This window comes from Chelonia mydas, chromosome 2 (assembly GCF_015237465.2).
Source record: "Chelonia mydas isolate rCheMyd1 chromosome 2, rCheMyd1.pri.v2, whole genome shotgun sequence".
Taxonomy (NCBI): domain Eukaryota; kingdom Metazoa; phylum Chordata; order Testudines; family Cheloniidae; genus Chelonia; species Chelonia mydas.
This window is the reverse complement of record NC_057850.1, coordinates 114,259,971-114,404,149: the sequence shown is the minus strand read 5'-3', so window position 1 is coordinate 114,404,149 and position 144,179 is coordinate 114,259,971. Positions and strand designations below refer to the sequence as shown.

The 144,179-nt window shown below is 44.3% G+C and overlaps 1 protein-coding gene and 1 long non-coding RNA gene across 2 annotated transcripts; one reads left to right on the top strand and one right to left on the bottom strand.

Annotated features, from left to right (window-relative positions):
* Positions 1-36,948: 36,948 nt before the first annotated feature.
* LOC122464551 lies at positions 36,949-47,951 on the bottom strand. Its single transcript, XR_006288702.1, has 3 exons — positions 47,813-47,951; positions 45,668-46,984; positions 36,949-36,962 (listed from the first exon to the last, which is right to left on the bottom strand). It is a non-coding gene; the product is annotated as an uncharacterized LOC122464551 (long non-coding RNA).
* On the top strand, positions 47,679-81,507 carry LY86 (lymphocyte antigen 86). Its single transcript, XM_007064238.4, has 5 exons — positions 47,679-48,105; positions 69,497-69,583; positions 70,415-70,543; positions 76,959-77,011; positions 79,991-81,507. Exons 1-5 carry the CDS (start codon positions 47,937-47,939, stop codon positions 80,072-80,074), a joined length of 522 nt encoding a protein of 173 aa, XP_007064300.3. The 5' UTR covers positions 47,679-47,936; the 3' UTR covers positions 80,075-81,507.
* Positions 81,508-144,179: the final 62,672 nt, after the last annotated feature.

The window sequence follows — 144,179 nt, the reverse complement described above, 5'->3', positions numbered from 1 at the left end:
ATGGACCTTGGTCGATGAGAGGGACGAGCCCTGGAGCTTAAGATGCAGGAGGTAGTCCAGAATAAGCTGCAGCGAAGCCCACTCAGGACGAACATCTTTGTCCACAATCCAACAGGTGAACCATTTCCACTTGGCCAAGTAGGTTGCTCTGGTGGAGGGCTTTCTACTCCCCAGCAGAACGTGCTGAACCTCAGCTGAGCACTGCTGCTCCTGGGCGTTTAACCACGCAGCAGCCAAACCATCATATGTAGCGCTGCCAGGTTGGGATGCAGAAGACTGCCATGGTTCTGGGACAACATGCCCGACCTGAGAGGTAGCTGGAATGCGGTTGCTACCAAGAGGTCCAGCAGGGTGATGAACCAGTGTTGGTGTGGCCATGCCGGCACTAGGAGGATGATCCTCGCCCTGTCCTGTTTGATTTTCATGAGGACTCTGGGCAGCAACAGCACCGGAGGGAAGGCGTACATCAGATCCCCCGACCACGAGAGCAGAAAGGCATCAGACAGGGCTACTCTGTCTATGCCCCCAATCGAGCAGAAGATGTGGCACTTCCTGTTCTGTCTGGACGTGAAAAAGTCCACCTGGGGAGTTCCCCACCTGCAGAAGATGGAGCTGACCATCTCTGGATGAAGCGGCCACTCATGGCGAGATGAGAATGTCCTGCTGAGGTGATCTTCTGGGGTACAAGAATGCTTTGGCAGGTAAGCGACTACGAGAGGGATATTGTACTGTAGACAGAAGTCCCAGAGCCTGAGGGCTTCCTGGCAAAGGGCTGACAACCTGGCTTCACCCTGCCTGTTGATATAGAAGACCATGGCCATGTTGTCCATCAGGACCTGGACCACCTTGTCCTCTAGGTGAGGTAGAAAGGCCTAGCAGGCCAGCTGAACCACCCTGAGTTCCCTGACATTAATATGTAAGGAACAATTGTGACTGGACCAATGGCCTTGAGTGTTGAGATCACCGAGGTGGGCTGCCCAGCCCAGGTCTGAGGCGTCAGAGATAAGGGTCACCAATAAGGTTGGGGCTGCAAAGGGAACACCTTCCAACACGGATGTGGGGTCCTGCCACAAGATGAGGGACGCCAGTACGCTGTCCAGAATCCTGACCACACGGTTCATGCTGTGCCATTTGGGGACATAGACCAATGCCAGCCATGCCTGAAGAGGTCTGAGGCGGAGTCATGTGTGCTGGACCACGTAAGTACATGGTGCCATGTGGCCCAGCAGCCTCAGGTATGTGTGGGCGGTGGTGAGCGGGTGGGCCCACAGGCCCGCAATGTGGTCCACCATGGCCTGGAACCGAGTCTCATGGAGGAGACCCCTGGCCCGAGTGGAGTCGAGGACCACCCTGATGAATTCTATATATTGTACTGGGGTTAAGGTTGACTTTGTCTCATTTATTATCAACCCCAGGTGGAACAGACCAAGTCGAGATGCCTCTGCACCTGACCCAGAGACCGGCCCCTCATTAACCAGTCGTTGAGGTACGGATATATTTGGACTCCCCGACATCTCAGGTAAGCAGCTACTGGCGCTAAAAACTTTTTGAATACTCTCAGGGCCAACAAGAGACCAAAGGGCAATGCTATGAACTAGAAATGGTGCTGTCCCAACATGAAGCGGAGGAAGCGCCGGTGCCCCAGGAAGATGGAAATATCGAAGTATGTGTTCTTTAAGTCGAAGGTGGTGTACCAGTCTCCCAGATCCAGGGAGGGGATGATGGAGGCCAGGGAGACCATGCGAAACTTCAACTTCTGGAGGGACTTGTTGAGGTGACGGAGGTCTAGGATGGATCTGAGGCCCCCTTTTGGCTTTGGAATTAGGAAGTAGTGGGAATTAGGAAGTAGAATCCTCTGCCTTCCATGTTCCGAGGAACCTTATCCACTGCCCCCTGGTGAAGGTGGTTTTCGACCTCCTGAATGAGGAGTTACTCATGAGAAGGGTCCCTGAAGAGGGATGGGGAAGAGGGATGGGAGGGATGATTGGCTGTAAACTGCAGGGTGTAGCCCGAAGAAACTGTATCTAGCACCCAGCGGTCCAAAGTGACCTGGGACCAGGCTGACCGGAAAGGGCGGAGGTGATTGAGGAAAGGAAGAATTGGATCCATTACATCAGCTGGGGCACCATCCTTGAGTGCACCCTCAAAATGACTGCTTCTGGCCTCCCTGACTCCTGGGAGGGTCAGGCTGGGCAGCCGGGCAGGAAGAGGATGGGTAGCATCTCTTAGGCCCTTTGTCCTTGTCCTTTCTCCTGTAGGAGCCAGACCTGGGAGCCCCCCCAGAACCTAGACTGCGTCAGAGGAAGAGGAGGAGGTGGAGGACGGAATGGCTTTCTGAACTGCTGAGGGGTGTGCAAGCTCAAGGAGCGGAGGGTGGCTCGAGAGTCCTTGAGCCCAAGGAGCTAAAGTCAGTTAACTCAGAAAAGAGCCCTGAACCCTCAAACAGCAGGTCTTGTTTTGTGGTCTGCATCTCCTGGGACAGCCCAGAAGCCTGAAACCAGGAGCTGCGTCACATGGCCCCTGCCAATGCAACCACCCTGGCAGCTGAGTCCGTTGCATCCCAGGCCATCTGGAGGACTCCCTGGGCCACCACCGTGCCTTCACTCATCAACGTGATGAACTCTTGGGCACGGTCCTGTGGGAGGGCTTTCGTGAACTTATTAAGGGAGTCCCACAGGTTAAAGTTATAACGACCCAGCAGGGACTGGTGGTTACAGACCCTAAACCGTAAGCTGGCCATTGAATAAACTTTTCTTCCGAATAAGTCAAGTCTCTTGGCCTCCTTATTTTTGGGCGTTCCGCTGCGGTGGCCCTGCCTGTCCCTTTCATTCTCCGCGGACACGACCAGTGATGCCATGGGGGGATGAGTATACAGGTACACAGAGACCTTTGCAGGGACATAGTATTTCTTTTCTGCTTTTTTTGACGTCAGCAGAATAGAGGAGGGCAGGGCTGTCCTTAGGATTTATGGGGCCCTACGCAGTATTATTAAACTGGTGTCCCTATGCCTGACGGCAGCCCGGGATGGGGGTAGGGGAAGGACGAGGAAGCAAAGGATACTGAGCCGCCCGGCCCACCTCACGGCAGCGGAGAGTCACAGTTCCCTGCAGAGAGCCCCGTACCCTCTCCCTCACGCAGAATGCACGGCGCTGAGACTTTTGGCTCTGTGAATACGGCCCCTGCTTAAGGACACTGCAGTGTGTACTGGGTGTACGGGAGCTGACCCGCTCTTACCTGCTGTTATGGGCAGTGGGTGAAGCTGCCGCTTGGGGAGGCTACCTCCCCAGCCCACTTGTGGCCCCGCCCATACTCCATCCCTGCTCTGCCTCAGGCCCAGCCCCCACTCTGCCCAGGCCCCGCCCTCTCCCCACTGTCTCCCTCCTCTCTTCCCTCCTCCTCCCTGATCACACCCTTCCAGCCAAATTCCTGAACCCAAATGAAGCAAATGACATTTGAAGAAAAAAACCACTCTTCTGCAGTTTCTTTCTAAAGAAAATGGAGCATGGTTTCCACTGCGTGCCAGAAGGTGAAGACTGGACCTGCAGAAGGTACCTAATTAAAAGCACTACATCTGGGAATAAAAAATGTCAGTCACGGGTTTTTTGATATACCCTGAAGTTTGTCAGAGATTTATTTGCAAAAACTTTGCAGTAAGGACAAGTCAGCTGTCCTGCTGAATACAACATTAGATATTATGGAATACATGATGAAGCTCTTCTCTGTTTTACATTTTCTTAATCAGTATTTCTAAGCTGATTTTATATTTTAAATGTACTCTAAAACCTTCATAAAGTAATCATTCCAGATTACTACATATTTAACTCACTGAAACAAAGACATTATTTCAAATTAATCAGTCACAGAGGTTTAGTGTTTTCATAACAATGTTCATTGCTTTCAGAAAAAGGGAACACTAATTTACTTTGTGTGATCTCCATAACAATACACGTGTAACCCTTCTGCCAGGCCAAGTTGATAGCAGCAAGGGCCGGGTTCAGTACACAGGGGTTCCCTCTCATCAAAGTAAATACAAAACTGGCTCGAGCCCCCACCCAGTGACCTGGGAAAATCTTACACACCCCCTGGGCGCCTCAATGAGGCAATACTTCCCCTCTCGCAAGCACAGAGTCTCGGTGTAGTAGAGAATCTTTAATAACATGAGGTAAACGACATCAGCGTTAAATTGGGGAAACACCACAACTAGTGTTCATTAACCAAACCATGAGCAAAGACCCACCCCAGAAAATTGGGCCACATCCTTTCCCTCAGGTTCTTGAGTCCCAGAACCCAAACGTCTCTTGAGTCCAGCAATCCTCAAATCACCCAAAATCCAAAAAGTCCAGCCCCAGAGTTCAAAAGTTCATCTGCAGAGTGTTACTCCCCAGTCTGGCTAAGATATGCCTGTGTGTGGGGGAAAGAGGTAAGGGGTACCTTACGTGTCCTGAAGCTGACTGCCCCACAGGGCTCTGCTCTGCTACGCTGTCTCACGAATGGCTCTGCTCCACCACGACCGGCTCCGCTCTGCACAGCTCGCCGTCTCACGAACACACCGCTGTCTCACGAACGGCTCCACTCCACCACGACCGGCTCCGCTCAGCTCCGCTCGCCGTCTCACGAACAGCTCCGCTCAGCTCCGCTCGCCGTCTCACGAACAGCTCCGCTCAGCTCCGCTCGCCGTCTCACGAACAGCTCTGCTCAGCTCGCCGTCTCACGAACACGCCACTGTCTCACGAACAGCACCACTGCACTCTAGATCTTCTGGCTCCCCACTACTTGACACAGTGCTAAGTGATTTCAGCTCTCAGTGATTTCAGCTCATAGTAGTGGGGCCTTAGTGCTGGTGCACCATAAGGCCAAAGTGAATGCAGCACAGTGCCTGCAGCAAGACTCTTAATAGACCCAAAATTAGCTCTGACATTCCACAGTGGAGAGAGACAGAGGTGCAATTGGTGCTTCAGGCCCTCACAAAGGGGCCCACACCACCAGGTACTAATACCTGTCTCAAGTCTCTCTCAATTCACAGAGTTTTGGAACCCATGTCCCTTGCCTAGCGAGTGCTACTCAGTTGATGGTGAGTCCCTCCATCATAACAAAAGGCCAAGTACAGTTCCAAGCACAGTTCCCATAATCAGGGTAATAACAATTTACTCTTCCTGCCCCAATAACAAAGACACTGGGGATCCCACAACAGCCAAAGTGACCATTTGGGCAGTTATGGCCTCATTCTAGGCGGGGTGGGTGTGCCTATGCAAATTGAGATCAGCCCCTGAAGTTCTTTTCCACTACTTGCCACACCTCACCACCAGATGTCAGGGTGGAGCCCATCCTGACTCTGCTTACATCCTCCCCCCAGCCGAGAATTTGGCGTCCCGACAAATCATACTCCCTTTATACCAACTCATTGGTTTCCTCCAAAGGGCCTCAGAAAGCCCACTTTGGCTTCCACAATCCTGTGTGCTAAATGTATTGGCTCCTCACTAGTCACCCCAGGTGCATCATAAGTCAACCGTTTTACTGGTCTTATCACCCTGTCTCGTCTATTGAGAATCTCTGTTGCTGAGGTAGGGGGAACATCCTCTTGATTGACGGATGGAGAGGCTTCCTTTGAGGGTCCCTCGACTACTGGCGTAGGCCCCTGCACTCCTAGTTCTAACGCTGGAGGGTCCAAGGTGCCCAGGACATCCTCTACCTGTGTGTCTCCACTGTCCAATAACCTGTGTGTGTCATCACACGAGGGTCTCATCAGCGGCACAGGGGTGTCAGAAATGGGCCTAAATAATTCCGCCATGGGGTTTAGGGTGGAAGAGGGAAAACTCTCGTTTGGTTCAGCTGATCGAGACTGAAATCTTGTCTCCATCCCAGGATACACCAGGGTTGTGTCTTCCTCCTCAGACTCACTCTCAGATGTGCAGAATAGGGGTAAGTTAGCTGCAGGGGGCCCGCTGTCTGTGTTGGATGGCGGCTTTGGTCTAGCACCTCTGTTCTGCCCGGCTGCCCTGTCGTGGCCCGTCTCATAAGGGATGCTTACCAATTCCCCCACAGGGAGCAAAAGGTTTCTATGCACCGTCTTTATTTGCCCTGGGCCGTCTTCAGGTTTGATCTTGTAGACTGGCAGATCTCCCAGCTTTTCCATCACCAGGTAAGGTATTGCCTTCCATCTGTCAGCTATCTTGTGTTTGCCAGCAATACCCAAATTTCGCAGCAGGACTCTGTCCCCCGGCTGGAGCTCCTGCGAACGCACTCTAGCATCATATCGATGTTTGTTGCGGTCCGCGTTCTTCCGAGCTGCAGCGGTAGCTAAGCGATAAGCATCCCGCAGCTTTTCTCTTAGTTGGGATACATATTGCTGGTGAGTTTCATAGCTATCTCCATCCTCTGATACACCAAAGCACAAGTCTATGGGTAATCTTGGTTCTCGCCCAAACATCAACAGATATGGGGTGACTCCCGTAGCATCGTTCTTTGTGGCATTGTAGGCATGCACCAGAAATGCGACATGCTGGCTCCAGGTTGCCTTCTGCTCTGGTCGCAAAGTTCCCAACATATCTAATAGGGTTCGGTTGAACCTCTCTGGCTGAGGATCACCTTGGGGGTGATAAGGCGTTGTCCTAGACTTTTTAATTCCTGCTATATTCAGCACCTCCTTCAGAAGGTGACTCTCAAAATCCCGCCCCTGATCAGAGTGTATCCGAGCCGGGAATCCATAGACTGAGAAATATTTGTCCCACAATACTCGAGCGACGGTCGTGGCCCTCTGATCACGTGTGGGATATGCCTGTGCATACCGTGTAAAATGGTCAGTCACTACTAGAATGTTCCCAACATTCCTCTTGTCTACCTCTACAGACAAGAAATCAATGCATACCAGTTCCAAAGGTTTGTTGCTGGTGATGTTCTTGAGATATGCAGCCCTCGTGGGCAGAGTTTTCCTTTGAACACATCGAGCGCAAGTCTCACATTTCCTGCGAACATCTTCAGCCATTCGGGGCCAATAGAACCTACTACGAATAAGTTCCAGGGTCCTCTCCATCCCTAAATGCCCAAAGTCATCATGCAGAGCCCTCATGGCCAGGGCTCTGTACTTTTTTGGCAGCACTAGTTGTGCTCGTTGTTTTTGTAAAGGGTCAGTGGTCATTCGGTGTAGCACTCCCTGAATCAGTTTTAGTTTGGTCCATTCTCTCAATAGTAGTTTACCCTCCGGGTTAGGTGGGACAACCGCAGCTGGGCTTCGCCCCTCCCTTTTGGCAAGTAGTGTATCACGAATGTCAATATCTTGTCGCTGGGCTTCTTGCCAGTCAGCCGCATTGAGCATGGGCAAAGGAGATTGGTCCAAGGCAATATAGTTCACTGAAGCAGAAGGCATGCATTCAGGGGGCAGGCCCAAAGCTTCTGCAACACATCCCTGAAGGCTCTCACGGGCCTCTGGCTCTCGGCGACTCACACTGCAAATAGCTCTCACTCCATCTGTGGGTATCACAGCAACTTCTGGAGCCTGCGGACGCCTGGACAATGCATCTGCATCTACATTGCTTCTCCCTGATCGGTACTGAATGCTGAACTCATAGCTAGCCAAGGCGGCCACCCATCTCTGCCCTGTAGCATCCAGCTTAGCACTTGTTAACACATAAGTCAGTGGATTGTTGTCTGTCCACACCTGGAACTGAGCACCATACAAGTAGTCTCGAAATTTCTCAGTGATGGCCCATTTCAGGGCCAAAAATTCCAGCTTCTGGGTGGGATAGCGAGTTTCACTATCAGACAATCCTCGGCTGGCAAAGGCTACAGGTTTACGTTTGCCTTCCACTTCCTGGTACAGGACTGCTCCCAAACCCTCCAAACTGGCATCAGTATGCAGGATAAATGGTTTGCTTGGGTCAGCAAAAACTAGGACTGGAGCATGAGTTAGGCAAATAATGATTTCTCGAAAAGCCCTTTCACATCTCTCATCCCACCGTGGCCCAAATGGTTCAAATGGGCCATAGTGTCTCTGCACGGGGGGCTTTGGGGACCTCCCCTTATTCTTGGACTTAGATTTGTTCTTGCTGGACTGATGTCCCCTGGTAAGATCATTCAGAGGCTTTACAATTGTAGCATAGTTTTTCACAAATCTGCGGTAGTAGCCACTAAATCCGAGAAAGGTCTTGAGTTCTCTGTAGTTACTTGGACGTGGCCATGTAGTGAGTGCTTCTATTTTATCAGGATCAGTACTCACACCCTCTTGGGACACGATGTGACCCACATACTTCACTGAGGTTCTGCAGAACTGGCATTTGTCAATTGAAAGCTTCAGACCATAATCCTCCAACCTATCAAGCACTTTAAGAAGTCTTTCTTCATGCTCCTCTAAGGTTCTTCCAAACACAATCAGGTCATCCAAATAAACTAACACTTGCAGTAAATTCATGTCTCCCACAACTCTCTCCATGAGACGTTGAAAGGTGGCAGGTGCTCCAGAAATCCCTTGGGGCATGCGTTCAAACTGATAAAACCCTAATGGGCAGATGAAGGCTGTCTTCTCCTTATCTTCTTCTCCCAGAGGGATCTGGTAGTACCCACTTCGAAGATCCAACACAGAGAACCACTGGCTTCCCAGCAAACAGTCTAAGGCATCTTGCACTCGAGGCATAGTGTACTGGTCGACCACAGTACGGCTGTTTAGGGTGCGGTAGTCAATACACATCCGGATTTTCCCATTCTTTTTACGTACTACCACAATGGGTGAGGCGTATGGGCTGCGGGACTCTGTAATGATGCCATTCGCAGCCAGCTCTTGAAGATGATGTCGCACATCTTCCATCTCAGAGAGAGCAATCTTCCTAGATCTCTCCCTGAAAGGTCGAGAGTCATGGAGTCTGATATTGTGTTCTACTCCTTTTGCACATCCCACATCCCACTCATTCAGTGAGAACACCTTGGATCTTTCACAAAGTTTCTTCCTCAGGCGATCTTTCCACTCCTCGGACACTGGTGAATCTCCAAAGTCAAACTTTGCTGGGTCTATCGTTGGAACTTGAGTTTCCCACTGGGGGGTTACAATTGACTCGGGCTCAAAGAGGTCTGCTATCTTTTGTCCTTGCTTCACAAAAATATCACGACTTGTTTCATTAGCAATCAGTATAGTCACCTCTTCCTGGGCTTCAGCAGGTAGGGTTATGACTCCACCAAGAACCAGCACTCCTTCAGGGAGCCCTCCCTCGGTCGGCTGCTCTACCACTGCTAATGTTCTCTTACTGCCTTTCAGGCAGGTACTCATGACAATCACCTCCTTTTCTGTCATTGCAGGCACCACTAAGGGGATCGGGCCTGTGTACCTCAATGCTCCCACCGGCAAATCAGGCATCACTCTTTTTGCGTCCTCAATTTTTCTGTAGGCTGCGGCACAATGTGTGTGTATCACCAAGGTATTCAGGTATTGGTCCCCTGCTCGTTGTCTGCAGTAATCTGCAAGTACCTTAAAGAGGCTGGAGTTGGTCCCTATTAGCACGGACACATCAGAGACACCTTTAGGGTCGGGGCATATTAAAGCTGCAGTGTCCACCTCCTGTCTTACCCCAGCGATCTCTTCTGGGAATTCCAGGTGTACAATGACATACCCCTGATACGGGTATTCATCCATGCTGAGACCACACAGGCCAAGCCCTGTCAAGGGCTGTATAGGCAGATGCATAAGCATCTGCTGGTAGAAGGACTGGAATATGATAGTCACTTGGGATCCCGTGTCAAGCACTGCTCTACATTCTGTCCCTTCAACCTTTACAGTGACCTCTGCTCGAGGTCCTATCAATCCTGGTGGGATTCGGGTGATATGGTTCTTCGCAGGGGAGCCTCCAAACCCTGCAGGCCTAGGCGGCTCCCTTCCCAGGCCCTGGGGCCGTTTCCCGACTTTCCCCAGGTGGTCCTCAGCTTTTGGTATACTAGCGGGGGATTCTCTGCATTCTGACACCTGGCAGCAATGTGCCCATCCTGGCCACACCGGTAGCAGAAGGAGGATTGCCCTTTCCTGTGTTGCCGGGGTGGGGCAGAGGTTCTAAATGTAGTCTTCTGGACCGCGGTAACGCGGGGTTCCTTGTACCCTGAAGTCTTTGCTGAATCGATAGTATTCTCTAGTTCAGCCACTTTCTGTGTCAGGACCTGCACTCGTTGGGTAAGTTCCTCTTGAGGGTTCACCATCAGCGTCTTGGGCATTCGTATGGATGTTGTGGCAGTTGCCTGGGGTGGCTGAACCTCCCAAACCTCACCAGCTGCCTGCCTCTCTTCCTCCTCTCGGACCTCTTTTATCAGTCGAGAGTAACCCGGTGGATTGTCTTGGCGCTCCCTTAATCGAAGGTGGAGAAGGATTGGGTTCTGATATTGAATTCCCCTCACAATCTGAGCCAATCTAGTCCGGTCCATTTGCTCAACCGCTACTGCTCCCCTCATGATGGCTCTCTGTAATAATTTCTCCAACCTCTGCATGTAGGCAGAAACTTTCTCTCCCTTCTGTTGCCTGGCATTGAGGAACTTGCAATAAACATCCTCTGAGCCCTCGGTTCTCCCAAAGGCATGATCAAGGGCCTCTAGGCAGTCCTTTACCTTGACCCCAGGGTTACTGAGCTTCAGGGTGCGAATCACATCTAGGGCTGGCCCCCTGAGGCACTCTACTAGTCGCCTTCTCTTTTCAGCATCAGGTACTGCCCACTCCTGCAGCATTTCAGTGGTGTGTTCCAGCCAGGGTTCAAATGCTTCCTCCCCAGGTATTGGGGTGGGACCCCCAGAAAACAACCTTAGTTTACGATAGGGGCTTGACTCAGGATGGGGTGGCACAACCTTCTCTAATGCTTGCCCCAAAGCCTTCACCCACTCATCAGGTGATGGAGCAGCCTCCCGGGGTGGGACTCCTGGGTCAAGGCCCAACAGACCCGGCATATCAGCCAAGGTCTTCCCCTCTTTCCCCAAAAAGGCTGACATTTTCTTTAAAAACTCCACTTCAGAGGCAGGGGCTGGTGAAGGCTGGCTCCCAGTAGTTATTACCTTCCACTCACCATCTTCCACTGCTATCGTGCCTGGAACCTGTAGAGGGTCCACAGCCGACGGCAGTTCACACAGTACCGCAAAATCTCCATCCTCCCTCACAAATATGCGCCCACGCATTTTACACTTACTCAGGTACTCAGTGGATGCCCTTAAGGTAGGCTCTATCGAGCCTTCATCGAACGCCTCCGGCACCCCGGTCACCAGGACACAGTTCCTAGGGTTAATATTCATCCCCCTGCACCAATCCTCTAGCAAATGTAGAGCCATTATACAAACTGTAATTTCTTTCCCAAATATAACAGACCAAAACAACAACAACCAGATGCTGGGTTTTCCCAATTTAATGACTCACCTAAGATGTGCTTGCGAGGGGTACTGACCCAGTCTTATCCCGGACGAGCCCCCAAAAATGTAACCCTTCTGCCAGGCCAAGTTGATAGCAGCAAGGGCCGGGTTCAGTACACAGGGGTTCCCTCTCATCAAAGTAAATACAAAACTGGCTCGAGCCCCCACCCAGTGACCTGGGAAAATCTTACACACCCCCTGGGCGCCTCAATGAGGCAATACTTCCCCTCTCGCAAGCACAGAGTCTCGGTGTAGTAGAGAATCTTTAATAACATGAGGTAAACGACATCAGCGTTAAATTGGGGAAACACCACAACTAGTGTTCATTAACCAAACCATGAGCAAAGACCCACCCCAGAAAATTGGGCCACATCCTTTCCCTCAGGTTCTTGAGTCCCAGAACCCAAACGTCTCTTGAGTCCAGCAATCCTCAAATCACCCAAAATCCAAAAAGTCCAGCCCCAGAGTTCAAAAGTTCATCTGCAGAGTGTTACTCCCCAGTCTGGCTAAGATATGCCTGTGTGTGGGGGAAAGAGGTAAGGGGTACCTTACGTGTCCTGAAGCTGACTGCCCCACAGGGCTCTGCTCTGCTACGCTGTCTCACGAACGGCTCTGCTCCACCACGACCGGCTCTGCTCTGCACAGCTCGCCGTCTCACGAACACACCGCTGTCTCACGAACGGCTCCACTCCACCACGACCGGCTCCGCTCTGCTCAGCTCGCCGTCTCACGAACAGCTCCGCTCAGCTCCGCTCGCCGTCTCACGAACAGCTCCGCTCAGCTCCGCTCGCCGTCTCACGAACAGCTCTGCTCAGCTCGCCGTCTCACGAACAGCTCTGCTCAGCTCGCCGTCTCACGAACATGCCACTGTCTCACGAACAGCACCACTGCACTCTAGATCTTCTGGCTCCCCACTACTTGACACAGTGCTCTTAGTGATTTCAGCTCTTAGTGATTTCAGCTCATAGTAGTGGGGCCTTAGTGCTGGTGCACCATAAGGCCAAAGTGAATGCAGCACAGTGCCTGCAGCAAGACTCTTAATAGACCCAAAATTAGCTCTGACATTCCACAGTGGAGAGAGACAGAGGTGCAATTGGTGCTTCAGGCCCTCACAAAGGGGCCCACACCACCAGGTACTAATACCTGTCTCAAGTCTCTCTCAATTCACAGAGTTTTGGAACCCATGTCCCTTGCCTAGCGAGTGCTACTCAGTTGATGGTGAGTCCCTCCATCATAACAAAAGGCCAAGTACAGTTCCAAGCACAGTTCCCATAATCAGGGTAATAACAATTTACTCTTCCTGCCCCAATAACAAAGATACTGGGGATCCCACAACAGCCAAAGTGACCATTTGGGCAGTTATGGCCTCATTCTAGGCGGGGTGGGTGTGCCTATGCAAATTGAGATCAGCCCCTGAAGTTCTTTTCCACTACTTGCCACACCTCACCACCAGATGTCAGGGTGGAGCCCATCCTGACTCTGCTTACACACGTTTATGAAATTTCACCAACGTTAAAAATTACGTTTCCAAAGATTTTAGGCATAACAAAGGATTTTATATCTTACTAAGGTACTGATTTTGCTAGAGGGTTCTCTTAAAATTAGTTCATCAAATAGTCAGAACTAAAGAAAGGGAAAGTCGTTTGTCCAGCTATCTGGCAGAAAAGGGGTGTTGTCCCTTTAAGGGCTCTCTTCAGGGATTTTTTTTTAGAGAGGTGATATCATCTTCAGCAACACACTAATGAAATATTTTAAAAGCAAATTTTAAACTAAGGTCCTGTAGACTGACATGTTCTGAGTAAATATTACAGTAATGCCCTCCTGTTTTTGTCACTAAATTCAGAAACTGACAGTATATACCTGGGGGTTGGCAAATGCCTGTTAAATGGCTTCATTACCACTTAAATGGCTCTTTAACAGTTTCAGTGTTGTGCTAATAGGTCTGGCAGGCTGGCAGGCTTTTTCACTTTTAAGTTACTAGATCCTCTCCGGAGTAAGAGTCACCAAGCTGCATCAGCCAGCTGTGGGAGCCTGCAGAAAGGGTCGGAACAGGGATAGGAAGCAGGCGGGTGGACACTAAGACCCAGGAGTGCCCCAAACTTTTGTATGCTGTGTATGCTTAGGACAGCCCTGGATGAGGGGGTTTGCCACACCCATATGACTATTTTGAGCACCCCTGGGTGGATGGGCAATGCAATTTTTGCTGATGTGGTGGCCGAGATGACACTGAAGAGGTTGTCAGCCTCTTCAGCGACCTCCTCAATTTGCAGGCCCAGATCCTCAGCCACCCATTTAAGGAGGGCCTGGTGCTCCTTAAAATCATCGGAGGGACTGCTGGTGTGGGAGGGTCCGGCCACCGCCTCATCCGGGAATGACGATGACAATTAACTGGCCTGAGGGAGGGTGGTCACCCTCTTCTTTGTCAGGGGAGGGCTCCCTCGGCGCCAGAGTATGGGGCGCGGGTTCGGCCTCCGCCATGGTGCCGTGCTCCGATTGCGGCACCAGCGGCACGTCAGCCGGCCTGTCTGATGCGGCCAGGGAGGGCTGGGAGTACTGGACTGGCATCACCGGCACCCCCAACAGATTCCAGTACAGCCGCTAGGGGGCAACGGCCCCTGCTGCGTTGACAGCACAGCTGGTGCCACCTCAGTCTCCTGCGTCAGAGGGGAGTTGTCCCGCCTTGGCGTCGGGCTGAAGTCGAGGTCCGATCCCGAGCACTGCCCCACCAGTGATCACAACGGGGCAGTCAAGGCCTGAATCTGCCTACTGACTCTGGTAGGCGAACGACGGAGTGACATGGAGTAGCACCCACCTGCCAGAGGAGCGGTACCAGGGCAAGCGTGACCGACATAGAGATCCCGAGCGAGTCCTCCAGGATGGGAATCGACGACAAGGAGACCCTCTGGGAGAGGGTTTTTGGCATCTAGGTGACCTATGGCCAGACGGTCGCCGGTACTGGCATACAGGGAGCAGTGCCACGAGTCTAGAGTCCCCTGCCTAATAGGAGAGAATATTGACGGAGATCTAAGCTGTCTGGCCAGAGAGCGAGGGTGCGGCACCAGGTCCCTAGGTTGCAGTGAGGCGGACTTGTGTCTGAGATCCAGCGATCTGGGGTGTTCTGCCAGTCTATGCTGGAGCACCCCGGTAGCCTTCTCCTTCAGTGCACGAGTGGAGCCGTATCAGTAACCTGGCGTGGCACCTGCAGAGTTGGTCAGCCTTGCTCCTTGGCCACCAAGACTGCTTCGGGCCCCATCACAGGCTGGGAATCCCTACAGCTGCTCAGGGTGGGGGTGGGTCCTTGGCGGAGCTGGTGGGTCTGACCTCTGCGGTACCCCTGTGACTCCCTGTAGTGGGCACATAGCCTGACAGAGGTCCTTTGCCTGATGCTCCTCTCTCCTTCGGTGCCAAGGGGCTTCTTTTCTTCGGCACTGGCATGACGGAGTGGTGCCAGGCTGAATCCAGTGCTGGCGGTGCACTACGTGCAGAGATCAAAGTGCTGGGCATAGGTGCCATGGTGGAGGGTTCCAATGCTGGACAAAGAGCAGCCTCCATCAGTAACGCCCTCAAGCAGATATCCTGGTCTTTCTGGGTTCACAGCCGAAACACTGTTCTCTTGAGCACTGTACTAGCTTTGCTAAAACTCCAGTGCAAAATGTCAGGGCCAGATTAAGGTAGACCAGGGCCTTAGGTACAACTTGGTGTAGGGCCCCACACTTGCAGTAGCAGTGGTGGGGGAGAGGAGAAGGCTCCTCTCTCCCAGAGAGGCAGGGACAGCTGTGTGGAGTCCCAAAATCATTGGTTCTCAGAGTTAGCACACCACTGAGATACACAGGCAAGTGACATCTCTCAGAGCTAGTGCATCAGGTTGTCAGAAGACATCTCTGCTGTAGCTACGCTTGGTATGTGTTTTTAAACTTTTATTGCAGCCGTGATGGTCAGACGCTTACCTCTTTTTTCAAATGAAAGGCAAGATTCTGACTGTATCACTTGACTCCAGGAGTTGGGGATCTTAGACACCGGTTTCAAGTGCTTATGCTTTAATCTAGCCCTGCAATATGTGCTGTGTATACAGTTGGCAAAGGGTCAGATCTCTCTCAAATAAAAACTAAATTTCTCTGGAACTCTTGAAGACAGTTCCCTGCCAAGATTTTTTTCATGCCAAAATTTCCACTCTCTCCTCTTGGCCATTTCAGCTTTTTAAAAAAAAAAAAAACACAAAATTTGTTTTTTTTATAATGAGAAAAGTAATTTTTTTGCCCTCAGTGTACATTTAAAAATGCCAGACCCATTCTTGCTCAAACTAAACCATATACATTCACCCTCAGGAAGAAATCAAGGCTGGAAAATTTCAGTCTGGAATGTGAAAAATTTAGAAAACTGTATAAGTGCGGCCAAAAAACAATCATGAGGTTAGAATGAAAACCATGATGCAACCTTAACCCCTGTAGTCCCTACGACTTCTGCTGCAGTTTCATCATCAAATCTCTCTAAGTGTATCATAGCAAATATTGTTGAGCTGGCAGCTGTCAAATGGGAGAAGGAGGTCATGGCACATACAAGTCTTAGTACATCTACTTTTGATCTGACAAGAGAGGCTACGCTGAGACTCTAGAGAGACTGGGGAATAGATTGCATTGCTCCTGCCGACCTTGCTGGTCTGCAGAATGGGACAGAAAAAACAAAGAAGAGGCAGAATGTAATTCAAGTTTAGCATACGCAATACTGCAATTAAGAGTATGATTGGGACGGTGGGAGAAAAATCTAAGAGTGGCAGCAAATAAGTGTGAAACTCTACTGGATCCTTGGACAGGTCAGATGTTTTGTCTGTCTGAGCAAGATGAAAGTCCCATGGGTACAGAATGATGGGTGTCTACACGACCCTCAAAAATAAATCCATATGTGAAAAAAACCCATTCTTCCAATTAGGCTCTACCAGGCTATTTTTGCCTATTTGCATAATCTTATCTGCATGCTGCAGGTTGATTCTATCTCCCAAAGACACCAAAATTGAGACAGACACACATGATGAGTGCATGGTGGTAGCAGATCAAGTGGGTATGATCCCCGAGGAATTTCAAATACTCTTAAAATGTTCAGATGAATTCAGAGTTTGTGACAATTGCTAGGCGGACAGCCCTAAAAAGCTGCTCTCCAATCGCAGAACAGACATGGCACACTCTGCAGTAGTGCCACCGTCCACTTATCGTCATCATCATGTTCCCATTACGCCTCTGGCGTTTAGGGCAATGACGAAGCTCCTCCACTCCTGTCTGTTTCTGGAAAGTCTTTCAATGGTTCCCCAGCTGTGACCCAGGTTTTTCAGCTCGGCTTCCACAGCTCTTTGCCTTGTTGTTTTTGGGTGGCCTCATTTCATTTGCTTTCAGATGTCCATCTTATTGCTACTCTAGTGATGGAATCAGTTTCCATCTGAAGCACATGACCGATCCATCTCCAACGCCTCCTGGCAATGACGGTGGCTGCACTGTGTCAATAGATCTTGGTTTGAGATTGTTCTGGGCCAAAAGATACGGGGGATTTTTTTGAAGCAGGTTGTATGGAATGAAGACAGTGTGGACATGTTATACTTTCTCATTCCCCAGCATTCTGCACTATAAAGTAGTGTTGAAAGTACACAGCTCTGATAAATCTTGAGTTTGGTTTTGGTGTTGTATTTTGATCATTTCCAGACTGTATTTAGGCTCCTGAAGGTGTTCCTGGCTTCACTGATTTTGCTCCAGATGTCCTGACTTGTTCCACTGTCCTGGCTGATGGTGCTCCCATAGTGAATGTTTCTACATTGGTGAGAACATAATCCTCTATCCGTACTGGTGATGGTGAGGCAATATTAAAGGTCTTATTGCCGTTGATTTTCAGTCCAATTTGCTGGCTGAATGTGTTGAGTCAAGTTGTTTTTTCTTGTATATGATGTTGTGTATGTGATAGGAGAGCGACATCATCTGCAAAGTCCAGGTCTTCAAGGGATGAGAAGAGTGTTCATTTAATGCCTCTTGGCATGTCTTCTGTTGTACGCTGCATTACCCAGTCGATGGCAATGTTGAAGAGGATTGAAGACATGAGACACCCCTGACATACTACTGTTTTGACTTCAAAACTGAGCTCACTGTGGGGAACACTGCATGTAAAGTTGAAATAGAAGCTTTTGATGATGTTGATTATACAGAAAGGAATTCCATATGCCCGCAGAATGCACCATAGGCTGGTCCTATGAATGCTATCAAAAGCCTTCTCAAAGTCTATGAAATTTATGTAAAGTTGCCATTGCCATTCCAAGCACTGTTCTATTATGTTTGATAGAGTGAAGGTCTGGTCTGTGCATCCACACTCCTTCCGAAAACCAGCTTGCTCTTTTCTGAGAACGCTATCAAAAGTGACTCTGATATATGCTGGACTATGATCTTACACAATACTTTGCTTGGCACAGATAAAAGAGTGATACCACGCCAGTTATTACAACCACTGAGAGTTCCTTTCTTTGGTTTCTTCACTATAACCCCATTGATCCACTCATCTGGCACTTTTTCCCTTCCCCAGACTGATGTAAATAGAGGGGCCAGGATAGATGCTGTTAATTTAGGATTTACCTTGAACAATTCTGCATTCAAGTTATCCTTGCCAGGAGCTTTCCCATTTTTTAAGGATTTGATGGCTTGAATGATCTCCTCCTTAATTGGGGTGTCTGTGTTGATATCAAGATCTTCTTCTGCCTCCTGGATGTTTGCTTCCTCTTTAGGTGGCTCCCTGTTCAGCAATTCTTTGAAATGCTCTGTCCAGCACATTTCTTGTTCTTTTTCGGTTGTTAGTTGATATCCGTGTTTGTTCCTGATGAGAGTGTTTGTTGGTGTCTGCCATTTACCACTGATAAGCCATGTCATTTTGTAGACGGTGCCTTATTCACCATGAGCAGCTGCATCCTCTGCTTGTGTTGCCAGATTATCAAGATAATGCCGTTTGTCCACTCTCACAAGGCATTTGACCTCCCAGTGTGCCTTGCTATACTGCTCACGGTATTTGTCCTTTAGCTTCTGGGATTTTGTGTCTAAAACCTTTTTCTTCAGGGTTTGTCTGGTTTCTATGGAGTTCCATGTGCTGAGTGTAATCCACTCCTTCTTTCTCTTCTGCCTGTAGCCTAGACAGGCTTCACTGTTCTGTTTATACGTTGCTGTTACTTTGTCCCACTTCTTGTTGGTCTCCTCATCTGCATTCTCCTCCCCTTCGTCAAGGTCTGCAAGTGCTTGAAACCTGTTTTTTAACTGCAGAACAAAGGCCTTCGGTATTTCAAGGGACTTTAGCTTGTCAATATCATAATGTCTATGTCCCTTGTTTGGTGGACCCACACTTCTCAGTTTTAGCTTGATGGAGGCTGTCACAAGGTGGTGGTAGCTGCCAACATCTGCACCCCTTCTCACTTTCACATCTGTCAGTGAGTGTCAGCGTTTGCTGTTGATCACGATATGGTCAATCTGGTTCTTATCTCTGCCATTTGGTGAACACCATGTCAGCTTGTCCACCAATGACTAGGTCGTTCATATTACTGAAATCAACAAGCCTTTCTCCGTTTTCGTTCATAGTGCCACGCCGATGTCTTCCCATTGCTCTGTTGTTGTTTGTGTTGTCCTTACTGACCTTGGCATTCAGGTCTCCCATGATGATAGTTAGGTTGTGGCGTGGTACTCTCTCTAACTCTGCCTGTAGTGTAAGGTAGAATTTGTCCTTTACTTCATCATTGTCATTTGTCAGAGCATAACACTGAATCAGGGTGATATTATTATGTTTCCCTTTCAGTCTGGCTCTCATAAGTCTGCTGCTGATGGATTTCCATTCAAGCAGGGAATGCTCCACTCCCTTCTTCAAAAAGATGGCAACACTCCCATAGTGTTGTCCATCATCCCGTCCAGAAAACAGCAAAGTTTCTCCCGAGGCTGTTCTTAATCTTCCTGATCCTGTCCATCTGCTCTCGCTGACACCCAGGATGTATAAGCTGTAGCGTCTCATCTCTGCTGTGACCTGAGCTAGCTTCCCTGCTTCATACATTGCCCGTATGTTCCATAAACGAAGTTTGGTATTTGTCTTGGTATTGAGCACTTCAGTCTTCATGCCAGTGGCTTCCTTTCAGCTTTCCCCACTGGCAGTCATATGGGTCATTGACTCCTGAAGGCCATCACACACAGTAATGGTCGATTTCCCTGTCACTGTTTCCGTAACATATTTTGTTTTTTACAGGACAGGGTTGTTAGCCCTGTGCCTAACCCCCAACCTAGAGGACCAGCGTGTCTGTTTTGTCTGACCCCTCCCCCACAGACCAATCCAGCATGGTTGAACCTACCAGGAGCAAAAAGCCCCTGCCGACACAGACTCTGGGGATCATTAGACAAGGCATGTATACCGGAGGACAAATCGTCCACCTACTGCCTGGTTAACGTGTATCATTAACCCTGATGTAAGGGCCAAGAGGCCTGTTTAGTCTCTGTACTCATGCTGTATTTGGCTTCTCTGATGACACTGCTAGCAGAGGTTCCAAGTGGCATCTGTTGTGGTGGTCGGCCAATTTTATGATGTGGACCCGCCCACTGGGAAGGGGTTGGAAGCCACCAACTCATTGCAAATAGGTCACAGGCCAGCACTCAGATGCCAAATTATCATCACAACAGGCTTGACTGAATATGAACTAGCATTCTGGAAGTGAAAGGCCAAATTCTGATCTCCTTTGCACTAGTGTATATAAGGGCTGGTCTACACTACGAGGTTAGGTTGAATTTAGCCGCATTAGGTCGAATTTATAAGCAATGCAGCTACACAACCAACCCCGTTCCGTCGACCTAACAGGCTCTTAAAATGGACTGCTGTACTCCTCCCCAACTAGGGGAGTAGCACTAAAATCGACCTTCTTGGGTCAAATTTGGGGTAGTGCAGATGCAGCGTTGTGTAATTCGACAGTATTAGCCTCTGGGAGCTACCCCAGAGTGCTCCATTGTGACCACTCTGGACAGCACTTTCAACTCCGATGCACTAGCCAGGTACATAGGAAAAGCCCTGGGAACTTCTGAATTTCATTTCCTGTTTGGTCAGCGTGGCGAGCTCAGCAGCACAGGTGACCATACAGTCCCCCCAGAATCGCAAACAAGCTCCAGCATGGAGCAAACGGGAGACACTGGATCTGATTGCTGTATGGGGAGAAGAATCTGTGCAGGCAGAACTCTGATCAAAAGAAGAAATGCTGATATATATGCCAAAATCGCACAGGGCATGGTGGAGAGAGGCTACATGCCTCATGAAAGTTAAGGAGCTCAGGCAAGCCTACTACAAGACAAAGGAGGCAAACGGTCACTCTGGGTCAGAGTCCCATACATGCTGCTTCTATGATCAGCTGCATGGCATTCTAGGGGGAGACCCTACCACTACCCTACCACTGTCCGTGGCCCCCTCAAGGGGGGAGTCTCATGCAACATGGAAGAGGATTTTGTGGATGAAGAAGAGGAGGAGGAGGAGGAGAATGTGCAGCAGGCAAGTGGAGAATCCATTCTCCCTGGCAGTCAGAACCTTTTCATCACCCTGGAGCCAATACCCTCCCAAGGTGGGTTCCCGGACTCTGAAGGCGGAGAAGGCACCTCTGGTGAGTGCACATTTGTAACTACAGTACTGGGGTTAAAGCAATAGTGTTTAATGTTTGATTTGCCCTGAAGAAGTGGGATGCATTTGGGCCAGTACAGCTACTGGAAAAGTCTGTTAACTTGTCTGGGGATGGAGTGGGAATCCTTCAGGGACATCTCCATGAAGTTCCCCTGGAGGTACTCTGAAAGCCTTTGCAGAAGGTTTCCGGGGAGGGCTGCCCTATTTCGTCCTCCACGGTAGGACACTTTACCACGCCAAGCCAGTAGCAAGTAGTCTGGAGTCATTGCAGCACAAAGCATGGCAGCGAATGGTCCTGGGTTTTGGTCGCATTCATGCAACATTCAGTCTTTATGTGTCTGTGTCAGCCTCAGGAGAGTGATATCATTCATGGTCACCTGGTTGAAGAAGGGGAATTTTTGTAAGGGAACAGTAAAAGGACCCTGTTCATGCTGGGCTGTTTGTGCCAGGCTAAAAGGGATCATCCCAGAGAATAGCCACGCGGTGGGGGGAAGGATGTGCTGCCAAAACCGCAGCCCCTCCCTTTAAACAGCAAACCCACATGGCATTGCTTGCTATGGGAAAGGAGGGAGCTGCAGTTTGAAACCATTCCCACATGTTATGAAGGCAGAAGAAGTCAACCCCGTGTACCCTTTGGCATACCATAGCTGCCTGGAAAACGAATTCTGTTGCCCAGCCGTGCATGATGTGTCACCATACTGGCAGGCGCTCAATATAAAAGGCAAAATGCGACCTTGTACCTAAAACACATGCTCTGTCTGCTGTGAATTGCTTGATTCACTGTGAAAGAGTCTCCCTTTTGTTCTCAGAAACGTATCTTCTTAAATTTTACTCTCCCTTTTTATCCTCCCACAGATGCAAATGTTTCTATACTCTCTCTATCATCTCTGTCCCTGAGGTTAATGCAGATTAGAAGGCGAAAAAAAACCGCACTCATGATGACATGTTTTCCGAGCTCATGCCGTCCTCCCACACTGATAGGGCACAGTTGAATGCATGGAGGCATTCAGTGGCAGAGTCTAGGAAAGCATTAAGTGAGCGCGATGAGAAGAGGCAGGAGGCGATGCTGAGACTAATGGGGGAGCAAACGGACATGATCAGGCAACTGGTGGAGCTGCAGAAAAGGCAACAAGAGCACAGACCGCCACTGCATCCATTGTATAACCGCCTGCCCTCCTAACCAAGTTCCATATCCTCCTCACCCAGACGCCCAAGAATGTGGGAGGGGAGGCTATGGGCACCCAGCCACTCCACTCCAGAGGATGGCCCAAGCAACAGAAGGCTGTCATTCAAACAGCTTTGATTTGTAGTGTGGCTACAATAAGTAATGTGGCCTTGTCCTTCCCTCCTCCCCCACCCTACCCAGGCTACCTTGTCAGTGATCTCACTTTTTTTTAAAAAAGAAAGAAAGAAAGAATACATGGATTGAAAACAATAGGGACTTTATTTCCTTTGCCAGCTGTGGTCGAAGGGGGGAGGGGGATTGGCTTACAGGGAATTAAATTCAACAAAGGGAGTGGTTCTGCATCAAGGAGAAACACACACAACTGTCACATCGTTGCCTGGCAATGTCATGAAACTGTTTTTCAAAGCCTCTCTAATGTGCAGCGAACCTAGCTGTGCTCTTCTAATCGCCCTGGTGTCTGGCTGTTCAAAATTGGCCGCCAGGCAATTTGCCTCAACCTCCCACCCTGCCATAAACATCTCCCCCTTACTCTCACAGATATTATGGAACACACAGCAAGCAGCAATAACAGTGGGAATATTGGTTGTGCTGAGGTCTAACCTAGGCAGCAAACAGTGCCAGCGGGCTTTCAAACGTCCAAAGGCACATTCTACCACCATTCTGCACTTGCTCAGCCTATAGTTGAAATGCTCCTTACTACTGTTCAGGCTGCCTGTGTACCACTTCATGAGCCATGGGAGCAAGGGGTAGGCTGGGTCCCCAAGGATAACTATTGGCATTTCAACATCCCCAACGGTAATTTTCTGGTCTGGGAAGAAAGTCCCTTCTTGCAGCTTTTCAAACAGCCCGGAGTTCCTAAAGATGTGAGCATCATGCACCTTTCCCGGCCATCCCACGTTGATGTCAGTGAAACATCCCTTGTGATCCACCAGTGCTTGCAGCACCATTGAGAAGTACCCCTTGCCATTTACGTACTGGTTGGCAAGGTGGTTCAATGCCAAGATAGGGATATGCGTTCCGTCTATCGCCCCACCACAGTTAGGGAACCCCATTGCAGCAAAGCCATCCGCTATAACCTGCACATTTCCCACTATGACCTGCACACTACCCTTGCTAGCAGAAGGTCACTGATTGCCTTGGATTACTTGGATCACTGCAGCCCCCACAGGAGATTTGCCCACTCCGAATTTATTCCCGAATGACCAGTAGCAGTCAGGCGTTGCAAGCTGCTACAGGGCTATCGCCACTCGCTTCTCAACTGCCAGGGCAGGTCTCATCTTGGTATTCCTGCACTTCAGGGAGCGGGAAAGCAACCCACAAAGTTCCAAGAAAGTGGCCTTATACATGCAAAAGTTTCGCAGCCACTGGGAATCATCCCATACCCGCAACATTATGTGGTCCCACCAGTCAGTGCTTATTTGCCAGGCCCAGAATTGGCGTTCCACTGTATCAACCTGCCCCACTGCCGCCATGATGTCTCAATTGCCACATCGCATGCTTTCAGGAACATCTGTGTCCATGTCTGTGTCCTCCTCACAATCGTCCTCGTGCTGGCGGCTCCTAGCCAGGTTCTGCACATGCTGCAGGATAATGCACGAGGTGTTAACAATGCTCACAACAGCAGTGCTGAGCTGAGCGGGCTCCATGCTTGCCTTTTTCCCAATCTAGGAAAAAAGGCGCCAAACAACTATTTGCCATTGCTTTCAAGGAGGGAGGGGAGACTACCCACAGTGCACCACTCCGTGAGTCAATGCTAGCCACAGTATTGAGGACGCACTCCCCGCCGACCTACTGCGCTTAGTAGGGACGTACACAATCAACTGTATAAAATCGCTTTCTAAAGATTGACTTCTATAAAATCAACCTAATTTGTAGACATTAGTGTAGACTTACCCTAAGATCAGAATTTGACCTGAATGCTCTACCGAACTCACCCTTCACCTTCAACTTCAAGCTGTATTCATGGCTGTTTAGAGTTTCTTTTCTTGTGAAGAACATTACTTAATTTACACTTCCTCCAGGCCCCATTAATGCAGGAACATTCAACCAAAGGCAACCAAGTAGAAGCTAGGTCACAAGGAGGACTGCCCATTGGTTATGGCTGATGTTGCATCCTTTGCTCTTTACACAACAAAAATATTCTGAAACCGCATTAGCATTGTGACATAAACAACTGTCTCCCCTAAATGTATACAAACATGCAATGCCTAATTACATATACACTGCTTCTCTGGCAGACTTCTGGCAACTTCTTCAACATAAAACATAGTGCCACTAAAGATTTCACAAACTATTTAAAGGGATATGATTCTACTCCTATACACTACAGCTAGAATGAAACACATCTATAGGCAAAAGGTATGATCAGTTTTTAAAAATCCAACATATTGTAGGAGAGGTCATGATGATATACTGCCATTATACCACTGTTCACCCTGAACAGGGATCTAAGATAAACTTAACTGTAATTAGAAAAACGCATTATTAGAGAGAATGATACAGTGTACTTGTTAGTTGGTATTGAAAATAAGCAAGCTGCTCACTTCCTTTTTATTAATTATTGTTATTGTTGTTGTTGTTGTTGTTGTTATTTTAATGCACAAGTTTGAGCCAAGCCATCCGTTAGCATATCTCTTACTGAAAGATCATCCACTGGCTTTGAGGGCCTATTTAGAAACTGTGACAGAGTGCAAATTAAACTCAATCATTCTCCTATAACATCTTTAAGCAATTAGTAGAAATGTTATTAGAGCATATGACTTATCTTGGGCCCAGAAATTTGTGCATTAAAAAAAAGCAAGTTGCTCCCAAAACACCATTTGAATGCAAATTTGAAAATATGCATCAGGAGATCAGCACAGGAAAAAAGCTTTTTAAAAAAATAGTCTTGGAGTTTTATTGTGAAGGATTGGAGAGATACATTTAGAAGTACCATCGTGGCTTAATAAATCTTCATAAATACCATTTATTTTGAGGGCAGGCACCCTGTCTCTTTAAATAGATTACCACTTGGTATAATCTCATAGGAACATTTATGTGGAGATTTTATTTAATGCAGTCTGTGATCTGTATAAACTTCACCATGGCATGAGTTTAACCAAGCACTGAGCAGAACCAGGAGTCATGTGGGAGCTATATTTGCTATATTAGAACAGCACAGTTCAATATACAATTTTATCTGCAGGAGCCTGATGGGAATTAGAGATTAGTCATATGGGGATCTTTACAGCTGTGAAGTTTATGAGGGGCTGACTCAATGATTTTGGTCTCGTAAATTGTCACACAACTGTCCTGTTACTTAAAATTGTAACATTTAGAAAACAGGGACTTAAAGCACTAGAATAGGGCTTGAAGTTAGTGTGCAGGGAGTAAAGAAGGGCACAGAAAAAGTAAGTGAGAAACATAGAAACATGTAAAGGGTGGTTTTACAGTATTCTGGAAAGTGACTAGAAAAATGGAATTGGGGGTTCTATATTAAATTTTTTCTTAAAGACTCAATGTCAGATTTGCTGTTCACAAGTCAAAAACAATTTTTTTTTAAATTGCCAGTCCTGGAAACTCCACTTGGGACCCACAAGTCAAACTGTGGCTCTTTTTGCCTCTTAATCTCGGGTAATGGAGAGTCCACCACTGGAATTTAGTTATCGGTTCTGTTGAGATCCAGAATAGAATCCGGCTCATTCACCAATAGCAGTGTTGATCTGCTGCACTAGCAGGAGCAAGAACTCTTTAACAATAATGTAAATAAATTTGATACAAAGATACACTGGGCCAGATCCTCTAACCTGCACCAAGCCCAAATGAATAGACTTGGCATATAGAATCCCCTTCCCTGCCCCAAACCATGGAGAAGCACAAGAGCCATTCTATGGCTGTTACCCTGCGCTCCTTGGGGTGTTTCAGTCAAAAGTTCCACAGCGTCTCAAATCCACCTTCAGACCCAATCCCAAAAACTCCTCTGTTTGGTGGAGCACAGGTAGCCCTTAGAACACAGTCTCTGCAACCCCTAAGGAGACTGCCCCAAACCTGCTCTTGCCCCTAATGAGATGTACATGCCAGTGTGGAAAAAGGACAGGGGCAGGAATTGCCCTGCAGTAAGCAGACTGGTTGAGTAAGAATGTATTATTGCATAGTCACTTTTCTGACCATATCTGCACAGAAGGCCATTCATGATAGGCACCAACTGCAACAGCCAGTAATGCTCATATATTAAATTGTAGTTTCCTTTACATCTTGATTTCCATTAAGCTTCATTTCACAGCTCACAATTCTATTAAAGTACATTAGAACTATCTAGATGCTTATATGGCCCCCTCATAACTGTAATGTCTGGGGGCCTCCCAAACGCAAAGTATTGATCTTCACAGCATGCCCGAGAAGAAGGAAAGCACTGTTATGTTTTCCTTTACAGATGGGAAACTGGGGCACAGAGAGATTAAGTCACTGAATCCCACAGGAAGTCTGTGACAGAGCCAGGAATTGAACCCATATCCATCGAGTCTCAATGCACTGCATCCTTCCTTCTTCCTCACACTGAATACTAATTCCTAAGCAGATTTATTCAACATATTTTTGCCTTTTTCTGATCATGAACAGCTTGCAAAATTCTTTGTCAGTTTCTTCAAGGAACAATTCTTGTCCTGCTGATTGTCCACAAACTGCAAATATTTACAGGTCAAAGTTGCACTGTGTTAGTGCCTCACCAGCCCCACCATACCTGAGATTAATCAGGTTGAGCACCATACTAATCGATCAAGATACTATAATCAGTACAAATATCTCCTGCAACTGCACTTAAGAGAAGTTTATTTGCCAAGTGATGTTTCCTCTCTTCTTTGTTATGCTTGTGAAGGAGCACTTTTGTTTAAATGAGAAGACAAATGATTAAGTCTCCAGGGTCCCCCTCTTCTCTGCAAGCAAAAGTATTCATTGTACACACATTAACCAGTGAGGGGGAAGGAGAGAATTGCAGAAGCCCCTTCTTCAGATATTGTCAGGACATCTCTGAATGAAGTATCTGTGCAGGAGCAGCTGCTTCTGTGCCCCCAGACTGTTTGGTGCACATCCCAGTGGGGAGTTCCAAAACAGCAGGAGAGGTTCTATGATCAGAACAGCTTGGCAACCACAGTAGGGCATTGAGGGGTGCTTTCAATATGCCCTTAATTAATGAGGCTTTAGCTAATGAGCATGTGATGCTACAGTGAGTTGCAGTGACCTACCTAAATTTTTGGCCTATTGCCACCACTGCAGACAGCTACTATTTGGTAATCAACTAAAAAGTAAAGAGCAGACTTATAGTAGCTCATACTTCTGTATGTTCTGAGCCTCATTTTTATCCCACCCACATCAGGTTTCACTGGTGTCACTCCATTGTGGACTGTGACTTTAGGAAACCTGAAGTAGTTCACACCAGGAAGTGAAACCAGCTGGATTCAGGAGTAGGGCATGCAAAATGATCTGAGTGAAAAGCAATGAAGATATTTTTTTGAAACTTCCTGATCTATGTCTCTGAGTTACTGCCTCTAGATCAGATATAAAATCAGAAACATTACAAAAACTCTATAATCTTAAATATTATTATTCCTAATTTACACCAGCATAAGCAAAATCAGGGTCAGGACTTTTATTTGTAAATCACACTAGACTTTGAGCTATCGCCAAACTCCTGGCCTGGAGACTTTTCTAATTTACATTACCCACAGACCAGCTATTGGAAGTCATAGTGCAGTATGATTAATATTCTGTTGGACACAATTGAAGTAACCTTGAAACATTTACATTTAATCAACCAAAATAGGCTGCTGACTCCAAACCCAGTATTCCAACAAGAACTATACATTTCGGCAGCATAAAACTTTGGATGACAACACAGGAGTATGAAGTGGTGCATGGATTTCAGTCCATTGGTAACCAGTCATCAAATGGCTGGCAGGGATGGGGCATGAAGAGAAAAATCATTACACAATAATTAAAATAAAAAAACGTATGTCAGATAGAACTTAAACAATATGTGTTTTAATACGGTCAAATGTAAAGTCATACAACTAGGAACAAAGAATGTAGGCCATACTTACAGGATAGGGGACTCTATCCTGGGAAGCAGTGACTCTGAAAAAGACTTGGGGGTCATGGTGGGTTATCAGCTGAACATGAGCTCTCAGTGCAAAATTGTGGCAAAAGGACAAATGTGATCCTTGGCTGTATAAATAGGGGAATCTCAAGAATGAGCAGGTAGGTTATATTACCTCTGGAATACTGTACCCCGTTCTGGTACAATTCAAAAAGGATGTTGATAAATTGGAGAAGATTTAGAGAAGAGCCACAGGAATGATTAAAGGATTAGAAAATATACCTTATAGTGATAGACTTAAGGAGCTCAATCTATTTAGCTTAACACAGAGAAGGCTGAGTGACTTGATCACAGTCTATGAGTACCTACACGGGGAACAAATATTTGATAATGGGCTCTTCGATCTAGCAGAATATAACAAGCAGGTATAATAAGATCCAATGGCTGGAAATTGAAGCTGGACAAATTCAGACTGGAAATAATATGTAAGTTTTTAACAGTGAGAGTTAATTAATTAATCAATCACTCATTGGAACAACTTAGCAGGGGTTGTGGTAGATTCACCATCACTGGCAATATTTTAATCAGGATTGGATGTTTTTCTAAAAGATCTACTCTAGGAATTATTTGGGGGGAAATTCTGTGGCCTGTGCAATATAGAAGGTCACACTAGAAGATCACAATTGTCCCTTCTGGCCTCGGAATCAATGAATCTAAGAACATTTTAGAGGCAATTGCTTACACAACATTTGAATGTATTATAGGCACTGGATCTAACCTATCATCTGCAAAAACAAGGCTTTTCCCAATAGACGGTTATCCCAGTATATTTCAGAGAGATATTTCCATGGAAGCTTCCATTTCCCAGGCTGAATCCCATTTTATTTCCAACCTAGGTAAGTGACTTTGTACAGGACCTTGTGATCTTGAAAAGTAGCTCCCATTCTACCAAGTGACATTTTTAAAACACAGGGATGAAGAGTCAGGAAGGAAAGGTGATGGTCACTCAGAACGTAAGTATCCTCCACTAGCTGAGGCGTGCTTGCTCACTATTTCAAGAGGTCATATAGGGACCAGTATATTAGGTGGGACATTCCAACTTGCCTTAGCACTGCATGTGCTCATTATATAAGGGCATTTTTAATATGCCGTTGGTACTCTTTTTGGCTGATGATGAGCTATTCAGCTGAGTGGCTGGTTTGGCGCCCCCTACAGGAATGTGCAATTATGCTCATTAATTGAAGGGTACTTTTTGGTGATGGACACAACAGCTGCTTAGGAGTCCCCTACTGTAATGTGCACAGTACTGTACTGGTGTCGCTGGACCCACAGATCAGCTTGCAACAGCTATTTCATTACATTAACAGCTGGCAATGGCATGTTAACTTGGGATGGTGGTAGATGTATTTTATTTTATTATTTTGCTGAGATATTGGTAATGGCAGAGAATCCACTGACAATAGGATGATTCTAACGAGCAAAAAACTCTATTTTATTGAAGAAACAAGAACAGATATAATGAAGAAACTTCAGAAATGAAACATGACTCTTGAGCTTTAACTTTTGCTTGTTTTCATTTTAAAGCGATTAGAAAGAGAGATTGGACAGTGAATTTTGTAATTACTAAGAAGGAACTGAAAACAACCCAGATCAACCTCCAGTGGCTTGGCAAATAAGGGAAAGTTATGTGTAGTCTTTAAATTTAAAACAAAGAAACAGAGTTTTTCCTGGAATAAATATCTCATTGTTCAAGAAAGATTAACAGAGCATGTATGCCCACTCTCCACGCCACAGAAAGGAATATAGAAAGAACAAGGAGTACTTGTGGCACCTTAGAGACTAAGAAATTTATTTGAGCACAAGCTTCCATGGGCTAAAGCCCACTTCATCAGATGCATGCAATATAGCGGTCAGTAGGTTTCTGGTATAGGGTGGTGTTTATGCGACCATCGCTTATTAGCACTGTAGTGTCCAGGAAGTGGATCTCTTGTGTGGACTGGTCCAGGCTGAGGTTGATGGTGAGATGGAAATTGTTGAAATCATGGTGGAATTCCTCAAGGGCTTCTTTTCCATGAGTCCAGATGATGAAGATGTCATCAATGTAGCGCAAGTAGAGTAGGGGCATTAGGGGACAAGAGCTGAGAAAGCGCTGTTCTAAGTCAGCCATAAAAAGGTTGGCATACTGTGGGGCCATGCGGGTACCCATAGCAGTTCCGCTGACTTGAAGGTATACATTGTCCCCAAATATGAAATAGTTGTGGGGGAGGACAAAGTCACAAAGTTCAGCCACCCGTGACATTATCGGGAATACTGCTCCTGATGGCTTGTAGTCCATCTTAGTGTGGAATGTTGGTGTAGAGGGCTTGTATATCAATAGTCGCCAGGATGGTGTTTTCTGGAAGATCACAATGGACTGTAGTTTCCTCAGGAAGTCAGTGGTGTCTCGAAGATAGCTAGGAGTGCTGGTAGTGTAGGGCCTGAGGAGAGACACTACAGTGCTAATAAGCGATGGTCACATAAACACCACCCTATACCGGAAACCTACTGACCGCTATAATTACCTACATGCCTCCAGCTTTCATCCAGACCACACCACACAATCCATTGTCTACAGTCAAGCTCTAAGATACAACCGCATTTGCTCCAACCCCTCAAACAGAGACAAACACCTACAAGATCTCTATCAAGTGTTCTTTAAACTACAATACCCACCTGCTGAAGTGAAGAAACAGATTGACAGAGCCAGAAGAATACCCAGAAGTCACCTACTCCAGGACAGGCCCAACCAAGAAAGTAACAGAATGCCACTAGCCGTCACCTTCAGCCCCCAACTAAAACCTCTCCAGAGCATCATCAAGGATCTACAACCTATCCTGAAGGACGATCCCTCACTCTCACAGATCTTGGGAGACAGGCCAGTCCTTGCTTACAGACAGCCCCCCAACCTGAAGCAAATATTCACCAGCAACCACACACCATACAACAAAAACACTAGCCCAGGAACCTGTCCTTGCAACAAAGCCCATTGCCAACTCTGTCCACATATCTATTCAAGGGACACCATCATAGGACCTAATCACATCAGCCACGCTATCAGAGGCTCGTTCAGCTGCACATCTACCAATATGATATATGCCAGCAATGCTCCTCTGCCATGTACATTGGCCAAACAGGACAGTCTCTACGCAAAAGAATAAATGGACACAAATCAGACGTCAAGAATTATAACATTCAAAAACCAGTTGGAGAACACTTCAACCTCCCTGGATACTCAATTACAGACCTAAAAGTGGCAATTCTTCAACAAAAAAACTTCAGAAACAGACTCCAACGAGAAACAGCAGAACTGGAATTAATCTGCAAACTGGACACCATTAAATTAGGCTTGAATAAAGACTGGGAGTGGATGAGTCATTACACTAACTAAAAACTATTTCCCCATGCTAATTTCCCCCCCACACACTGTTACTCACACCTTCTTGTCAACTGTTTGAAATGGGCCATCCTGATTATCACTACAAAAGCTTTTTTTTTTCTCCTGCTAATAATAGCCCACCTTAATCGATTGGTCTCGTTAAGAGTTGGTGTGGCAACCCCCATTTTTTCATGTTTGCTGTGTGTATATCTTCCTATTGTATTTTCCACTGCATGCGTCTGATGAAGCGGGCTTTAGCCCACAAAAGTTTATGCTCAAATAAATGTGTTAGTCTCTAAGATGCCACAAGTACTCTTCGTTCTTTCTGCTGATACAGACTAACATGGCTCTCACTCAGAAAGGAATATGTAAATGAGAAAAACTGAAGGCAATAACTGATCACCCATGCTTTGTAATATTGTTTTTATCCTGTTCCCCAGCATATTTAAGGCATGAGGTCTCAGACAGGTCCAGAGGAGATGCAATCACCATCTTAATGGCTAGAGGGCAGAGGTATAGGCCCCAAAACTTTTTTGGGTTTTAACATAGGATGAGGGTATGGAAAAAGTTGAGAACCATCAACTCTTTTGTGTGGTGCATGCATACACAACCTACACCACATGTAAAAGCATAAATATGGACATTTGGCTGTGCAAGGGTATGAATGGGTTTGTTTTGTTTATTGTCAATTGTCCATCTTCCAACAGATTAATGGGAATGCCTGACAAAAAATAAAACAAAACAAAATTATGCCACAATTTGGGCCAGCCCAGGTACAAATAGCCATGTAAATTGGACAAAAACCCTACAACATGAGAACAAAAGAAAAGGAAGACCTGGTCTGGAAAGGGAGACAAAAATAAGGTCACACATGTACCAATCTGATTACAAAAGCCTTTGCAGTGGGCAGCCCAGTCAATGTCTTCAGAGTAACAAGTTCCACAGATGGGTCTCTTCCCAACTGACCCTGTCACCAGCTGGAACCTCTGAGAAAAACGAAGCTACAGAGACATAAGGGATACATACCCAAGCACATTAAAAAGAGAAACTTGGAGAAATTCAGCTGAAATCCTGGCCTATCCTAGGAAATGGAACCCACTGATGAAAATAGTGTTCAGCCTTGGTGTGAGCAGAGCTGAGCATGTCTAAATAACACTGTGTTTAAAACACACTTACTGCATCTTGGGTAAAATTTTCAAAAGCGCTTAAGAGACTTAGGAGTCTGCATCCCATTTTCAAAAGTGAGTCAGGCAACTATGAGCCTAATTCCTATTGGCTTTCAGGGAGATGTGGGCTCCTAAGGGCCTAAATCACTTTTGAAAATGGCACTCAGGCTCTTAAGTCACTTACGTGCTTTTGAAAATTTTTCACCCTTTGTGTTAACATGAATTGTAAACTTCAGAGAAAGGACCATGAAATCAATGAGAGTTAGGTACCTAAGGGTATGTTTACATGGGATTAAAAAAGCAGGGCTGGGCTGGATCAGCTGACTCAGACTGGGGGCTGGGGCACTCAAGCTCCAGGGCTGAAAAATTGCCATGTAGATATTCGGGCTTGGGCTGGCGCTGAAGCTCTAGGACCTTGCAAGGATGGAGGGTCTGAGAGCTCAGGTTCCAGCCCAAGCCCGAATGCCTACACAGCAATTTTTACCCCATAGCCCAAGCCCAAGTCAGCTGACCTGAGCCAGCCGTGGCTGTGCCTCAGGGCTTTTATCACCTTGTAGAGATACTCTAAGTATCTTTGAGGATCTGGGCCCATGTTTTATATGTTTATACAGTACCTAGCAGGAGGCCCCAATATAGATACTATCAGAATATAAACAGCAAGAGGAAGATCAGTTTCCAAAAGAAAAAGAAAAAAAAGACAATGGATGAAGCAGAGTAAAACACCATGACTGAGCCCACCGACAGGCACGTATAATAAAGTCTGTTTCACAGTCAGGGGAAGCTGAAATTTAACTCTCATTAATAGTGCAAGCAGATTGATGGAACGAATTATTACCCAAAAGAGATATCCATCAGCACCCAAATATTTTGCAAATTTAAGTGTGTGATCATTTGAAAAGACCAATTTCCTGCACTTGGGCTGTTAACAAGGGAGTCACTTGAGTACCTGTGATTGTGACGATTTACTATAATGTCAAACCCTTGAATGGAATCTGCTGGCTTCGTCGTGGTATTGCAGTGTACAATACAAGTATTTCCATACCTTTGAATGGCCGTAGGCAAAATATTCAAGGTTGACAAGTGGCAGGGGGAAAGGATGTGTTGGGAAGAAACAATTAAATATTGATTTTTCTGGCCATGTGCATCAAGATAGATGCCAAAACCTCATCCTCCGCAAGCTGGCCTGAAAAAGGGCGGCATCATCAAGTTTCAGAGGGTAGGAAGAGAGGCAGGGGCAAAGAACAGAGATGACAAAAAGGTCTATGCCAAGCATTGTCAAGAAACTCTTCTTAGCTCATCAAAAAGCTAAAGCTTTGCCAGCTCTCCAGGCTGGTGTAAAGTACTTTGCGGTGTACATTTAAAAAGCTGTTTCAATCAGTATTAACTTTTAGGCATAGGTATCCAAGCAACACTATCACCCTTCCACGCTTCTGGGAGATGGTCATCTAATCAGGGTCCCCTCCACCCATGAAACTGGAGGGAGCCATTGGGCCCTGATCCAGCAAAGCACTTATCTACATTTCTGAATAGTCCCTTTGACTTTAAAGGGAGAAACTGTGTTTAGAAGTTAGGCATACGCTTACATGTCTTGCTTATCCAAAGCCATCTACTCTCTGACTTTCTGCCTAACTGAGGCCATAAAACTTCATCCAGGGATTCCTGCATCTAGCTCAATAACTTGTGACAGCTCACTGTTGAGCTGAGATGCCACGGCAATGTTACTAACTCCTAAGACAATAGCTTGTGATATAGATTTTAAAGCCAACAAATCTTTGGGCCTGTGTTCTAGATCTGAGAGAGAAGAGTCCAGTAATTAGGACCTTTTTATTTTAACTCCGGCAAACACCCATATATCTAGGGTACCACTGAGAATTAACATACCAATGTGGAGGCCGACATGACTTTTTTGGAGGGCAGGGGAGAGGAGAAGAGGGTTGGGATTGAGGGAGGAAGAAAGAAAGGAGGGGAGGGAAATTAAGTTTATAGTGAGCTGTACCTCATGAAAGCTTATGCTCAAATAAATCTGTTAGTCTCTAAGGTGCCACAAGTACTCCTTTTCTTTTTGTGGATACAGACTAACACGGCTGCTACTCTGAAACCTAAGTTTATAATGCAGCTCAGTTGTAATCTTAATAATGATAAAGCGGTTGTAGCAGCTCTGAAGTTATGACACTTATCTTACAGATGGGGAAGCTGAAGGACACTTTGGTGACTTGCTCAAGATCATATAGCAAATTAGAACCTTGGCTGCTCACAGTCCTGTGCTCTAACCACTAGACGCATTGCCTCAAAAGCTATTGCTACTTGAATTGACCCCAGGAAGGTTTCTATAGAATAAGATTGTAGCTTTGTTTTTAAACAGCTGTATTTATCAGTTTAGGAATCGAATAAATTATCTATAGAAATTACTATTTTAATTCCTTCTTCAGGTCTGGTGATCCATACACACACTGAGTAGTATCTTGCTCTGTAAAGTGTCCCATTTATTTCAAGGGTGATGAGGGTAGCAAAATATGGCCCTTAATTTGCTGTGGGAAGCTGTGGCCAGCACATCCCTTGGCCCCGCACCGCTTCCCGCAGCCCCCACTGGCATGGAGCGCCAAACCGTGGCCAGTGGGAGCTGCGATCGGCTGAACCTGTGGACGTGGCAGGTAAACAAACCGGCCCGGCCCACCAGGGGGCTTACCCTGGCAGGCCGTGTGCCAAAGGTTGCCAATCCCTGAACTAGACCATCCTTGACAGGTGTTTCTCTGCTCTTTTTGTGGAATCTCCGTCATTGAAGATTTTTAAGAACAGATTAGACAAATAGTCTGTTTCCCTTTCCTCTGCACACACTAATTAGATTTTTATTTCACTCATCATCATGAAAGAAAAAGGTCTTTTAAGAAGGCCAGTAAAAACCACAAAGGGCCCTTCGAGGATCTCTCCCATTTTTCCACATTGCCTGATTTTATTGTATTTTAATTGTAAATATTGGCATACCATGCTCAGCGGCTTAAGTGCTATAATGGTGATATTCTTCCTCATAGAAGCTGGCACATGCCTTGAGGAATGTAATAATTAACAATACTTTGCACTTATAACAGCACCTTCTACCCATGACTCGCGAAGTGCTCTACAAACATTAATTAGGCAAGTCTCACAACATTACACACAGGGTAAGATGAGACAGAGGGAGGCTACATGACTTGCCCAGAGTCATACAGGAAGTCACTGGTAGAGCTAGGTTTAAAACCCAGGAGTTCTAACTCGAAAGTCCATACTTGATTGCCACAGATTATACAAATGTTCAAAGTATGATCCTTTGTGCTGTGCTCCATAGGCTTGGCTCCTGCTCAGCACATCCCTGTTGGTAGGGCTCGGACTATGTCTACACTTAAAACACTAAAGCGGCACCACAGCAGCTGTGATGCTGTATGGCTTCAGAGTAGACACTTACTACAGTGACAGGAGGTGTTCTCCCATCACTGTAGCTATTCTACCTCCCCAAGAGGCAGTAGCTAGGTCGATGGAAGAATTCTTCTGTTGACCTAGAGCTGTCTACACTGGGGGTTAGCTCAACTTAACTATGTCTCTCAGATTCAAACCCACGAGAGACATAGCTATGCCAACATAACTTTTCAGTGTAGACCAGCCCTAGACTATCCTACTGGATTTCTTTGGCTTGGCTCCTTTTTGACTGGAGAAATACGAAGTCCTGAGCTACACTAAAAAGGTAGGTTGCACCAACTATGTGCTCAGGGGTGTGAAAAATCCCCACCACTGGGCAGCATAGGTAACCCCAGGTGTAGACAGCTCTAAGTCAACAGAAAAATTCTTCCATTGACCTAGGTACTGCCTCTCAAGGAGGTGGATTACCTGTGCCAATGGGAGAACCCCTTCTGTCAGCATAGGTAGCGTCTACCCTGAAGCGCTCCAGCAATGCAGCTGCAGCACTGTGGACTGTGCCGCTGTCGCATTTGAAGCATAGACAAGCCAACCCACTTGTAATGTCAAAATGAGATGTTCCTCAGAGTAGATAGCGTAGCCCTTGATAATATCACCCACCCTCTCCTTTCTTCCATTTGATCAACAGTGTTGGCATTTAAATCATCATCACTGGGCATCCAAGTTTACACCCTTTGAGATGAACAGGGCAGTTCACACTTCCCAGAACTATTGTAGGCTCTGTTCAAACTCAAGCAGACATTAACAAACTACACTCACTCCACCACCCCACTGACCTCGCCTAGCTACATCAGGATAAAAACTGCCTGCACCTTATCTCCACTAGGATTTTACAGCAAGATAAGTAACTTCCATTAGCTATCTTGATAATAAAAACACACCTTTTCGGCAGTGGAGAGAGACATAGGGCAGCTCTACCCTAGAAATTTACATTGGCACAGCTGCACCAATGCAGCTGCACTGCTGTAGTGCATCTGGTGAAGACGCTCTGAGCCAATGGGAGAGAGCTCACCCCTCGGTTTAATAACTCCACGTCCACAAGAGGCGCTAGCTACATCGGCAGGAGAAGCTCTCCAGCCAACATAGCACCGTCAACACCGGGGCTTAGGCTGGTATAACTATGTCACTCAGGGGTGTGAATTATTCACACCCTTGGGCAGTGTAGTTATACTGAAGTCATTTTGTAGTGTAGACCAGGGCTTAGTTTTAGAGTCCAGCATTATCTCTCGCCAATGTGCACAGAGATGTAGGAACAAAATCAGAACTGAGACTAGACCTTAGAAAGCAGAATGTCTGTTCGTTTTATCCAGCCAATTTAAAGAGACTCTTCCCTTGAGTGGTGCATACTCAAGCGATATATAGCTAGACTCAAACCCGGGAGAAAGTGAAAATAAAAGAAAAGGAGGACTTGTGGCACCTTAGAGACTAACCAATTTATTTGAGCATAAGCTTTCGTGAGCTCCAGCTCACTTCATTGGATGCATTCAGTGGATGAATGCATCCGATGAAGTGAGCTATAGCTCACGAAAGCTTATGCTCAAATAAATTGGTTAGTCTCTAAGGTGCCACAAGTCCTCCTTTTCTTTTTGCGAATACAGACTAACACGGCTGCTACTCTGAAACCTGAAAATAAAAGGTTTTCCCACATTAAAAAAAGATTTCTCCCAGAGTCCGTAATTAATACATCTGATGAGAGAAGCAGGAAGGAAACAGCTTCAGGTTGAACGCATCACTTACTGACTCATTGCCATGAAGCTACGCTTCAACAGAATTCCTGGTGAACGGCGATGAAATATTCATCAGCTCATATTTGTAAATGGCTCAGCAACATACTGACTAAATGACCTCCGATGAAGTGCCCGCATTAAAATGGAATAGCAGCCAGCTGAAACAAGGGAGCTACAAACTACACGTGTTTTGTCAGCATGGACAAGCAGCAAACACAAACAGAAGGAAATCTAGTTGGAATCATCATATTGACAGTGAGAAACAAATGAGGAGAGAGCCTGTTTATTTCAAAGAGACCCACTGGCAGCGCTGCCTACAGCAGCCGTGAATGTGGCTACCTGGACTCATGTGTTCAGTCGTGTCCAGGTTTTATTTCCAGCCTTCCCTCAAAATCAGAAAATTAACACAGCAGTGAGGGAGCATTCTTTAGTCTGTTCTCCTCTCTACACATTCATTGGTCGATCTTATTAACACCAGTGCGTGACACACCTCATGCAAGCAGAGACCACAGATCAGTGACTTCCTAATACAGGGTGTGATCTTGTGAGTTGACAAATGCAGTCGGATCCCACCGAAGTTAATAGGAATCAGGGTGGTTCAGCATCTTGCAGTATGTGCTCAGCTCCTTTCAGGATCAGAGCCATAGTTTGCATTCCTTCCCTTTGCATTTTGGAAGCTCACTCTTCTTCTACATGCTCCTTGGACATATCAGACCCATAACTATCATGGACATCTGCCTACGTGCCTCTGTCCATGCATTGGGTGCTTCTGAAAGAACACTGATACAGGGGGGTGCTTAGGAATGTGCGTTGTGAGAAAGTGGATTTTACACTGGTATTGTTCTTCATCAACTGTCTTCATGCACACTGATCGTTCTGGGAGTTGCGGGAGGCGGGGGGTGGATCCACTATCGCCATTTAAGTTCCCATTAGTAATCAGGATGTGAGATTTCCAAGGAGGTTTCCAGCTTTGCACTGCATCGCCAGTGACAGTTAGTGCTTGTACTCGAAAGCTCCACCTTGGAAATTGTGAGGCAAATGCAAGGTAAATTAGGAAAACCTGCCAAGTGGTCTCAACACTCCACAATACGCAGAGGCATCAGGGCTTGGCTTCCTCCTTGTCTTTTTTTATGTAGGTTCTCAAAATCAAACTTTAAATAACCTTTGCTTGCTTGCCCTAGACTTTGCAGAAAGGTGAGACACTATACCCTGAGCCAGACTGGAGACACAGACCTTTTTTTTAATTAAATGTGTTGTGCTAGGTAAGATTTACATTCAGGTCAATAACTCTGTATTATAGCAAGATACACTGTACACTACCATTCAGAATTTAAACTCATAGTACCACCTGGCGGTTGATCTAGAAATAGCTTTTCTTCAGGGTTTTTTTTTTTTTTTAAAACACTAGTAACAACCTTAAATATTTATATCTAACGCTATTGTATATTCTAGTAACAACCTTAATTTATATTTAATGTTACTGTACATTGCAGCCCATCCAGCTACACACCATCCACTTTAACAGTGGAAATGCCAAAGGGGAAGAAAAAGTAGTCTGAACAGACCGCCAATATTGATCCCAATCCAAACTGCTTGTCACTGGGGTTTGTAATCTAGGATTTAAGAATGAGGGGCTTGGGAGACTTCCCAGTGTCTAAAGATCTAGGAGGCATTGCTGGAGTTTATCTTCCACTGTTTATTTAAGGAGGTGAGAAAAGGAGAGGGACACCACAATTAGGTGCTGTTTGACTAATGACAGGCTCTGAAATGACTTGACTCCTTTTAGACTCCCGGTTACCTTCTCTTGATGTACACAGCTTTGATCTGCAGAACACAAGATTGTTCCCACAGTGCAGTCGTGATCCATTGGTAGACACAGCACCAAACATTTCCAATGTGCTCAATTACATGTACAGTAGATACTGAGGCAGCAGTGTCCAATAGTTAGAGCAAGGAATTGGGAACGTGGATGTTCTATTCCTGGCTTTGTGACCACCTTGGCCATGTATCATGGGGTGTATATACTCCATCCTGTCCCAGCAACAAAGGGGCTAATGCAGGTACTACCAGCCAAGGCTGATTGGCAGACTCACAGCAGCTGGGAAGATTAAAAGAGCTGGGAAGCAGAGGGACAGGGCGGATGCCAGAGGAGCAAGCAGGCTGAAGAAGGGAACTCCTGCCAGCAAGCTGCTGAGAAGCCGCTCAGAGACAGTATGCTGAGAAGGGACATCTGGACCATCAGGCTGAAAAGCCTACAGAAACCAGAGGAGATAGGAAGGAGCTCAGGGCACAGTGGGAGCTGTTGAGCCCCAGTTCTGCCTGGCTGGGTTAAGGGCCCTGAAATGGAACCCAATGGAGCGGGTGGGCCTGGGTTCCCCTACCAACCCCAGAGGGACTTAAGAACTGAGGGGGTTTCCAGGCCCCCCGGACACCAGGACCAGCTGACTCTGCCAAGAATAAGGAGAAAACTCACATACCCCAGCGGGACTCAGGCAAGGCAAACTGACTGACTGCCTGGCCAGAGCAAACGCTGGTGTAACACTTCACCTGGCCAAAGGGGGCGCTTTTGCAACAGCATACCAGCCTCACACCATCACCACCTCACTGCCTCAGTTTTCTCAACTGTAAAATGATTGTTAATAACCTACCTACCTTTGTAAAGCACTGAGATCCTTGGATGGAAGGCAGTGAAGAAACACAAAGTATTGTGTTATCGTTCTAAAGTTACTCCTGCAGTACTGTACTATTTGATATAGTTGGTGGGCTGTTCCATGACAATTATACTTGATCCCAAGGAACAATCCTGGCCAGTTAATATTAGGCCTGCTTTACTTTTAAAATTTAGCTACAGTGCTCAGGGGTGTGAAAAATCCAGATCCCTCAGCACCGTAGCTATGCCAACCTAATCCCCAGTGTAGATGAAACTAGACTGACAGAGGACTGTTTCCATTGACCTCACGACTGTCACTTGCGGAGGTGGAGTTCCAACAGCAATGGAACATCCTTCCCCCACTGTAAACTACATCTACACTACAGGGTTAGGCCAGCATAGCTATGGCACACAGCAGCACTGTGCCACTATAATCCCCACAGTGTAGACATGGCAGTTGATTTCCTTATAAAGGATTTTAGAAAGACATTGAAAGAGGACCTTTAAAGAGCATCTTCCACACAAGGGAATCGTAAGTTAGATGTTTTTAAAAAGCTTGTCTCATGCCACAAGTTGTAAAATCTAATAAGAAAAAATATTTTATTGTGTTCAGAAGTAGAGCTAGCCAAACATTTTTTACGGAAACTCGTTTTCTGTGAAAGATGCAGATTCGAGTTGACTGAAACAATTTGTGTTGATGTCGTCAAACTATTTTGGTAAAAAACCAACCCCAAAACAAAAAATGAAATGTTTCATTCTGAAGTTTTCAAAACAAAATATTTCAGTTTTTTTTATTAAAAATGACTTTTTGAAATTCACCTCAATTTTATAGAAAATTTTTAAACATATAAAAAAACCCAACTTTTTTTTTTAACTTTTTGTTTCGCTGAACATTTTTTAAAATTGTTCCAGGTTGACCAAAACTAACCTTTAAAAAAAATAATAAAAAAATTCAATACTGTAAACAAACTGAAAAAATCAGTTATTAACATAGCTTTAATAAATTTAAGGAAAAACTCCTCCACAAGCATTTATTTTGGTTTTGGTTTTTTTTACTCAGACGTATTACAAGACACCTAGGCTAAAAGTTTCAGCTTTGGATGTCCAAAGTTAGGGCATGTCTACACTTACCTCCGGAGCGATCGATCCAGCAGAGCTCGATTTATCACGTCTAGTGAAGACACGATAAATTGACCGCTGAGCGCTCTCCTGTCAATTCCGGTACTCCACTGGAGCGAGAAGTGTAGGCGGAGTCGATGGGGGAGCATCAGCAGTCCACCTACCGCAATGAAGAGACCGCAGTAAGCAGCTCTAAGTACATTGACTTCAGCTGCGCTATTTTCGTAGCTGAAGTTGCGTAACTTAGACCGACTTAGCTCGCCACCCCCCACCCCAGTGTAGACCAGGCCTTAGATACCTAAATATGAATTTAGATACCTAAGTAGCCTGTTCTTCCATAGTTCTGAGACCTGTAATTCCACCCCTGAGAATCAGGCTTTATATATAAAGTATTGATTTAGGTGTCTACCTTTAGATCCTCAATTTTTAAAATTTGTGGTTTAGGTTGAAAGCCCAGATTGGCCATAATTAACACAGGGTCACCTCATGACCTCCTTGAGCAGCTGCATGACCACTTGAAGAATGGAACTATCAGCATCAAGAATGTAACTCATTTACACAGACAACACAGCCATTTTAGACAGTTTTCCTTCCTTGTGGATGCTTATCCAAACCAAACCCAAACCCTGCAAGGGTCCCCTCCAGTAACTGTGTGACTGACTGGATAGAATTTCATGTGATTATACTTAGGGTATGTCTACTCTGCAATCATGGTGAGTGAGCGCAGTTCGTGCAGACATCCCTGAGCTAGCTTTAATGTAGCTAGCTCTCAGGTACCAGTAGTAGTGAAGCTGTGGGAACACAGAATTCAGTGTGGACTGTACAAACCCGTCCAAAATCCTAGGTAATTACTTGAGCAGCTTCACTGCTACTTTACCCGAGCTAGTTACATTATTTGGACACAACCCTGATTCTTCCCACCACCTGCCCCTTTTTCTCCAAGTCAGCTATAAAGAAAATTTGATCCAGAACAGAATTGACATTCTTCACAACAGAAAACTACTAGGGTACTATTGACTCTGCTCCATTTCTGTCAGAATGTCTCAGTCAGTATTATTAAAGAGATACCTGTATGCTTGTATATGTATTTATTAGGCAGTGAGTGGTGCTGAATTTACTCCATGGAGGCAGCCATTTCCCCCTGAACATACAGAAAGTTCAACTAACTAAAATGGAGCCAGACTCCCATTGATTTCACCTGGAGAAGCAGCAGACTACAAAGAAACACAAAACAATATGCCTTAGTTCATCTGTCACTGCTGTGGGAAGCAGTCATTTCTTACAGTCTAAGCAGTGCTGATTCACATTGATCCAAAGTTGCACATCATTGCTGCAGTGTTGGCAAACAAATATAGTCCACCTGGTAGGGTGAATGGGTTTTAACACAGGCATTGATCCACTGTGGTTTTGATTCTAATACCAGTTTAAACACAGTGGATTGCCAAACAGTTGCTGTAGCTCATGAGCACATGGTGATGAAGTCGTTGCAGAAGAAACCGACTCCTGACATAATGAAGCCCACAGAGTGCATTGTAAGCCAGAGGCTGTTTTCTTAGCTAATTAAAAATTGCTTACCAGAATAATTTCACACCACATCACTACCACCAACATGCACAGCAAGTCAAACCACTGAGTGTTGCAAGGGGCAATGCAGCCACAGTGGAAGATCTGACAAATACTGTAATGACTCCTTCCAGTTGGTAAGAGTGCTCCAGAGAGGCCAGCAAAATCTCTCCACTGGGATACAAAATTCAGATCAGGAGAATATTTTTTTCTATTTGCACCATTAGCTGTAAGCTGTTACTTTCAGCTTTAGGAGATCTTGAAAGCCTGCATAACTCAAAGGTCAAAATTTCATTCTGGCCTTGAGCCTGTGAATCTTTGCACTGTGAGCAAGCAGAGCTGACAACCGGTGAGCACAACTTAAATTTATGCATTTGGTATAGTCTCTGCACTGAGCAACAGTAAGTCTCAGTTTCCCTGCCAGCCTCTTCCTTTATTCACAAGGGCACAAGGTTGAAGGGGCGAGATACCAGCAAAAAAAGGACATATCTGAAGACACTAATTCAAAATGGCACCTTCTTAACATCTCAGTTCCTTGAATATATAGTTATCTCTGCTCATTTTGGTCACATCACAAACGTTGTGCTCCAAGTACAAGATGCACTTTTTTGTTGTTGTTGTCATCTCTAATCTAACCACATAGCTGCATGCCCATGTAAAAATACAAAACAAAACAAAACACTGCCCTGCACACACAATTCTCATGCTGGGGAGAGGATGAGAGAGAGAGAGAGCAAACCAATATGAGAGATGTTAGTCATGTCACTTAATAAGCTACTGGAAGATGCTCCATACTACAGTAATGAGTGACTGGTACAAGAATCTACATAGAACAGAGTAACGACAAGTGTAAGTTTACTACTCTTTACTCCTGTTAGCAGTGTTGGCTCTGCAGGGCTCTCAGATGGAAACCAAGGGTAAATCCACATTGCAGCTGGGGGTGCGAATGACAGCTTGTGTAGCCAGGCTAGCTATACTCACTAAAAATAGAAGTGAAGACGCTGTGGAGCTGGTTTCAGCAGCATCTGCACAAGCCCACAGAAACTCCTGGGTACATACTTGCTTGTTTGACCAGACACAGCTTCTCATCCAACAAGTCACAGAAGTCTGGGAGGGCTGTTCATGTTTGAAGGAGTAGTCCACAGAGGAGATAGGATTGGTAATAAAACCCTTTCTAGGAGGGTCAGTGTGTCCCTTCCAGGATGTTTGTCTATAAAATACTTGTTATTTGGTACAACCTGGTACGTGTCAAAGGCACCTACAAATGATTTTCAGATGTAACTGTTAGAGCCAGTGACAGGACGGTGTCAGAAAAGGGTGATTTTGCTTCATCTAGAGAGAGAGGGACCGTTTTGCCACATGGTCCCCTGTGCATGGTCTGAGTTTCCTGAGCTCATCCGCAAGGCCCCTGTCCTATCCCGGCCACATTTAAGTCTCTGGAAGAACCACTTGTCATCCTGCCTTCAGTGAAGCAGGATGACTTGTACCAGCAAAATCTCTGCTTGTTGCTCTGCTTCCCCCAAGTCTGTTGATCTGTGGACTGTGAGCTCCTCAGTGGGGGGACCATCCATCCTTGCATGTCTGAACAGCACCTATTGCATTACAGCACTGCCATGAACAAAAATAATTATTGCATATCCCACTATGGCAATGAATCCTATAATCACAACCCCGCCCCCCCCCCAAGACTAAAGAATAAGCCCTCTGACTAGAGCCGGTTGGGAATTGTTTGATGAAATAGTTTTTGATCGGAAAATGCTGATTCATCAAAAACAAAAAATGTTGTCGAAACATATCAGTTTTGATAAAATTTCACCAGAAAGGTTTCTTAGGCCTGGGACAGAATTTAGAGTCAGAGACAGAAAGAGATTTCCCCCACCCCAGAAATAGCCTGCAACTGGGATGTGAGATGCACAGGTTCAACTCCCTGATCCACCTGATTCATTGAGTGCCTGACCACTTGGGCTATTGACTATCCTGGGGTCTCTCTCCTGTTCCCTACCACATCCCAGGTGAGTGCCCTGACCACTGGGGTGCGGGATCTTTCTCATTCTAATTTTTTCACACAAAAAATCTAGCAAGTCTGTGGAATGGGGAATATTTTTTAATCTCGAAAATTTTCACAGGATGGGAAAACCATTTCTGACCAGTTAGCACTCTGATCCTTTTTGGAACACAAGCAAGAACACAAGCATCTTGAATTAAAGAATGAAATTCAGGACCAGCACCATTATGATCATTCATAATGTTTGGCTTGAGAAGTCACGGTTGTGCTTTAACAGCTTCTATCCATGACACTTCGCAAATTGCAGTAACACTGAATATAGGTAGTTCTCAGTGGGAACAGCATTTTATTTGGAATGGTTCACACTGATTGTGTTACAATCAAAATTAACCACAGCCTGTACACCACTAATTCCAGACACAGTTTCCCTATCACGTTCCCTGTGTTATATCTTTTGCTTTAATCAGACATTGCTATTGGGTGTGTTTGATTAATTGTTCGATCAAACCAAACAGATCTATAGCAACCCCGCCCTTGGCCAGTGTGCATGTTCTGCACTAAGCACAATTGCCTGGGTTCTGAACCTGGCCACAGAGTACATGCTTTACTATAACAGTAGTGCCTAAAGAACGCAAAACTAGATGTGGGCCTGAACCACATAATTCAGATCTGGCTTGCATGGGCTGTATGGGGAGCCATAACACACACGAGTTTTTAACAAAGGACAGTGCCAGTTAACATACTAGTAAGGGTGAAAGTTAACATGAGTGTATATTTTAAAGAGTCTGTCCACAGTGAACAGGACTGGAAACTTCCTTTAAAGAAAAAAAGCTGTGACTAGTCCCCAAAAAATTAGGGCAGGCGGAGGGTGGCATAACACTGGACCTTGCAGATCTTACTGGCCAGCTTTGGTAATGGAAATGTCGGCTTTTAAAAAAAGACATCAAGGTTCAAACCCTGGACTGATTGAAGTCAATGGGAAAACTCCTCTTGACCTTAGTGGGGCCAAGATTTCACCCCCAGGAGTTGCTGAACTGAAGGGCTCCCATTGTTAAGTATTACTTCCTAATAAACTTCTTGCATGCATTTTTGGTTTCTCAACCATATATGTGCTTCTTTTTTGTTCCCCCTGCAACTCTATTCAATAGCAGAGTGACGGACAAAGCAGAGCACCACTTTTCTAAAGGCATGGCTCATTAATCGAACATACATGCCACCTTGCAGGATTTGAAATAGGGAAGATGCGGTGAACCAGCCTAATATTTTACCAAGCCCATCAAACCACAGGGCCAAGTTCAGCCTTGGTTCAACTCCATAGACTTGCACCTACCTGCTGCAGGGCTGAGTTTGGCCTGAAGCTTTTTCCCAGTTATGCTTCAGTCCAAAAAATTCCTGCTTTAGCAACTGAATTTTGAAAGCCAATTGAAAATCTTGATTCTCAAACCCAACAGATGTTTGCTGGAGCTAAAGCAGCCCTTGCTTCTATACTGTGTATTCCTTACTGTCTTCAGCAATTGCCAGTTTACACATGTCACGTTGTATGAAACAATTAGCCTGGATTACAAATTTACAACTTCAATAGTGTGCATGTATGCAGTCAGTACACTTGCGGAAAAATCCAGAGCTCTGGCTTAAAAGAGAGGCAAAGGAGGAATGTTAATCAATGCAATGCCAAAAATAATTAAATCAGGACTTGAAAGGTGAGTCATCATTGCACACCAGAAATAATTTTTAGCACAGCCAAAAGTAACGGAATGCTTCCTGAAGCTGTGTTCCTAAGGCTCCGGCTCCAGGGGAATCGAGTCTACTGAACAACAAAGCTCTGTTCTCTTTAGCAAAGAAACTCACTGCTAAAATAAATGTAGTGACAATAAAATTCAGAAAGTGGAGCTTACGTCCATGTGGAATTTAAACTCAGGGGAGAGGTGTGCCAGATTAGGGCATTTTCTACCTCCAGGTGTCATACAAAGCCAGCAACTCTTACTCACCTTGAGTAGTACCTTCCTTTGCAAACAATCTAATTGAAAGCAAACTGGCAACTCATACAACAAGGTACTACTCGCTGTGAGTAAGGGTGGGAGAAATAGAATACCTAGTCCTGCCCTGAGTGCAGGGGATTGGACTAGAAGACCTCTTGAGCTCCCTTCCAGTCCTACGATTCTGTGAATGTTGCCTACAGTGTTTTGCAGCCTGAAATGCCAAGTTAAGCTTGTCTTACACGCTGAGCCCCAAGTGCCCAACTACAGCACGAGAATGGAACGGGGGGTGGGGGGAATTAGATAAATAACTATTTATCTAGTTCAACAAAGAATTAAGGCTGCGGACTGGAGCTTTTCCAATGAGACGGTGTCAGTAGATCATTCGTCATTAGCTTAAACTAACATGAAACAGAAAGCAGAAGTCTGAACATATGGAACTAACACACTCAGAATTCTGATTAGCCACTTGCTTACACTACGTTGTTTCAAGCTGTGAGCCTGTATTGAATCATTTAATCCTTGTGCAGGCGGTTAATATAGTAACCTCTTACAGTTGTCACAGTCCTTGGAGAGAGGAAGTGGAAAACTACCCTCCTCGCCTTCATGACAAGAGAGAGAAATAATTACGGAGACTACCGCACCATCACCACCATGAAGATGCTTAATGCTGCCATTCTCATTTTAGTCCTGTTTTATCCCAGTCTCAGCACAGCGTGGCCTACGCACACAGTCTGCAAGGAGAAGAATTTGGAAATATATTACAAAAGTTGTGGTGAGATCTTTAAAATTCCATTTTATATTTACAAGGACAATAAAGTTGTTATTGCATACCAGGGAAAGTTCCTATTCCAGGTGATGAATGAAAGCGTTAAGTTTCTGAGCAAGCCCTGATTTTCTAGTTGGAATTGGCTTAGTCGTGCAGTGTTTTTGCTTCATAAAAACCTCCTGCTGAGATCAAAGATAACAGGGAGAGGAAACAAATCATGTACATTCTCCAAAGATTAATAAATAACTGCCAAAAATAGAGGTAATTTAGCACAAAAAGGTTGCGCAACTGGGATTTTTATCTTGAAGTTAGACAAAACCCTTTAATCTTCATCCTCTTTACCCCTCTTGTGAAATCAAGGCAGCAGGCTGTCATGGCATTGATCTACTGTTTTCCTATGGTAAAGTTTGGCTGTGGAGGTGCATGTTTTCTCTTCTCCCACTTAGAGTTACAAGAGACCCCGTGTGACAGTAGGAAGGAATCAGGCTGTCGAAAGCTGCTACCATGCTTAGCTAGACTGCAGCAGACATGCTTAACAGAGGCATTTCCTGTGGACTGTAGGTTTGTTCTTTAAATCTGTTGAAAAGAAAAGGAGCAAACGGCACTGAAATAGCTGAAAATGAATTCACTGAATGGTGCTGCCTTTTCAAGTTGGTTGCTTTGCTGGCCTTGCGCCTCTTCTATCGTACTGATCTGCTTTACTACTGGGACAAAGGGAATTAGATTCACAGACGCCTCATTCATATTACACACGTGATGTGAAAAGTGATTCATGGCAAATGAACACCCTAGAGTTTGTTTTTCCAATTCATCCAGACACAAAGGGTTCCCCATGAGGCTTTTTCTCCCCTGCAGCTCTCCTGCAGCTTTGCACATCCATTAAATATAAAACCAGCAAGTGGCAATAGGAGTAAATAAATATTTGTAATAAAATCCTTATTTTATAAGGATAAATAAAATAAAAGCCCATTCCTATGAGAACAAAATCAGGCTTCACATATTATAAATGGATCTACTGTTTTAGGAAAAATGTAATTAGATATTGGATGGAAGCTTTGCCCCCATTACCTTTATTTTAACAATAATTCCTTGTGTGAATTAATTCCCCCACCTCCTCCTAACATGTCTCCGTTAACAAGTAGCAGACTTTACAGAGGCAGTGGGCTAAATTTCAAGTTGCTTTAAATCGTGAGAAGAATTGCTTGCTGGGTGTATGTCAGTTAAGGATCCCCCATCTCAGATTATGAGCCAAAATGTTTGATTTCGAGCATACACCTCAATTGCTGTTTCCCCATACAAAGATACTTTCAGCCAGAATAATTGTTTATATTGAGAACAACAAACAAGAAAGAACTTAATTAAAAGGTCCCCATGAGAAAGCCCCATTCTGCTCCCACATCCACGAGAATCAGGCATAGCTTTAGAAGGCAGTGGAGTTACACAGGTGTAAAACCAACATGAGAGCTAAGGGCACCTCTAGACTTCGAGCTGGGGGTGTGATTCCCAGCTCAAGGAGACATACCCGTGCGAACTCTCACAGAGCGAGCACACTCAAAATAGAATGTCCCTGCAGTGGCATGGCTGGCAGGAGGAGCAGGCTACCCCCAGTACTTGCTTAGGGTCTCAGATAGGGCCATACTCAGAGCGGCTCGCCCCTCCCACCGGTCGCACCACCATGGCTACACTCTGTTCTTAGTGAGCTAGCTCAATCCAATGTCTCCTCATGTTGGAATTTACATTGACAGCTCAAAGTGTAGATATACCCTAGGTCAGAGCCAACATGCATGGGCCTGATTTTCCTCTCACTGACACTGGGGCAAACCAGGACTAACTCCAACGAAAGTAATGACATTACTCCAATATAAGAGACTGGCATTGGTGAAAGGAGATTTGGGATTTGTGTCTCCACTGACTAGAGCTGATTAAATATATATATAAACTTTTTTGGACAAAAAATGGATTTGACTAAGATTTTTCATTTTAGTCGAAAGTTTTGCGGTTTTCAACAATATACTACTCCAGTGATATACTACTGGCAATGCAAGAGGTAACCTCACTTTTCTACATGCGGCCGAGTCACGGGAGTCGGGGCTCCCTCACCCTGAATTTCTTTTTGAAAGCAGCCCTCACATACTCTTACCATAGCATACTTTATTTACAACATTTTATGCACCTCCATGTTGCATCACCATAAAGTTTTTCCCAACGTTTCTCATGGGGTGAAAGGGTGGGAAGACAGGTCTCACCACTCTTGAGATTCTGGACTTCTTTGCCCTTCCTTCCAGCCCTCCCCTTTCTATTCATACCTCCCATTTCACAGGTCCCAGCTGACGAGATGAATCCCCTTCTTAATTCACTCCTAATCAACTGTCTCCCAACTTGGCCCATGCAGGGATACTTACAAAGTGCACAGACTGGTGAGCCCCCGCCCTTTGCCCCCCAAGCTACTCCCACTGTGTCCAAAGCCCCTTCAGCTATTCTCATCTCAGAGAAAATAGCAATGCCATCTTTCATCTGTGTTGATAAATTGCTTTCCCAATGGACCTTCTGGTGCTAGGTCTAGAATATCTTTCAAGCCAGGCAACTTTGCCCATTACACTGCATAGACTTATGAGATACTTCAAATGCAGCAATGCCCAGAAACCACAGGACTGCGTGTCATGTCAGAAGGATAGTTTTTCATGGTGTCAGTGTGAGGTCCAAGAGTTCAGAATAAGAGCTTAAGAGCTTCCTAGCCCATGAATCCTGGACATTGGTGGAGTGGGAATATTAACAAGTACTACTGTGCATGACAGGCATGTTCTGCTGAATGGCAGAAAAAATTAAAGGTGAATTGCAAAGCAAAAGTTGAACATTCGTTTTAACCCCACAAATCCAACTGGGGATATTCAGCCCAGAAATAAATGTTAGCCAACCTCAGTAAAACTCTTCTCCCTCATTCCCTCCCAGTCTAAAAGCCTCAGGGTACTTCCACTGAAGATATCCCAGGACACATCATTCTGTGACATCAGATATGGGTTACAATAAGGCTTCCAGGATGAGATCCTGGCCCAACTGAAGTCAATGGAAAAACTCCCATTGATTCAATGGGACCAGGATTCATCCCGGTTATTTGTGATTTTACATCCTGGGATATTGACAATGCTGGAGGAAAAACAAAGTGGATTTCAGGAAGTGAAAGACATTTTTAACTAAATTTGTCAAGATTTTATTTCTGTGCGCAGTGCCCTACACAGCCTGATTAATAGGGCTTAGTTCCGCGTATAAATCTGGTATTACATGTTCATTTTCGCTTTGCAGTTCACCAAGACAGCAACAAAAAACTGACTAAAGCCAAAATAAGGTCAAATGTTACTATGTTGACTGCAGTGTAAGACCTAGACAGAGAACTGAAGATAGGTAGAAGCAAAGAGTAGCTTAATGAATGACAAAGAGCCATGAACTGCAAGAAAGGCACCAAAAAAAGAAAAAAAATCCTGATCAGTAACTCCATAGTGAGCAATGTAGGCTGAGAAAGTGGTGGCCCAGAGAAGTAAATAGGCTGCTACACTGTCTCCTAGATGTAACAGCTAGTACTGTGAGCATGTGGGATAACTAGGGATAACCATATAGTCTACCAGGGAATAAGTGATCAAAGTGAAGGAGGATCTACCATGACCACAAATCACTTCAGAAACCTTGGAAGACATATTAAGACAGAAGTAACACAGGTCATCTTCTTGAAGATTCTTCCAATGCCAAAAGCAATCAAGAGAGAAGAGTAATATGGAGGACAAACTGATGGATGTACCAGGAGTGTAGAGAGATTGATTTTGCATTTATTAGAATGTGGAACAATGGCAGCTTGTGTTCAGCAGGATTTACTAAGTCTAAAGGATAGCTTTCATATATCTCAAGTGATTTGGCATTCACTTGCAACATATGAAATAAGGCAAAAGGAATTCAGAAAAAATGTAATGTTTTAACATGCTCAAATGCCTCTCTCATATGGAATATATATTCAATGTCTACAGAAACATAAGACAGGGACGAGATCCAAGGTCCATTTAGTTTTGTATCCTGTCTCCAACAGTGGCCAGTAACAGATCCTTCAGGAGAAGCTATAAGCGCACTGCAGGAGGCAGATGTGGGATAATTTGCTCCCAACATTAAATCTCATCCCACTCTCCAATAGTTTGAGACTGGCTTAAACCCTGAAGCATAGAAGTTTAATATCCCTTCCACAATTTTTATCATTCATTATATAAAAAACATGTCAGAAGAACTCAAAGTTATCAAATGTGACGCTTCATTGCCAGTTTAACCACTTGTTTATTACTTTGTAGTCTGTCTGAGTGCCTGTTTTATACAGCTTTTCAAGAAAATCCGGCTAGAAACATCATAATATTTTAAACTCTTTGACTAAGTGCCTGAGTGAAATGGCAATTTGATAAAGTGACTAAAAGCTTCAGTCATTTAATCAAGTGGTTTGTTGGACAGAATAGGCCAAATTCTCTCTCGGATTCCAAGGGGATGGGCACATCAAAGAGATAGAGTTAAGGCCATCCCTGATGAAAACTTCATAGATTTCAGGGACTTGGATTAATTTAGTCCAATGACTGTAACATCAGTCTAGTCTCCAAATAGTTTAGAGTAACTAATGTACCCTCTTTTGGGCAGGGACTATCTCTCTGTTCTGTTTGTACAGCACCTAGCACAATGAGGTCATGGTTCATGACAGCCGCTTGTAGGGGCTACAATAATACCATTTTTATTATTTGTATCTGCCTTGTGATTGGAAGATTAATTGCATTTTTACTCTTGGTCCCCTGTGCATATATTACTGGATATTAGACAATATTTTGTTTAAGAAAGGGATCACCTCCACAAGCTTCCAAGAAGAAAACTGCCTGGCAGACAAATATAGTCAAGTGATTCTTGCATTGTTAACACTATTTTGCTGACTAAGTGAAAAAGAGGAATCATAATAGGAGAGTTTTATCCAGAGATATGAAAGGAATCTGCAACACAAAAGTTTGACTCCGATCCCTTTATACTTCAGAGTAACTTCTACCATAATAACGCTCTTGATCTCTTCAGTTTGCATTTTAAAAGGTAATTCTCTGGGGGAGGGGAGGAGAAGGTAATGTAGTTAAGTGCTGTGAGCAGATTTCAGTGCTATTCAAGTGTCATGCTCCTACTCTGAAAGTGCATGCAAACAAAGCTGATGGAGTGTAACTCTGACACACCCACCAGCGGCTGCTTAGTGTGTTTATATAACTGTAATTGGGTTAGGTTCGTGTTAATCAGCATTCTCAAGTGTTCCAAGGACACGCTCCTCAGAAACTACACTAGGCACCTGCTGCTGTAGGTTTCAGAGTAGCAGCCGTCTTAGTCTGTATCCGTAAAAAGAAAAGGAGTACTTGTGGCACCTTAGAGACTAACAAATTTATTTGAGCATAAGCTTTCGTGAGCTACAGCTCACTTCATCAGATGCATGGAGTGGAAAATACAGTGGGGAGATTTTATATACACAGAGAACATGAAACAATGGGTGTTACCATACTGTAAAGGAGCAGACTTACCCCTGCGGCGCCTCCTGCTGGTCATTGGGAATTAGCTCTTTTCCAGCATGGAGCACACTCTGCAGACCAGTAATCACCACAGCTCTGCATCCCATGTCCCTCACAGACCCCAGTGCCCCTTTCTCTGGGGTTCTGCCCCCGGGCAGTACCCCCACACTCTGCCTCTGAGTTTCCCCTTCCAGTTTGTGTCCAGTTTGCAAATTAATTCCAATTCAGCAGTCTCTCGTTGGAGTCTGTTTCTGAAGTTTTTTTGTTGTAATATTGCGACTTTTAGGTCTGTAATCGAGTGACTAGAGAAATTGAAGTGTTCTCCGACTGGTTTTTGAATGTTATAATTCTTGATGTCTGATTTGTGCCCATTTATTCTTTTGTGTAGAGATTGTCCAGTTTGGCCAATGTACATGGCAGAGGGGCATTGCTGGTGTAGACGTGCCCTTAGTGGAGTCCAGGTCAGCTACTCTTCCCATCCCCCAGAAGTCTTTGCCATATGAATTGAAAGGCTTCTTGAGGACCATATATACTGTGTTTACAGCTCCACTTAACAGAATCAACAACATGAGCTGTGAGATATGAAGCAGAGCTGTAAAACATGGGATCATATTTTATAAACCCAGAATGACTATCTTCGATCACTCAGTAGTACCATGCTAACAGGTTGTCTTCTTTATTAATCTTTGCAGCAACTTTAATTTTACATAACACCAATTTCTGCTTTTCCCATCACCCCAAGTTAAATCAGATTGCTGGTCTCTCTCCCTTGGTGTATATGTTATCTGTACATGGACTCTCTTTTTAATTAAAGAAAATAAGCTTGCTGGGAGCTTTAGCTGTTAGGGAGAAGTTAGTGGGTGGAGAAAACTCTTGTTTCCTGCTTCTACAGGGTAAATGTTAAATCATGCACTTGATAGAAGGATCTCTCTCCATTACTCATTGTTTTATGGCAGCTAGATTGAGCCAGATGCTTCATAATTATTTATTTATTTATTTTCCTCAAGCAGTCTCCTGCAATTGCTTTTGTTCCTGAATTATTCAAAGCCACATGAAACCAGCTCCTCACTGTTTTTTTCTAGCATCGATTCCTAATAGACAACAATCAAAGAACTAGAGTTTCCCTTGAAAATGTTTTCATTTGCTCTATCCAAAATACCTCGGTGTGACAGTTCGAATGCCCATCTGGTCCATTATCCCCAGAGAGATGACTGATCACATGGTGTCAGCCCTTCCTCTTTATTTCTAGTTGCTATATCGTATTAAAAGATAGTATTTCCAACTAACTCCTTTCCCATATAGGCAATTGCTGTCGCTGCCACAGGGACATTAAGAGATCGCAAACAGTAGGGGAAGTAGTCCACAAGACAATTAATATTAAGATATGGTTCCCCCTATGAAAAAGCATGGGACTACCCAGACATAATTAAACAATGCCAAAATAGTATTATAAATTATATTTACAGAGTACAATGCATCAAGAGGAACTGTAAGGAGCCTGTGATTTTGTCAATTATTAATACATGCAAAATTGGAATATTTTATGGGGGACAGGTTTGGTATTAAATAGGTGAGCTAAAGATATACCAGATATCTAGCAAGACCTTGAAATTAGCTCTCTTTCTTGTGTAAAGTGGAGGTCATCAAGAAACGTATCCACCCTATAATAACGTTAAAGACCAAGAACTGAACAATGGTGGTTTGTGAGCAGTCTCATGGTAAATTTATTGTTTAGTTGTACCACAAGATACACCTTCTAGAAACCTTCATTCTACCTCATTTAGAGAATGTTGCACATATAGGCTTTAGTAAAGCTCTCAACCCTCCACAGATGCCTTCAGTTACCATGAGAGCAGGGCTTTCTATATGGGAGGTGGGCTCCCCTGGCAGATGTACAATCAGTTTAGGGTGACCATACGTCCGTATTTTCCCAGACATGTCCAGCTTTTTGGTTCTTAAATCGCTGTCTGGGAGGAATTTTTAAATATCTAAAAACGTCCAGGATTTTGCCATTATTATTTTTCCCCAAAGAAGAATTGATCATTCAAGAAAGAGTGAATGATGATCACTCAAGAAAGAAAGTGAACGTTGATCACTCAAGAGATTTCCCCCCTTTTCCCCCAGCTCCCAGTGCTTGCACCGCAAAACAGCTGTTTTGCGTGGCTGGGAGGGAGGGGGGAGAAGGGGGAACGCGGAGCGCTCAGGGGAGGAGGCAGGGCTGGGGCAGGGATTTGGGGAAGGAGTCCAATGGGGCAGGGAGGGGGCGGAGTTGGGGCGGGGACTTTGGGTAAGGGGTTGGAATGGGGGCAGGCAAGGGGTGGAGTTAGGGCGGGGCCGGGGGCACAAGCAAATCCCCCCCCATGCAGTGTCCTCTTCTTTGAATGTTCAAATATGGTAACCCTAGTTTACAGGAATCATCTAAAATAATCCAGAAAAAAAACCTCTCTAGGCTCAGATGTCTTCTCATCCAGGAGGAGGATGTGATTCACCACTGTGCTACTCCAGTTTCATGCTGGTGTAACTTCACTGACTTCAGTGGGAGGTATAGCAGCATAAAAATGGAGTAACACACTGCTAATCAAGTCTGCTTCAGGAGGAGATTTTAGTGACGCCAACCCTGCTAAGCACTAAACACCAGCCTCTCCTGGATGTTACTTGCGGAGTCAAGAGAGCTTCTTATTAGAGACCAGAAGAATCACCACAAAATGAATTCCATATACGGGCCTTCTTTTCATCGGGAAATGAAAGACTTCTGTGAAATGATTCAATGGCAGGTAGTGCAGCAAGTCAAAGCAGTTTCCTTAGGGTCACACGGTGCCGATTCCAACTTATTGCCCCACCCCTGCAGCTGATTTCAACCCATTCCAGGAAAATGGGACACATCTGGTATGGTTACATGTAGTCAGACACTGTTGTGCGTAATTAGCAATAAAGTCTGACATCCAGAGTGCTGTACACATATCTAGCCACAGGATACTTTGTAGGAGTCTTTGGTTCTATTTCATACATGAAACAGGACTGATTCCCAAACCACTAGGGCAAGCCTTGATGGTCAGTGACATATAGTGATACCTTCCAGGTGTTCATTAAAAACATGATTACACATGTGTGATTTGCTCTCTCATCTGCTCCCCAGAGGGAGAAGCGTGTGGAGTGGAGGGTATAGTTTTGGTAGGGTGGTTTTCACTTTTTGTTTAATACAAATACACCTCTTGCTGCGTGTTTATGTTAGAGAAGACAAAGTCAAAGAAATGGACCTTGCACTTGGAACAGTGAGTGATGCAGTTTGTGATGGTCCTTAGTTCCGTGGGGAGTCTGTTCCACAGTCTCAAACCACTCCCCAGGGAAGGTTCAATCTCCCACACCAATGAACTTTACTCTTATTGTTGAGAGTTCCATTGTGCCAGAGGAGCATAGTTGCTGACCAAGTTCTTTGTCCTGGAACTTTGGACAATCATAGAGAGCTTTGAAAGTAAGGACTGAGTCCTTGAACGTCATTCAAAATTCTATGGGAAGCCAATGTAGCGAGTGGAGGACACATCTGATGTGTTTGCTGTAGCCTGTGTCACTGAGAAGTTATGCCACAGCATTATGAACTAGTTGGAATTTCCTAAGTGCTGTATGCTCATGCCCAGGTCTGTTGCATGGCTGTCATCCCACTGAGAGATGGGTCAGGCAGACACAGATCTGAGTTTGCTCTATTCTTATGTTTCAGATTTGTCTTCTCAAAGGTCATAGACCCAGGCTAATCTCTGTCATTTAACATGAAGCATGGTCAGTGCTCTGTTCCGAAATCACCACTATGTCAGCAAGAAAACTATCCACAAACAACAAGGTGCTGGAAATGTTTCCTCAGAACATTTGCAGATAACTCCAGAGCACATTCAGCAATAAAGAGAGATTAGACTCCAGTTGATTTTTCAGGTCTGGTGAAACACAAAACAAATGTGTGCACAGGCACTGGTTTCCTCTGAGCCCCGCGGGTGCTCAACCCCCTGCTCCACCCTAGGTCCCAGCCCCACCCCCAAGGTCCAACCCTGCCCCACCTCTTCCCACCCCCACTCCATCCCCGCCCCGCCTCTTCCCACCCAGTTCTGCCCCTCCCCCTCGCCCCCAGTGCCTCCTGCATGCCATGGAACAGCTGACTGTGGCGGGCAGGAGGCGCTGGGAGGAAGGGAGGGGGAGGAGTTGATCAGCAGGGCCGCCAGTGGATGGTAGGCCCTGGGGGGAAAAAGAGAAGGAGCTGGCTGATGGCTGCCAGTGAGTGCTCAGCAACCACTAATTTTTGTATTCACCTATGAATGTGTGCCAGGGCCAGAGTAAGGCAATCTCATACCTTAGGCTCACCACCAGACCCGGCCTTCTCCACAGCCCTTCCTTTGCCCCACAGCCTCCCACCCCCACTGTCATTGCACCCATGGTGTTATACTGCTCTCTGCCCCCCACAATAGACCCATCCCACCCCAGAGGCAGCAGCAGCAGCATGGGCCTCTTTTTCCATACCAGGACTGGCAATAGGGGGCCTTCAGTACAAATCCCAGCTACATTGGTAAATCTGATGGGTGGGTGGGTAGGATGAGTCTGCTGCATTCTTCTCCTCCTGCCACACTTCGTTGACTTAGCACTGTCTACACCAGGGGTTAGGTTGGCTTAACTACGTTGTTCGGGGGTGGATTTTTCACACCCCTCTGCAATGTAGTTGGGTTGACCTAACTTGGTGCAGATCTGGACTTAGGCAGACAGTGCATCAGTTAGGGCTCGTCTAACTTCTGAAACATAGGTCAACCTAGCTACATCAGTGAGGGGTGTGGAAAATTAAGCCAACCTAAGCCGGGCCACTGTTGACAGCGCTAGGTCAACAGAAGAATCCTTCCGTCAACCTAGCTACCATCTCTCAGAGAGGTGGATTTACTACAGTGACTGAGGAATCCCTTTCTTCACTGTAGTAAGTGTCTACACTGCTGCTGTGGCATTTCTAGTGTAGACATACCCTTAACCTCAGCCTGGTTTTTCAAACTTTTATTGGCAACAATGAGGTCTAGAAACTTTCCCTTTTTCAATTCTGATATAATCACTTGACTCTGGGAGCTGAGACCTCAGGCGTAAGCATGTAGTGCCCACACTTAATCCAGCCCTTTTGTACATAATTGCTACTTGCAATATTGCCAACCCCAAATGTTTGATACTCATGAGTCAGACTAAGAAAAAAATCATGACATTAGCTTGAGTATCATGAGCTTTAAAAAAATTATTACATTTTTTAGGATCTTCTGGGTTTGAGACTTTCAGTTGCACATTTTCAAGCTTTTCTCTGCCACCATAATGAGGGCTAGAAACTTACTCTTTCAGAAATGATAGCTGAGATTTACACATAATCACTTATCTCCAGGAGCTGGGGCTTTAAGTAATGCAATAAATATCACACGAGTTTGCAGCACCTATTGCAGTAGGGTGCACAGGTCCTTTGCAGCCCCAAAGACATGTGACATTCCTCCCACTCCACCTCTATGATGCCTACATAAGCCAAAATGTTGTGGGGTTTTGGAGACAAAACCCAGCAGGAATTCTACACTGGGTTTCAGTGTGCATCTCTGAGCTAAGTGAAACGCCAACCTGCACTTGAAGATTCAAGTTAGCAAACTCAATGTTGACCATGACTCTGAGGTCAGTGTAGACCAGGACAAAGTGTGCTCAGCCTGGTGTCAGCTAATCATGATTAAACCCTTTCAGCCGCAGAGCTACCCAGGGTTTAATCACCATTAGTGGATGTGAGTTATACAATTTGTTCTGCTCTACACTGAATGCAAAGTCACCGTCAGCACTGCGTCAGCTAACACCGTTCTTCACAACCATGTTCCAGCATGGTACAGTTTTGGAGTGAAGTCAAGGCCTAAGTGGAGGTTCATCAAATAGAGTGTACATGTGCAGAATCTGAGACTTTCATTCTGCTTCAACAGAGGCCGTCTCAGTTCACTATGAGTGGGTTCCACTGCGTTTCAAATCTCTCTCTGCAGGTTCAGCTTAATTTATTCAAATAGACATTAAAAGGGAAGTGTTGAGGGAATGCATAAATGATGGCATCCAAAGCAGTTAATTATTCTTTATCTCCTTTGTTCACTTGGATGCTGTGAGGGTTAGTTTTGTTAAGAGCTTTGAAGGTGAAAAGTGCCGTTTAAGTGCCTAGTATTTTTACCCTCATGCTCAATTTCCAGTTCCTGCAGCACTGTACTGTCCTTGTGTGACCCTAATAAAGTCATACAATACACTCGCCTTGTTTATCAGCTCCCAAAAGTGTGCTTTTGAAAGGCCGAAAGGTACCAGAATCACACTGGTGAGCTTTTCTAATGCTCTGAGATGTGCAGAGATGTGAACTCTGTCACACGAGCACCACAAAGCTCACATGTTTGCTGCCTCTAATCTGCTGCACTCATTTATTATAATGACTTGGAAGCAGTGGTATTTTGGGGCAATATCAGATTACTTCAAGGTGAAATTGAACCCAGAGCAAGGTCAACAAGGGAGGGGGGGAAAGACCAGCACAATTCTAGAAAAGACCATCAAAATGATTAGAACAGACCTTTTTCCACTGTGGCAGTCCAGTTTCCGCAATGCTGCAGGAGCGCTGGAGCAATTTGTATAGTGGGGGTGCTGAGAGCCATTGAACCAAACTGTAAACCCTGGATATGATGGAAACCTCTTCAAGCCAGGGGGTGCAGCAGCACCTATGCAATGCTGTGGTAGTCATACCGATGTGAGGCCTGCTCAGGAAAACAAGGCAAGAAAAATACATCCTTTTTTTAATTGTAGCAAGTGAATTTCTTTGAAACGCCAACCAACAGTATTTTGGGGATGGTCTACTCACTCTTCCAGAGTAATCCAATAGAATTCACCTACCAGCTACAAGAAATGTCAAACGAGATTAAAATCCAGCACTATGGTGCCACTGCATGCAATGTGCCAGGCAATCTATATATAAATACGGACTGCAAGGAATATCCCGATAAACATTCAGGAAGTAGTGAAATGAGAGAAGTGCCATTGTATCTCATTTGTCAGATCAGTGGGGAGTGTTCCAGCTGATGGCTGATGAATCGCAGAGAGTCAAAAGGGGTTCCAAATTCTAGCTCACAAAGAGCAGTGCGGCCCTGGTGAAAGCTGCAAACTCAACGTTGAATACAATCGAAACCTCAGTAGCATCTGTGGGTCCTATTATGTTCAAAGAAGGGGACAGAACTTCAGCTGTAGTCAATCATTCAGACCAGCTGAGGATCTAGCTGAGCATTTGTACCTGAAAGTAGTCACGTGAAAGTAGTCAGAACCAGAGATAGGCTTGACCCAAAACTGCAGATCTAGACACCCCAATGCCTTGAGAAAGTTCAGATCTAGTTCCAAATGCTGGGACTCAGACCCATCTCAAGCTAAAATATAAAGACATAAAAATGCCTATTTTTCCGTTAAGCATTTACTTGCAAAAAGCTACATGTTTTTGCAAAATTTCAATAATCATTTCAAATGTTGGTAACATATCAAAGCTGAACTGGAATAGCAAACTATCTGAAACCTGAAGAAGAGTTTTTAGCTTTAATTATGGAAGAGATAACAGATTGAAGGAGTGGGTGGAGGAACGACTGGGATCTGGGAACATACAGTACTGTGCACTATGAAGTGTTGCAGGAAAGGGAATCATCATGTATTTTATAGTCAAAACGGTAAATGTTTTTGCTTTGGGTATGTGAAAGACATAACATGTAATATTTTTTTTTCAGTCTAAATGAGTCACTTCTGACTGAGGCAAACAAGAAAGAACAAGTATAAAGTCTCCATGAGACAAAACACATTGATTCACTCTTGGAACATTGTGCATCTGAAAATGGAAATGACAGCTGCTCCTGTAGGAGCCAGGGGATTCCTCCACATTTAAAGGGCCAGTACAGAAAAAGCAGAATGGTCTCTCCTTTCAGCTACATAGCTACACAGGCACAGTAAAATCTGCAGACATCTTTATTTAACAACAAAAAAAGCCTACTTTGGGTTCTATAGGTTCCTTTAGCTGCACCCACTCTGCCTGCTTCTCACTGGCACTGCAGCTCATCCTACCTTCTCCTTACTCAGGAAGAACGGTTACCAAGAGGTCCCATCTCCACTACAGAACTATCATGTTGGATTGTAAAGTCCTAGACTGATGTACCATAGAGAGATGGTCAGAAATGTGTGTCCCCACCCCCAGTGGAAAGTTTTGACTTTTCAGCAAAAACTCAAAAGCCATAAAATTTCTATTGGGAAATTCCACTGCAGATTCTCATGTGAGCTGTCGTTTGAGTGCCTCAGACCTCCATTCTCCTCTACAGCCGTGGTCTCTGGACAGACTACACCTTGCATGATGCACCACAGTCTTGACTCCTGGAGAACCATTGTGGTGTCTCATGGGGAGTCCCATGGCCAAAGCGCATTGTGGAAGATGTAGTCCGGCTGGAGAGCCCAGCCCATAAAGGAGAACAGGGGCATGAGGCACCTGAACTGCAACTCCCATAAGTTCAATTTTTCAACAAAAAGTCAACCTTTTCCACAAAAAGCAGACACCTTTCATGAAGAACTTCATTTTGTCAAAAACCCAGTTTTCCACTGAAAAACAGTTTTAACTAAAAAATTTTGACCAGCCTTCGGGCCGTGATTCAGTGAGATGGTTAAAAAACAAACCCATCCCATTTAAAAGAGCAAGACCAAACTGTAGTTGTTGCAATATCATGTTGTAACTGTGTCCCCCAATGAAAACTTAACTGTTGGGACTTTTAACCATTCAACCATCTGTAGCTCTTATGCAAGCTCAACGTATTACAGAAAGCAGGGGCAGCTGCGACTAGAGCAACGCTGGTTGATACATTTGAGCCACTGACTCCTGATTAGTCCAAAATCTGAGCAGCTGCTTCCTACACTTTATCATCACACTTTCCATTAAATACAGAAGTGAGAGATTCACTTGCAGAAGCAAAGAGGAAACCAACCCGAGAGGGGACAGAGAAAAGTGGGGAGGAGGCCCTAGATGCTTTAGAGAAAAGAGAAGTCTAAAACCATATTTCCCACAAGAGCAAGAAATGACTCTTTTCACCTCATTGTAATGACTTTTGAAACCAAAGTTGCAAAACAAGAAGTGACAGGAAGAAAAAAGAAACCAAGCTATCAGGTCCTTCTGACTCTTGTGTAACTGTTAAACAGCTCCCTTGGCACCATCCTTTTCTAGTCCGTCACACAACTAAAGGGACTCGTTCATTGAAAGAAAAAATAAAATGCAGCTCACTGGCATGAAGCCTTGGGCAAATATCATTGCCTTTTTGTCTCACTGCTTTATTTTATGGTTATTTTTAAGAACAGAAATTAAGTTTCGGGTGGTCCTTTGGAGAGCTTACATTCTTCCCTGGTCTAGGGTTGTTTGGGGTTTCTTTTACGATATTCGCCCCTCTTACGATATTCGCCCCTCTTCTCTTCATTGCCTCTTGCTTTTTCCTTTCCATTTGTGCATTTGAGTCACCGGACTTCATTGCTTACAGGTTCCCTCCACACTTTCATCCCTGCTGGCCCCACCTTCCAGTCACATGTATAGTTTAAACTTGTGGGAAGGGGAGGACCATTGTAAAGACCGCATTCAAACTGGAACACAATGCACTGCTGCCACAGCAACCCAGCCTCACAGAAGACAATCTTGACTCCAGCTTGGGGCGCCATTTCAGATTTTGATGGCAGGGAGAGGGGCAACTTTAACCACAATTCCAGGGGCTACTTAGGCACCTGAAAACTCTAGGATTTTTTTTTTTTTGCAGATAATAACTTCGAAATTAGCTGATTGGAGCACTGTATCTAATTCCTATATAAAAAAAGAGAATTAAATATTAGACCCACTTAGCTCTAATACTAACATGTTCTCACATCTTATGTCAAGTCACTTAAGGGACACTGGTTAGGTTTAAAATTTTAATGTATATTCTTACTTTGTTTCTAACTCTTGATTACAACAATTGAAAGGTTTCAGAGTAACAGCCGTGTTAGTCTGTATTTGCAAAAAGAAAAGGAGTACTTGTGGCACCTTAGAGACTAACCAATTTATTTGAGCATAAGCTTTCGTGAGTTACAGCTCACTTCATCGGATGCATACTGTGGAAAATACAGAAGATGTTTTTATACACACAAACCATGAAAAAAATGGGTGTTTATCACTACAAAAGGTTTTCTCTCCCCACCCCGCACCCTACTCTCCTGCTGGTAATAGCTTATTACCAATACCAATACTTAATACCAATAGCTTATTACCAGCAGGAGAGTAGGGTGGCGGGGGAGAGAAAACCTTTTGTAGTGATAAACACCCATTTTTTTCATGCTTTGTGTGTATAAAAACATCTTCTGTATTTTCCACAGTATGCATCCGATGAAGTGAGCTGTAGCTCACGAAAGCTTATGCTCAAATAAATTGGTTAGTCTCTAAGGTGCCACAAGTACTCCTTTTCTTTTAAAAATTGAAAGAATTGTAGAAAAACCTAGATTACTTTCAATCACTTTTTTGCAGTTCCCCAAGCTTGGAATAGATCATTTAACTTTGGAAACATCCTACCAGGCCAAAGCCCTGTGAGTCTATACTGCACCTGCCTGGGGTTCTAGGGGTGTTGCCTCACTAGGAATAGACTAGAAACTGACCTTAAATAGGAGTGAAACTGACACTTTCAAGTCACTTTCACAGTATTGCCAAACCCAAATGTTCAAAAATCATGAATCAGTCTCATCAAAAATCACAAGATTATGTAAAAATAATAGATTTGGTTTTCTTTTTATTTGCATTCTGCTTTTTGAGCCTTTAGGGTGCACTGGGGTCACATTTTGAAGCTTTCTCCACAGCCACAAGGGCTAGAAACTTCATTTTTCTTTAAGAATGAAGGCTGAGATTAGAGAGGCTATTAAAATAAAAAACTCAATAATAATGGAGGATTTCAACTACCACATATTGACTGGGTACATGTCAGCTCAGGACGGGATGCAGAGATAAAGTTTCTTGACACCTTAAATGACTCTTCTTGGACCAGCTAGTCCTGGAACCCACAAGAGGAGAGGCAATTCTTGATTTAGTCCTAAGTAGAGCAGAGGATCTCATCCAAGAGGTGAATATAGCCGGACCGCTTGGTAATAGTGACCATAATATAATTAAATTTAACATCCCTGTGGCGGGGAAAACACCACAGCGGCCCAAAACTGTAGCATTTAATTTCAGAAAGGGGAACTACACAAAAATGAGGAGGTTAGTTAAACAGAAATTAAAAGGTACAGCACCAAAAGTGAAATCCCTGCAAGCTGCATGGAAACTTTTTAAAGACACCATAATAGAGGCTTAACTTAAATGTATACCCCAAATTAAAAAAATAGTAAGAGAACCAAAAAAGTGCCACCATGGCTAAACAACAGAGGCAAAGAAGCTGTGAGGCAAAACAGTCATCCTTTAAAAAGTGGAAGTTAAATCCCAGTGAGGAAAATAGAAAGGAGCTTAAACTCTGGCAAATGAAGTGTAAAAATATAATTAGGAAGCCTGACTTCAGTACTGGGCAAACTGGTTATAACTTAAGTAAAGAACAAAATTGTCAGACACATAGATGAACGTAATTTGTTGGGGAAGAGTCAACATGGTTTTTGTAAAGGGAAATCATGCCTCACCAATCTACTAGAATTCTTTGAGGGGGTAAACAAGCATGTGGACAAGGGTGATCCAATGGATATAGTGTACTTAGATTTTCAGAAAGCCTTAGACAAGGTCCCTCACCAAAGGCTCTTAAGCAAAGTAAGCTGTCATGGGATAAAAGGGAAGGTCCTCTCATGGATTGGTAACTAGTTAAAAGATAGGAAATGAAGGGTAGGAATAAATGGTCAGATTTCAGAATGGAGAGAGGTAAATAGTGGCATCCCCCAAGGGTCTGTACTGGGCCAAAGCCTATTCAATATATTCATAAAGATCTGGAAAAAGGGGTAAACAGTGAGGTGGCAAAATTTGCAGATGATATAAAATTGCTCAAGATAGTTAAGTCCCAGGCAGACTGCAAAGAGCTCAAAAGGATCTCTCAAAACTGGGTGTCTAGGCAACAAAATGGCAGATGAAATTCAATGTTGATAAATGCAAAGTAATGCACATTGGAAAACATAATCCCAACTATACATATCAAATGATGAGGTCTAAATTAGCTGTTACCACTCAAGAGAGATTTCAGAGAGAGTTGTTGGAGTCACTGCAGATAGTTCTCTGAAAACATTCACTCAATGTGTAGCAGCAGTCAAAAAAGCCAACAGAATTTTGGGAATCATTAGGAAAAAAGGATAGATAATAAGACAGAAAATATCACATTGCCTCTATATAACTCCAGGGTACGCCCACATCTTGAATACTGCATGCAGATGTGGTCGCCCATCTCAAAAAAGATATATTGGAATTGGAAAAGGTTCAGAAAAGGGCAACAAAAATGGTTAGACATATGGAACAGCTGCCATATGAGGAGAGATTAATAAAACTGGGATTTTTCAGCTTGGAAAAGAAATGACTAAGAGGGGATATGATAGAGGTCTATAAAATCATGACTAGGGTGGAGAAAGCAAATCAGGAAGTGTTACTTACTCCTTCTCATAACACAAGAACTAGGGGTCACCAAATGAAATTAATAGGCAGCAGGTTTAAAACAAACAAAAGGAAGTATTTCTTCACACAACGCACACTCAACCTGTGGAACTCCTTGCCAGGGGATGTTGTTAAAGCCAAGAGTATAACAGGGTTCAAAAAAGAACTAGATAAGTTCATGGAGGATAGGTCCACCAATGGCTATTTGCCAGGATGGACAGGGATGGTGTCCATAGCCTCTGTTTGCCAGAAGCTGGGAATGGGCGACAGGGGATGTATCACTTGACGATTACCTGTTCTGTTCATTTCCTCTGGGGCACCTGGCATTAGCCACTGTCAGAAGACAGGATACTGGACTAGATGGATCTTTGGTCTGACCCAGTAGGGCCATTCTTGTGTTCTGAAATCATCACATATCCACTTGACTCCAGGAGCTGGGGCTTTAAGGAAAACAATAATTATCATGAGACTCATGATAAAATCATGAGAGTTGGCAATACTGCTTTAACTTCTATTTAAAGGCTAGTTACTTTCCAAAAGGCTCTTAAACACAACACTACAGTGACTGAGTTGCAGTTCTCAAAAGAGAATATTTAAAACCAAGCAACAAGAAAATTCCATATTTTAAAGTTGAGAAAAACATTGAGATTTCTATGGTATATCAGGGCCACTGCAGGCAGGAAAGGAAAATAAACAGGCACAGGAGCTCTGGGCAGCTCTTCCTCTTGAAAGAAAGTTGGAGGGTCAATTCTTCTACTCCTTAATCCAGTAAAACTTCTATTGCCATCAGTGCCTCTCCTCATAGATATTAACATGTGCTTAATAACTATGTATTTCATACTTAAATATCTGAGCCATCTTATCCAGGGCTACACATTTTACACACATTGGCTCAGGGACTACATTTTCTGGTATATTCTGAACAGTGCTAAGCACACAGATGGTGCCCAGTGAATAATACAAATCATGATAATAATCGTCAACTTTATGGACTCTGCGGATGCAATTTTTATTCTTTGTTCTGGAATTGGCCTGGATACAGCTGAAACCCTAAGAATTTGAGGCATAAACACATCTGATACTTTTATGACACTTTCTGATTCCTTCCTTTTCTTGAACCTAGAACAAAAAAATGACAAAACAAAATGGTTTTCAGTTAAAATGCACAGCAGGCATTGCCACCTCTTGGGAGTTAAGTGATCTCCTCTCTTCTGACTCTCATTCTCCAGCCTTCCTGACCTCTGTGCTGCTTTTCATGCTGTCAACCATGGCATCCATCCTAACCTCCTGGGACCATTTCCTGGAGTCTCAGAGAACTGGCCGCCTTGGTTTTGCTCCCATCTATCAGAGTCCTCTTTTTTTTGCAGCATGCAGCAGAGAGATAGGCTGGTCTGTTAGATAAAGAGTTAGCTCTGAAAGACCTGGGTTCTACTCCCCCCCATGGACTTCCTGCATGATCTCAGGCCAGTGTGTTAAGGACAGAGTTTCAAAACCTTTTAGGCACCCAAAGATGCAGCTAGGCATCTAGTGGGGTTTACAAAGCACCTAACCTTCTAGGCACTTTTGAAAATCCCACTAGGTGCCTAAATACCTTTGAAAATCTGGCCTTTAGAATGAGTGTGCCTCAGTGCCCCTGCTCTACCTCACCAAGGGGCTGAGGAGAAATAGGTTAGACCTTGTGAGGCGCTCAGATACTATGGTGATGGGGCCACACAAGTACCACAGGAGAGTGGGAACTTCTCTATACCACTGCTAGCCCTTCCCTGGGTTTTGGCCCCTTCGTTTCAAGTATGTCCCCAAATCTCCACCTTTTCTGAATGTAACCTTGGCCCAGAGGGCTTGGCTGTATTATTTCTGAGTCCCCTGTGTTATCTCTAAAACAACCTCCTCCCTCCCACCCACCCACTTCCCCAGGGATTCCTGTTTTACAGGAGCAGAGAGTCCTGTGGCACCTTATAGACTAACAGACGTACTGGAGCATAAGCTTTCGTGGGTGAATACTGCTTCGATGGATGCATGTAGACTTCCAGATCCTTAACTTAATCACCAGCCCTTTCTTGTCTTAATCGCCCTCCCTCTGTTTGTAAACAAAATACTGACTCCCTGCCCCAGGGGCACATTTCCTCTGCAGAACTTACATTTCACACCAATGCTTTGCTGTAGCTAAGAGCTTCACCTGGGAGCTCGCACACCTCCTGTACGAAACTCAGGAGGCGCTCCCGCCCCACTTTGCCCCCCGAAATAGCTCCCCGCTAGAATTGCAAAGATGTGAAACTGTCCCTATCCCACCATTTCCAGATCAATAAAATGTCACCTACAAAGCCCGGGCTAAGATTTTCAAAAAATAGGAGCCTAAAGTTAGGCTGCTACGTTCTTAGCTAGGCAATAAGTGACCTGATTTTCATTCACCAGGCAACTTCCCCTGAAGTCAATCATGGTTTCTAAAATGTTCTGAACAGGTTTGTTTTGGTCTGTGCCAGGGGTTCTCAAACTTCATTGCACTGTGACCCCCTTCTGACAACAAAAATTACGACACAACCCCAGGAGGGGGGACCGAAGCCTGAACCTGCCCGAGTCCCACTGCCCTGGGTGCGGGGGGCCAAAGCCAAAGGGATTCAGCCCCAGGCACAGGGCCTGTAACCTGAGCCCTGCCACCAAGGCTGAAGCCCTAGGGCTTCCGCCCCGGGTGGTGTAGGTTTGGCCCCAGCAAGTCTAATGCCAGTCTAATGGTGATCTCATTAAAAAGGAGTCACGACCCACTTTGGGGTCCTGACTCACAGTTTGGGAACCGGTGGTCTACGCTTGCAGTTAAACCAGGTTCAGCACTGGCTCAGCTGCAATTGTTGTCGACACCCAGCATCAGAAATGGATATGCTGACAAAGCCTTAAAGTATTAAATAATTTAAGGACTGGCCAGGTCCTAATGGCTAGAAAGGAGGAAGGGGGGGGGGGGGGGGGGGAAAGGATTCCAGCTGAAAGCAAACATAGTTGGGATTAGTGTGATGTCAGTGAGACAGGCACAGAGCAGTCTAATCCTTTTGCCACACGATGTCGGAGTTTGGGGATTATGTTTGGGAGAATTTCAAAGAAAATATGTAGGACTTGATTTTCATAAGGATTCTATTCTTTTATCATTATTTTTTATGAAGTAGCGTTCCCATGCACTGGAAATAAAAGTAAAAATCAATTGCCTGTTACCTTTTGACAGATCCCGTGCAAGATTTTGCTCTTAGCATCGATGGTTGTTCCAAAATCCTAACGAATACTTTTGACATCAGAGCTGCAATGATCTTAAGTAAGTAAAGTGCTGTTTTTGAGTGTTACAAATAAGATACTTCATTGGGCATGTGTCGGTGTTAAAGAGGGTCTGATGAATAATAATCAAGTGCTTTTGATAAAACATGAGAGGGTTTATTGCTCTCATGCGAGGGTCCAGGGGCTCAGACGCAGATTGGGCCTCAGGAGGCATAGATTCTCTTCTCAGCTGTGTCTCTGACCTGCTGCGTGACCTTGAGCAAGTCACTTCACTCTGCCCCCACTCCCCATCCCCGTGCCTTTGTTTCCCCTCCCTCCCTCCCTCCCTTTGTCAGCCTGTTCACTTGTAAACTTGTTTGGGCCGGGGGTTGTCCTTTGGGTATTGTCTTCACTCCTCCGGAGTTAGCCTAGATAGAGAGTGAGAGCGACCACACTGTGAAACAGCACTTGAGCTGCTGTGGCTCACTGGTGTGGAACACTAAGACTTCTGGGGGCAGGTCTGTTTTCGGGGATCACAAGCGAGACAAATTTGAGGGTTATATTACAATCATTGCACATGCTTGTTCACAACCCCTGACTGCAAGGTTTGAATGCAGTAGCCTCAAAAGGAAGCTACTCTTCATTGAGTACATGTCTTGTTATCTACCACCAGGGACATTACAGGGCAGTTTCTGTATTGCATAGTGTTCTATGGACTCAGGAACCCTCAGTGGAGTTGGGGCCTAAATAAGAAAAGAATAGGATCTTTTTAAAATAAATAATAAACTAATTATTTAATTCATTTAATTAATACATTAATTATAAAGTAAATAATAATAGCTCAATTTCCAAACAGTTCTCTCCCTGAACTCTTCTTCTGTTTTCTGCGTAGGACACAACATCAAGGAACTGTCTCTGAAAGTTAATCTCATCATAAATGGGAAGAGTATCCTAGCCTACTCGCAGAAACTTTGTGAGCCGAAGCACCGCAGGTTTATTTTCTGTGGAAAGAGAAAAGGAGGTAATTTTACCTAGCACACTAAACACTTGATGGGTGCTGAACACTGCAAGCGGGACACACCTGCGGTGCGGCTGAGTGTACCACTACTTCCGAACGTTCTGTGGACTTCAACAGAATGTTAGTGGATGACAGCAACACAGTAGGGGAGCGTCATTTTACTTTTAACGTCTTCTTTTTGCATAACGGGCTCACTAGCTTGTGTTTTAATGGCACAGAGGTCTGAGTGCTATATACATCCAAGTTCAAGGGAAATTTAGAAGGATAATCTATAACTCAACATATAATGTAAATAAGTAGCATGGCCTACACCCCTTATGTTCAGCAGCAGTCTTATTTCAGCAAGACTGTTTGCATGTCTGAGGACTATTGCAGGATTGTCTCCTATTTTTGTAACAGCAAAGGCTGAGCTAATGAACAAGATTACTTGAGAAATGTCTCCTATCTAAAAAGTTGTGTTTCCTGTTCACTGATCCATAATCCTTTCATAGAAGTTGTGCATGAGTAAGGATTAAAGACTGCAGCATTTGGACCATGATACATTTTGGTACCATCTAAGGTGTTTGGTTTTATTTAAGGATCTCTGATAATAATAAATCCTTACTCTTCCTGATGCCATGCTCATCTCTTTGGGCTGATTTGAAAAGAAAGGTGGGTGGAGGGCAATTTCCCAGGGAGTTAAGAGAATGGCAGTTTAGTAAGTTAGCTTTGAAAGCTATTTTTCCCCAGTCACCTGCATCTCCATCAGCACTACGATAATTCATTTTCCTGTAGGGCTGTGGGTTTGGTGACCATGCACTGCACTGTTGACAAGATGGCCTCAGGGGAATTGCTAAGACATTTCACACAGTACAGAGATATCAAAAAGAATAGCAGAGAAATACTGCACAAGCAACCAATTATGTAAATTTCTGCAAGCCAGATAGACAGAAAAATTAAATTCAGAGGCTTTCTCAATAGTGTATTGAATTAAAGAAAAAATAAGATACCCACAGCCCTACTGGAAGACTGTCTTATTCTGACGAAGTGCTCAATAACACCCTGTAGAAAACACATTAAGGAAAACTAGTGTCGATCCTGAGCCCAGCACAAGCTGCTGTTTATACATTAAGCCACATAGCCAAACCCTTCTGGGGTTCGCAGCAGGTCCTTAATCTTAGCCTGGCAGGGAGATTGTTTTCACTAATTGAAGTACATCAGGATATAAAACAACACTTGATTGTTTAAATAATGCCATGTATCTTCATTTAGAAGCTGCCCTCAATTAATAACAGAACCTTATCACACAGTTGTTAATAGAAGCCATGTTGTTCCCATGCAATCCACAGAGGGAAGCGGTTAAGTTTGCTAGATGATGGGGCTCCAAAATGGACAGTCAATGTACGTTTTTACATTATATTGTAATGCAGTTTGATCTCCAGCCCCACATAGAGCAGCTCAGCACAGCCACATTTGAAGGCTGTGTCTACACTAGCACTTTTGTCAATATAACTTATGTCACTCGGGGTGTGAGAAAACAACCCTCTGAGCGACATAAATTACACCAACAAAAGCACCGGTGTGGACAGCGCCATGTCAGCGGGAGATGCTCTCTTGCCAACAGATCTACCACTGCTCGTTGACGGTGATTTAATTATGTTAACAGGAAAGCGCTCTCCCACTGGCATAGAGCAGCTACACAGAAGACCTTACAGCGGCGCAGTGGTACAGCTGTACCACTGCAAGGTCTCTAGTGTAGACATAGCCCAGTTATTTGCATTTTTGTTAAACTTGACCATTGCCTTGTGTAGAGAGGGCCATAATTTGAGCTGTCAAATATGAGGTAAAGGAAGTGTGAAGATGGCAGAGTGCTCTCTTTTTAGAGCTGAATTTTGTCAATTAGAGCCCCATCTTCATTGCACATTGAGTAACATTTGTAAAGCAAATTTTATTTGACCTCGGTTTAAATATAGTTGCTAGCTGGTTTTGGTTGGCCACTTTAGTGAGAACAAAGACTGTAAAGCTTTCTCCTACCGCCCTCCTAAAAAAGCCACAGGCTTTATAGTTTGTTCTGTTTATACATCTTGTGGCTCTTTTTTGAGAGCACCAGGAATATCTGGTGCTGAGAGAGAGGAGGGTGTAGTGGAAAGGAATTGAGGAGGAGTCAAAGGTGGCAAATAGAGAACATTTTTCTTCCTCTGTTATCTTTTACTTCTATATCAGTGACTCATGATTGGAACTGTCTTGTCAGAACAAACATAGATGGATGTTTTACCAACATCTTCGTTTCAATTATAGTATTTGTTACCTATCTTTTTACTTTTATTTAAACAAATTGTATAATGGTCATAACCGGACTAGCAAAGCCGATGAGGTCTCTCAAACATGATTCTGAACAACTTATGTCTGTTTCTTTGAGATCTAAACCCATTACACTCTCTTCTGTTCCACAGAAGGCAAAGAAGTGATCTTTAGTAGTGAAAAAAATCGTTGCTAAAGTCTTTGTGGTATTAAGTTTAGAGATGAGCTTCCTTCCTCTAGGGAGGAATTTTTCTGATCTTCGTTCATATCCCACACAAGAAAATAGTTACATAAGAGTTAGGGTTGCTCAAGTGTACTTCCCATTTACGCAGTCACAAAAACCAGAAAAACCACCCATTATGGTAACATTAGGATCCACATCCAGCACAACTCAGAGACCTTGCCCAATTAATGCCCAAACACTCTCACAGACTTTGCGGCTGCACAAACTCACTTTTTCAGATCCAACACAGGACGCTCAAAGCACACACCCAATTTCTTGCAATCATACTCAACCGAAAAAACCTTCACTCAGACCTTAGTTACAAATGAACATACACATGTAATGGCTTGTGTGTATAATGTGTTACACTTGCAGAGTATGAGATGTGAAGTTAGGTATTTCTTTTGAGTGCAATTGTGAGGAAATGGACATGTATTCTCAGCAAGAAGCTAAACCACAGAGCTGGGTTCTGGTCTGATCTGCCACATGACCTTGAGCAAGAAACTCATCCTCTCAACTCACTTTACGGGTGGGAGAAACTGAGGTGAATGATACTCACCCAGCTCCAATATTTATAGATGAGCACTGTTCAGATCAGTTCTGAACCAACAGAATTCATGGCAGTTGTGCCATCGAGTTGAATGGATGTAGGATCCAGCCTTAGATGAGCTAAGTATTACTGTATTATTACTCACACAGAAAAAAAATAAAAATTCTATAAAGGTTTAAAGCCCAGAAAAGGAAGAGGTGGGTGCAGATGTACTGGGGCCTTTATATAGTATAACAAGTGTAAGAATGTTCAAAGATTTTTAACCTAAGAAAGAGTTGAGAAAGAGGAGTCAGAATTTCATTATAGGTGTTTTGTCAGAAATGAGAGGCAGCTTCACAAGAACAAGTAACTTGAAGTAATTTACAGGAAATTCTTACTCGCTCCACTTCCTTCTGTAAATTGCTAGAGACCTGTTGATGGCAGGGAGAAGGAATACATTACTTTTGTTAGGAAGTAAGAGTGAAAAGAACTCACAAAATAGAAAAGAAAGCCTGAAGTCAGCAATACCTAGAGATCTTTTTATGATGTTCTGCAGAAAACCTCTTCAGTCATGTTAGCCCTTAAGGGAAGGGTTGAGCATGGAAGATAATGTCCCAAGAACACTGGCTGTTTTGCACTAACAGATGCTGTGACTTATTAGTATCTTGCACATATGAAGATGGAGGAATTTTTTGACTGGAAAGTTTGCCATAATTTATAAATTGATCCCGTAAATAATATCAGTCTTTCACACTATATACCTATGTGAACTCAGACAGGAAAGTTCCAAAGAGGCAATACTTTGCATTCAATGCACAAAGCTAAGTGTTTGTCTTAGTTATAATTACTGCAACTAATTCATCTCATTTGCCCCCCACTGATAGGTAAATGCAAGGGTTTAGGAAGATGCACTGTATCAAGAATACTATGTTAAACTGGAATCCCAAAAGCAAGACATGCATTCAGTTGGATTCAGCCTCGGGAGACGCTGTTTTCTGCTGTAGCCCCAGCTCTGTAAAGTCCACGGAGAGGCAATCACAGTGGTTTCAGGGGCCTGGTTTAAACAACACAGCCATGAAAGTGGGAGGTCCTGGTCAGCTAGAGGTTTGGTCGTAAAACCCAGTAGACCTATTGATTCAGAACATCTCCTGGGAGCCTCCAGTAGCTGAAGATTAAAGCTGCTCTCTTCCCCGGCAGTAGAGGCCCACCTACTGGTGCAGGGGAGAAGAGTCCATTTCCCCATCTGTGTAATAGAGCTGATATTCATCCAGGTCGCAAAGGAATAGAACTCGGGGGTGCACAGCTCCTAGCCCCCTACTAAATTCCAGATCAGCTCCACCAGACACCCCAAAGAATAGTACTGGTAGTGATGGTTTCTGCTCAGCACAAAGTAGTCCTAAGAATAGCTCCTGCTGCTATCACCTCAAGCAAGGGTGTGGCCACAATGCATGGGCAGGACCTCAGGGTCTCCTAATGAGGGAAGTACATTTACAGCCCAGGATTAATCTAGCCCTGGCGGGATGGTCAAAGTTAGCCTTATGGTGTAATAGAAAAATTAGCATCTACCTTCACCAGGGAGATACTAGCATCCATGCACATTCAGAAGCGTGTGTGTTGTCTGATTTTGTCTAATTCAGTTTCAAACATAGGTTTTGCAAAGCTAGGACACCGCCATTTCACTTTCAATCCCTTGCCAGTTCTGAAATACTCCAGGGCTGACTCCATTGACTCATGTGATCTGTGAAGAGTCTCTATCTCGAACTGGTAGGGAAGGATTCAGAGTCCATACTTCCTCCACTTTTGTCCTCTGCTGCTATCCAGGACTTGTTGGGCAGTTTGATCCTGGTTCTGAGCTGCCTGTCCTACTTGCTGCATTTTCCTTCTCAAACACGGCCCACTGCAGGAGATTCTACAGAAAGGGGTTGCTTTCTGCATTGCACTGTCCACACCAGCACTTTACAAATAGGACAGCTCCCATCTACACCTCTGCTTCTGCAACTGCTTAAACCCCTGCACAAACTTTATTCACACAGAGTCCCAGCGTAATCACTGCCCAGCTGAGTAAAGTTGTGCGGGTGCTTCAATGTCTGCAGAATCCAGGCCTATAACTCCTTTCTAGGGTCTAGCAAAATGAAACAGAACAGGGTTTTGCTGTATTTTTAAAATTTTGAGTCATTACTCGATGCAGCAGAGAAGCCTCAGACTCTATGGCTCCTGCTTCATGCACAGAAGTGAGCAACCATGGCAACAGCTCTTTGAAAAGGAAAACGCTTCCCATGGTACAGGTGAAGCAGCTGGAGAGTCCAGGCCATGAGCCAGCTGTAGTCTAGTGAATTGGATTTAGGGTCAGCAGCCAAAATATCCTGAATTCTAATCCCAGTGTTGATGTCAACATTTTGGGCCCCTTAGGCAAGTCACTTGCTCTCTCTGCCTTAATTTCCTCTTTTAGTGAAGTGGGAGATAATATATAGGAATCTTGCAGGTGTAAATGAGGATCAATTATTGCTTGTGCCATACTTTAAAAATGTGAAGTATAAGGTAGTAGTAAGAGAGACCAGGCTCAGACAGCAGTCAGGGAGCTGTAGAGATCAACTACAGGAGAAAGGGTCCAGGCAGAGAGAAGACAGAAAAATTCACACAAAAGGATAAAGTATTACTTCCCCCTCCCTGTCAAAGCAGAAGTGGCAGTAAATTTCACAGCTCATCTACGGGATAGGGCTCAGACATGCAGCTGCAGAGGACAATGCAGTGAGCAGACCCTGTATTTAAAGTAGGAGAACTTTATTTCATGCAATGCCTGCAAAATCTGGCCCAATCAGAATGGCTCATGCATAGTGTCCACTAGTGCTGAAATCATCCTCCTTTCATGAAGCTCTCAATAATAAGCAGTGAAAAGGGAGTCAGTGTGCCTAGTGGTTAGAGGGCTGGAGACTGGAAGATGGGTTTCTATACCTGGCACTGACACCAACCTGATACCTTTGGCAAGTCACTGAACCTCTGTGTATCTGTTTACTCGCTTGTGAAATGTGTACTTCCACTACACTAGTATACTGTTCAGTAAACACTCAGAAGTCAGGTATCTCCGGATGGAATGTGCTTATTAACTGCATGAGCACTCAGTGACTGCTTCACCTTAGGCTCTCAGAAACTGCTGTTCACACAGGTCTTACCTCAGAGGCTTACGACATTCATCAGCATAGTCTCTCCTACACGAGGAAGATGGTCCATACCTGTACACTTCTCTCAGAGAGCTGTTGTCCCTAAAGATTTTTAAGTCCTAGAGCACTTGTCACTGACGGTTTCAAAGTATTGCTATAAAATAGGGCATACTATAAGCTGCTTGTTTTCTTTGCGCATTGCACAATCATCATCCATTTGTTTTTCAGAACATATCTACTATGAAGGGCCTGTCACGCTGGGAATCCATGAAATCCCTCAAGTAAGTTCCCTGCAGTTATGTCCTGAAATCTAAGTTACCTGACTAAGAGCAAAAAGCGTAATAATAATGGGTGATTTCAACTATCCCCATATTGACTGGATAAATGTCACCTCAGGGCATGATGCAGAGATAAAATTTCTAGACAGCAAGAGTGACTGTTTCTTGGAGCAGCTAGTCCTGGAACCCACAAGGGGGGCGGCAATTCTTGATTAAGTCCTAACTGGAGCCCAGAATCTGGGCCAAGAGGTGATTATGCCTGAACCAATCAGTAATAGTGACCATAATGTACTTAAATGTAACGTTTTCACAAAGGGGATAAAAGCCCCCCAAAACCTACCACGGTAACATTTAACTTTGAAAAGGTGAACTACACAAAAGTGAGGATGCTTGTTAGATGGAAACTAAAAGGAGCTATCACAAGGGTTAAATGCCTGCAAGTATATGGGGTACTATTTAAAAACACCGTAATAGAGGCTCAGACTAAATGTTTACCCCCAACCAGAAAAGACAATAAGAGGACTAAAAGAATGCCACCATGGCTAATAATCAGAGTAATGTTTAGAAAGACATCTTGGAGTCACTGTGGATAGCTCTCTGAAAACTTCAGCTCCGTGAATAGCAGCAGTCAAAAAGGCTAACAGAATGTTAGCAACCATTAGGAAAGGGATAGAAAATAAGACAGAAAATATCACAATGCCACTCTATAAATTCAGGTGCCCCCACACCTTGAATGCTGTGTCCAGTTCTGGTCACCCAATCTCAAAAAGAATACAGTGGAACTGAAAAATGTTCAGAGAAGGGCAACAGAGATGATCAAGGATATGGAATGGCTTCCATACGTGGAAAGACTAAAAAGATTAGGGTTGTTCATCTTAGAAAAGCAACGACTAAAGGGGGATATGGTAGAGGTCTCTTAAATCGTGAATGGTGTGGAAAAAGTGAATAGAGAAGTGTTATTTACCCTTCCCACAATACACAAATGTGGGATCATCAGATGAAATTAACAGTCAGCAGCTTTAATACAAACAAGAGGAAGTACTTTTTCATACAATGCACAATTAACCTGTTGAGGTCATTGCCATGAGATGTTGTGATGGCCAAAAATGTAACTGGGTTCAAAAAAGAATTAGGTCAATTCATGGAGGATAGGTCCATCAATGGCTATTAGCCAAGATGATCAGGCATGCAACCCCATGTCTGGAGCAACCCTAAACCTCTGACTGCCAGAAGCCAGGAAGGAAAGACTCAACTGCCCTGTTCTGTACACGTCACCTGAAGCTCTGGTATGGATCACTGTTGGAAACAGGATACAGTGACAGACGGACCACTGGTCTGACTCAGTATGACAAGTCTTATGTCCTTAAGAACCACCACATGGTCCTACCAGAATGTCCTTAATACAGCAACGTATTCACTCTTCTAGTACTGGAGGCTGGGGACATTCAGCACTGTAAGTTTCCCCCATGATTGTAGTTTGTCCCTCTAGTACACTGCCCTGCCCTGACTCTTGCATTGGTAGCAAAGGAAGCAGCGCCTCCTGGTGATTCCTAAGAGGAAGGTCACCTCTGCAAGGGCCCATTAGCACCACTGGAGCAATTCTTTCTATACCAGTAGTTGCTGCAAGGATCTTAAACTCGCTGAAGACTTAAGATGAGTGTTGAGGGTAGTGGGGAAGGGGAAAAAATGGAGAAAGGAAGAAATGGAGAGGAGGTGAAAGGAGTTTGGAGAAGAAGACAACCTCTCTCTCCTCTCTTTTCCTTCCCATCGGTGCCTCCCTTCTACTCTCATTGGCCTATTTTACCCCCTCCCCTTCCCTGCTCATCTATTATGTCTTTGGAAGTAGCATACTCCATACTGAACCAATCTCCTGCTTGAATTTCAACAGACAGTCACACAGTGCCAGAAACGCTGAAAGCCTCCTAGCCTCTGTTTACCTGCCCAGGCACAACTAAGCGCTGTGCTCAGCAAGGCAAAGACACCAAGCATTTGCCAAAGAGTTGATGAGGCCAGTGGAAGGGGGCAGAGGGGTCTAGATCAAAGTAGCCATTGGTTAAGAACTTGCAGGTGGGGAGAATCATGGCCACCAAAACTAAAGTGTACAATCCCATTAAGCAGTCAAGGACCTATTACCGCTTCGTTCTGCAGAGAAGACCAAATGTGGCTCAATAATCCAGAATTAAAACAAATTTTTGTGTTAAGTCCTCCTCTCAATCTCTTAAGTGAGCTTAGCCACCTGACTTTCCCAATACCTCTCTGGTTGGTAGGAGGAGAGAGATATTTTGACCTATGAAATTAGGATGTCCCCTAAGCCCAGGTCTACATATTTGGACCGTGCATAGTTTCTCTCCTACATTGGGCAGATTGCTGATGTGAAATTGTCCCCAGAAGGAAGCGTTATTGTTACCACCTCTTTTGTTGAAACTAAAATACAGCGAGTTCTGTGTCTGTGTCATGTGTTTCTACAGATGATACTTTTTTTTAAAATACCCAATTAATATGTTAACATCTGTGAAAATTCATCTGAAGTTATAATAGTGCAATATTTGAACAATAAGATTAGAGTGGGATGAATCCCAGTCAAAAGAACATTTCTCCCACTCTGATTACACAGCAGTTGCAAAGTAAAGAGAAAGCCTTAATAACAAAAGCCCAGGTGCAATTGTTTCGGAAAGAGCAAGAAAAGCTACATGGACCTGAAAGGAATTTTTAAATATCAAAGAGTTTTGTTTCCCTGTGGAAGCATTTACCACCATGTTTTAATTTTGAATTTGCTGCGCTACCAACATTTGACATCTACGAAGAGGGACATTTGGCAAGAAAAATGGGCCACACCTTTTACCACCATTGAAACATATTTGGACTGGAAAAGCTTTCAGGATGGGCATAACTATTTTAACGAAAAAGGGGACTCTCTCCTATGAAGAGGCAGTTCTGTACTATTTGTGTGCTAATCTAATGTTTTGCTTTTGTTTCACACAGGGAGAGTACACAGTTTCAGTGAAGCTGTATAATGGAGACCATCTCACTGTTGCTTGTGCCGATTTTACCATAAAAAATAAATAATTTTTCCCCACATAAAGCAAAGAAGCAATCAGAAAGAGTTCATTTAAAGTGGTAGGTCACCAAAATAGTGCAAGCTTTGTAGCTAACAAAGCTAGTTTTATTCTACAGTGATATTGAAGGAAATAATTCCACTCAGAGGTTCGGGTGCTATTCTTGTTTATAATCTACTGCTTTTAGGAAGTCACTAGAACCCAAAGAGGTAATTTATCCTATGACATTCACTGTATTTCATTTGCTTTTGTTTCTATAATATATGGCTGCTTTAAAATAGCAAGAGTTTTAAACTCTCAAAAGCCTTCCAGTCCACTAACTACAGAACTGAATGAGACAGGCGTTGCTCAGTGAGCTATCTAGCAGGAGGAGATCAGAGCTTGGTGCTTGAACTCTGCCCTTTTTTCCTGGGCTATTGGAGGCAGGAGGGGACAAGGGCATGCCTGCTAGAGCTATGGCTTTTGTGACTCACGCTCGGCAGGGAGTCCCAACCACAGAACCCTTTCCTACTTGAACTTGGTGCAACCAATGTCTGTCTCATTTTACATCCGTAGGATCCAATGATAGGCTTAGATTGTCCCAGATTTCAATTTTGCTCAGTCTCACATGATATGGGATTTGGAACAGCCTTAGTTTAACTAAATGAGAGGCAAGCCAACATTTTACCAGAGGAGAGGAGTTGCAGTTGCTGCATTAGGAGAGGAGGGCACGAGCACTGCCCAGGTCTTACTCTTATAAATTGATGCCTTGGGAACCACTATATTGCACTCAGTCTCTGGTGGGGAGGAGGGAGTGCCTTACATTATCCCTTCCAAATTCAGTACTTACCTAGCACAGCGCCATTTTTTTTTAATTAAGCTTCCAATATCTTACATTGGCTATTACAATATCAAGGTCAGAAAGGCACCCACCCCACAAACTCTCAACATGCATTCAGTATTATGCACTTAACATTTGCAATCAATACAATATGAATGTTACAAAAAGCTGCAGATACCAGCTGATTTATTAACGGTGAAGAAAACCAAATTATTTATGTTCAGGAAGACATAAGGATAGTAGGGGAAAGGCCTACATGATGTGGAAGCCTCTTCAAGTATCCTGATTGCAGCATTCATCCACATACTTTTATAGAAGTTACAGCATAACTTCACTGTAGCCCTGTAGTCCTCAATGGGGTTAGAACATCCCCAGCACTTTCTGTGTAGACTCTTTTTAATAAACCCATGAAAAAGAGACCAAAGAATGTGAACAGAAGTATTACACCTGCTATTTGAGCAATCCTTGTGTCATATCTGCTCTCTGGAGTAACAGCACTCCACTCTTTGATTTTTTTGGATCAGCTTTTTTGTTTTTTATGTCTTTTTTAATGGCTTGTGAACCATCCTGCTTATATGCTATTATGTCCATCTGCTTCTCAATAAAGTCATATGAAAAAAAGAGTCCTTTATGTTCTTTTTTCTGTTTAGGTATTTTGCTTCTGCGGTCCACCCAAAAGGTAAAGCAAGCAACTCATCAAAAAAGTTACAATTTCTTGCTTGAAACTTGAATATCCTCTCCTCCCTGGCTTTAACAATGCAGAGAAATATCAGGATAAGAGATATAAGCCATCCTCAATACTCTCAGGAAGGACCATTCCCGAACTGTTGCCCCCAGATCTCGTCAGAAGAATACATCTCTGAACAAACAGTGCCCCCGATAAATAACCATTTTGTTCTGAGATGGTCCTCCATTTCCCATCCATGCAGTGGACCTGTTAAACTCAGTTTCACCAACTGTGTTCAAGTCTTCAGGGACCTGATCTACACTATGAAGTTTTACCATGACTGAATATGGTTGTGAATAACCATGTTAACTGACAGTGCTCAACACAAATTAGCGGGCAAAGTGTAAACTCGGACACAACATTCAACATACTGACAGCTAATTGTGATTAAACCTTGCTCTGATCCGGGTTTAAACATAATTAGCTGATGCTATGTTGAACACAGTTTATCCTAGTTGCCTGCTAAACAGTACTCAGCATCATGTTAGTTAACTCAATGAGTCACAACTGTGTTCAGCGACAGTAAAGCTATAAAGGGTAGACCTCTGAGGAAGTATGGGATATCAGCCCACATACAAACAGTTAGACAGCATGGTGCGTGTGGATGTGCACACAATGACTATGTTGCGGAAAAGTCACCATGGAGACTCACTTTAACTCTTTGTAACCTGCCCAGAAGAAGATATCACAAAAATGAATACAAAAAAAGCTCAAAAGCTTGTACCTTCCACCAGAAGTTGGTCCAATAAATGATATTACCTCACCCACCTTGTCTCTCACAGAAAGAGTTGTAATTTATAATTTATTTTTTCCCTAAATTTAAGCCCTCTCTACAAGACTCCTACACGGTTACAAAAGTCAGAACAAACCAACATGGAGAAGAAACCATCAAAATCGCATCTAGAAGCATTAGTAGCATACGGAAATGTTCCCTATGTCCAGCTCACGTCCATGACAAACCTTGCTGCTAAACTCCTATTGGATGCCCTTGCCTTCAACCAACCAACCATAACAGACGAAAAACAATCCCAAGGGCCTTCACTAGTTGAAACACTTCCAACCAAAATAGGCGTCCCCTACAACCTAGACATTGCCCTGTCTACCAAATTCTTCAATCCAGGAGCATACCTCCAAAAATTTCCATTACCAGAGAAGTAAATAAATTGGTGATCTCTTACTCAAGGTGTGGTACTTCCTGTGTGCTGTGGACAATCAACTACACAACCGAGCAACAAAACCACATCTCCAGAAATCAGACTTCTATCGCCTGAGCTGAAGTAGATCTCCTTTTGGTGTTAACTGTAGCAGGTCCCTTAGGATATGTTTACGCCGCAATAAAACACCAGGTGCGGCTGGTCCATGTCAGCTGACTTGTGCTCACAGGGCTCAGGCTGCGGGGCTATACAGTTGTAGTGTAGATGTTCAGGCTTCGGCTGGAGCCTGGGCTCTGGGACCTTCCCCCTTGCAGTCTCCAGAGTTCAAGTTCCAGCCCGAGCCCAAATGTCTACACCACAATTTTACAGCCCCACTCGGGCCAGCTGGGGGTATTTAATTGTTGTGTATATATACCCTTAACCTCTTGACGGACCAGCTACTAGAGGATCTCGCACAAATACACATACATAAAGCCCATACATCACATCAAGATCAGCTGAACAGTCTTTAGTTTCCTAGCACAAACACTGCTTGTCTCTTGCTGTCAGAGAGAATTAGGTAAATGACTGAAAATAAACCCAAGTCCTTACTCCCCAAATAAAACTGGAAACCCATTTTATTCCTGGGGGTGTACTTGAACCCTTTGCTCAGTTATTTGTTACCTAACAACTAAGTGGCTTCCCTCACTACCCCTGCTCCAGAGCTTAGCAGCCCATAGCTTCATCTGCTTCCAGATTAAAAAATGGCTCAGTCCCTTCATCCTGAAAAGCCACTTGGCTTAACCCAGCTTCTCCTTTTATTTCCTGTTCATAATCAGCCTCAGCTGGGCCCTTCCAGGCTTGGCAGTTTGGGCAGTTTCTGCAGGACAGGGATTTGTGTCTTCTCTGGTCCCAGTATAGCGTGTTAACCCCTTCATGTCCCAAGAAGGTTTGGAGCACAGCCACACTGTGATGCCTGAATTAGAACAGATTTAGCAATTACAGCATTTGTCTTTCCAAAATAGCCTTAAAAAGCTAAATAAAGCTACCATAGCAACAAACAAGTTCTGATTGTAGCTGGGCTGTGTGAGTGTGAGAGCACATTCTCCACTGATTCACAGCTCTAGAGAGGAGGAAGGATGCTTTCACAGAAACAAGAACATGTGAACTTCCCATCAGCTCTCCTTGAAGCCAGGAGGAGGAGGAGGCAGAAATGAAACTGATGGCTAGATTCTGTGCTCAAAGACTTCCCTGAAGGAACTGTGTGGGTTGGAAACAACTTTGGGGATTTGTGTAGTCTTCTGTTGTCTTCAAAGATGCTATTCTTTTCTCAAAATGAGTGCATGTATTTTTAAGGATCTTTTTTAGACTCTTGAGTGTGTCACTAAAGAAGGCTCTGGCTGCTCCATTTTATGCTTTCATTGGTTCTCTGGGACACAGTGGTGGGGGAGACCTCAGAAGGGTCTGAATCAGCAGTGGTTTTGTCTTTGCCTCACTCAAGGCAATGGAAAATTAACACATGAAGTTATCTTTGTCCTAGTCCTATACACCACCCAGCTCTCATTGCAACAGAATAGCACACCCATATACCTGATGAAGGATCCATGTGGCACCTAGGCCCCAGTTTTTAAGGAACTCCGTGGGAGCAAACCCGTACCTGTGCAGAGCCTCACTGAATTGAAAGGGGCTCCATGTAACACAAAGGTCCAACCACATGAGCTCCTGCAGGACTGGGGCCTGGCTGACACTGTGATGGGCACGTTACAAATGAATAAAATGACTGGATGATGTGGATGTGGGATCTCCATGCCTCCAACGTTGTAAAGCACATTCCAGTCGGCAGCCCCAAAGCAACAGAAGGACTTCAGAGAGTGTGTCTGTACTTCGAAGAATATCCCAGCAGACAAAGCTAAGGACTAAAGGACACTAAGGGCTTGTCTAGATGGCAAGTTAGTGCCTGGCAAACTGGAGAGTATATCTTTAGTGTACTAGCCTTCACACACTAACTGGCTGCGTGGACCCTGCTACCACACACCAGAAGTTCCTTGGTGCACTTTGACCTACTCCCATTTGAAACAGGAGTAGGGGAAAGGGTGGAAGAGCAGTCACCACCCCTATGTGTCAACTGTATAGGGTATTGGGGCCACTGGATCTGTGTAAAGGGCTCCACTACTGCTACACCAACAGTTACCTGTGCAGGAAGTAAGTGGTGCAGAGGACTTGGGGTGCCCTTTCCATCACAGTTGATTTTCATCTATTTTGCAAAAATAAATAATTAAATACTACTTGCCCCCAATGCTACAGACGCAAAACCTTCCCCTGCATGGCATGGGGCTGGAGGAGGTTATACACTGTCTCTTGGGTTGTGCTGATAGGGGCCCACATTAATTGTTTTGCAAGGGTTACAAATTTGTCTCAACTTCCTGAAGACCCCCCGCTACAATGAGGCTTATAATTAATATCACAGCATGGCTGTTGGGCAATTTGGGGCCATCTCTATATACATATCATTTAAAAAACGAAACATTGTGTCATCAAGATTTTATACTATCTAGATGTGACTCATTGTACCATCACCACTTGGCCATCTTAGCTATTGTTTGTTCCACTTCCTCTAACCCTCCATCTGTCTGTTTTGTCTTCTTTAATTTGTAAGCAGAGCTGGTCAACACTCAGCATTACTGTCTCGCAGAAAATTTTGACATTCCAAATTAGACCGAAAACAAAATTTCCCACAAAATGGAAATTCAGGGGAAAAAAAAGGTTTTGGAAAAATTTGGTTTTATAGGAAATGTCATCAAGGTACTAGACAACTGTTGAGATCAAGAGAAAATAACATTTTCACCAGTTGAGGGCCTCCCACACGCAAAACTAACTAGCTTGAAAGGATCGGAGACAAACAATTAGCATCAGCCAGCAGAAAATTGCCAGGGTGATTTCAAGCATCTCCAAAAAACCTGAACAAAGAGATCAGACATACAAGACACACTAAAAGAGACCAGGCTCTTGCTTAGATGGATTTCCAGTATAGTGGCAGCATTAGGCACCTGCAACCCATGCAATCATTGGAGGCCCTGAGGCAGCCCCCTGACGTAGCAACTGAGTTACAAATGAAACGCAGGCCCAGCCCAGCATGACAACACAAGGATGCAAGTCCACTCAGCGTGATGAGTGTCAATGCTTGTAGGGGCCCAAGAATTGAGCTCTGCATGGGCTCACCATGAGACAAATGCCACCACTGTTCCAAAGGAGGGTATTCTGTTGCTAAGGGCCCAATTGCTATTTGGTGGGCCACTCATGAGTACACAAGATGGTAAAACATCCTTTGGCATTGTCATAATGTATCCACTATCTGGTTATATAATAATCCCAAGGCTATTTTAGAGTGAGATGGTAGTGGCTGGTTTCAGAAATTCACTGACTCACACACTGAGTAGCCACCCATGGGCTTTTTTTTTTCCTCCTCTTCCCACTCTCCTCACTCTGCTCTGCCTCCATCAATCTTACCACAGGACAGCATGACGCTGAGTGTGAAACAACCAGAAAGGGGCTCAACTTCCTGAGGGTTTGATCATGAGAATGGCACTGCTGAGAGCCAAAACAAATATTTACCAGTAACCCTGTGTCTTTTGTTTGCTTGCATGGCTCCCATTTACTAGATTTCTTACAGTAAATTTTACAGCTAGAGTTAGTAAAGTGACAAGGTGTGCCTATTGCTTCTCAATGCGCTGATGGTTTCTCCCTTATTTAGTATTTAAAATTTTGTATTTAATATTGAATGTTCTCTGTCCCTTCCAAGACTAGATTGTCACTTGTTTGCCCTCCCTATATCATGCTTAGAGCTGTCAGCCTGAAGAATTCTGGGATCTTTTGGGGGAAGGAGAAGTGGTGGGGAATGGTCCACGCATAGCAGTGGTTTTCAACCTGTGGTCCATGGATCCCTGGGGGTCCGCAGACTATGTCGAAGATTTCCAAAGGGGTCTGCACCTCCATTCAAAATTTGTTAGGTGCCTGCAATGAAAAAAGTTGAAAACCACTGATATACAGGGTTTAATTATTTAATGCTTGATATGCTTTAGTCACAATGCTGCTGGCTCTGTCTGACTCATATTAAGGATTCTTCTGTCCTCTCACTACTGAGCTAGATCCCAGTCCTGCAAAAACATAAATGCTTAACTTTGCCTTCAATGGGACTATTCATATCTTTAAAGTTAAGCATGTGCATATGTGCAGAATCAGGTCCTTTGTCCCCACATCAACCACATGATGCCAATAACTTTCCTCCCTCTGTCTCCCTCCCTCCTCCCTCTATCCATCCCTGAAATGGAAACAGCAGTGGCTGTTGCAGTCCTTGTTATTTCAGGCTGGGAAACAGTGCACACAAGTTCCCTATACTCTTTCATCTCCATTTATTGAAGTTAAACCCCAGCTATTTCCCATTCTGAAAGCCAGAAAGCAAAGTCAACTGAAAAAGTAAGTATTAAAAAATGTAGCCATCCAAACTGATCTTAATGTTGGATAAAAAGTTCAGGCTTGAATCAATTAGCTAGAGACACTATTGTTTGTAGCCAATTAAAAATCAAAGCAGAACCAATTTACCCATTAATGGGGGTGTTGTGAAAGATGAGGGGGCTGCCAGTAGCTCCCTAGTTACAACATAGATTTTCTATTGCTTTGCAGAGGACAGATAAATTACTACCAAAGTTTTATTACTGATTCTATGAATGTGAAAAAAAATCTTGTCATGAAGCTTGTATTTCTTCTTCACAGCTTGGGCTGTTCTCTAATAAATAGAAAAGGGACATCAAATTCAATCATCCCTAAACTTTAGGGAAGTTTGGATCCAGATCACAAACAGGTGGTTCTTTTCCATCTCTAATTATTTTGTTAACACCCATAAATATAACTGCAGAACTGGAGAAAATAAATCCAGATCCATTTAAAAACAAATATGTATCTTGTACGTAATGTTTAAAAAGAAAGGTGGTTAGCCACTTTGCTGCAGGTCCTAAATGGAACTTCTGTGCAGTAATGATGGAATGTGGCAGAGGAATGCCTGATCATTCCCTATATTGCCAAATTCCTCTGGAATATCAATATCTCATTATCTCCAAGAGTCACGTCTTCCTGTTTATCCATAGCTGCCATACAGCCTTGTCTATATTGTGGATTTGCCCTGATTCCAGCACTCAATGGCCAGCAACCAGCAGCTGCACTGGTGTAAACTCCAAGTGCAGACAAGGCAAGCAACTATTTGTACCACTGGTGCTTACCTTGGATTCAAGCAGAACTTCATGTAATTTTTAGATGACAGGACCATGCTTTTATAGCAGAATCCTCTCTAGCAAAACAGCTCTTTCCAGCCCCAGCTAGAACCTTTGAGGAAGGAAGTGCAACTTCCCCTCTGAACTCCAGCTGTAGTGAGGCTTTGCCCACATAGCTAACACTCAAGAAAATGACAGGTTTCAGAATAGCAGCCGTGTCAGTCTGTATTTGCAAAAAGAAAAGGCGTACTTGTGGCACCTTAGAGACTAACGAATTTATTTGAACATAAGCTTTCGTGAGCTACAAAGCTTATGCTCAAATAAATTTGTTCGTCTCTAAGGTGCCACAAGTCCTCCTTTTCTTTTTACTCAAGAAAATGAGGCCCACATCCTGCTAACTTCCACTGACAGAGCCTTGCTATCCTTTTTTTCACTCTGGTGTACAAATCACCAGACTTCTTAGTCCCAGAACTCAGGTGTCCCCTCACTATCCAGTGGGACTCAGGGATAGGAAGGGATGAGAAGGTGAGTGACCGTAACTGTTCTGAGCAGGGCAGGGGGACTCATAATGAGAGAAGAGAACTCTGGACTTTTCCCAGCACTTAGCTAACCTAACATCTACAGTGGGTCACAAATTTTCTGACAGAATGTTTTTTTCATCAGAAAATGTTGATTCCTCAAGAGCAAAAAGTTTGCCAAAAACAAGTGTGATTTTGATGAGTTTTCAGAATGGAATGTTTCAATTTTTCATTTCTCAATGATTTTTGGTTTGAAATTTATTTTATAATTAAAATTTTAAAAAATTAAAATACTGAAACTGGAACAAAATGTTTTGATTTTATCAAAACTTTTCAATTAACCAGAACTAAAATCAGAATTTCATTCTGCAGGTAATTTCACAATTTTTGTTTCCATTCCATTCAGGAACAGAAAAAAAAATTAATTCATGGAATTTCCCACCAAATGGAAAATCTGATTCCTGCCCAGCTCTACTCAACTCAGTACACTAAAGATTTTTTCTGGTTGTTCTTCTGACTAGCGCTAGACATCTTTTCCTCCTCTTTACAGCTACATACCATTCAAGATCCAGTACCTGGGTGGGGAAGACTTTTAAGTAACTTATAGGATTCTACATCTTATGCTATGTAATAATGTACATTTCGTATTCCAATCTGGTAACATCTACGTCCTTATGTTATACACTATTCCAGTAGGTGGCAGTGTTAACCTAAGAGTCACTATGTATACTTTTTTGCAAGATTCTTCCTGGATACCTGACTTGGAGATTGTGAAAGGGATTCACAGTTTTAAAAATACAAATAAGAAATAAGAAGTTTTTAACTGCACAGTGGTTTATCATGGCCTTAGTGTTAAACTCTGTTTCTTGCACTAATGTTTTAAAGGCTTCCTAATTGAGAATGAGAGATGTTTTATTAAATGTTATATATTATTACACTCATTTCTCGACCCAAAGTGATTCTAAGAACTTTTGTTTTGTTTTTAACCCTTTGATATCTGGAGCCAGCCTTCCCAGCGTTCTGTTTGTAACCACATCCTCACTGCACCCAAACACAATACATAAAAGGTCCTCTCTTCTTAAGTGGACGCCTGGTGAAAGGGTGATTGCATGTTCCATGTAGCAAAGCATCTTACATTCTCCGTTAGGTATCACGACAACATGGCATAGTTACAAGTTTCCGGCTTTATGAGCAAAAAGGTCTTTTATTTCACTGTATCCCAAACTCACACAGAGGCAGTGTATAAAAAATGTGCTGTGAAAAAATAGCAAAAGTGGTCTTGAAATCCCCTTACACCTACATTTTCATAATGTAGCCCAAACCTCACTAGACAGTCTTGTGGACCACTTCCTCTCACACTCACAATCATGCCCCTCTCCCCGCCATTCCACCAAGCATCATGGGGACCGAATCCCCATTTTATCCTGGGGATCATCCCCCATTCAGCATTGCGTGGACCACCTCCTCTCTCACTCACCATTCCAGGGACCACCTCCCATTTGCAATTGCACAGATCACTTCCCATCCCACTTGCAAATAAAAAGTATCCTTGTAGTTACTGCTGCTACAAAGTAGTGATATTGGGAACACATTTAATGTATTTTTAGCTTCTTGTGTATGCAATTTAGTAGCTAGAAACAATGGGAGGAAGGAGCTAGCACCATGTGACTTGCTAGCTCTCCTAAGAGACCACCAGCAAATGCAGTGTGGACAACCAACAGTCCGGATCACAGAATGGGAATCCCCTGCCTATACTAATTCTGTTTTCCAGTGCTTGAACAATTCTACAAATGGTTTCAGAGTAGCAGCCGTGTTAGTCTCTATCCGCAAAAAGAACAGGAGTACTTGTGGCACCTTAGAGACTAACAAATTTATTAGAGCATAAGCCTACAAATGACACTCATGTGTCACTTCTTTTCAGTTAAGTGGGAATGTTGTAAATGTTTCAGCAATTAGTCAGCCTGCCCATTTCACCCAGTGACCCGGATATTATACAAACCACAGAAAAGATTGCAATGCCTGAATTTTCTTGTATTTATTTAAAAGTCCCCATAGTCAGTCACTCTCCCTGAAACCTGGCTTCTTCCTCCCCAACGTCCTCTTTCCTACCACAGCAACAGAAACTACCAGTCTGAGGAATTGCAGCCTACTTGCTGTAGTTTACCAGTACAGTGCAGTCCCTGGTGATATCAGAAGTGTTCCAATTAAAAGATCATCCTGACTATCAGAGACTCATAGGAATATAATGTGCTGGGAGATATTTACTATGAAGGCATTAATTACTTTAAATCTCAGCAATGCACATAGCATTAAGACATTTTCAAGCTGATAAAAGAAGAGGGGTTGTCCCTGGTGTTCTGGCCAAAATCCAAGTCAAGGATGATAATTATATTCTGCTTATTTACAATACCATCTGCAGTTTCATTTCAATACACTATTTGGGCCTGATCCAACGCTCATTGAAATCAATAGAAAACTCTCTCATTGACTTCAATAGGAGCTGTATCCGAGTCACATTTACTCCTTGGCCTAACCTGATGTTACATGGTGTTGTCCACCGTTTAACGGCTGCTGTGTGCTTCCCTAGAATGACTGCACTTCAGGAGTGGATGAAACAATCCCTATACGTCCATTACCTTCCACAGAGGAGTGGGAGGAAGTTCAATAAGCTAAAGAAACATGATCCAGTAGATTAAGCCCAAAATACTGGTTTTCTTGAAAAAAGGTTTATAAGGAACCTGAGGTCCTAACTCAGGTAAGCGTCTAATTACGGCAATGTGAGTCTCCCTGAGTAAGAACCAAATAAAAAACTTAATCAAATATGCAGTAAGGATCCCAGGAATTGGACCAGCGTTAATATATATTTTCAGAAAGTTTAATTGTATTAGAGTTAGTTGTTAGAATTAAAATATTATTGTTATGGTCATTTGTATTACTGCAGAGCCTATGAGTCATTGACCAGGACGCACTGTGTTACGCACTGTACAGACAAAACAATAAGACATTCCCTGTCCCAAAGAGTTTGCAATATAAATATAAGGCAAGCAACAACAGATGGATAGACAGACAGATTGGGGAGTACAAGGAAACGATGAAACAATGCTGGACAGCATGGAAGGCAGCAGTCTTAGCACACCAGCAGCCTAAAAGTTGTCAATTTTGCATTTAAAGGTGATCTTAAAGCATTTATTTTTAAATTGGGCTTATACTCTTTCTTCTTTAAGATGTGCACAGGTAGCCTGAGAGGTTTATAGAGGTATATTTTGTTGGGTTTTTTATAAAAGAGGGTGTAGAAGCTTGCTTTTTTTTTTTTACTTTAGAAATATCAAGTTTATGCATGCAGTATTGTCTGGGTTTGCTGAAGGAACCAGAGGTTTCAGAGGATGTGTAATGAGAGCTCTCACACCTTAAATGAAGGGTGTGAGTGATGAATGCTCAATAAAAATCTTTTTTCCAACATGTTTATTAGCCATCGGAGTTCAATAGTTTAAACAAAAACAAACAGCATCTTACATCAGTAGCTCTGAAAGCGCTTTACAAAGCAGATCAGCATCATTATCCTCATTTTACAGAAGGAGAAACGGAGGCACAGAGCTGTAAAGTGAATTGGCCAAGGTCACCCAGCATACCTGTGGTAGAGTCAGGAATAGAACCTGGGTCTCCTGTGTCCCAATCTCATGCTCTTATCCAGAAATCAAGTTTGCCTTTAGAATTTGCAAGTATGTTAGGATCCACAGGTGAAAGACACCATAAAAGTGTAAAAAGAAAAGGAGTACTTGTGGCACCTTAGAGACTAACCAATTTATTTGAGCATAAGCTTTCATGAGCTACAGCTCACTTCATCGGATGCATACTGTGGAAAGTACAGATGATCTTTTTATACACACAAACCATGAAAAAATGGGTGTTTACCACTACAAAAGGTCTTCTCTCCCCCCACCCCACTCTCCTGCTGGTAATAGCTTATCTAAAGTGATCACTCTCCTTACAATGTGTATGATAATCAAGTTGGGCCATTTCTAGCACAAATCCAGGTTTTCTCCCTACCCCACCCCCCACAAGCTGGATTTGTGCTGGAAATGGCCCAACTTGATTATCATACACATTGTAAGGAGAGTGATCACTTTAGATAAGCTATTACCAGCAGGAGAGTGGGGTGGGGGGAGAGAAAACCTTTTGTAGTGGTAAACACCCATTTTTTCATGGTTTGTGTGTATAAAAAGATCTGCTGTACTTTCCACAGTATGCATCCGATGAAGTGAGCTGTAACTCACGAAAGCTTATGCTCAAATAAATTCGTTAGTCTCTAAGGTGCCACAAGTACTCTTTTTCTTTTTGCGAATACAGACTAACACGGCTGTTACTCTGAAACCTGTCATAGAAGTGTAGAAGTTTTGAGTAGTGTACCAGCTATTAGAAGCAACCTGGAAGACTGAATTGTACCCAGTACAGCCTGAGTAATGGCAGCATGTAGCTGTGTTGCCCCAAGAGGAGGACAGCAATGGGAGAACTCCTCCAATCAGCATAGGTAGTGTCTACACTGAAGCACTACAGTGCTGCAGCTGTAGCATTTTAAGTGTAGATATACCTTCAGAGTCACAGTCTGGTTCTTCTTTCCCTGTTATTCCAGGGGGAAATTAATTGTGCTTGCCCTTCTGCTAATGCAGGTTACTTCTATCTCTGCACTGGCACCAGTGTGCAGTTGGCTCCTAGTGGAGGCAGAGGGAGCCTGGCAGCGACTACTCTCCTTAACCTATGCAGGATCCAGTGATGCGGGTAAATTCTCCTTTGTCCTTAATCCCTCCCCCCAGTTCCCCGTGGGAGTTTGCAGGATTGCTCATGATTGACACCCAAGTGAACAAAGACTGTACAGTCAGATATTTACATCAGCAAATACCAATTTCTTACCCAATCACCACTTGAACAGACAATACCAGGTGTGCCAGGTAACTAGACAGGTGTGGCTTTTATCGACTGTACACAGTCATTGAAACAAATTGCATTGAATCAGTTCCCTGGCAGTTATCCGAATTGTAATACTACTTTGTATTTTCCATCTCAGGATCTCAAAGTGCTTTAAAAGTCACAGACCTGTGAGGGAGGTATAACTTAGTATCCCCATTGCAGATGGGAACATGAAACTGTTTACACTAGAGACTTCAACTCTTCCTAAGGATTTGTCTAGATTTAAAGGGGTGATGGTAGGTCATGTTAGCTGGCTTGATCTAACACTTTCTAAAACTCTAGTCAAGACAAAGCAAGTTGTACTTCAGCATGTGCTAGCAGGGATAACTAAGTCCTGGGCGGGGAACTTGCTTTGGGCAGGTCTATACTACCACTTACGTCAATCTAACTTATGTCACTCAGGGGTATGAAAAAGAAACCCCTCTGACGCAAGTTACACTGACCTAAGTGCTGTCCACACCGGCACTATGTTGGTGGGAGACACTCTCCCGCTGACATAGCTTCTGCCTCTTGCAGAGGTGGAATAATTATGCAGACGTGAGAGCGCTCTCCCATCAGCACAGAGCATCTTCACCAGACACACTGCAGTTGCACCAATGTAGCACTACTACCCTGCCCTTTGTCTTGACTAGAGCTTTAGAATGTGTTAGATAAAGCTCAATACAGCCAGCTAACAGGATTTAATAACATAGTACTTTTAAACCCTATTCTAGACAAAACTCAGTTGAACCAGGGGGTTGCCCTGCACCTGGCTTATCCTTATATGCTAGTGCAAACTGGGTACAAAATGTGCCGTTCTAATTTGGTAGAATTTTACACACACTTTGCACTTATGTAAAGGGCAGATGTAGGGCAATGATGAATCAGGTCTGCACAGAGAAGCAGCACCAGTTTAATTAAAGCAGGTTTACAAATTAGAACTGGTTACAAATTTTCCAACAAAACAGTTTCTCCATCAGAAAATGTCCATTCAGTAGAACCGAAATGTTTTGCAGAAACTTATCAGTTTCAACGAACTTCCACTGAAACACAGGCAGTCAGAGCTCCACCCTGCCTGCCAGCCAGCAGTCTGGAAGCCCTGAGAACCCGGGCTCAAGCTGGAGCTCTCAGAGCTTCCTGTTCCCTGCCACACAGCTAGGAGTTTGGCTTCCAAGTTCCCAGATCCCTCACAGCTGCCACAGCTTCGGAGAGCTCAGAGGCAGGACTCAGCAGGGAGCCTTGGAGCTCGGGCTCCCAAACCCCATTTTGTTTAAAATTTCCAAAATGAAACGTTTCGATGATTTCAGTTTTTCCCCCCAGATTTTCCCTTCCATGCAAAACTTAGAAATTTATACTTTTTTTCCTGAAACAGAGTGAATTTTTTTCAGAATTTTGAAGTTTCCTGTGGTACAGAAATGTTGACCTTTGACCAACTCTGTTAAAAACCTATTTAGTTAAACCAGCCCAAACCTGTGTGACCAGGCTTATATTGGTTTACAACTGGCTTATGGCAACTTAACTTGCATCGACTATTTGTAAACCGACATACATGTGGTCATGAAGATTTTCCCCTGAATTGACTAAGTCAATATTTAAACCAATTTTAATTAAAACAGCACAACTTAATTATATGCTCTTTGGGGCAGAGGCCGACTTTTTGTTCTGTATTTGTACAGTGCCCAAAACAGTGAGGTCCTAGACCATGACAAGGGCTCCTAGGCACGATCACAAAACAAACAAATAAAATAATAATAGTTAATAATAGACACAGCAACAATTCTTGCAAAATATTTTGCAGCTGATCTCTTGCCTTACTATTTCAACAGCTTAGTGCATGTGGCAAGTCCATTTCCAAAAGCAGGTTTAATGCTGGAACATATTTGCCTCTCAATCCACGGATCTATCTGATTTTAGCACAACACTATGACTAGCTGATAACTTGGTTCCCTTGAAACATCAGCAGCCAAGCACGAGATTGGCATCATCTCCAGGAAGCAGAACACCACAGCCGCTATTTTTTATTTAAAATCATAATAAAAGACGATTTTATTCTCCACATGGGATCAGCCGTAAGTCTGATTCCTTCTGAAAGTATGATATACAGAGATCTGAAGCAAGGGAAAAAGTTACAAGCAGTCAAGTGAGGAGAGAGAACCTTTGGATTTAAACTTTGTAGAAGAGAATGTTTTTCGCCGCAATGAAGATGAGGCTTCAAACCGGACTACCTGGGTAGACTGGCACACAACATCAAAGGATTAAAATAGGAAAAGGCCATGTAATCCATCCCCTCCCCCAACTCCCACCCCCTGCCACACACACATCCTAAATTGATGAATCCACCAGTGTCAGGCATTTCCTCTCTCTAAAATTACCAAGCTGGTGATGTCAGTGCCAAACTTTGTAAATATGTGACTTCTGGAGAAGTATCAAATACTTCAACTACTTAACCCTCCCCGAGGCATCATGGTTATCCATGGAAATACTTTCAGTGTCTTTGCACCTGTAATGTGAACAGCTGCTGGGACGCCTTATTACTGTATTTCATGAACTGCTGTTCCCCCCCAGCACAGGCAACATACAGAGAACTCACTGTCAGTCACCCTAAGGGCCTGTGCCGAGGACGAATTGAGATTAAGGTGCTCCTTGTCTCCCCCATTTTAAGTAGTAATGTGGGAGGGAAAGCAGCCTCCACAGAGTCCCTGCTCTCCCTCCCTCCCAGATGGGCAGGGAGTAGCTGGAGCCTTGGCTCCTCCTCTTACAACATACCAGGCAGTGCAGCTGAGTTAGCACACAGGGGCAGTAATCCATGTCAGGCTGGCATATATGACTTCCCTCCCACACCTTCCCAAGAGCAAGGGAGGAACCATGGACCAGATTCTGACACTCTGAGGCTAAAGGCAGGTCTAGACGTACAGTGCTGCAGCTGCACCGCTGCAGCACATCTGGTGAAGACGCTCTATGCTGATGGGAGAGAGCTATATGCTGTTGGCATAATAAAACCACTTCCACAAATGGCAGAAGCTGTGTTGGCAGGAGCTCTCCTACCAACATAGCTCTGTGCCCATGAGCGCTTATATGAGCTTTATTTATGTCACTGGCGAGGGTGGTTTATTCATATAAATTATGCCAGGATAAGCTATGTAGACATAACCTAAGCCTTATTTCCTGGCCTGCGGCTAGGACAGCACAACCCTGCACTGCCCCACACACAGAGTCTGTGGCAAAGCCACAACCGAGTCCATAATGTGGAAGTGTTAAAACAGGTAAATAATGTATTGACACACTATCATGCAGGTGATGAGACAGGGAGCATACTCTCCAAGTCAGATACATTACATTTATATCTACATCTTCCACTCCACCAGTGTAAAACCAGCTTAACCATGGGGAACTAACTGCAAGGAGTCTGAGTGAATGTAGAAAACAGTGAGTTCTGCCTATGGTTGTAATAGCTCTGTGTGTGTGTGTGAGTGTGTTTGAGAGAGAGAGAGAGAGAGAGAGAGAGAGAGAGATTATTGGGCCAGCCCTGGGACAAGAACACATTCACTGTACAACCACAGATGTATACAAATAATATGCAAGTACACCTTTTTCATCATAATTTTTGTCCATTAAACTCTCCATAATGAAAAAGCTGACCTGCTTGTTCAGGGGCAATATAACTAGTGTAACTAGTTTGGCATTCAGTGGTGTGTAAAATGAGTGTAACATGAATGCTGAGGAAGAAGAGTGTAGCAGGAAAAGCAGGAAGATGTAGAACAAAGTAGAAGAGTGGGGCAATGGGTATCGGAACAGTGACAACACTTCCTATTCTGCTAGGCCACAGACTCAATGCTGGCACACTCTCCTCATATTTTATATTAAAAAATTGGCTCCTTGTTTTTCCTAGAAGTCTCTAGGGAGCTAGTAGGTATGTGACTCCACAGATACTCAAGGCAGCAATAGGTGATTAATTGAGAGAGGAAGTGATTTTTATTCAAATTATTTAAAACTTTTGGGGGCCTGCTTCTCCTCTCATATACCATGGTGTAAATCAGAATGAACTCCACTGAAAACCATAAAAAGAAAAGGAGTACTTGTGGCACCTTAGAGACTAACAAATTTATTAGAGCATAAGCTTTCATGAACTACAGCTCACTTCATCGGATGCATACAGTGGAAAATATAGTGGGGAGATTTTATATACACAGAGAACATGAAACAATAGGTGTTACCATACAGACAGTAACAAGAGTGATCAAGAAAGGTGAGCTATTACCAGCAGGAAAGCAGGGGCTGGGGGGGCAGGGGGGGAGAACCTTTTGTAGTGATAATCAAGGTGGGCCATTCCAACACTTTACAAGAACAGTAGGAGGGGAAATAAAGATGGACCACAAGCTGTAAGGAACAGTATCCCCAATAATATCACGGCAAACCTGGTGGCTGAACTTTGTGACTTTGTCCTCACCCATAACTATTTCACATTTGGGGACAATGTATACCTTCAAATCAGCGGCACTGCCATGGATACCCACATGGCCCCAAAGTATGCCAACATTTTTATGGCTGACTTAGAACAACGCTTCCTCAGCTCTCGTCCCCTAATGCCCCTACTCTACTAGTGCACTACATTGATGAGATCTTCATCATCTGGACCCATGGAAAAGAAGCCCTTGAGGAATTTCACCATGATATCAACAATTACCATCCCACCATCAACCTCAGCCTGAACCAGTCCACACAAGAGATCGACTTCCTGAACACTACGGCGCTAATAAGCAATGGTCACATAACCACCACCCTATACCGGAAACCTACTGACCGCTATACTTTACCTACATGCCTCCAGCTTTCATCCAGACCACACCACATGATCCATTGTCTACAGACAAGCTCTACGATACAACCGCATTTGCTCCAACCCCTCAGACAGAGACAAACACCTACAAGATCTCTATCAAGTGTTAGAGATACTTGATAACACTTGATTATCACTACAAAAGGTTCCCTCCCTCCCCCCCACCCCAGCCCCCGCTTTCCTGCTGGTAATAGCTCACCTTTCTTGATCACTTTTGTTACAGTCTGTATGGTAACACCCATTGTTTCATGTTCTCTATGTATATAAAATCTCCCCACTATATTTTCCACTGTATGCATCCGATTAAGTGAGCTGTAGCTCACGAAAGCTTATGCTCTAATAAATGTGTTAGTCTCTAAGGTGCCACAAGTACTCCTTTTCTTTTTACGGATACAGACTAACACGGCTGCTACTCTGAAACTGAAAACCATGGAATTGCACCAGTGCAAAAGTGATACAAGGTAAAGGAGTATCAGGCCTTTTGTTTTTTAATTCCTGTTTAATTCAAATATCTAACAATTGGAAGAAAAGCTCTCTTTGTTAAATATTCAGTAGCCACACGGAGGCACAACAGAGCAAGAAAAGGGAGCTGGGTGGGTAGAGCCAAGCATGGAAAAGCTTTTAATGCTTACACACACTGGTCCTAGAGTTAGCACCAGCAATGATAGCAAACAGAGAAAGATTAGCAACATTCCTACATTGCTACTTCTCATCCCCAAGCCCACCATTTGCCAGAGATGGGTGTGAAGCAGCACCCCAGATCTGAAAACCTCTGAACTTGGGAGTGTTTGAAATCTGGATGAGAATCTTACACCATGGGCGCACCTGTAATATTTGAGGTATAAATCATATCCCTGTTGTGCAGAGAATTAACTGTCTGAGATCTGAGCTCGACAGTAATATTCAAATCACAGAAGGCTGTCTTGGCCCAATGCAGTGAGACAGCCAAAGTTTAGTCTAGTTCAAGTGTTTTCCTCCTTAAGGATAAGCCAAGTGATTTGCTAGGTCAGCTCATCTGAATTGGTGGTGGGGCAAAATAAGCACTTTTCCCTCTTAATTATAGTCTTTCTATTACATGATTTAGGTTCCTCTTTCCATTGTTTGTAAAACAGGATAGTACTGCATAATAGCATGTAACTTGATACTGCAGCAGGAGGGGCTGTTCAGCCAAGGCAAGCCCAAGAAGAAAACAGCTCTTCTCCTAGCCAAACAGCTGAACAGCAGCAAGGAAATCTCCCCATCTCCCCCCTCTTCCACTCAGCGCTGAACTGTGCTATCCGGAGTAGGAAAGGCCAGTAGGCTGTCCCACACGCTGTTCGTATGCAGCTAATTACGGCCATGAGACTCTTGTTGGCACAACTGAACAAACTTCACACTGGTGTGTCCTGACTGAGCTAAGCCTGTTATGCTTGGCACACAATCCCTGATTTGTGTGTTTATTTATTTATTTGCTTTAAGAAAAATAAAGAGAAACTCCCCCCTGCGATTTCAGTTTTTAGTCACTGAGTGCCAAACATTGTAGACTTCCCTCAGGCAAAATTCCCACTGATTTCAATGGAGTGTTGCCTGAGTAGGGCCCACAAAATTGGGCCCACAAAATCAGGCCCGATGTCTCTCAGCCCATATCTACACTACAGGCACTACAGCAGCACACGTAGAATAAACGCTTCCTACAGTGACACAAGGGATTTTTCCATCAATGTAGGAACTCACCTCCCCGAGTTCCAGTAGGTTTCACTCCTGAGCACTGTAGCTATGCTGACGTAACTTTAAGTGTACGACCAGGTCTAAAATAGGATGATATCACCAATCATTCAGTACTTCACTGGCTACTCATTGTTCTGAACTGGGGGGAGAGAGGGAGGGGTAAGAGGTTATGTCAGACAAAAATAAACTTTGGATTTATATGTCCATCCTCAGAAACCTACATGAGGGAGTCTGAATATGGAGCCTTGGGACAAATTCTGCCCTCATTGACACCACTGCAATTCCATTGAAGTCAATGTGCTTGTGCCAGTGTAAAGCCTTGTCTGCAGACTAACTGCACCATTTTACTTTAAACTGGTTTAGTTAAAGCGGTGCAAACCCCTGGGTGGACGCACTCATTTCAGTTTAAAAGTGATTTACTTTTGTTTATCTCAGACCTGATCCTAATCAACTTAAGCCAACCCTAAATAAACGTCCAAAAAGATGTTTGTATTGGTTTAACTAAATCGGTTTTAATCATTCCTTTTGCCAAACCCGTGAAACTTTCTAATATAAACAAAGTCTTGGGTCTGATCTACACACACTGAACTAAACTAAGGATATGATTTTAAATGGATTCAGATAAAGTGTTGCAAACCTCTGTGTGGACACTCCTATTGGTTTAGACCAGACTTATAGCAGGGGTTACCTTACATTCCTCAGGCTTAGTCTACATTAAAAAGTTAGGCTGACCCAGCTACATTGCTCAGGAGTGTGAAAAATTGTATGTCCCCTGCTCTGTTTTACCCACATTCTGCCATATATTTCATGTTATAGCAGTCTCAGATGATGACCTAGCACATGTAGTTCATTTTAAGAACACTTTCACTGCAGATCTGACAAAATGCAAATAAGGTACCAATGTGAGATTTCTAAAGATAGCTACAGCACTCTACCCAAGCTTTAAGAATCTGAAGTGTCTTCCAAAATCTGAGAGGGATGAGGTGTGGAGCATGCTTTGAGAAGTCTTAAAAAAGAGTAACACTCTGATGCGGAAACTACAGAACCCGAACCACCAAAAAAGAAAAATCAACGTTCTGCTGGTGGCATCTGACTCAGATAATGAAAATGAACATGTGTCGGTCTGCACTGCTTTGGATCATTATTGAGCAGAACCCATCATCAGCATGAACATGTCCTCTGGAATGGCGGTTGAAGCATGAAGGGACATCTGAATCTTTAGCGCATCTGGCACAGAAAATTTCTTGTGACGCTAGCTACAACAGTGCCATGAGAACGCCTATTCTCACTTTCAGGTGACATTGTAAACAAGAAGTGGGCAGCATTATCTCCTGAAAATGTAAACAAACTTGTTTGTCTGAGTGACTGGCTGAACAATAAGTAGGACTGAGTGGACTTGCAGGCTCTAAAATTTTACATTGTTTTATTTTTGAATATAGTTTTTGGTACATAATTCTACATTTGTAAGTTCAACTTTCATGATAAAGAGATTGCATTACAGTACTTGTATTAGGTGAATTGAAAAATACTATTTCTTTTGTTATTTTACAGTGCAAATACTTGTAATCAAAAATAAACGTTAAGTGAGCACTGTATACTTTGTATTCTGTTTTGTACTTGAAATCAATATATTTGAAAATGGAGAAAACATCCAAAAATATTTAAAATAAATGGTATTCTATTATTGTTTAACAATGCAATTAATTGCGCGATTAATTTTTTTAATTGCTTGACAGCCCTAATAAATATATAAATAAATAACACCATCTAGCTCTTATACAGTGCTTTTCACCAGCAGTTCTCAAAGGGCTTTACAAAGGAGGTCAGTATCATGATCTCCATCTTACAGGTGTGGAAACTGATGCACACAGAGGGGACGTGACTTACCCAAGGTCACCCAGCAGGCCTGTGGCAGAGGCAGGAATAGGACCCAATACACATACTGATTTGGATTTCATATTGGGATACAAAAATAAAAAGCAGCATAGTTAAGTTAAAGGAGTTAGACTGATGTGAATTAAATTAGAATCAGACCCCCAGAATTTTGCTCCACTCCAGGTACTCTCTGGTCCACAACTTTCAGACAAACCGTTTGTCTCCTTAACCAGAATTAGTGCTCTGTTTTCTCTGTCACTCACGAACTTTGTTCCACAGAGGGATACTGAATTCTTCATCAAAGAGGAGCGGACTAAGTCCAGCAGTGTTCTTCATAGTCTACCAATCATTAACTCTGCAGATGTCTTTCTGGTATCTTTCTTTTTTCTGTTATGCAGTCAGGATACCACCATGCTTTCTTCAAACCTTTTCCTATTTGTTGAGAAAACAGAAAACTTTATAATGTTGATGAAGCTTTCCACAGGCATTGTTTGTTTGTGGAAGTGTGTTCTGAAGAGGGTAACACATTGTACCTTACACCAAGATAACAGCAGAAGAACTCTTTTGCTTGGTGAGAAGTGTAATCTCTCTAAATCTACAAGTCAGACAGGGCACTGATAGCTTTCTGAGAACTGCACAGACATTATTACATGTCTGGTAGTAAACCGGAAGAAGTTGTTTGTGTGTAAGTTCGTTATCACACTAAAGAAAGAGTTTCACAAATAGGTCTGTCTGAATTCTCTCCAAAACATTGGCTAGCCCAGTGATTCTCAGACTGTGGTCCATGGATCTCTCGTGGTCTGCTGAGAGCTGATTAGTCTCAAGGTGCTGGCTTGGCTCCTTTTTTCCAGCTTCTAAACTGCATTAAAAGTCAGCTAAAAACACATTAAATTTTCCTAATAGGAAAAACAAGCAGTTACCATATGGTAGGTTGTTATATGATAGTCAATGGGAGGGGAGGTATGTGCTGTTGTGAGGGGGGAAAGAAAGAGATCCTTAGTAGCATAAATGGGAGGGAGGGAAGGTGGTTCCTCAATACTCTCTCTGTAAAGTTGTGGTCCACACTATGAAAAGGTCTGAAAAGCCTAGGCTAGATGGATTTTTCATTGCGCATATAAACAATACACTGTTACGTGGCTCATAGACACAACTGGCCGTTAGAGGGCAGCATGCACCTAGCACACACATTAACAGAGTTTTTCTTTCAGATTACAGGACATCCCAATAAGCAAAAACATAAGGGCTGAGGAAGAGCTAAGGTAACCTAAAAAAAAGGAAAGAACAGTCTCCCACTAGAAAAGCCATTCTTAGTTAAGCACCAACTCACAGAGAGTACAGTGATACAACATCACGTGTTAGGAATAAAAATGCTGTAATGTTGTATCTTTAGATGAGCCAGCCACCACCCTTCCCCAGCTCCTTGAGATATAAGGGAGAATTAGATCGCTGGTGAACACTGCTGGCTTAATGGCTGAATGTATGTCCTCAGTGAAATATTCACTCCATAGCTCCCTCTCAGCCTCAGGTAATGAAAATAGAAAGAAATACCCTGGCAGGCATTAACTGGGACATTTGTGGCTGAAACTTTATTTGTTTTACAAGAAGCAATGAAACCTGATTGCACCTCCTGGATATAATCTTCATTGCTTTACGCAATACAGTTCTGACACTGACAGCTTGGCTGCTAAAGAGGTGTGTCATGCTCTGAGTCCTGTATTAATAGGCTGCCAAATAAGTAAACAATTGCATTTTCCCATAAAACAAATGCAGACTAATGCTGCTTCTTCCTCAGTTGGATAGGACTGTTGATAGGAGCCAGGAGTCTGAATGTCAATGTGATGGGTTGTTCCTTTATTCCATCTCTTTTCATCCACTGACATGCAATCCCAAGTGTCTCATGTTACGTACGTAGGATACACAGCGTAGAAATAAACTGGGATTAGTGAGTAAGCAATGATTTTGTTCAGCTCACTAGAAACAGCATATTTGCCCAATCACATTGCCAACATTTTACAGAACTTTTGGAGCACAGGTCAGAGATTTGTAGCATAATGTGATATAAATGATTTCAAGTAACAGACACACCCAGAAAAATCTCTTAGACTATGGGTTAAATCCAGAGGCTGCTCACACACTGAGCCAGGAACAAACTGCGCACAACTTAACAGGAACACTGGTGGATGTCAGGCAGGGACCACATGCTGTTCCAATCAAGTACTGGGACACTAGTGAGCCATAGAATACCAGATGTGTTCCATGGTTCTGGCCACACAGTGCGAGTGCGACCAAGAATAAAGTAGGTGTGGCTAGCTCACAGGCCAGCTTCTTCCACAAACAAACAAAAACCCTGGCCTGATATAACCATCGACATACCTCTTACTGATAATGCGTTACTTACTACAAAACAGAGTAAAGCAGCACACTGTGTGCCAGGAATGTCTGTACCTCTCCACACCACAAGTCTACCAGGTGAAATGGCAGAACAAATGGAAGGGGACCCCCACCAGTTTAGGGCACAGATTGGTGACAGGCCAGTGAAGAATGGAAAAGATCTCCCATGAACCCTGCAGCACGCAACTGTGCTGGACAGAAGGACTGCTTGTTCTGACACCAAGCCCTCCGCCTCAGGAAGGTGGAATAATTAAACTACAGATGTTCCTGTCCCACCCTCTACAGGTCAGTGGATTTTTGCCATGGAAGGTATGTCTACATTGCAATTAAAAACTCGTGGCTGGCCCATGCCAACTGACTCAAGCTTGCAGGGCTCAGACTAAGGGGCTGTTTAATTGCCGTATAGACATTTGGGCTTGGCCTGGATGCTGGGACCCTGTGAGGTGGGAGACCCCCAGAGCTTCGGCTGCAGCCTGAGCCCAAACGACGACACCACAATTAAACAGCCCGGGAGCTCTAGCCCTCCGAGCCCAAGTCAGCTGGCACGGGCCAGCTGCAGGTGTCTAATTGCAATATAGACATACCATTACTGACTAGAACGTAGGCCCGTTATTGTGCATGCATCTGGAGAAAGCTCACTCTGATATCTCCTTTACATTCCCTTCTGCATATCATGAGAATTTCGCCCTCGCTGCACGTAGGGCACATTTTTTGAATGAGACACCACAAGTTAAACTCTTGTGAACATACGTTCTCCTCATAGGAACACAGGACACAGCTACCGAGAAGGACCTCCTGCATCACTGAGACCAGGGCCCTGCTCTCACAGGCAACCCCACCATATAATCCCATTCATGAAGTTAAAAGATCCATCTTGAAATTAATTAGGTTTTTTTGCCTCCACCGCTCCTGTTCTCAGGGCAGCCATGTTACTTACAACGACGGCAACCTGACCAGCTCCTGAAGGCAGAGGTGGTCTTCTCTGCAGTCTGTGCCGTGGGATGGCACAATGGCAGATCTCATGAATAAACTAGAAAAACTGCCACTGAGCACCCACAGTCATGGTACCTTGGTAACAATGGGGTAAGGAAGTGTAAGAGACGGGTCCTGGAAGCTTCATTTCCAATGCATTTTACATGCAAAATAACGGTCTTAGTGCAACAGTAGGGTTGAAATGCTTAAATGTGCAAGAGTAAGCAAAGTCAAAATTATTGTGCCATAGCAACCTCACGCTTGTTTAAAAGTCCTATCAAGTTGAATTAGGAAAAATCAACAGGGCTGTATAGAAATGTAATAGGGTGCTATAGAAATTGATGACAGAATTTAAGAGCTCCTGTACAAGAATGTAACCAGTTATAACCTGTTCATCATCTCCATTTATCTGAAAAATAAACACATTGTTTTCGTCTCATCATGCCACATATAGCCTCTGTGAGTAATTGCATAATCTTACTAACGTTACTGCTCTCCTTCCTCCTTTACACCTCTCCACCCGCCTTGTTCCCCACCCACCTCACTCACCATGCTAAACCCAATATTCATGGTTTTGGGCCCTGGAATTCTCAAAGGGGGTGAAGGGGTCACCCTTTGTGCCACATTTGCATCTCCTGGATTCTGGGATGGGAACTGTTTTCAGCATAATTTAGAACAGTCCCAGGGGCTGCTCTAATTTCTGCTCATCTGCAGTAACCGACTATGGTCTCTCGCAAAATCTCAGACCAGCCAGAATGTAGTTCACTCTGGCCACACACCTTCATTCCTCCCCACAATACAACCTGTCCTAGACCCCAACCCACACGCTCCTACATCAGGGATGCAAGGGTGGGTGACATAGGGCTGTTCCATCAGCTTTACATTACTACAGACTCTTCCTTTTCCAAGGGAGACATGCAAGGGCTTTACAGGCAGTATATGCGAGCAGAGTTGGTGTACAGGGGATTCAGGAAACCCCAGAATCAGAGTCCTTGTCTTTATCTGTACAGGGAGAGACACCAAGAGCTTTTCTGGCAGCGTTAAAATGCCAAGTCATAATGATTAGTTTAAAATTTCAAATCCAATATTGCCTCAGACTAGATTTTCCATAGATGTTCTCTATGTCAGAGGTTTGGTGTGTTTGCAAAAGGTGGCTCCCAGCAAGCACACACTGAAGCAGCAGCACCATGACCCTCCGAAAGGAAGTAGAGTGCCCTTCCATCCATGCCCAGCCAGCTCAGCCACTGGTCGCCAGGGGCCACTCTCACAGTTGCTCAGCAGCAGCTAGCAGCCGTGTCTCGTCACTGTCCTCCCCTGCCTCTGCTCCCACTCGCAGCTGCTCCTCTGGCCAGTGCAGCTCACCAGGGAGAGCTGGAAGGGAGGCACAGAGAGCTGGAGAAGAGGAGGAGCAGAACCGGTGCTGATCTGAAACCTGGGGATGGGAGGGAGGAAAATGTGCTGCTACCCCCCCTTGCTCCCGCTAAGTCTGTGGTGAAGATGGTCCATTGCTAAGAAGGAAGATGAACTAGCCCTCCACTGCCCCTGACTACTCCCAGGCTTGAGGAGGTAAAAAAGGCCCCTACTCTTTCAATTACCCTTCAGGCCCTGCACTGATATCTGGGAAATGGAAAGGGCTGGGATAGAAGTCACTGGGAATTATGGGTGCTTAGCTCCTCTGGAAAAATCAGACCACTTATGTTAGGTGCTTGAATACAGATGGAAACGCTGAACTGTAGGCACTCAAGTTTGAATGTTTTCCCTGAACTGACAGGGGCAGGAACAGATCTTTGCTCTCCCACAAGTAATCCTGGTGGAGGGAAGATCCCCCACATTCCCCCAACTTCCTACTACATAAGGGATAGAGGGGTTGCATCTTTGGAGCTGCCAGTGAATGCAGGAGGGCAAGTGAGGCCAGGCAGAACCCCACGCTCCAGAGAATCCCTGCTGACAACACTTTCCTTAACATGGATGCCATCTGGCAGGCTGTACTCTCCCTGGCTCTCATAGAGAGCCAGAAATCTGTGCTGTGGAGTGGGCAGGATGAAAAAGAGCAGAGTAAAGGGCAGCCTATTGGAACAATTACGATAGAGCAAGATGATTTGAACACCTTGATAGAGGAGAAGAGGAAGGGAAGGAGCATTGCCAACTCTTGTGAGTCCTACGCTCTTTGGTGGGTTTTTTAAAGCTCCAGATCCTGGGGTCTTGTGATTATGCAACAATCTTTATCCAGCTTGTCCTCATCCATCCCTCCACGAAAGCAAGTCAACGCCACACCATTCCGTTTTATTGAGAGTATGTTCTTGTCATTTCTGGTCAAAGAGTTTTGTCATGGAATCAACCCAGCATGTTTTCGGTCTGCCCAGCGGTTGCTTGTGGTCTCCGGGGAACCAGTCACTGATGCGGGTTGTCCACCTATTGTCTTGCCTGCTGACTACATGACCCGCCCATCTCCACTTCGTGTCGTACATCATCTGCACTACAGCGGTCACTATTTGTTGCAAGTCACAACACAAGAACACTATCATCTGATGCAACAACATTAGTTTTCATTTTTTTTAAAAGTAAGTTTCTGTCCCTCATGATTACACAGAAATGCTTGAAACCATAAACCTAAGAGATTTAAATATCAGAAGACAAATAAAAAGAACCCCCAAATTTATTATTTTTTAAAATATTGTGATTTTTTAGACAATCTCACGATTTTTGAAAGCTTCGAGTTGACAATATTGATCAAGGGTAGATGGAGGAAGTAAAAAATAAATCAAACTAAATAAGATGTGTACCTACCTTCACCTCCAATATTTTGTTTATCTGTTTCTCCATTGGTCCGCCTGTCTTGTCTATACAGATTGTAAGCTCTTTGGGGCAGGGACTTTGCCCATCTCTGGGTTTGTACAGTGCCCAACACACTTTCAGCTGTAATATAAACAACAATAAAAATAATAAATACAAATAATCAAAGACAACCCTAATTTTACCCACCTCTAAAATGGGTATAATACTATTGTGAGAATGGATTGGTCAATACTGTACTTGCAAAGTACTTTGCAGAGGAAAATTTTTGTATAAAGTGATAATTATTACAACTTTACAAACCTGGACCAGGGCTCAAGAAGAAAGGGGCTTTGTTTATGCAAATATAACACAACAGTTTAAGTTTCAATAAGAGCTAGTGCATTGTATGCAATAGCACGTTTCTGTACTTTCCCCACACATGTTCATCTACATACATTGAAACTCAATATGATGATAAATTTCTTCTCATATAATGTAATCCCGTAGCACAAATCAAGATTAATTGACAATCCTCTGTCCAGCACAGCTGCACACATGGTCAGTACAGCACAAATGGGGGCTGTCTGCAAATCACTAAGTAGCAAAGAGCAGACCTTGGATTACTGTGGTCTACAGTAATATATCACTTTCCATAAAAAGAAAAGAACATTGTGCTCTCTCGCTCTCTTTCCCACCACCGTTTCACCCCAGCTAATCAGGTTGCCACAGCAAACTCTCTCATCCCCCAACACTTGCATTGCAGCATGAATATTTTTGAATCCTGAAGGGGTTCTACTGCGCAGTCCTAAACCAAAACCAATAAGGGAGAGGAGAGGAAAAGACTCTTTAATAAAAACCCCAGGAGGAAAACTAATAAAAGTCTAATGGCCATTCTTTACTAATGGCTTCAAACTACTCTCCTGGAGTAGAGACAGATGCAGGAGCACCAATATAAAACAAACAGCCAGTTCTACTAGAGCATGCCTCTTTCCTCGAGGCCCCAGTATTGTCTAAAATTCCACCTTCCACCCTCTTTCCCCAAACCTCACTGAACGTTTTAAATGTTCTGTGTGAGTTATAGCCCATTTCCAGTGATATTAACAATTTAGGATGTATGTAAAAATTATCTTTCGATACCAAGTCTAACTAGGTACTTATATGGCCCTCATCACTGTAATAACTGAGCACCTCATAATCATTAATGGATTTTATCTTCATGACACCGCTGTGACATTGGGAGGTATCATACCCATTTCATAAATGGGGAACCAAGGCACAAGGAGACTATGTGACTTGTCCAAGGTCACACAGGAAGTCTATGTCTGAGCCAGGAATTGCACCCCAGTCTCCTGAACCCCAGCCCAATGCCATACCCACTAAACTGTACTTCTTAACTCATTTTGTACTCATTCTAAGTACTGTTTCATAGCAGTAGTAGTGTAACTATACACTGCACTTTCTACTAACATGCTTGCCCTAAAAGGCTTACACATCAGCAGTCAAAACACAGACATATTATAGCTAGGAAGATGGATCTGGTTACTCTTGAACTTGGAAGAAAATTCAGATCCAGGACCAAACTTGGTGGCTCAGACCCATTACAAAAGCCAACCAGAGAGTTGATATATTTCTGATCAGATTATGGCCTGTCCTCCCTGTGCATCTCATCTGATTCACAGCATTATTTATCTACAAGAGGACCTATTTCTGAGCAAGATAGGCAAGACCAAGAAAGGCAACTTTCTGTAGTGAATCACATAGTAGTTCTTGTGCATTACGGAAAAGGTTTTTCCTGTGCTTAGATGTTTTCTGTTTAAACTTCTGTTTGGCTTGATATGCGTGCATGCACACACATACATACACATACACATACACATACACACACACACACACACACACACACCCCATCTGTTGTCTCAACATTCTTCAAAGTTATTTTGCTTTCTGAATTCAGAATATAATGTGCCGGCTCTCTGCTGTGCAGTGAAAATTTTCCTGGCAACTCTACTCTTGTGTCACTCACTACATCTGACCCAAGGCCCTTTCAGACCAAATTTCCAAGCGTGCTAATCACCCTCAGCACTCTCCATGGATGCATCTCTAGAGAAATTCTACATGCAGCAGATCTGATTAAAAAAAAATAGCATGTCAGCTTTAACTCTCAAAGTACTTTTTCCTCCAAGTTACATGCACACACACACGTGCAAATGCCCCAAGTGTCAAACAGTCCTGTCCCTTCAGAACCTGCAGCCACAGAGAGAGAGGTGAGGATTTATAGCACAAGGTTTCACAGAGTGTAACTCTGAGTTTCAGGGATCAAGGGTTATGACATTTTTATGGTCTTTTTCCCCCCCTCACATGAATATGAAGCAACTGTAAGAAACAAACATCTGGTTTCACTTTTCTTTTCTCCACCACTGTTCCCATATGATACAACCTTAAAACTTGCCAGTGTTCTGGTCCCTGACAAAATTAACTATTTGTGCCAGCACCCTGCCAGGAGCCAAGCTCTTTCTAGATCATCACTGTGAGAGTATGCTGCACTGGAAAAAATAATACTTCCATCATCACTAGAATGCAGGGGCATCCAGACTTTGTCCAACCAACAGCTGCACTGGCAACTTCCCAAGAAGAAGACCAAGCCCTTCCTTTAATTTCCATAAAATAGAATGTATCGCAACCTTGTGGTGCGGTCTGCAAAGGTCCCAGAGTGCAATGCTCCATCTTGAACTGAATGGCCTAGCTGCATTTCCATTCTGTGACCTGTAGTCTACACGGACTGCATCTCCATAACACAGATGAGGACAGCTGCAGACCACACTGTGGAGCTCCTTGGCGGGTAGCCACACTTGGTGTAGCATTAGAAAAGCAAACTAATAAATACAGAGTGGGTGAGGTCCACCCCTCCTTACCTTTGATTTATGTTTAACATTGCCACACCGGGAAGGGATTCTTTGCAGCAACATGTCATGTTTTTCTCATTTCAGAAAAGTGTGACACTGGCAGGCCAGGTGTCAGCTCTTGCCAAGACTGCAGGCATAGCTAAGAACTGACAAACTCATACCTGGAGACCAAATCAGTGCACCTCTAGGTTAGTTTTACTCAAAATAGGTATTAGTCTTATAAGAATGTATTTAATGTTCAGACTCTAAGATTTGTGGCCCAGATTCCCTTCTAAAGTCTGCTCTGTGCAGGAGAGGAGGGGGCCCATAAGGCAGCCAGTTATGGCTCCCTAGTTCTTATAGCATATCTGCACCAGCCTTCACCCCAGCATAGGTTAGAACAGGCTAGGAACTTCTGTAACTTAACCCAGCTGGTAATGGTCCCCAAGAGACCATAAACCAGCTGGGGCTGGTGGAGCACAGTTTTGCTTTGGCCCTGACCCCCAACACGACCACTACACTGGAATCCAAGCCAAACTTTGGATCTCTATTTGGATTTCAATTTCCCCAAAGCTCAGGGGTGTCTGGATGCATAGTTTTTAGTTCAGCCCAAGTCTATTCAAAGTGTACTGTGATCCAGAAGAAAACCTGAAAGTCACTCAAGTTTTCCTCATGGCACAGCGATACACTGCCATGCAGCAGAATTTGGAAAAGAAACTCAGAAGACGAGAGGCTCTGAGGCTGATCTGTTGAAGGTGGTCAAGTTCTTGTTTCCCACATATAAAAGACTGGTATATTGACATGGCAGAATTTGTTTCCATATGAACATCTTCTTCATTAGATTAAAGACAAAACTGAAATATGGGAAAGAATCTCTCTCTTATCCAAAGGAAACACAGATATACATATGATTGGCACATGGGAGTGTTAGAGAGACATTATGTTTAGGGGCAGGGAAAGAGGTGGTTTAGCAGTCCTGGATGGTTTTGCAAATTGGGTTTTGTTGTTTATTCACAGTTTGATATATAATAATATTTTGTATCACTGTTTTAAAAACCCAGTAAAGTGCTCAAGATGTGCACCATAACGCTCAGAAACAGAGCTGTGGCTTTGTTTGTTTCCTTAGGTTGGCCAGGCATTCACTCTCCCTTCTCATGTTCAAATCCCTTGAGCGGCAGAGGTGTACTCTCTTGATGCTACAACATGACAGGAGTGGGTTGCAATCTTTTAGACAAGATCTTCAAAGTGAATTCCCCTAATTTGGAAAGTTCACTCTCCAAAACTATTGAAAAGCAGCAATGAGAGGTTAGGCCCCTACAATACCCATCACACTCCCACCTCCCATGCTCCTCACTTTATTTCTCCCCAAACTGGTGAAAGAGAAATAGAGATCTCTCCAGCCTTGAGATAAGCAGCTGGTAGATAATAAGTTAGCACATTTCTTTTAATTTGGAATGCTCTGTACAGCTTCCCGGTACCTTTCGATTTAGGCCACATTATCACAGTGAATAAGTACTTATACAGGGAGAAGATATCCGATAGTAGTGGAACTCTTTCATGTAGCAGACAAAGGCAAAATAAAATCTAATGACTGGAAGGTACAGTAAAAAAAAATTCAAACCAAAAATCAGACAAGTAACCATATGGATAACTGACCATTTAATCAGGAACTGGTAAATTCATCATCACTTAGAGTCTTTAAATAAACTAAGTATGAATGGCTTTCTAAAAGATATTCTCTTGTTCAATCACAAGTGCTTGGGCTTGATAGTGTTCTCTTACATAGTACAAAAGAATAATTCCCTCCACTGTAGTAATTATAGAGTGAAAATCTACGGTCAAGAGGTCAGAATAGATTGTCTGGCCTTAAAAATCTATGAATACAAATGCAAGTTGTCACGTGATGAAAAATTGGGGGAGGGGGAGGTCTGGGATTAGAAAAAAGAGTCGGTAGAATTTTCAGTGGCTGAGAATAGCCTAACAAGGGCTAACAATTTGAAATGACCGAAATATGCTGAGTATCAGTGGAGAACTGTAGAATACTCTCAGCTCCTACTGACACCCCTGGGAGTTGAAGATCCTCACCAGAGGTGCTGAACACATTACAGGACTGAGTCAAAATAAAGGAAGAATACACTGAACATTAGAAACAAATCCTAACAGCTTGGTCCCATAGCCAATGAAATTATCCTTTGAGCAAGGAGATTGAGGCACTATATGTTTAAGGATAGATGATTTAAAACTTGAAGAGCTTGTGCAAAGGGCAATCCTGCTTCATGCCAGGGGATAGAATAGAAGACCCAGGGCATCTTTTCCAGCCCCATTTTCTATCTTTGATGGCAAAGTGTCCTTCTTGATTATGCCAGTTAAAAACATCACGCCCCGTATTCTTATTCTTTGTTTACTTTTTTCCCCTCTTAGCAACTGCAGAGTTGGATTAACCTGATATTTCCAAGCATCCAAGATCATTTTTCTTTGAAGGCACTGGCGTGAATCTTAAATCACTGCTTCTCTCATACTTAACATGAGAGTAGTGCACAGCTGGAAATATTGCTTGACAGTCCTCCATTCATGTCAATCTGACTCTCACTCTTATATTTACAAATCCACTGGGTTACAAACAACACTTCATCAGCACTGTGCCAGAGAAAATAGGTGTGCCAGGTGCACTTCTGAAGAAAAAGCGATGGCAAAAGAGGAGAGGGGATATGGAGATCATTTTAAAATCTCTCTGAACCGTTTCAGAGTAAATAGGTGAAGGGAAGTTTGGGAAGTGTGCTCAGATACCGTGGTGATGGGTGACAATATAAAACCCTACAGTAGACTAGATATACAAGGAGGAAATAAAGAATGGAAAAGGGGGAAAGATGAGTGAGGAAAGGAGCACCCTGTTTCCATTTAACAGTAGCCACTGGTGCCCGCACATTGTATGACTGGGGCAGTTAGACCATACACCAGGAGAGTTGGGCTTCCCATATGTCCCAGTGCCCAGAGAACTTATGCCTGAAATGGCCTCATTTTTCATGTCCTCACTCAAAATGTTCCCTTCCAGGTATTTTCTTTTAACTACAAAATGTTTGTTCAAGACATATTCCTACGCTGGTATAAAATGATTTGTTTTATGGCTTGTTTCACTCCTCACATAGTGAGCCTGTGTTTCATGCCAACCTTTGTTTAAAGCCAATGCTTGTCATAACTGTCAGGTGACATTGTTGTATCATGGGTGAGTAACTGAACCAGTCTAGTCAGTGTAAAACCCTTGTTCTGGCTCCCAGAGAAGGAAGAGGGCGAGCTTATGGTCCTTCTGTCCCTCACTTCTCTCCTCACCAGAACCACAAGGAGGAGGGAGCACAGAACAGAGAAGCAGTGGGGAAGAGACAAAGCTCAACCTCTCTTTGATCTGTTCTCCTGCTTCAGACAGAGGAGAACAAAGGAAGTAGCCAGAGCACAAACACTTGAGTAATTCACAACCCTTAAAAAATTCCCTAGTTTTTTAAACTGGGGCCACAAAAAAAGAGTCTAGTTTCTCATCAGCTTTCCTGTGAGCCAACCCCTTATAAACGCCCCCCATATCTTTAAATGTTCGTATTTATCTCATCCTTTTCTCTCCCGAGTATTCTCTCATTTGCTTTTGTCACTTTTGTCACCTGGTGCTCTCCATCCCTTCTATTCTCTCATACCTCCTCTTCCCATTCCCTTCCCCCTTTCCTTTGGTCTGCCTTTGCATTCCAATGTCCCTTCCTCATCAGCCTTCCCTCATCATCATCATCATCATCCTCATCTTTAGAAATCTGTAATAATTTTTAAAACTTCTTTGATGCCTCTCGTCCCCTAATCTCCCAAACTGTATGCTGACTGGATCCTGGCAGAGATTCTGCGTCCTGCCAGCTGATCCACAGGAACCACATATGCTTCTAGTCCTCCCAGTGGCTGAGCTGATTTAGTGGAGCAGAGAAGTCAGCAGATGTAAACACAGCAAAAACTAGAATGAGATTTAAACTTGGGGAGGTGGATTTGAAAAAGGCACAGTACTGAAGTCCAGTGGTACACACCAGGATATGGAAATCAGTACAGCCAAGTCCTTTCTCTCAAGGTTGTGGCTATAAAAACAATGACTAAAGCACAGAATGAAAGTGAGTGATGGAGATTTCCCAAGAGAGAGAATTTGCAAATTTTGCTTCTAGTTCAAACTACTCGGAAGTAGGACAAGGAAGGGGAGCTAGTGGGGTTAATTCATTAGACACATTAGATACAGTGGTATTTGCTTGCATTCTTCCTACTCCTCCCAAATAAAACTACCTCTCTCAAGCATCATACCCTGGTGAATGACATTAAGACAAGACATCCTAGAACACAACAGACTACAACCCAAATCCTTTCCATTTCAGAAAAATTACATCAACAGAATAACATGTGATACAAGAACCATTTGTACAAGGAACAAATATTTACCATTACTCTGGATGGCTGCTACACTGCATTGCATTCTTTTTGGCAAGCTAGAGTGGGACAAATGTTCTCGGAACCAGATAAATAGAATTCTGCCCTCACAAACTACTGACAAACACTGCAGGCCACTGAACCCTGGGTCCTCACTGCTTCTCAGAGAGCAGGAGGCCTACACTGGTGAGGGCTAAACATAGAATTGGCTTCTCAAGTATTCTGAGAGGACAAAGAGCTACAGGGTGATATGAATAATAGTTATTAATAACTAACACAGATACCCAAATGCAGTGAAACCACCTCCAAGAGACATTCCCTCTATTAACCAACCACTTTTAAAGAGAACCCTCGATTTCCATTGCAACTTGTTTAAATTTTAGCTAAATGCCACATCTACTAGGCAAACTAATTTTTCCTGGCCTCTTACACTAGGTCTCACTACAGCATGTAAAGGGAACTATTATATGCTGCTCCATTATAGTGGGAGTAAACTTTTTTGCACAAGAATTACGGACTGCAAGTAAAGGTTATGTAACTCTGCCGTAACCACTAGACAACAGCAAGAACCAGGATTTCCTGGTATGCCAAAAATGGGATCTGCCGCTGCTACCTACAAGGGGGTGGGGCTGCCAACTGGTGTAACAGCTCTGGGTCATCTCCGTGCAGGGAGCAACAGGTGTCAGAGCTGGTAATTTTCCTTCTTGCCTCAGCTGCTCGAAACTGCCTCAACTGGATCAATGCCCACCCAGTTCCTTCTTTGGCTAGTCAACCAAGTATGCACAACATGAGCAGCTGCCAGCTACACTGGAAAATGTGCAGGTCTAAAGATCACCTGTGAGCGTGCAGCGTCTGAATGAGCCATGCTGCACGTCTCCTTCATAGAGCTGTGCTGCTAACTTATGTTTGCAAATGGTGACAGGAACTGCTGCTTTTACAGAAAAAAAAACAGCTGATTGCAGTGCAAGCTGTCCAAACGCCCACCGTCAGAAGCTCAAGAGAGGATCTTCTGCCACAATGTCACATTTCCTATAGGGAGGGGTGAACAAGGTTGGATAGAATAAGAGACCATCCTCATCATGAACCTTCACCCATTTTTAGAACCAAACTGTACTAAACTCCTTCCCTCAATACTTTCTAGTTTCACTCCAGGACTAAAATCTGAAGTGTCAAAATACACCAGGAAAGGCATTCTTGGATCATTTGCAGCTGAAACTTGGCCAAATTCAGAGGTGATGTATCAGGTGGTGTCAACTAGACTCTCCTACACTAACTTTGACAGTCAAATTTAGACCTACTTAATTTCACTGTACCCAAGCATATGCTCTTTGGTATATCAATTCCACAACTCTTAGAGTCCCTTAAGCAGCATTAGAGTGGGTGAAGAAGGCCAAGGGGAGTCAAAGCACTGGAGAGTCTCAGGGCTTTACACTTAAAACGGTGCAGCAATGAAACTGCTTCAGTGAAACTGATACCTACCCACTGATACTCTCCCATTGGCGTAGGTAATCCATCTCCCCCACAGGTGGTAGCTAGGGCAACGGGAGAATTCTCCCATAGACCTATCACTGTCTACACCGGGGTTCAATCGATTTAACTGCGTCAATCAGGGACGTGGATTTTGGATTTTTCACATCCTTGAGCAACGTAGTTATACCGACCTAATTTCCTAGTATAGGCCTGGCCTAATTTAGTGGATCTACAAGTCACCTCTGAATTTGGCCCTGTAAGCAGAATTACCACACCTTTCATGAGAAAGCCTGTTTTCCTGAGATTTACAGACCAGCTATGCACACTTAAGAAGTCCGGATATCCTGTAAAGCATCCCAGCTTTTAACTGCTTATCCAAACTGAACACGAACTCTAAATCTTTGAAGCTGCCCCATCCCTAGTCATGACCCAGCTGGCTTACAATTTCATGCAAAGAAAACTGATAAACTCACTTAGCCAGAGCTGTGGTTTACTAGAGCTTGGAGCTCCCCCAGTTGCCATAGCAAATCTGAACTGCGTGTTCTCTCACTTCCCTCCCCCTCACCTCTCCACCCTGTTGTCCTATCTCAAGGTATTCCCAAATGCATCTGGCCCAAGTCACACTTTCTGAGCCCTTACAAGAATGTCGGATTTGCAGGCAGTTTATTCATGTGCTGTTAATTCCAGGAAAAAGAGTAGTATTGGTGTCATTATCACATTTATAAATTTAACTGAATTGCTCACATTAATACAGCAAGGCGCATGGCAATGTCTGATGCTGGAATGTTTTCTGAGCTGGGAGTGGCTAGCCCAGAAGCTTGTTTAACAAAGGCAGGAGAGACCATGTACTCACACCAAGTGATTCAGCTGATCTATTTTTAAGTGCTGTATCAACCAGGGAGCCAGAGGAGTGCAAACCAGTAGAGATCTAGAAGCAACAATAATCCTTGTATTCTTGCATCCCTCCAGTACTACTGTCTGCCTCTCAGCTGTCTGTTTAAACGAATCAGACCCAGTTCCTGCCATCTGTAACATTTGAGACATTATAGGGACTGGGTATTGTCCTATGCAGAATAGAAATCCACTTGAATAACTGTACTTTGTACAATACATTACCCACTTGCCATCATTTACAGCAAGCAAGGGTGATATTTTAGGGATCTTTTTCCCCAGTGGGTGTAGTGATTCATAGAGACAGATTAGTGTGCTGGGTAGACCCTCTGCTTCTCTCAGCTATGAGTCAGAATCTTTGGGCCACAGGAGCATGCCTAAGATTCCAGACAAGCACTCTTCCAGAAACCTCCTTCTCCCTCTGAACCTCTGCTCTGCCTGTACCTTTGCTAATGGATGCTCTGTACAGTGTGGGTGTGGGACAGAAAAGGGAGGGAAATGTAGAACTTCTGGAGAATCTGCAACCAAACTCAGAAGTCTGATCAAAGGCTCTGATCAGTTTGGTCAATGATCCCCATACACACAAAGATGCTGTAACATAATTCCAGTGCTGGAAGTTTTTAATATTAACGTAGAAATATATTGGCAGCTCATGTACTCATGTTCTCCAAGATTGAGCTGTCAAAAGATGTATGTCTTTAAGCACTTTCAGTGTGCCCCATCACCATAGTCTCTAGAAGAGATGTACATTACAAACCTTTATGACACTATCCCTATTGCACTTTGGGTGTACACAAGTTAACTTGTATGCAGTGTTGATGTCGGGATATCAGAGCGACAAGATGGGTGCAGTAATATCTTTTATTGGACCAACTTCAGTTGGTGAGAGAGACAACCTTTCAAGCCACACAGAGCTCTTCTCCAGGTCTGGCTATTTTTCTTTTTCTTCCACTGAGTGGGAGCATGTGATGATTTCTTGTCTGAAGTAGTCCCTTCCGGAGTATATGAGGTGCAGTACGTTGTTTTTCTGAAGTCCTTCTGCAGAGTTGTTCAACATATTGGGAGTAATATGTAGTGGTCAGAGGGTTATAGTTAGTGCGACCTCTGGGGATGACATTTTGTCTCTTGCATTTGCTCAGGAAGTAGATGTCGCTGTTAAGTTTTGCTTCCTTTTTCTCCATGTTCATAGAATCATAGAATACCAGGGTTGGAAGGGACCTCAGGAGGTCATCTCGTCCAACCCCCTGCTCAAAGCAGGACCAATCTCCTACTAAATCATCCCAACCAAGGCTTTGTCAAGCCTGACCTTAAAAACCTCTAAGGAAGGAGATTCTACCACCTCACTAGGTAATCTATTCCAGTGCTTCACCACCCTCCTAGTGAAAAAGTTTTTCCTAATATCCAACCTAAACCTCCTGCACTGTAACTTGAGACCATTATTCCTTGTTCTGTCATCTGGTACCACTGAGAACAGTCTAGATCCATCCTCTTTGGAACCCCCCTTTCAGGTAGTTGAAGGCTGTTATCAAATCCCCACTCATTCTTCTCTTCTGCAGACTAAATAACCCCAGTTCCCTCAGCCTCTCCTCATAAGTCATGTGCTCCAGCGCCCTAATCATTTTTGTTGCCCTCCACTGACTCTTTCCAATTTTTCCACATCCTTCTTGTAGTGTGGGGCCCAAAACTGGACACAGTACTCCAGATGAGGCCTCACCAATGCCGAATAGAGGGGAATGATCACGTCCCTCGATCTGCTGGCAGTGCTCCTACTTATACAGCCCAAAATGCCATAAGCCTTCTTGGCAACAAGGACACACTGTTGACTCATATCCAGCTTCTCGTCCACTGTAACCCCTAGGTCCTTGTCTGCAGAACTGCTGCCTAGCCACTCGGTCCCCAGTCTGTAGCAGTGCATGGGATTCTTCCGTCCTAAGTGCAGGACTCTGCACTTGTCCTTGTTGAACCTCATCAGATTTCTTTTGGCCCAATCCTCTAATTTGTCTAGGTCCCTCTGTATCCTATCCCTACCCTCCAGTGTATCTACTTCTCCTGCCAGTTTAGTGTCATCTGCAAACTTGCTGAGGGTGCAATCCACACCATCCTCCAGATCATTAATAAAATATATTGAACAAAACCGGCCCCAGGACCGACCCTTGGGGCACTCCGCTTAATACTGGCTGCCAACTAGACATGGAGCCATTGATCACTACTTGTTGGGCCCTATGATCTAGCCACCTTTCTATCCACCTTATAGTCCATTCATCCAGCCCATACTTCTTTAACTTGTTGGCAAGAATACTATGGGAGACTGTATCAAAAGCTTTGCTAAATTCAAGGAATAACACGTCCACTGCTTTCTCCTCATCCACAGAGCCAGTTATCTTGTCATAGAAGGCAATTAGGTTAGTCAGGCATGACTTGCCCTTGGTGAATCCATGCTGACTGTTCCTTATCACTTTCCTCTCCTCTAAGTGCTTCAAAATTGATTCCTTGAGGACCTGTTCCATGATTTTTCCAGGGACTGAGGTCAGGCTGACTGGCCTGTAGTTCCCCGGATCCTCCTTATTCCCTTTTTTAAAAATGGGCACTACATTAGCCTTTTTCCAGTCATCCAGGACCTCCCCCGATCACCTCATTATCTTTGAGTTTTCAAAGATAATGGCCCATAGCTCTGCAATCACATCTGCCAACTCCTTTAGCACCATCTGATGCAGTGCATCTGACCCTATGGACTTGTGCTCATCCAGCTTTTCTAAATAGTCCTGAACCACTTCTTTCTCCACAGAGGGCTGCTCACCTCCTCCCCATACTGTGCTGCCCAGTGCAGGAGTCTGGGAGCTGACCTTGTTTGTGAAGACAGAGGCAAAAAAAGCATTGAGTACATTAGCTTTTTCCACACCCTCTGTCACTAGGTTGCCTTCCCCATTCAGTAAGGGGCCCACACTTTCCCTGACCTTCTTCTTGTTGCTAACCTACCTGTAGAAACTCTCCTTGTTACTCTTAACATCCCTTGCTAGCTGCAACTCCAAGTGTGATTTGGCCTTCCTGATTTCACTCCTGCATGCCTGAGCAATATTTTTATACTCCTCCCTGGTTATTTGTCCAATCTTCCAGTTCTTGTTAGCTTCTTTTTTTGTGTTTAAGATCAGCAAGGATTTCACTGTTAAGCCAAGCTGGTTGCCTGCCATATTTACTATTCTTTCTACACATCGGGATGGTTTGTTCCTGTAACCTCAATAAGGATTCTTTAAAACACAGTCAACTCTCCTGGACTCCTTTCCCCCTCATGTTATTCTCCCAGGGGATCCTGCCCATCAGTTCCCTGAGGGAGTCAAAGTCTGCTTTTCTGAAGTCCAGGATCCATATTCTGCTGCTCTCCTTTCTTCCTTGTGTCAGGATCCTGAACTCGACCATCTCATGGTTCCCATTCACTTTTGCTTCCCCTACTAATTCTTCCCTGTTTGTGAGCAGCAGGTCAAGAAGAGCTCTGCCCCCAGTTGGTTCCTCCAGCACTTGCACCAGGAAATTGTCCCCCACACTTTCCAAAAATTTCCTGAATTGTCTGTACACTGCTGTATTACTCTCCCAGCAAATATCGGGGTGATTGAAGTCCCCCATGAAAACCAGGGCCTGTGATCTAGTAACTTCTGTTAGTTGCCTGAAGAGTTTCCATTTCAATGCCAAGATTTTATAACTTCCACTGTTATATGCATGGTCCCAGGATATGAGAGAGACAAAGTAGGTAGGTGAGGTAATATCTTTTACTGGACCAACTTCAGTTGGTGAGAGAGACAAGCTTTCAAGTTTACACTGAGCTCTTCTTACACAGAGCCCTTCTTCAGGTTTGATGTAAGAAGAGCTCAGTGTAAACTCGAAAGCTTGTCTCTCTCACCAACTGAAGTTGGTCCAGTAAAAGGTATTACCTCACCCACCTTGTCTCTCTAATAAGTTAACTTGCTTTTTTTAATAGCCAGCTTGCAACCATATCTGTATATAGAAAAGAAATGTCTTGAAAACAAAAGCTGTGTGTGATCTGTGCAACAATCATGCTCTTCTTTGGTATCAACAATACATCAATTCACTCTCCCATGTGCCCACACCAAAAGTCACATCAATCAACATTAAACCCTGAGCAATACAAGGGCATAAAGCCAGCTAGACTTTAATACCTCAAAATCACATAAGGGCATTCCATACCTGCAACTGTAAATAATTACTGCCTTATCGGCATAACATCAGAACTGGGTTACAGGGGAAAGCAGAGTACAGTTGCTCAATCCAAACAATTGGAGGAGTATCTGGGACCAAAGTAGTGCTGCATGCAACTTCCTCTTTGAGGAAGCATGACTGATGAAGGGAGCTAACTGACTGATGTAGGCTGGGATTCTAATGGGGAGGGTGATGGGGTTTGGTGTTGCTGTGGATCAGATTGGATCAAGTACCCACCCTTTGGTGAACTGACACCTAAGGCACTTTCCACAGATCATTTCAAAATCTGTAGATCCTGATATGTGGCGAACAAGTACCTGCAAGTGCAGGAGAATCTCTGTACTGGCCTTGAGGTACAAATATCCATGCTGTGCTTGTGAACTATTCTCCTGGTAGCAACCCTGTGGTGGATTTTCAGCATGCTCCACAGGCTATTGTTGCCTAATTCCCCTAAACAGTAATCAGAAGAATAGGAGCACCTTGCACCAGAGTCAGACATCAGCGTCTGTACTTGGAAAGCAAGGAGACTGTTCTCCAGTTCAGAGAGTCAGACACAGACAGTAATAAAATACACTTAAAAAAAAAAAAAAGAGTAGACATCAAAGTGAGTAACCAAGGACCCAGAAACGAATGGATTTCACACTTGGTTAATTGCGTGAATTAATTAAATGGAAGGAGCTGCAGGCATGTCGATATCAAACCGCTCACCAGCACAGACGGAAGCTCAACAATAAGTGAGAGTGTCACATGAATCTTATTTTGTGGCTTGCACTCTACATTTCCATCCCTAGCTCAGACTCAAACCCTAGCCTCAAGGTAAATGTCTGGATTTCATTTCTGTGGCCCTCTGCAATGTGCTCAAATCCTTCAATATCAGACACGTTTATGCCTGTTACTGTCCTACTGCTTTTGTCTCCCTTTGGGGAAGGTAGACAGGAAGAAGAGAAGTTGTTGGGTTTTCATTTCACAACTCTCTCCATAAGCCACTTTTCTGCACACATGCCATGGTTCAGAGTCTCTCTCAAGTCACAGTACCAGGAACTGAGTGTTTACACAGTTCATTATCCTCTTTGCAGTTGCTATAGCAACCACAAGGGGTCAGCTTATAGAAGGAGAGGAAGTTCACTTTGGGGGAGTTCAGCTTTTCAACTACAGAATCAAGCATGGCTGAAAAACAAAAGGCCAGATGCTGGGAGGAAACACATTTTTAAAAGTTTCCTATGTGTAAAACCACCCAAGCTTTCTAAATCACCAGGAGATGCCACATTCCTTTCCCCTTGGTCAGAGAGATGCTCTGGTATTGCTGATGCAGGAGCTAGATTTTCAACAGCCCTTCTCACTCAGATGCCTGTCAACATTTTAGAGTCGCGCAGTAATAAATCAATAGTCTCCGTGCCACAGTTTCATAAATGCTTCTAAATTTGCACCCACAATTTGGTGGGCACAAGTGTTTTGTGCCAGCAGGGCAGAACCTGGATGCTCAAAGGCTGTTTTCAGATATAAATGATGTAATTTATGGATACAAATTATACAGAGCCAAATGTTCTCTGTAGTGGAATTATACCAGTAGAAAATTTGCCCCTTCATGTTCAGAGTTGTGGGTATCTATTTAGGGCCACATTTTAAAAAGAAGACTCACAACAGCGTGACTACGTTTGCACACACAACAATGACAACATGATCAAAAATGTATATTTTAATTCCTTCAAAAATCAGATGCCCCGATCCTGCAGTTCACCACATCTGCATGGAGCCCCGCTGAAGGCAATGTAAACATTGGTGCAGCAGTCCTCCCATGTGATGTCAATTGTAGGACTGGATACATAATTAGGTGCCTAAACTGCCCCCAATCCTCCTCAAAGGATTTAGGTGCCTAAATTGCCCCCAATCCTCCCCCCAATCCTCCACAAAGGTAACTGGGATAAAATGTAATCCAGCTGCATCTGTAACCCCTACCTCCCACTGTCCAGGTGCCCCAGCCACTCTCCAATCCAATCCCTCAGATAGAGACAAACACCTACAAGATCTCTATCAAGCGTTCTTAAAACTACTATACCCACCTGCTGAAGTGAAGAAACAGATTGACAGCCAGAAAAGTACCCAGACGTCACTTACTCCAGGAAAGGCCCAACGCCACGAGCCATCACCTTCGGCCCCCAACTAAAACCTCTCCAGAGCATCATCAAGAATCTACAGCCTTTCCTGAAGGACGATCCCTCACCCTCACAGATCTTGGGAGACAGGCCAGTCCTTGCTTACAGACAGCCCCCCAACCTGAAGCAAATACTCACCAGCAATCACACACCACACAACAAAAACACTAACCCAGGAACCTATCTTTGCAACAAAGCCCGTTGCCAACTCTGTCCACATATCTATTCAAGGGACACCATCATAGGACCTAATCACATCAGCCACACTATCAGAGGCTCGTTCACCTGCACATCTACCAATGTGATATATGCCATCATGTGCCAGCAATGCCCCTCTGCCATGTACATTGGCCAAACCTGACAATCTCTACACAAAAGAATAAATGGACACAAATCAGACGTCAAGAATTATAACATTCAAAAACCAGTCGGAAAACACTTCAGCCTCCCTGGTCACTCAATTTCAGACCTAAAAGTCGCAATTCTCCAAAAAAAAAAAAAAAAAAAAACTTCAAAAACAGACTCCAACGAGAGACTGCAGAATTGGAATTAATTTGCAAACTGGACACCATTAAATTAGGCTTGAATAAAGACTGGGAGTGGATGGGTCAGTACACAAATTAAAAACTATTTCCCCATGCTATTTTTTCCCCTTGCTGTTACTCACACCTTCTTGTCAGCTGTTTGAAATGGGCCATCCTGATTATCACTACAAAGAGGTTTTTTTTTCTCCTGCTGATAATAGCTCACCCTAATTAATTGGTCTCATTACAGTTGGTATGGCAACACCCATTTTTTCATGTTCTCTGTGTATATATATTTTCCTACTGTATTTCCCACTGCATGCATCCGATGAAGTGGGTTTTAGCCCACAAAAGCTTATGCCCAAATAAATTTGTTAGTCTCTAAGGTGCCACAAGGACTCCTCGTTGTTTTTTCAGCCTCTCTGTGTCACTGCCACGGACCACATGTTCCATTCTTTTTCCAACCTGCCCAATCCCGCTCACCCTTCCCAACAAACTGAAAAATAAAAGAGCTTTGAGATGGTGTCCGAGGAACTCAATTCTGCCCCAGCTGTCCTGTCCAGCTCCCCACACCCCCCTTATGGAAGGGAGTAGGTGTTAGGAGGGTCTGTGCAATGGGGACAGAGTTCACCCAGCATTAACGCTGCCCATGAGTAGAAGGCAGTGTGCCCATCAGCCAGCTTTCTATCATGGCGTGTGATGGGGTCAGTGCAGGGAACGTCATTTTGATGGGGAATAATTAATTCTTTGTACTTCTGCCCCCCCACCCCCATCTACATGGGGAAAGTGACTGTGTTCTGAAATCATTTTCAGTGACTTTGATTTCCACAGTGGCTCTCACCAGCATGGCTGGAGCAGTGGATGGACGGCACGTGAGTCTATTCAAAAGGGTCCTGAAAAGTCTGTTTGCCAAAACCCATTTAAAAGAAGCCCCTCCCCCTCTCCAGCAGCTGGCCGAGCTAAGTGAGCCCAGCCCAGATTTTCACTAACAAGGAAAATGGGTTCAAACCTGCCGAGTTTCCCAGCGTAGCTGGGCCCTGAACCCTCCCTTGGCCAAGGATTTCAAAGCACATATCCCCATCATTGTTCATTAACTAGCCCTCTCACACCCTCAACCCCCATGAGATGAGTGTGAGATATAAAGGGATCCTGTCCCCCAGCCCTGGCCTGGGACACAGCAGCTGTTTGAGAAGACAGGGAATGAAGAAGACTCCTGTACCCAACTGAGAATGTAGAGGGCGTGGAATGGAATCCCAGAGCAGGAGCTTGGCCAGGACACCAGGGTGAGCTGCCAACTCCTGCAAACAGGGTGACTGGAGCTTTATTAACTGCAAGGAGCTGGGACTTTCCACCCAAAGGGTCATTTCTGTTCCCAGACTTGTGCAAATGCGTCAACATCGGGGTTCAGGATCGGGGTGACGCTCCTGGGAGGCTCTCGTGTCCCACATGGGGTCTGGGGAGACGCTTCCTCCCTCGCACACCTGTAGGGAGCAGCAAGAAGTGGAGACATCAGCACATGAGGCCAAGAGAGCTGGGCCAGTTACTAACAGCCTGACATGTTCCAGCACCGTACCCCCTCCCTGGAGCTCAGAGCACTTTACTAAGAGGGAGCTGAGAGAATGTTATTACTAGCTCCATTTTACAGATGGAAAATCCAAGCTGGAGAGGGAAGCGACTCATCCAAAGCTACACAATGAGTTACCTGCAGAGCCAGGAGTAGAGGCCAGAGTCCTGACTGCCAAACCCTACTGTCACCACTACACAAACTGCATCTCTTGATTCTTGTTTTTCTTGTTCTGAAGCCAATAATCTGCACAGTGACCTGGGATCCCACAGGGGGCTGGCTGGGCAGATTAGAATCAGTTCAGACCCCACTGTCTCTCAGATACCTCATCACACGAGATGATGCAACAATGCTGTGATGTTAACTGCTCATCCCTGACATACTTCACCAAAGGAGAAGATGCCACAGTACCTGGATGTTATCATCTCCTGCCCAGTCACTGCCCAGCAGTCCCACAGATCAGCAGAGAAAGGTGAGCTTGGAGAAGCCAGTATAAGTTCACTCAATAACCCACTGGAGTCTGCAAGGACAGGGCTATGGAGAAAGACTGGAGGGACTGCAGACAGAGGGTGAAATGACAAGAGACTAGAGTACAGGGTGGTGTCATGTGCATTAGAGAGAAAACAAGTGATTGCCCAGGAAGATGAAGAGGGATGGGAAGAGAATCCCTGGAGGAGAAGCTGTGAGGCATTGTGTGAAAGACGACAGAGAATCATAATGGATCGTGCTGAAGTGAAAAGGGAAAAAAGCTGCTGCAAGAGATCACACCGAGGAGGAAGAGAAGAGACAACAAGAGATTGCACAGAGGAGGAGGACAGAGCATGAGAGAATGCACTGAGGAGGAGGAGGAGGAAGGCCAGTGAGGGATTTGTGTCGAGAAGGAGGAGAAACCACAAAGGATCACACTGAGGAGGAGAAAATGTGGAGGAGGAAAAGAGAGACCACAAGGGATCAGGCCGAGGAGTAGGAGGAGGCAGCACTGCGGCTCAGAAGAAAAGGGATGGAGAAGAAGTGGAGCCCTGATGTAGTTGCAGGGTCAGGAGTTTACACCAATCATTCTGAGCTAGTGTGAAAATTTATTTTGAAAAGGTAGTCTTTGGTATAACCCAACCATCCAGACATTTACTTCAGATGTCTGTAACTGCACAGTAAACTCCATTTATAAAATCATCTCAGCCTGTGCCAAATGCAAGTAATAAAAAAGGACTAGTCAAGATACAAGTAATGTTTTAAAACAGTGTTGCTGCCACTGCTTTATAGGAAACTAATTTTTTTTTTGAGTTTGCTAAACTGCAAGGATTATTCATATGGGCTAGAAATATTATCAGATAGGGAATAATAGTGAGAATACTATTAATCATCATATAAATCTACATATGCCCTTATATTGAATCATGTCTTCAGTTCTTGTCACCACCCCATCCTAAAAGATAGATTTATCAGAAGAAGAAAAGATTGAGAGACCTATGACCAAAGGAGTATGGAAAGACTTGAGGAGAGATTGTAAAGACTGAAGAGAGGTGAAATCTTTGCCCCATTGAAGTCAATGACAAAACTCCTATTGACTTCCACTGAGCCAGTATTTCACCTTCAGACTCTTTAGAAAGGATCTGCATAAGAGGGGATAGAATAGAGGATTACAAAATAAAGAATGTTATATATGTCAGTGAGGTGCTTGTATTTGCCCACTCTAAAAATTCAAGTATAAGGGGGCATCCATGAAAGCAAAAGGCAACCAATTTAAATCTGATCCAAGGAAATATGTTTTTTAAAGAGAGTGAATAGTTAACCTGTGGAACTCACTGCCACAAGATAACATTTCATAACAACAGCTGAGTATGATTCCAAAAAATATTTTTCATTACATTAAATAGGGCCTGACATTGTTATAAAGGATATAAACACTCATGTTTCAGAGTGTAATACCAACCACAGCTATTTAGGGTTAAGAAGGTCCTTCTATGGGCAGATTAATCCATAATTGTTCATTGTGTGACTCTTTTCACCTTGTTCAGAAGCATGCGATAGTGAATAGTACACAAGACAGGTTACCAGACTAGATGTCTCACTGGTCTAATTTGGCATTTATTTAATTATTACATAAATACTAGTAATAACTCCTACCCACTAACAAGCGTTAAACCTGCCCTGTCTACACTAGGGTTTTAATATGTATTGGCTCACAAGTTTTAAAAACACATCTTTCCTCCTTGTCTAGACAAGTGCTTAGTGAGCAGTTTTTGTAAGGATACTTTATGCTGCTTTGGATACTTTCATTGGTGCTAGGACCTTCCTGTCACTTGAAATAATCTGGCTTTGGCAGAGATAGGCCACATGCAGGCCCATCTCTAGTTTTGATCTTATTTGTGGGCAGCCTCCAGCTGCATCCTGGCAAAAGCACTTTAAAATAAAGAATATATATTGGTAATTACTTCATTTACTGTTTACACTTGGCTCAGCCTAAACAGTGAAACTAGACTGGTCCATTTCTCTTTCTGTTTGGAGGCACTTTCTCTTTTTGGCTCTTATACACGGACACAGTACAGTTATGTTTGGATTTCCAACTCTTAAATAATAAGCCAACAGGCTTAAATAATAAAATGTCTCTACTGCGGTTTTAATTTTTATACCATTAGAGAGAAGATCGCTATCATATACGGTGTGGAACTCACCTACCTTTATTAAAAAATTTAAAAAATCAACTACATTTCTGCTTGTACTTCTTGACTGTGTCCTTTTAACACCACTCAACAGCTGTTAAATTGGATAATCCCCAGTTATCCTCATGTCACTAATTCAAATGCTAATTGCTCTCACTCCACCAGAGTTTATTCATCCACGCCAGGGCCGCCAGGTATGCTCTGTTTGAGAAGGATGCTGAAGTAATTAAGTTCCCTCCTGAGATTCTGGAAGCATTTAAAGAAATGGTTCCAGATGAATTTGGAAAGGAGAAAGTGGATAGAAATAAAGGAAAATAAGATGGGGAAGAAGCCAGTGTGGAGCACTTGCGTGTTTTGATGTGTCAAAAGTGTTCCTTTCATCACTCTGTTTTTTAGACATTGTGCACCAGATTCAACCCTGGTGTAACTCCAATAAGTCAACGGAGTTATGCCAGTGATGAATCTGACCCCAAATTTGTATTTACTATTTGTGTAGTTGTAGTGCTCAAAAGGACACAAGCAGGGAACAGAGTTTCATTGTCCTACGTGCAGCACGCACCCACAGGAAGACACAATCCCTCCCTTGAGGAGCTTACAATCCACTTTGAAACAAGATGCATCTTCATAAGGATAAATCGACATGCTTTCTACTTTGCTGTACTTTGTAAGATGCTCATGTATGCGTCAGGCACGACGTTTCTCCAGCTGTGCTCACCTGGACCCAGTACCGAGTGGTCACCCTTGCAGTGCATTCATTCTATTGGAACTCTGGCACATTTAAGCAATACTCCAGTGCAGCAGAGAAGAGACTGTGGAAGCCAGCAGCAAGGGCCTCAAATTAAAATGACTTTCTATGGGCCAGATCTTGCAGCTAGATCTCTGTGGGTGGACCCCTGCACTCACACAGATCCAATTGCCAGATATGGCCCTGTTCAAATACATTCATTCAGATTTCAAACAGACCACCTGGTAGACTGAGTCTGGAACTGATCCCAGGGTAAAATGAGCAATTCAAATCACCAAGCGGGACAACCCCAAAATACACTCCAGTGAAGTTTATTCCTGCTACAGGAGTATCAGGCTACTCATTAATCTTTGTAATAAGCATTATAGTGATGTCTATTCTTGGTGGTTGGTCTGACTGAGCCAGAGGCAAGGGGGATCTGTTTAGCTTTCAATTTTTAAAGGATTTGTCTATACTAGAAAGTTGTAGCCCTTTAACTATACTGGTGTATTAAAGCAGTACACACAATCCTAGTATGGATGCAGTTGTATCAGTATAAAGCTATAATAAAAAGGAAATAAGTCATACTGGTATATGGCTCTCTTATATTGGTATAACTGTGTCCACACTTCGGGTTGCACTGGTATAACCATAAAGGTAAAGAAACACACCCCTAACCAAAATAGTTGTACCATCCCTAAAACTCTTTCCTTATGATGTTGCTGAACTCTTTCCTTACGATGTTGCTAATAGCTTGTTTTCAAGGCAATACATAGATAGCAAGTTGAACCTGCTTTGTGTGTTAGTTCCTCGCATTACATAGGTGCCACTGGAATACATGATACCAGCTAAAGCAAAAATCACAGACCATATGGGGCATAACACATCTGTAGATTACATCTGCTGCACATCTGGCATTTCAGAAGACCCTACTCCCTCACAGGCACCTCAGAGGGCCCCACCAGCCCCAGCCATTCTTGCAGCAATTTGAAGGAGAGTTTGCAGATGCTACATTGCTGCTGTTTAAGCCTCTAGACAGACACGTGAGAATGGGATAGCACATGTCAGTATAATAATAACCTGGAAGGGAAGAAACAGAAGGAGAAGAGGGGAGCAGAACAGGGAGTGGAAGAGGAAATTGGGGCCATGTATCATACCATTAACAGGCACATTTTCAACTGTGGGGCTAACACATCACATGGGGGGCTGGTGACTTGATCTTTGTTCCCATGGTTTGATGACAGCCGAACCACTCCAGGGGATTCCAGCCCCATAGTGTAATTCACACATTTCTTTTGTTCTGCATATGATTCAGATAGAACCAGGTTGCATGCCAAGGTGATGAAACTCCAGCACACTCCCACAACGCTGGACAGATGCACTTTGCTGGTGAGCTAAGGGAAAGCAGAGAATAGTTGAGGATGGGAGGTAAGGGGAGAACAGTTCTCCCACAGAAATAAAAAGCCAAACTCTTAAGAATCTCAGAGCTTTCACCGGCTATTTTCCTAGTCTATCTGCAAGGTGAACAAAAAGGACAGAGTGCTAACCCAGTCCGCTGTCCATATAGAAGACGTGAGGTCACCTGGCGATTTGTCCTTCTTTCGTGTGATTCTGTGGCATTGACGTGAAGACACGCATGGATGATTTTTTATTTTATTCTCTATTGTTGGTGTGACAATAAAGGAGGATAGCTTCTTTAGCCCTGACCTCACAATGAACTCCATATCAGTGGACCCTGGAGTCCACACTGAGCACCACTGACCAGGATCTATCTGCCCGGGCTTGACCACAGGAGCGTGGGTCTCAGTTTGTACCATAGCTTGTGGTAGAAATAAAACAGAGCCAGATTTTCAAAAGCAGTCAGGACAAAGCAGCTCCCATTGTGGCACATTGGATATGTCGACGGCAATTAAACACCTGCAGCTCGCCCAAGGCGCCTGACTCAAGCTCGTGGGGCTTGGACTGTGGGGTTGTAGAATGGCGGTGTAAATGCTCAGGGATCTCATGGCGGGGGGGAGGGTCCCATAGCTCAGGCTCCTGCTGAAGCCTGAACATCTACACCACAATTATACAGTGCTCCAGCCTGAGCCCCACAACCTCAAGTCAGCTGACCCGGGCCAGACGCAGGAGCTTAATGGCTGTGCAGACAACCTGTTGGGCCAGACTATCGAAAGAACTCAGCATCTAAGTGCACCCAATCTATGGAGCTTTTTTGAAAATGTAGCCACTTAACTTGGGTGCCTATAAAGGAGCAGAGTTCTTTTGAAAATCTGTCCCACAATCCACAGGGACGACAGTATTTTTTTTAAGGAAGCCGTTTGCCAGTACATTCTGTCAATCTTGACAGTCACTCTCAGTTCTTCCTCATTCTTTGAAAAGATCCTGTACTAAAGCATGTACAACCTCAGTATCACCACCTCCCTCATTACTTGGTTTTCTTCTAGAATCTTTTTCAGTATGTCTTCTCCACAGTGGAATTAGTTGAAGGCAAAACAATTTGTTAGTTGCATATTACAAAATCAGTTACCATGACAGTAGCGTGGGTTGCAGCCAACAATTTAATTGCACTATGTCTAAAACGGTAACCAAGTTGACACCCTTTTTATTTCCTCGTTGGAAAGGAAGTAACACAGTTAGCTCAATTATTAATGCTGAAACACTTTTTCTCCTGCAGGTCTGAAGACGATACCATAAAAAACATGGAATGCCTCCTTGGTGTAATATATCTGGTGCAGGAAGTGATCCAGTCTCATCTACAAGTTGTAATGAGAATCTGTCTGGTAGCATTTAGCTGCAGTCTTGGCTTTCTTGTATAAGGTGGGGGTGTTTCCTACATCAAAGTGGAAGTAAGAATGCTGCCCACAACTCACAGACAAATTGAGGAGCTCAGAACAGACACAAAGTTAAGCTTACGTTTGTTGCTTTGTCTTCAGATACTACACTTTGCAGCTCCCAAGGGTCTTCATGGAATCCAGTCATATATTAGGTATAGTACAGAGAGACGGTCTCTTATTCCTTTCAACTCCAATGGCACTTTATCCTTGGGGAGCAGGTATTATTTTAATATTGGGTTTTGTTGCAAATTTAATCACTCTTAGCTCCTAAACAGCCAAGTTTGAAGGTGTCACTTAATTGTGAGGAGCTGATCACCAGTCAGGGCAAAGAAATAACAGAATTTGAAAACAGGATCTTGAAAGACTAGAAAAATGGTCTGGAAACAAAACAAGACTCAACCTGGAAAAATAAGCAAACTTATACCTCTGGCTACAATCATCTACAACAGCAATGGGAGGGAGTAAAGAGATGAGCAGCAAAAGCGGGGTTGATTTAAGGGGTTGATTTACAAGGTGAGATGAAAATAATTAAATAGTATGTCCCGTTTGGCCAAGAAACTGCTAGAGGAAGGGAAGACATAACAGTCTACAAATATTTGAAGGGTGGACACATCAAAGAGAGAACAGGATTATTTAGCATATTCAAAAGAATAAGTAATGCATAAAGTGAACAACAAGTAGGAGTAATGGGATGACATTTTATAAGTGGAAACGTAGGCAGAAAAGCAGGAAAAGCTTCCTGACAGAGATGTATTAGCATCTGGAATCATCCCCCCAAGGAAGTCCTGGAAGCTTCATCACTTGGCACATATAAGCTGGACTGGATAAAACTGCAAGTACTGGAAGGGCCTGATCCAAAGCCCACTGAAGTCAATGGAAAGTCCCACTGAGTTCTGTGGGGTTTGGATCAGACCCTAAGTATCAAGCAGGGAACAATCCTGCAACGGAGAGGAGATGAACTGTCACTAGGTGACTTTACAAAAGGGATCCAGGGTGGTAGTAGCCAGCACCAAATAAAAAGGAAAACAAGTGCAAAAATAACAAAATCAGGCATCCTGCTGCTTTAAGGCAACACGGCTGTCTGTGAAGAGCTGCTCTGCTTGGGCCAACAGAGTGTGTGTGAGAGAGACAGAGAGAGACAGAGAGAGAATCAGGAGGGTTGAGGTTTTCATTAGCCCCCGGGAGAATCAACTGCCAAACAAAGACAACTTCACTTTACCCAGGGCAGGACATGTGTGGGTGAGAGAGAGAGAATGTGCACTGTATTTTTAAATGTGGAAGAAGCCAGGCTGGAGGGAGCTGGGGAACGCTGGAGCCAAGCAGAGGACAAGGCAGAGTAGCTACACAGCTAATACTGTTTTCCTTATTCTAATAAAGTTCCTTGTTCAGTTTTAGAAGTAACCAACTCTCTGTGATTTTTGTTCACCATAAAAAATGGACAGTGCACTGATTCCTTCCTGAGAGTTCCCTAATCTACCAACCCTTTCTATTAATATCCTTTCTTGGACTGAGCAGCATCTCTGGGGTGAGACAGACCTTCTGACTGGTTTTCACTGCATGCAATTAACCCCCTCCCTGACTATCTGTGGGGTGTATATACACTCCATTACCCGTTGAATAGGGATATTCTGTCTCTAGATTCTATGGGCCAAAATCTGTTATCAGCTGCACCAGTGTAAATCTGAAATTGCTCCACTGACTTCAGTGGGGTAATTGCATTCACACTGTGTAACAGAGCTGAATTTGGGTCTATGATTCTGTAAAACTTTCCTCTCTGACAAATAAATATTTAAATTATATTTTTAATTAAAAAATATTTATCAGTTGAAAGTGTGTGTGTGTGTGTATGCGCCCCTTCCCATACACCCACAAATTTCGGGAAGTAATCATGGAATTTGCCTTCCATCAGTCATCATTCTGCCTGTATGCAAAAGAGGACTTATAGCTGCTTTGTGTGGCCTCGACGTCCCATGGTGGACCTTCCAGTTTGGGAGTCCTCTGAGTAAACCCTGGGGGAATAATCCTTCCCCTATCCACAGTGCTCTTCCATTCTCTAATTTTATTTCCCAGCTGGTGTTAGAAACGACCAGACATCAGAAGTTAGTATATATCAGTGCATGTGGCAACATGGTATGTGTATAACCCACGTCCCAATAACTTGAGCATGGTTATATGTTCCAAGATGAAACAGCCAGGGGTACTGGTCAGCACTACCACTTCATCCGATGAAGTGAGCTGTAGCTCACGAAAGCTTATGCTCAAATAAATTGGTTAGTTTCTAAGGTGCCACAAGTACTCCTTTTCTTTTTATCTTTTGGCTGTGTCAGAAAAATCCCTCAATTGCAAAATACCTCAGACTAACATTTAGCAGCTCCTGTGGTTTTGTAATGTGTGAAACTCCTAGGTTTAATAGTTAGCTTTGTAACAGGTGAGCATGTATTTTTGTGGAGGGCGAAGGAAGGGGGTTTTCCTCTGACTTTTTATGGGGCTATAAGCTTTGCTCATGTATTTCTTTTACCCGCCTGTAAAAAATCTGTTTTTAAAATGCACAGAAAATAAAAGCAGAAACAAAGAAAAAAAAATCACCACATAACAAATCACAGCCTTTGTCAAGGACGAGGGAACTAATCGAGTCCAGATATGTTCCAAGCTCAAATGTACATGCAGTTGTTTCTACTGAGCTAGCAAAAATCTGATCAATATCAAGAGACAATTATGCCCTAAATTTGCCACCTATGTAAACCCACTGGAATAAATGGGATTGCATGGGTGTAACAGAGGGCTAAATTTGGCCCCAAATATTCAACTTGGCTGTGGATTTGTATAGCACTATTTGACCTAGAATCACGTTAAAGTGACTTGTCTGTGCTTCAGTCCAGACTGAAGCGACTCTGCAGAAGCTGTATTTACATAAGAGTGTGGGTGGCCTGAATTGTCATGATGTGTTTAAATATTTGGCACTTAATCACAGCTGTCCGCTTATTTGCACTTTTGCTGCCAGGCAGTGGGACAAACTTGGAATTAGCCAGAATAAGACATATTAACGAGTTAACAGAGGTTCTAGACTTGGCAGACCTTTTGTTTGCACAAAACACACATGCATAGACTTCTAGTGAAGTTTGCAACTTTTTAAGGACCAGTCTGCACTTTCTCACCCCCAATAGCGTTTCCTGAAGTAGTTTTAAAACATGTCAAGCTTAAAGGGGTTGTAGTTTTTGTTTTTACATTTAGTTATAAGTTTACAACACTTACAGAATGATACATTTTGCATGAAAAAACACCCTGCTCTTACCAGTCTCTAGAATTTAGTATATGTATGGAAAAAAAAATAGAGGGGAAAAAACCCCAAACAAGCTCAGCTTAAAATCTTAAGAGAACCATTATTCAATTATTCTTCAGCAGAGCCAAAACCCATCATCTTCCCCATACAGAGATCTCAAGTAAGCATGCAATCAAAAATAATTACAAGCAAAGCTCTTCATATACCTAAGGTACTTATATGCACCCATTACAGCAGTATATAAGCACCTCACAATCTTTTAAGTATTTTTCCTCACAACACCCTCTGTGAGGTAGCAAAGCACTATTATCTCCATTTTACAAATGGGATAAGCAAGACTAAGTGACTTGCTGAAGGTCACACAAGCAGCCTGTAGCAAAGCAGGAAATTGAACCTTGCTCTCCTAAGTCTCAGGCTAGCATCCTAACCACTACACCACCCTCCCTCTCTATCAATAGTGAATGCTGATATACAGTAAAATACACGACAGCTATGATTTAATAACTGCAGCCAAATCCACACACTGCTCAGGCGGGGGAATTTTCCAGAGAAACTCAGACCTGGGCTACACTACAAAGTTAGACTGACATAAGCTGCTTTGCATTGACCTGTTGTGCATGTGGCTACACTTAAATGTGTCTCCCACTGATGTAAGTGCCCCGATATGGCGACATGGTTGCACCACCTCCCCAAGCAGCTCTGAGACATGGTAGATGTGCTGAGGCAGACGCAGCATGAGTGTAAACACTGCATTACCTATCTCGAGCCTAACAGTCCTCCAGCAGCTGTCATACAATGCCCGACACTGACAGCTCTTGTCACAATTGTGAACTCCACTACCTAGGGGTCACAGAGACCAGAAGACCACCCCCCCCCATACGTTTTTGAAATACCTTTTCTTGATTGTCCAGCTTGGCAAGCACACCGAGCAGCTCTCCCTTGTTATGTGTAACCTCCCAACCAGCCATGCTGGGTCCATGTTCCAGATGCACTCTGGGTTGGAGCAGGCAGGAGCTATTGGATCTCCAGGGCCTGTGAGAAGAGGCTGTGCAGACACCGCTCCGGACCAGTTGTAGAAACATGGACCTCTATACGCAGACTGCACCGGGGATGCAGGAGAAGGGGATGATAGGGGCCTGCAGCAGGGCCCCATGAAAGCAAAGGAACTGCAGCAGGCATACCAGAAGGCCAGGGAGGTAAACAATCCATCCAGTGCTGAGATGCAGGCTGGGCACTTTTCTAAAGAGCTGCATGCCATACTCAGCAGATACCTCACCAGCACCCTGTAAAGCACAGAGGATACCTCTGAGGAGCCTGAGTCGCAGGCCCCTGGCATGAACAGCAAGGTCAAAGAGGTGTAGAGGAGGATGGGGGACATACAGCTAGTGGGTTCAGCTATGCCACAAACTCCACCACAGTCTAGTCGGTCCCGGCAGCCAAACAAGGGCGAGCCCGATGCAGGGGAAGGAACCTCAGGTAAGTGTGTAATTGTATTTCCTATTACAGTACTGATGGTGCCCCCAACTTAACAGGACACAGCTATTGACTTATCATGAATTTACTCCCACTAGAAGAGGTAGCAGTACAGCAAAGAGAGGTAGAGCTGCTATCTGCTTTTGATTCTTCTGGAGAATTAGGCGGCGGGAGGGAGGGTTTATGAGGAGCAGTCTGTTTACGTAACCAGGATGTCCCTTGAATCCTCCTGAGAGATCTCAGTGAAACTTTCATGGACGTACTCTGCAATCCTCTCCTGAAGGTTTCTAGCCGTGGCAGCCTTATTCCTTCCTCCACAGCAGGACACTTTCCCACGCCAGTCAATGATAATTTCGACAGGCATCACCGCAATACGCAGACTTTGTTACCCTCAGGGTGAGATAGGTAAAGTCACCACTGCCTGCGGAAAATGATGCCAGTAGTCAGTGCCATTGCCCTATACTCAGAGTTTTATGCAGCCAAGCAATTCCCTCCTTGTTTCCCTCACCCCGGCAGGCCATACTCACCATGGCTGGTGCTGTGAGTGGCACTGTGCACAAGCACTCTGAAGTAGAAGTGTCAATAAGCATGTCTTGTTTAAAACTTTAGGGGAGCAAGGGATGGTAATTCTGAGTCTCAACTTTCACTTTCTGTTGTGACTATACCAACAATGGTACTTCTGTGTGTTTTATCTGCAGCTGCTGCCATTGCGGCCGTAAGGGGTCCCCCCTCCACATCTGTGGATCATCTGAGCCAGAAGAAAGAAGAGGGCTTGGGATGACACGTTCAGTGAGATGCTGCAATCCAGTGCTGCATCAGACCGTGAGCAGAGGGCCTAGAGGGTGAACACTGCAGACAGCCTGGAGAAGGAACAGACAGACAGGAGAAAGGCCCAGGAGACCCAGACAGAAAAGGAGAGGGAGAAACACCAGGGCATAATGGGCCTTGTCTGGCAGCAAACACAGATGCTGCAGACTCTTGTGAATCTACATGTTCAACAGTCACAGGCTCGCCTCCCTTTGCAGTCCATGGAGAACAGCATTACGGCACCTCTCTTCACCCCACTTCAACATGGCATCAGGGGCTGCATCCCTGCCCCTACCACTGCACCCCTGGGGACATTAGGGACAACCACAGTTGCTTTATGTATAGCTAAAAATGGACATGAATGTTCTGCCCCCTCGTTCAGTTCTGTTCCATTAATTTATTAAGGTTTTAATGTAAAATTCTCGTATTTGGGAAATAATTCATCTTTATTAGTTCGCCACATATGCTGCAGAGCACCTAGCAGTGCTGAAAGCACCCACTTACTTCTTGCTGTACAGTTTGACACAACTTACAGGATCAGCGACAAACACAGTGTAATAATAATAAAATGTACTGCAAGCACCACAAAATGGATGGACAGGGTTATGTTCATCGATGTACACCAAGCACCACACAATTCTTAACAAGCCCCAAAACACCAGGGCCAGGTAGAGCACAGTACACAATACATTACTGTGGCTCACTGCTAACCTCTTCTGTCAATGCCTCCCTGAGCCTATAGCTCCTCACTGAGTTTTTCTAATAGCCCTTGTGTCTGGCTGTTCAAACTCAGCCAACACCCACTCCACCTCCACCCCAGTGGCAATTCTCCCCCTTCTGCTACACAGATATTACGGAGGACACAGCAGGCAGCTCTAACCACTGGGATGTTTTTTTCCCCAGAGAGCGCCAAGCCTGTGAGTAAACAATGTGACCGTCCCTTCAACCTACCAAAAGTGCATTCAACAGTCATTCTGCACCAACTGAGCCAGTAGCTGAATCCTTCCTTGGTGCTGTCAAGGTGGCCAGTGTACAGCTCCATGAGCCAGGGGAACAAGGGGTATGCTGAATCTCCCAAGATCACTATTGGCATTTCACTATCTCCAATGGTAATCCACCAGACAGGAGAGAAAATCCATGCTTGAAGCTTTCTGAACAGTCCTGTGTTCTTAAAGATACAAGTGTCACGCACCTTCCCTGACCAGCCAACACTGAGGTCAGTGAAGTGTCCCTGGTGATCTACGAACGCCTGCATAACCATGGAAAAGTAGCCCTTTCTGTCGATGTACTCTTGGCAAGGTGGTCTAGTGCCAAAATGGGGATGTGTGTGCCATCTATTGCTTCACTGCAATTCAGGAATACGACTGCTGCAAATCCATCCGCTATGTCCTGCACATTGCCAAGAGTCACAGTCCTGCAAAGAAGCCCTGTTAAGCCCTGATTAACAGCCCTGCACACTTGCATGACAGTGGTCCCCGGAGTGGATTTTCCAACTCCAAAGTGATTTCCCACTGCCTGGTAGCAACCCGAAGGTGCAGGTTTCCACAGTGCAATTGCCACTCACTTCTCCACCGTCAGCGCAGCTCTCATTCTGGTGTCCCTTGCTGGAGGACTGGAGTGAGCTCGGCACACAGATCCAAAAACGTGGCCTTGTGCAGCCGAAAGTTCTGCAGCTACTGCTCATCATCCCAAGCCTGCATGATGATGCGATCCCACCAGTCAGTGCTCATTTTTCAGGCCCAGAAGTGGCTCTCCGCTATCTGCTGCTGCTCTGTGAACACCACTAACAACCTTCAGTTGGTTCTCACTACATCCCACAGCAATCTGTCCTCCAAGGAATCATCAGGTCCCCCACTGAGTCGGTTCTTCTTAAGGCTCTGCAAATACCGGAGGAACGTGCATCCTGTGCTTGCAACACTTACGACAACAGGCAGAGCTGTGAATCAGAGATGCCGAACAATGCGAAAGGCAGCACAGGTTCATGGGATTTTTTAAAAAGGCATGAAAATTATGGGACATAGATGACATTATGGGATGGAGACAGCTGCACCCTGGGAATTTGATTCCTTGCTCCCAGTCACACCTGCGTGACTCATTTCTGCCCCATCATGCATTGACAAAACTTCCCAAAAGACACCAAGTCTAGTGTGCTGGACAGTGGCAGGTGCACACTAGAATACCTACCTATGGGGCACCACACTATGCAATGACACAAGCACTTGGTGTGCGTACAAGGAGCACCAACACAAAGAGCCAAGCATGCACAGACGAGTGATATACTAACTGCAGCAGCTTTATGATGATGTAACTTGCGCCAGCCAAAGTTTGTAGGGTTGACATGGCCTTAGAGAGACAGGAAAACCCCTCCCGTCACTGTAGTAAGTGTCTACACCGAAGCACTTTAACGGCATCACTGTAGCATTTTAAAGGTAGACATAGCCAGAGTTATACGTGTGGAAGCTGCTATATTGGTATAAAGGTACCTTACACCAGTATAGTTATTCTCCTCCCCCTACAATAATAAACTATACTGCTGCCAGCACTTTTATACTGGTATAATTGCAGGGGGGTTGTACTGCAATTCTACCAGTATAGGTAAAGCAGAAATACAACTTTCTAGTGTAGACAAGGATTTGCATTTATGCTGCCAGATTTGCCAATGCATTCCATCTGCTTTGCACTGCTATGATGACACACAGCAGCTGTAAATCTGGTTGAACTGGCCAGTTAAAATGGGCTTTGTGTCAAAGTGATGCAGAGTGGCCAGAGCATACCAGTGAATCTGGACCATTAGCTCTTGGCATTGTATATCCCGGTCAAGCTAGTAAATTAAAGATGTAGATGTGCTATGCCATGAACAAACTGTATGGCGCCTGATTCTGATCTCACTTTTATGGGTGTAAGTCAGAAGTAATGTCACTGAAATCAACAGAATTACACCTTTATTAAACCTTTGTTAGCTAAGGTCAGAGTCAGGCCTGGACTTTTTAAAAACGGTTGAAATGCAGTTTAGTTTCCTGCACACTGGTGATTCCTAGTCCCTCAAAGAAAAGCAGAACAAAAGAACAGCCACAAACTATGCCCATGTATTCCATGATTAATTAAAACCTTGTTTTTCCTCACTGCATAAAGAACAAACCCAACCCTCTTGTGTTCTTCTGGCATATTTAAATTGTGAGTCAGAGACCACAGTGGAGATACTGCTTGCCTAGCCTTAGAATGTTTGAGTATCATATGCCAAATAGTAATCACTGGGATTATTGCTCTGTCACTCGTGAATCCTGTTATTTCCTCCTTCCTATGCGGAATATAGAACGGGGTGGCCAACCTGAGCCTGAGAAGGAGCCAGAATTTACCAGTGTACATTTCCAAAGAGCCAGAGTAACACATCAGCAGCCCCCACCAGCACCCGCCCCGCCTGCTCCCAGAGCGTCCCACCCACCGGCAGCCCCGCCGATCAGCGCCTCCTCCTCCCTCCCCACACCTCCCAATCAGCTGTTTCGTGGTGTCAGGAGGCTCGGGTGGGGGGGGGAGGGAGCAACCGCACGGCCCGTGGCAGAGCCAGGGGTTGAGCAGTGAGCGCCCCCCAGCACACTGAAAAGTTGGTGCCTGTAGCTCCAACCCCGGAGGCAGCGCCTGTACAAGGAGCCGCATATTAACTTCTGAAGAGCCGCATGTGGCTCTGGAGCCACAGGTTGGCCACCCCTGATATGGAATATACTGCCTCATCGAGAAGGTGCAGGTGATTCCTGGCACATATATTTTAATTCTGTTTTCTATTTGTACTCTGATGGCACCCAGAAACCCCAGTTGGTATCATGGTCCCTTGTTTATTCTTGAGGGATTTCTGCGCTAAAAAATTAAAAATTCCACACCAAAAAAATTTTAAAATCTGCACACAATATTTTAAAATTCTGCAAATTTTGTCACTAAATAAATGTGGAGGCTCCAGTATGGCAGGGGGGAGCATAGGCCACTGGCTGTATGGAGGTGGGAGATCACCCTGCAGCCCTCCCTCCCCCGGGATACAGGCTCGTTGGTGAGGCTGCACCTGACCCTGACACAGCACAAGGACCTGGCCTTACTCAGAAACACCATGAGGCCCTGCCCAGCTGTGCCAGGTACACTGTGATAGTGAGCAAGACGGACAGAGTGTTGCACACATGGCCACCTCTGGCCCCTTATCCAGGTGTGGGGCAGGCAGGCAGGCTCTGCCCAACAGGACCCAAGTGTGGTGGGGCTTAGAGTAAGGGGTCCCAGATGTGGGGTGAGAAGATTCTGCATGGGGCAAGCTGGATGCGGACCATTCTGTGGGGGGTCTGGATGCAGGCAGGGATCCAGATGTACAGGGGTTCATGGGGGGGTTATAGGTGCAGGGGGAATGGGACTCTGCAGGGAGATCCAAGTGAAGGTGGTTTGGGTTCAGCAGGGGAGTCTGGGTGTAGGAAGATGGGGCTCACCAGGGAGGTATGGGGGGCTCATTGTGTGGTCCAGGTGCAGGGGTGGGGTGGTTCAAGTGCAGGGGGTGGTATGGGTGCAGGGGTGGGGGTCCAGATCCGGGGGGGGTTCCAGGTGCATGCGGGTTGGGCAGACGGGGGAGCAGCACCCCCCACAGCGGAAAAGCAATGGGGGCAGGAAACAGAGAGGGAGGTGAATGGAGCTTCCTGAAGCCAGGGGAGGTTTCTGGGGGTGGGTCTGACTTGGCCCTAGCCACTCCTTGCAAGGGAAGAGGAAGTCCCATCCTCCCCCAGCTCAGCCAGGACAAGCAGCTGAACCCAGTGCCAGGTAGGAGCCACGGGCCGGGGCATCAGCAAACCCACCCACCCCCCAAACCCGGCAGTGATTTACCTCTCCACCGGCTGCTCTGGGCGCTCAAAACGACATGCCTGCACTTCTGGGGAGGGGCACGTGACCACTCTTGCAGCTTCCCCATCAGAAAGTCATTTTTCTGTGGGGAAGCAAAGAAATCTGAGAAGGACATGAATTCTGTATGCACATCGTGGTATCGAATTCCCCCAGAAGTACTTGTTCTGGGTGCTGTACAAACACATACGAAGACAAGTTCTTTGCCCCAAAGAAGTAGCAATCAAACCAATTAAACTGGAAGATGAGATTCCCAACACTAGTATTTCAAGTAGAGGCCAGAAAAAATTCCTCTTTGAAGGCCTGCTCTAACGCTCAATGAAATCAATGCAAAGACCTCCACTGACTTCAGTGGACATTGGATCAAGACCTCAAACATAGTAATCTTTGGGCTCACTCTTGGGTTTTCTTCTAAAAATAATACTTTAAAGACCGTATCAGTCCTGTCAGACTTTAGAAAGAGAAATCAACTGAGTTCTGGAAGACACCCAAAAACTGTGAAAGGGGCACTCATCACAAATTTCTATCACTTTGAGGCATAAGTAGGTCCAGCTTTCAATCTTTTGCATGTCCTGATCAATCATAGGGGAAATAATTAAAGTGCAGCTCTATACTGAGAAGTGACATGCAAACACAGCACCTTCTTAGTCATCAAATCTGCTCTCGGAGGCCTGCTTTACACTTAAACCTTACGTCAACCTAACTATGTTGCTTAGGGGCATGAAAAATTCACACCCCTGAGAGACGTAGTTAAGATGACCTAAGCCCTGGGATAGACACTCTCAGGTTGATGAAAGAATTCTTCAGTCAACCTTGCTACTGCCTCTTGAGGGGACAGATTAACGACAGTGATGGGGAGAAAAATCTTCCATCACTGTCGCAAGGGTCTACACTATGGCCCTACAGTAGGACCACTGCAGCACCAATGCTGCGCCACTGTAGCATCTGTCACGTAAACAAGCCCTAAGTGTATTCAGAGTCATATCTGCTCGTATTTGTGGCCAAAATAAGTTTTCACTCCTCTTTTCCCCTGTTCGCCCTGCAGAGTCAACACAACTAAGAGACAGTGAGCTGGATTCTGTTCTGATGACACACAAGGAAGAATAAGTCACCAAGTTCCAGTCAGTTCAAAAGGTGGGGGTGACCGCCAGAATACGGAAGCGAAGAGTTCACTATCCCTTTCAAAATATGCTGGGCTGTGATGTTGCCAGTCATTAAACAGGAGAATAAAACGACAACCTCTTCTAACAACAAAACAATGAAGAGGCACAAGTTAGTCCAACACTACCCAAAATCCTCCTCTGCCCTGAACTTTTTCTTAAAAATTCCCATTGCTGCACCGTGGGAGGGCTAATGTAATCCAGCTGCCAGCATTTCA

Bases quoted from the DNA above. Each gene is read 5' to 3' on its own strand.
- LY86 (XM_007064238.4), top strand. From the start codon at position 47,937: ATGACAAGAGAGAGAAATAATTACGGAGACTACCGCACCATCACCACC. The intron at 48,106-69,496 runs GTGAGATCTTTA...ACCTTTTGACAG, and splicing joins AATATATTACAAAAGTTGTG to ATCCCGTGCAAGATTTTGCT. The intron at 69,584-70,414 runs GTAAGTAAAGTG...TTTTCTGCGTAG, and splicing joins CAGAGCTGCAATGATCTTAA to GACACAACATCAAGGAACTG.